The sequence below is a fragment of the Caloenas nicobarica genome, chromosome Z (assembly GCF_036013445.1).
Source record: "Caloenas nicobarica isolate bCalNic1 chromosome Z, bCalNic1.hap1, whole genome shotgun sequence".
Taxonomy (NCBI): domain Eukaryota; kingdom Metazoa; phylum Chordata; class Aves; order Columbiformes; family Columbidae; genus Caloenas; species Caloenas nicobarica.
This window is the reverse complement of record NC_088284.1, coordinates 43,760,035-43,880,879: the sequence shown is the minus strand read 5'-3', so window position 1 is coordinate 43,880,879 and position 120,845 is coordinate 43,760,035. Positions and strand designations below refer to the sequence as shown.

General features: G+C 42.6%; 5 protein-coding genes across 8 annotated transcripts; 2 read left to right on the top strand and 3 right to left on the bottom strand.

Moving 5' to 3' along the window:
• The first annotated feature begins 11,299 nt into the window (after positions 1-11,299).
• Positions 11,300-57,957, top strand: IDUA (alpha-L-iduronidase). 3 transcript variants are annotated; one of them, XM_065656091.1, is made up of 14 exons: positions 11,300-11,438; positions 14,586-14,726; positions 44,801-44,883; positions 45,491-45,598; positions 46,261-46,356; positions 46,919-47,121; positions 47,542-47,721; positions 48,923-49,139; positions 49,736-49,951; positions 50,568-50,689; positions 51,966-52,091; positions 52,680-52,756; positions 53,518-53,618; positions 55,746-57,957. In XM_065656091.1, the coding sequence occupies exons 1-14, from the start codon at positions 11,317-11,319 to the stop codon at positions 55,844-55,846; spliced, it is 1,893 nt and encodes a 630-aa protein (XP_065512163.1). In that variant the 5' UTR covers positions 11,300-11,316; the 3' UTR covers positions 55,847-57,957. The 3 variants fall into 3 exon arrangements, with proteins under 3 accessions (XP_065512163.1, XP_065512165.1, XP_065512164.1); XM_065656092.1 differs by lacking the exons at positions 11,300-11,438; positions 14,586-14,726 and adding an exon at positions 19,382-19,460; XM_065656093.1 differs by lacking the exons at positions 11,300-11,438; positions 44,801-44,883 and having other exon boundaries at positions 14,592-14,726.
• SLC26A1 (solute carrier family 26 member 1) lies at positions 20,905-24,369 on the bottom strand. The gene is made up of 2 exons (XM_065656096.1): positions 23,725-24,369; positions 20,905-22,425 (listed from the first exon to the last, which is right to left on the bottom strand). Exons 1-2 carry the CDS (start codon positions 24,343-24,345, stop codon positions 20,905-20,907), a joined length of 2,142 nt encoding a protein of 713 aa, XP_065512168.1. The 5' UTR covers positions 24,346-24,369.
• Positions 57,958-61,992: 4,035 nt separating the features above from the next.
• LOC136002313 (purpurin) lies at positions 61,993-110,254 on the bottom strand. The gene is made up of 7 exons (XM_065657233.1): positions 110,146-110,254; positions 108,070-108,194; positions 105,933-106,034; positions 66,610-66,727; positions 64,988-65,124; positions 63,313-63,425; positions 61,993-62,219 (listed from the first exon to the last, which is right to left on the bottom strand). The coding sequence occupies exons 3-7, from the start codon at positions 106,022-106,024 to the stop codon at positions 61,993-61,995; spliced, it is 687 nt and encodes a 228-aa protein (XP_065513305.1). The 5' UTR covers positions 106,025-106,034; positions 108,070-108,194; positions 110,146-110,254.
• On the top strand, positions 80,500-103,859 carry PDE6B (phosphodiesterase 6B). Of its 2 annotated transcripts, XM_065656195.1 has the most exons (22): positions 80,500-80,966; positions 83,306-83,458; positions 83,790-83,879; positions 86,276-86,416; positions 87,469-87,543; positions 87,635-87,699; positions 88,653-88,719; positions 88,858-88,905; positions 89,086-89,235; positions 90,351-90,494; positions 91,073-91,138; positions 91,748-91,894; positions 93,500-93,607; positions 94,593-94,702; positions 95,671-95,758; positions 96,348-96,448; positions 97,864-97,971; positions 98,738-98,801; positions 100,217-100,291; positions 101,156-101,239; positions 101,510-101,666; positions 102,688-103,859. In XM_065656195.1, exons 1-22 carry the CDS (start codon positions 80,556-80,558, stop codon positions 102,744-102,746), a joined length of 2,511 nt encoding a protein of 836 aa, XP_065512267.1. In that variant the 5' UTR covers positions 80,500-80,555; the 3' UTR covers positions 102,747-103,859. The 2 variants fall into 2 exon arrangements, with proteins under 2 accessions (XP_065512267.1, XP_065512266.1); XM_065656194.1 differs by lacking the exon at positions 89,086-89,235.
• Positions 110,255-113,905: 3,651 nt separating the features above from the next.
• On the bottom strand, positions 113,906-116,878 carry ATP5ME (ATP synthase membrane subunit e). The gene is made up of 4 exons (XM_065657789.1): positions 116,765-116,878; positions 116,546-116,600; positions 116,091-116,189; positions 113,906-114,044 (listed from the first exon to the last, which is right to left on the bottom strand). Exons 1-4 carry the CDS (start codon positions 116,798-116,800, stop codon positions 114,019-114,021), a joined length of 216 nt encoding a protein of 71 aa, XP_065513861.1. The 5' UTR covers positions 116,801-116,878; the 3' UTR covers positions 113,906-114,018.
• Positions 116,879-120,845: the final 3,967 nt, after the last annotated feature.

Below are 120,845 nucleotides of genomic sequence, written 5' to 3'. Positions count from 1 at the left end.
CTCAAAGCCAGCGGGCAGTGCAGATACAGTCCTGTAATGCAAGGGCAGCCAAATATTCCAGTGTCAGAAAGATCGACTTTGTGTGAGCTCTGCACAAACACACGGAGAGACAGCCCATCTTCAAAGGATTTAATACCCAAACTGGCATAGGAGACAAGGCATGAATGAAAAAAACTCAGTGGTCACGTGAACAGCTGGAATGGCCAAAACACTGAGCAATCACAGGAGTCAATAAAAATGCAATAGGAAAATGTGGACTTCAGGACACTAACCACAAAGGGATACTTCCTGGACAATCTGGCATATTCACAATCATAATTTCATTGGAAACTAAGCCCCTATTTCTGTTTTTAATCAGATTTCAATGGAAATTGGTCAGCAGGAATGCTTCTAAAAACACAAAATATTGAGAAATTTTGGAGTAAAATGAATGACAGAAATAGGCAGGAATTTAGTTGGTCAGATCTCAATAGTCCTGTTAAAACTCAATGTGGAACTGAGAAAGTGTGTACATGTTTTTATTTTGACTACATGAAAACCTATCAAAGTATGCAAATTTAAGGCAGCACTGATGTCAGACCCTTGACATGCAATAAACACATTAAGTGTGCATGGATTTCCCACCAGCTGAGAACGTTGGTCAGAATTCTTCTCAGGGAGCATTTTTCTTCTCTAGAAGTAACTGGTGCAAGTTTCTGGTGAATTTCCTCCTCTTTGAAAGAGAAAATTGTTATCTCAGTGCTAAAACTGTGTCTACACTGTGCCACAGAACTTGCACTCGGACTGTGCCACATGTCCTAGCACTGTTGTTTCAAATAGCTCAGAGCTATTTTTCTGAGCCATTTCTACAGTTTGTCAGAAAATCATGCACATTTTCACAAGACATTTTAATTTCCTTTTAGGTAAGAAAAGAAAAATTATGAAAAGAAGTATACGACCAAACCTAAACTTCCTGGCAGATCTCCTGGCAAGGAGAAGAGTAGCATGCTATCACTGTAGTGACACACACCAGCCTCAGAACAGCAAGCCAAGCAGCCAAGTGACATCTCCTACAAATTCTCATCACGACATGCCTCCTATGTGAAATATTCCAATTTTCTGTTAATTTATACGAAGGACAGGAGGAGGACTCTTTTACTCTTAGAAAATGGTGTCAACCTTGTGCAAACAGAACCACTTAGCCAAAAATCCTGACTTCACCTGAAAATATTTTTAATCCACTTTATTCATTACTTAATTGGTGGCTCTCAAATAAAGCATACTGAGAAAGGCAGCTGTGGGACTGACAGAATTTGAATCAATCACAATCTGCAGAGGCACAAAGAACAAAGGCACTGCAGTATAAGTGACCAAAGCTCCAGCGGTCCTGAACCACATTACTTTGGGATGTCTGAGTTATGAGTTTTTAACCTTTCAGGGCTGGCATAAGTTTGCATCTGGAAGGAGAGCACTTCAAGGATGCCAAAGGAGACCAGCCACCCATTCCCACTTAAATGGATGACAAATTAAGATCCAAATCTTCTAGTAATTCAGGAAGAAAAACAAAACAAAACAAAAACCAAACAAACAAAACACAAAGCAAAAAACCCCAAACAACAAAAAAACCAAACCAAACCAAACCAATATCATCAACAACAAAACCAAAACACAAACTTATTCTCTGCTATGTGAGGAGTAATCCCACTAAGAAAACAGTAACTCTGTAGCTGAAAGCACAAATATGTGCATTCAGGTTAACAAAAGACAAGTGACATGATCTTGCTTTTGGTAGGTTGATGGACTTGTCTGTCTCTCCTATGGACATCTTCATATTAGTGAGGGAGGCATGGAGGCTGTCAGCAAAGTTGACTTTCTTCTTTACGTAGCAATGCTTTATTTGTGTTAAATGACTGTCTGACAGCTACAGAGATCTGTACACTTCGTTTAATGCATGGTTTTGTGAACCTTATGAGCACAGACGTTTCTAGGACAGGCTGAGCCATCTATACTTCTTGTGCCTCTGGCCAAAAGTGTAAGGAGAAAGCCTGATGTCATTATGGTCAGAAACCGTCTTCTATGTTGTGCTCTGAAAGAGCATTTGGGAGGAAGAAAGGAGAATAACAGCAACCTCATAAAGAGCATTGTGACTGAGAGAGGGAGCAAGTAGAAAAATTAATTAAAAACATATTTTCCTTTAGTTACACAAGTATTGCCACTGACTGTTAACTGTGAGCAAGGCAATGTCCGAAGGAGACAGGCTTCAAGTTTTGTCCATAGGCTTGGGATAAGACAGGAGTGTTTGGTGATCAGCTGCCTTGCCACAGTCTCTATGATGTGGTCTTAGGTTTAGGCAGAGATGAGATATTCCTATCTTTGCTTCAGGCAGAAGTAGATAAACCGCTTAATGGGGGATTAATTCCATCTAACTCTATCTATCCAGAAATAAGGTGTCCATTTCAAGGCTTTTTCTGCTATCAGTGGAAGAAGATTTGCTGCTGCAGAGCTCGCCTTAGAATAGGGATATCTCAGAGCCTGTTCTGCAGGGACTAGCTAACTCTGCCTCCTGTGTGGTTAGGCCTGACGGATCTCACTGGTTTTCCTCCCCTTGTTTCATCTGGCACAAGAAAACAATGCTTTGCCTCTCAGATCTCTAGACTCTGAGACTGGCACAGCCTCCCCACTTGCTGTATGCTTGTACCACCTAACACTCCCTAAAATTTGCAAAGTAGGCTGTTACAATGAAGATGTTCAGATGGATAATAATTGGGGCAGACTTACATGAATGATAAGAAGAATTTTCTTCTCTTCAAGGAAAAAAATGGGTGACAGAAGTGAGGATAACCATGAAAATTCCTTTGCAGGCCTCCAGAGGCTGTGCAGCAACTCCTATGTTAGCTTTCTGTGCTACGTGCCTTAAGGCATTGTAACTATAATATTGTAGATATATTGTATTTGAGCTCGCGACTCATCTACATGAATATCTAATGAAGCAAAAAATGGTGCAAAGCATATGATAAGTAGTCAGCAATACAGCTGAAAAGCAGAGTACTGTAACTATTGTGATTTGCTTTTTGGAGGAGCATCCAGTAGGACATTAAGAGCATTTTAAATCAGCCTGCATTACCTGTAAAAGGAGGAATAAAAATATGCAGTCACAATCAAGGCTGAAGCATGTGTTGAGCTGGAATGTGCAGAGCAAGCCAGACAGACTCAAACTACTACAGACTCGTAATACAAAAGATGCAGTGGTTTTGAATGAAAAGTTGTGAAGAAGGTAGATATAAATTGGCAGGACACCCCTTGGGTTCAGGGGTGCAAATTCAGCTGTAAAGTTTCAGGGCCACAGATGCAAACATTAAGAGAAAACATGATGAAGAGCAAGAAGTGACACAAAGTGGCAACTGTAATCCACTGGGCATCACAGCAATTTGGTGCCATGTCAAACATCAGCACCAAGACAGGCAAGAGTGTGTCAGTGCTTGTCTAACGTATTTGCATTGCCAACGAGCTGCAGCTTGACAAGGAAGAGCAAAGGGTGAGATCCCCTGAATAAGGCCTATGGGGAGTGAGAAGGAATGACAGCTAACATCTGCTGGAACTAAAATGATGCTGGCTCAGACAACAGGACCCCCTAGTTTGGAGATGGCTAGAAGCATTGCAATTCAGACAAGATCAAAGCTTGAAAGAAGGCAAAAATGGAAAGAGACACATCTTTTGCAAAGAAACCTCATTTTCCTCGGTCACGTCTATGGGGCTTACCAGCCATTTTTCCAGAAATTTTTCAAGTATCCTAATTCATGTTTTTCAAAGTGATTTCTCTTGAAAAGAAAATGGTTAGTTTTGGGAGGGAGAAAAAAAATAAAGCCAGTCTGATAGACATCTCTAGATTATACTGCCGTGGTAGCCCCTACCCACAGAATACTTTGTTACTTATCACATAAAAAGCCATCAAAGAAATTACTGAGTTCAATTTTGTTTCTGTTGTTTCTATAGTTTGTTTTATCCTTCTCCATTAACTCAAAAATTCCAATGACTCTGTGAAGAAATGCTTATCAGTATGGTTGAAGTTTGCAAAATACAAACCGAAGAAGAGGATATGGTTTGGAAAGTAGAGATTCCAGTGCTGCTTCTTTGCATCCCCTCTTCCCCTCAAAAATCATCCTTTCTCACCTATTTGGTCAGATAGAAACTGTGAGGAGTCATATGGAAATCCGAGAGCAGCAAAATATGCCCCATGGAAGAAAAATGAACCCACTGTGTATAAAAATGGTGATACAGGATGTCATCACTCCAAGGGGATCTGTCTGCAGGCAGCGACTTCTGATTGACAAGAAAATGAGTTGACTCCCCTGATAAGAGGAATATGTATTTGCATGTTTGTGTGTGTGCATGCATATAAATTTTTAGTAATCGTGTTGACAGACTGGGAAGGCCCTAAGAGTGCAAGGCATACTTGAAACTGATGCACTGTGCTAATCTAAACCCTCTGATAAACCTGTCCTCTCCAGCTGCATCACCACATGTAATGGTAAGGAAGCATGTGCCCATAAATTCCCAAATGAGTGTGCAATACTCATGTCTGTTGAACTGCTAAAGCTGCTTTGCACTTCAGGGGAACGTAGTTGTGCTCCTGTTCAAGGAATTTACCAGTTCATTTTCAGAAAGTGGTAAAACTGAGAAGTCTAACTGTACAAAAGAAGGACGCATCTGCAAACCCCTGAAGCTGGATGACCTTGTATTCTGTTTTAATATATTGTTTGAACTTCAAAAATTGCCAGTTTTAACATTTATTGTTTTAGGAGTTATGTTCCTTGAAAATGAGCACTCAGTTAACTTGAGCACATCCCGCTCCACCACTGTACAAATCTTGCCAGACAAGCTTTCCGACGAATTATCTACACACTAGTATAACCTACACCTACTTGGTCTGAAACCTGTGGGTGACCATAGCAACAATATTTCAAGCATCTCAACAACTCCATCTTGCTTTAGCCTGGGTACCATTATGCACACATACTTGTCAGGACCTGTTTCTCTCATTCTGTATCAGGTTAGGCATGAATACAAGCCTGAGGTGCAAACTCCAAGCTCTCCTTCTCACATGAGTGCATTCTGTGTTTTAGCAGGCTCCTCCTGGCATTACAAAAAGCCTCTACAGAGCATTGTATGATATGGTGCAGCAGCTGGCAAGAGGTTGTTGCCCTGGGACTGGTCATTGCCCTTTCAGAAGGGTGGGCTTCCTGGTGAAGCTGTATGAAATGCTGGCATGAATATCCCCACTATCGCTTGGAATGGCAATGAAATGGGAAGGTTATCACAAACTGTCACAATTTATTTATGATTTATGTACAACCGTGATCACAGGCAAATCTGTCAAGATATAAGGGCTGTTATGAGTCTAAGCCAGGTATTGCAAGGGAGGGGATATGCCTAAGAATTGTATGCACGTATCTAAAGAGACCTTTGGGGAGCACAGTGGAGGTGCACAGCCATTTCATAGACAGCTACAGATTGCCCTGTCTAAAGGCCATGGAAGGGTAAGGGCACAGACTTGTTCCTGTTTTGCAAGGCGATGTGCCTGCAGAGCTGCCCAAAGACTGAAGTTGTTGTCGTCTCTTCCCTTCTCTCCCACTGTTGCCTTACCAGATAACACCCAGCCACTTGGAGAGTGCAAAACGCTTTTACCAGCCTTCCACAGTGCACTACAAAGCCCATGCTAAGGCAGCACAGGTGTCTGCCATCCCCTACCCAGCTTCAGAGAAGTGACACTTTGTGCTACTACTTGATTGGGAGAACTGTGTAAACTCATGGCACAAAAATATTGCAAGTCCTGCACTGCTGAGGAGATGTCTCTAAAGCACAGCTCCTTTCCTAATTCACTGCCATTAAGTCTTTGCAAAACAAAGTAAGACAAATTAATAAATTATTAGGCAAAGTATTTCCAATGGCTTTTCTGAACTTTATTCCTTCAGTTGCTAAGTATCACTTAGTGGCCTGTTACTCCGCTGTGTTCTGCAGTTCATGACAAAAATAGAAAGGCTGCAAAGCTGCAGGGAAGATACTGATGGACAGCTTTGCAAATTGTTCCAACTGAACCATAAAACTGTCAAACAGATGATACATACTAGTTCTGATGGCCCTATGCCTCCCAGAAATAAAGTGAATCCCTAATGGAAGACTTTGGTAAGGAATTAAACATTAATCAGAGCTTATACAAGATGGATATAAAAGGGATTAGAGACAAACCAAAGGATTGCTGTAGCAATGGCAGAACGAAAGCCAGCACATTTATTTCTGAACTTTAGTTTCTTGACTGATTATGAGCAACACAGACCTACAGCTGAAAAGAACACATGGCAGGGGACAACACCTTTATTCCTTGTTTTGAAAGGGGTAGTGTACCAATGCCCTTAGTTTTCTTTACCCACATCACAAGCACAGTGCGGGAGAGTACTTATGTTCTCAATTATTAATGTGGTTCTTAACTGGAAGAGCTTCTAATGGGTTGCCTCATGAGCATGTATGATGGCCACAGCAGGTCTAATATGGAAATTAAGGCTATATTTGGTGTCAAACTGTGAAATAGCTTTGTAATGGAGACATAGTTTTAATTAAGTACAGTTGAGTCAACTTCTTTAGACACAATGAGCCAATTAAAGCTTTTCAAAGGACTCAAAGAGCAGCTATACTGATTTTTCTAGAGGATTTTGTGATTTGTAACTATTTTTCCCCCTTCTTCTCCCCAGCTCATACGAAACATGAGTTATAATCCATGTCCTCTGGAACGAACAAGTGAGAATATATAAATCCCGTGCCTTTCCATTTTTGAGGCAGGCTTCTAAACTTTTATTAATTAATATGTTGACTGGCATCTAACCTGAACTTAGAGTTAAAACCGTGAGCCATCACTGATATTAATGCAACCACCACCATGGATTTCCAAAACTTGCTGTCAGACCAAATACAGACAATTTTAATTCTAATTCACACACGAAAAAGTGTCTGTTGGATTCTGTTTACTGAGCTTTATAACAAATGAGAAGTTAACTGGCCCATTAAGAACAGATACATAAATAATAAATATTCCCTCCTGGATCAGCTGCAAAACAGAAGCTGACACAAATCTTGTAGCAACTGAAAGTACTTGAAAACTGGAACCATAGCTCAAGAATTTGCCCTTGCGCAGCTACAAGTGACTGGACTTAACCTCCACTTGTTTAGTACCAATGCTGTGAAAGGTCCACTGGTTAACGTTCTTTGAATGGCAGCACACAGTACCATGACTGTTGTACCATAGAAATTGAAAGTTTCCCTTCTGGTCTTTAGCTGCTCTCTCTCATGCAGAAGAAAGGTCCTGACAAGATGATAAAACAAAATCAACACCCCTTCCTATTCAGACCCAGTGCACATAACAAATGAGAGAGTTGCAGACAGTGTGGTTTCTGCCTACAATTAGACCCAAAACTTCTGATGGGCACTACTGCATGGTAATTCTGAGGCCATGCAGCTTCTCCCACTGCTGCACTGCAACCAAAATTATCCTGTTCCCTAACATAAGGTCTCCAATGAAAACCAACTCTACAGGGTTCTGCCTGGTCCTTACACAAGCATGAATTCTTTCGCTTCCATCTGGTAGGCATGTTTCCTCCCTATATTCAGAGCCGAGTTCCTGATAGTTGCGCTCTTCTGAAGCCACAGGGCCCTCTGTCTGCTTTTGGACATTTCAATTTTTGCCCATCAAAACGCATGGGCGATGGCAAGAAAGAGTTGTGGTTTCCCCCTTCTAACTTCAAAGTTACTCTGCATGAACATTGCAAAGGCTTTGTTCACAAGCACAGAGTAAGCTTTGCTGAACAGAGCAGAAAAGTAGAAAGAATAGATCAGAGCCCTGTTTTCAGTTGCATCTTTGTGACACCCAGGAGTGACAGTTTTGAAAAACATCATGTTCCCCAGAAGGCTTCCCAGGAAGCTGTCATGTCTGACACACAAGGGAACCACCTACTCATGTTCACAAGCTGCCTGAGATGTGCTAGACCATCACGAATTTGAGGCAAAGCCTTGTAGCTGCTCCCAGTCAAGGAGAACATGATTAAGAAACAGGAGCAGACATTGAATGTGACCTTTTAAGGAACCCTGTAAATAGAGCTTGCAGCAAAAGGTAAATCTTTTACCTCTGCATGAGACTTAGAGAAGTTCACTAAACACTCTTCCAGTGTTTCAGCTCTTTTTGTATGCTCTTGGGAGAGACTACTGTGGAAATCAACTCACCACTCCCTGTCTACCCTGTGTGCTGATGCCAGGAGAACCAAAGATTATCTGAGGTTTGAGGGCTAAATCTGCTCTTTCCTTCACACTCAGCCTCCCTTCCTCAAAAGAAGAGGTGGAACATGCTCTGACCTTAAGCAAATACATGCAAATCCTCATTCCACCAGAGGACCTAAAGGAGTTGAAAGAGAAATGACTGATGTTGAGTGCCACACAAATAAATGGCAGTTTTTGTCCTGAAGAGCTGATGCAGCCAAAGAGGAAACTGAAGAGATTAGGGGGCTTGTCAGAAGGATGCAAGGCAGCATATCATCCTCAGCTTGCCAACACAGTGCTGTCTCTCCTATATATGACCATAGTCATAATAGATACATGGAAGGTTACTGCTATGTAACATCAATGTCATTCTTCCTGATAGCAGTGCAACACTGCATACTTCTGGCCATGGACCTTGTTGATCTGAATGTTGACCTGTAGACTGACTTCCTAGCTTGACCTTAGAGCTATCCTGTCACCATGAATCTGCCTGCTCCAGATTTGATAATTTGGATTTGGGGCTGACCACATCTGCCACTTCAGTGCCTGCCCCGCTTCTCAATTCAGAGGCAGTGGATGGGCCTGCTGAGGCCCCTGCCAGCCTTGTTAGCCCCCTTAGCTCCCTCTGTCTGAGAAGGCAGCTGGCTCTTGCTGTCCCCTGACACATTTTATGCTCAATGGTATTCACCGAGGTAAGCTGAAAAAATGTAGGCAACAGTCACCTGGCAACCAAACAATCATTACCACAGCTAAAACAAGCTCTGGTCAAGACAAGCCCTGAGACAACACACTATTGGGTTAATGTAAAGCTCTTGGCCTAATACTTTTAATGACAGAACTATATGAAACGGGTCATATCTGAAGACAAAATAGATATACAGTGCTGAATTGCAGCAAAGCAACATCCTTGAGTCATGTTGAATTAAGATGGCTTAGGAGGTGACATCTGGGTGATAAGGTCCATGTCCCTGGCAAAATGGGAAAGCATTTATTGAGCAACCCTACACTACATACACTTGGGTGAAAGCCAGGGTAGAATGACAGGTATCACCAATATAGTGAGATGTCAAATCTTGTCCTTGAATATATCCAGCTTTGGAATACTGGAGGTATGCACATGGATAACCCCATAATACTTGTTAAATTTGTTGTATTCTGCAGAGGTGGTAACAAGACCGCCTAATCACATCTTAGGTAAACTAAGTAATGAGAAGGAAAGCACTTGTGAAGGGCTGAGAAGTAGTTACATCGCTCTGAGTCTGGCTGTTTGCATCTAACCAGACTATGTTGTATAACAGCAACTGATTTCCTCAGAGTGCATAGGACCTGCACCTTAGCTATGAAGTCCAGAAAGTCTATTGCAGAATTGTATCTCTAGACAAAAAGTGAGAGTTGGAAAAATGATGGTGTGGAAACAGGAAAGAAGCAAAGACTGAAAAATCTGAATCCCTTGGGAGCAAATGGCACAACCCTCCCTACACAGGGGCATAAAGCACCCTGTTGTCTTCTACCCAACTGATCAACCCTTTCTAATCCCGAAGTGGTGACCATGCAACTCTAGGGTGATATGTCCCACGCACCTTCAAGCTTTTAAGTGCCTGAGAGCTGAGCGACAGCATGAGCAGCCCTGGGAAATTTAGGGAAAGTCCCCTTGCCAGTGTCAAGTCACAGTGCCAGATTGCCATTCCTACCTGAGCCTCTGGGATGTGATGTTGTTGCCTAAATTTTGGCTGTGAGCCTTATAAACTCACAAGAAGTCCCATGGGAACTGAAGACCTCAAGAGGCAGATGAAGCTGCAAACAGAGGAATAACATATCAGCAATCAGAACTGAGCCACTTTGCAATTTCTTAGAGATGCATCCCAGTTTGCCACTCCTTTGCCAGGGAACCTCTTGGCTCAAGCAGGATTACACACGGCATAAACTTACTTGCGCAGAGTCTTTTCCTAGTTGCAATGTTCTTGAGCTGAGGAGTAAATGTCTGACTTGCCCCCTGTTAGCTCTGGCACAACTGCTTCAGGGAGAGCTTTGGTAGAAGGGGCTGAAATACCAGAGCTTTTGCAGTGGCAAATTTTGTTTGCTCCACTAGGACTGATAGCCTTGATTTCCATGAATACACTTGTCCCTTTGTTCTCTTGTTGATTATCTGCAGCCGGCTCTTTGCCTGGCACCTCCCTGCAGACTCCCTGGTGTGGGCACTGTTATAGGGGCCCACAATTTCCACTGCTAAATCCTCTATTGGAAATGATACTGGAGTACCTCATCAACTCAATTAATCAGAACTAATGAACACAAAACGAGATGCTACCATGGTATTTGCAGATGTGGAAGGGAGGCCCAATTCCCCACATTCTTCTTCTAGTTGGCAAGGCTTAACAAGATTCCCGAAGGCTGTACAATACACAAAAGAGAGAGATCCTAGGGAAGAGAGTCCCACTCCCGTGGAAAACCCAGTCCTCAGATACACATAAGAAATAAGCAGTTAGAAAGTCAATTTACAGCCTATTATAAAGTGCATTTAAAGCTCTTTGCCATTCTGAAATAAATAAATATGTTTAGACTGGAAAAACGGGCATAGTTTCAGTTCTGCCAACTACGTTATTTCGGGGAAGGCTGTTTTGATCACCTGCACTACTACATAATACTCCTGTTTCCTACAGGTCTGTCAACACAGAGCACGAGGACCTAAACTAGCATGAGGTTATACTTCCCTCATGCGGTACCCAGGAGAAATGCAACAGCTCCATCTGCGCGCCGTGCAGCGACTCCAGAGCAAGAATCCCGGTCACTGCCTGCGCCAGAACAACAACACGAATACGACACGCCCTCTTGTCAGACGGAAACGTTGCTACCCTAATTACCTGAGCTGCGCTTCCCGAAGAGAGCTCACCACGCCCACCCCAGGCCCGGCGGGAGCTCCCGGAGGCGGGAGCCGCCCGCCCCTTTGCCCTGTGGGCGGGCTCCCTGCGTCGCGTCCGCGGTGCGTCGATTGCGGGCGCCAGAGACGCTGGGCGGGCCCCCGTTCCTCGCCGTGCCATGGGGCTGCTCCTCTGGCTGCTCTTGCAGGCGGGCGCCGGCTCCGCGGCGTACGTGGTGTCCGTGGATGTCCGGCGGGTCGAGCGGCCCCTGCAGCACTTCTGGAGGAGCACTGGCTTCTGGTAAGCGCGCTCGGCCCCGCGGCCCCGCCCGGCAGTAGGCCGCGCTGTGCTGGCGGGAAGCAGCTGGGTGAGAGCCGGCTGCCCTCATCCCTCCTCAGGCAAAAGATCCCCGGCATGTGAGGACGCGGCTTCTCTGGAGGAACGTAGGCTTTTCCGGGCCTGCTGCTCTGGGATCAGGGAGCCCGGCACCGTGCTGCCTGCGTGGAGCTGGTCCTGGGACGTGGCCAGTTGGTGTAAACAAAGTGGGTCACAAGTCAGGGCCCGCTGACATCTGCTCTCTTGAGTTCCTCCCTTGCCTCCAGAGCCCTTGAACACGTGAAGTTCTTCCTCTTCCCCAGCACAGCACATATGTTGATACTTGGAACTCATTCCCTTTTCCTTCTGAGGGTTGCCATTGTCACTGTCCCTAAATAAGCCCAGGCAAAGCTTCCCTGCTGTTAGTTCTAGGAGTTTGTTCTTCTTGCACAACACTTCCAACATGCACCATCTTCATGATGTGGCCAGTGAGTCAGGGGGATGTGTGACAGCATGCATAAACAATGCTCCACCATAAATAATAATGCTCGGCTGACTCATATCCAGGTAGAGTTTTGATCTCTGAGAAAGCCCAGTCTTGCTGAGCTAACTGGAGTTGGACAGCCTTCAAGTTTTGTGAGGTACATGAAGGCTTCTAGCAGGCTCAAAAGCAGAAGATGGTATATTCCTTAGCCATGTTCGTATCTTACTTATGACCTTCGTTGAGGCATATAGTAGATTAAATAACAGTTGTAGGAAACTACAATAGAGATGGAATCAGCAGTGTGTGCTTTGGATGAAAAGGAATTTGTAATTTTGTATAATGTGTAAAGGTTATCTAAAACAAAGCTTGCACATTTTTCCATTAGTTTTCTCTATTGGTAGGGAAACAGAAGAGGACCTAAAATGGCATTTTGGTTAAGAAAAAAGTTTGAGCTTTCTGAATTTTTGTTTTCTTTTTCTCTTTCATTTTTTGTTTTATTTTTTGCTTGCAATGTTAGGAAACATTAATGAAAAACTGCCTTTAAAATAGTATGTTTTGCCCATTTAACTTGCAGCCCAAGAAACACTCTTGATTTTGTGTGAAAGAAACTTTGGAAAGCTGCAACCATAAAAAGCATGTGAGGGCAAGGCAGAAGAGCAGCAGCAGAAGCAGAGACTCCCCATAGGTCAGCAGGTATTCACTTATAAGACCTGGCCAACACTGGTGTTTCTCAAGTGGTATGATCCCAGCTCACTTGAAAGCTCACACTGACAGGACTGGGTCCCAGTTGGAACAGCTGCTTTTCTACATCACAGTTTCAGACAGTTGGGCAAATGCAGTTTGACAGCTGGGATCAGCAGTTGATAAAGCCTGGGAGACTGCAAGGCTCAATGTTCTCTTGGATGGTCACTTTCCACGCAGAACAGGAAAGGACAGATACTGATACTACCACTAACAAAACCCACTGTTCTGCCAGCTTCCTTTTGTGTCTCGTCATGGGTTCTGCTAAATTTCTCTCTAACAGAGTGTGAATTTCAGAGTGTTTATTCAGTGTGGACTAAACAAAAATATGTGCCTTGACTTCCATCTTTGCCACTGCTTGAATTGAAGCAGGTTTGAATCTCATATTAGTAAAGCACTGCTTAAAATAACGACAATTAACCTTGTCCCTATCCACTGCAACAATTAAAAAGACCCAAATGGCTGATACATTTTTAGTAAGACTGGAATTTGTAACTTCTCAGTCTCATTTACGTGACTTGAAGCAGTCTTAGGGAGATGATATTTAAGTGCCTTGTATGCTGGTGAAGTTGCATAGAGGGGCTCACATGTGCTGTCTGGTTTGTATGAAACCCTACAAGGATGTTACCTGTGTCAAGACTTGCACTTTCAGATAAGGATGCAGGAGATGAATTAATAGACAGGTAGTGTCTTAGCTGGGACAAAACTTGCATCAAGTTCTTGTCTAGGTGAGGTCAGCATTTTCCTCCTTTGTCCACAGATGGTTATACGGTAGCAAGTTCATACAGTGGTGTCCTTAGAGGTAGTTTGAACATGTGGAGGGGGACAGAGTAGGAGAGGGTGACCGTATGACTCTTTCCAGCATAGTTACAGTCATCAGAGAGCTGATCCAGGCATTAGAGGAGACATTACAGTAGGCAAAGCATAATCCAGATTAATTTTTCACTTATGCTGTTAGTATGCTGTCTGTAGTTCAAGCACAAGTCACCTGTCTTTGCAATGTGCAGACGCATGGAGGTGTTTACTAGACCTTGGGGACAATATTGTTTTATCTTTCTTGTAATACTTTAACATCCGGAATTTTCAGGTTACCAGCAGGCTTCAATAAGGATGGCCAAACCCAGTGAACTGGGCAGCATTCTGAATTTCTGACTTGTGGAGTTTGGGAGTGAGATCTCCCTCCATCTTGTAGCTATTTATCTGTGGAGACAGAGGCAGCAGAAATTTGCCCCAGTGTTAATTTTTATGGAATAAGTAGACAACAAAGTCATGTTAACATGATCATTGCTGTATAGCAGTTGTATCAAGCATCAAAACCTCAAGCCACATACTCCTGTGCTTCGTTGTTCTTAGGGTTGAGTTGAACATGGTCGAAGAATGGGGAGTCTCTGAGGGTCTAATTCTGCTTCTAACAAGTGTAGCTTCCACAGTAGAGCAGGAGTTGGTGTTGTTGCATGGACTTCAGCAGGAAGATCAAGCCCATATTTGTCTTACGAAAGACAAGCAAGTCCTCAGCAAGTCTGACTTCCACTCCAAAGCCTAGAAGACACAACTTCCTTATCATTAGATACTTAGAGACAAGATGACTGTCATATGGCTGCTTCTAGCCACTGCTGCCTGAGTTTGCTATTTGTGCAGCAATGACTGCTTGTAATACTTTCCTTTGAGCTTGGCAATGAGATGGCACCTGAGTTGCATTCTGCTTTGCCAAGCTATATGTGTAGCCAGTTAGTCCCAAAAAACCTGCAACTCCATTTTGCTTTCATCTCATATTAGACCGTGCTCCTCATACTAAGGAGGGTCTTGCAGGTGGTATAGTTCTTAGCATAGGTATCTTTGGATACCCAGTGGAGCCGCTAGTTAATATTGCAATGTGTTGTTTCTTTTCTGTCCCTCCTTTCCTGCAGCCCTCCTTTACCTCACAGTCGTGCTGACCTGTTTGACCTGAGCAAAGACCAAGAGATGAACCTTGCCTACATTTCTTCTGTTCCGCATGGCGGCATTGAACAAGTTAGAATTCACTGGTTACTGGAACTGGTTGCTTTCAGGTAAGCAACACCTCAAGTCAAGATGCAGAAAAATGTGACACATTAAAGTGTCCAACAGGTGCTCATTTGATATTTGTCTTAGTATAATAGCAAGCAAGGCACATCTTTGCTTCCTTGGAAGTCAGGTAAGTGCCAGTGAAAGGGAATCAATTTAGGGGTGTATGAGATTGAGAGAGAACTTGTATTGAGAACGATGGGGCCAACCTTCATGCATTACGTCCTCAAAACAGATTAAGGAACAGTTTATTGTAATATAAAGAGTCTTGTGGGTGCCTTTTGTCAAGTTTTACCAAGAACATCTCAGGTCATATGCTATAGGAATACCAGGTATCCCCTGCTGCTATGTCCCGGTTGTACCATGACCTCCAAAGACCCCTCAGCCTAGGACAAATGGGTTTCATGGACCATTGCATGTACAAGGTTCTAGCGCAGCTTTTTTTATCTTGGGTGCATCCTTTCTAAAATACTGCTTGGAATAACCTTGAAAAGAGAGCTCTAGAAGAGTCTCCAGTGGTTCCTTAAGCGAGGAAGTGTTCTTATTTGCAGTCAAGACATCTGCACCCAGTGTTACGGAGAGAACTCTCAGTTGGATTCCAGGCAACGGTCATTTTGACTGTTTTCAAGACTTGCACTGGGTGTTGTCACTGCCATTCCTTCAAGTCCAGCAGAGTTTGGTCTTACTGCAATAACACCAGCAACTACTCTGTACTGAGAAGAACTGCTAGAAGAAGCCAGACTTTGAGAATTCAGTCCTGTCCACATCCTGGCTGGCCTCATGTGTGCCTAAAGCTCCCCCTTGGCTGTAGGTCTGCTTTTAATGTTCAGGTCACGGTGTTGCACTCCCTTTCCAGGTTAGATGAGTCTTTCACAAAAGCTAGGAATAGGATGGAATAGGGTGATAGACATGGATTCAGTCTGTTCCTTAACAAGACATTACAGGTGGCAATACTGTCCCAAATAAGACTTCTCACCCATCCTGTTATGTGCTTTGCTAACCATTAGCCGTTCTAAGAACAGTGCTGACAGTCTAGAAAGATGGCTTGCTTTTCTGTTGTTTAATTTAGGAGACATGATACAGCAAAAAAAACCAGGAGTGACTGCTCTGTGAGGAGCAACGAACTGTAAAAACTCCGTCAAAAGTTCTAATAGCTTTTAGAGTTCTGCCTGGCTCAGGCTGTTGCTGAGCTGAGCATATTTACAATCCACATCATTACTGCATCTGCTATTCCAGACACAGGAGGATGGGAATTTACCAGTTGTAGGTTTGGGGAAGCAACAACAGGAAGGAGGGCTCGGACTCTGGAAGTGGGATGTGAGCAGAGGAGTAGTGAGTTTCAGAGTGTACATTAGGAACAGGAGAAGTTTTCTTCCTAGGTATTAGGGTGTGCTTCTGTATGTAGGTTTGTTTGAGAGGGTGTTTGGAGGTCCTGCACACAGGTGAGTATTGTATCTGTACCCCAGAGCTGCCTCTGTATGTTGGTCTATCTGTGAATATAGCATGTAACACAGCTTCTCCCTCCTATCTTTCCCTGTGGAAGTTTCCCAGTAAACACAATTTCCTGTGCTGTGTCTCCCTTTCTTACTGGGTTACATGTTTTGTACTCACTCTTGCAGTGACCCAGCTTCGGCAGAGGCAAGGACAACTGTCACTGCTCACTACTGCTGGAGTCCTTGTCTTAGATTTCCGTGGTTTCTCCTGAGAGATGGCTTGGGTCTTTTAGGCTTCTGTAACCGACTGACTTATGGAAAAATCAGTGAGTTCCTTTGAAAAGGGCATAATCACATCTACACTCAGAAGCCAAAATCCCTCCTGACTGCCTGTCTCAGCTGTGCCACTTTTTGCATTGGGTTTTCCAAATGATTGAAGGACAGGAATGTATCTGTCATGGATTCTGCTCAGCCTTTGTAGGGAGTGAGGCAGTCCTTCAAAGTGGGACACAATCCTTGACACAATCAAAATTCTAGGAGCATGGAAACTTAGCAGTCAAGCAAGAAGCCCCAGAAAAGCTGTAGTGCCTCCAGGGTTGGATTCTAACCCACAAGCCTCAATATTTAGCCCAGCTTTGACATGTAGAAATTAGAAACTTTGCTACTGTTTAGAACCAAGCTAAAACTGCTCATTTTGCAAAAATGTGCATTTGTCAAATACAGTAAGACATTTAAGTTGTGGAAGGACAACCAGTGGACTGAGTGACAGCAATGGTTTGGAAAGGGAGAGAGCATAGAGCCTGCTGACAAACACTGGGATTGAAAGAAGCAACAGGGGCAAGAGTACAAGTCCAAACAGGAGGAGTTCAGTGCTGATGCTGAATTCTGTGCATGTGCAATTCTCGTCTTGAATCAGTGACTTCCAGAAGAATGTAAAGAGGTTTTGAGTGAGAACCCTGTTACAGAAAAACTATATTATGTCATGGGGCTGGTGAGTAGAGGAGACTTCTTAGAAAGTGATGGTAGGTACTTGACTAAACAAGAACACTTACGGAAAACAGAGAACTAGGAGATACCACCACTGTGGAAGGCTAACAGATACAGGCATTGCTTTTCCTCACAGTTGTGCTGTCTGTAAACATGTGCCATCATTCCTTCCAAGACGCAGATGTGGTCAAATGAAAGAGTGCCATCTTCCCTTTCTCGTTTGTATAATGGTCTTTCTCATTATGTCTTCTAATCTCCCAATACTGAATGCATCCCTGAATTTTAACCCTTTGCTAGGACAGCAAACTCAGTGTTATATTTTTCTTTATTCTAAGTTATCCTGTTATTTCACCAGCCATGAAAGGATACCACGAGGTAAGCTGTTTTCAAATAACTGCTAGTTTTATTTTCCAACCAAAAGCACACATTTGTCTCTAGGTCATGTGACACAGGAATATTATGGTTACAAGAGACCCCAAGGTGTCTTTCATGGACTGGACAGTTCCCCAGTTGTTAGTTACCAGTGCCAGTAAATACAACCATTTTGACACCTCTGCCACACATTCTGGCCAAGCTGCACTAGCCAGCAGGAGAGTTTGAGGTGAAGATTCCCAAATCTTTGCCCAGCTCCATGGGACCTGCACAGTCCATAAGCTAAGAACCCTTTCCTATTCTTATGTAGCAATACTAAATTTTATTAGGTACATGATTTATACAAGGCACCACAGTGAACAAAAATATAGTCAATCTACATGATGGTTATAACATTTCATAAAATGCATATAGTTATTTTATTTCAACATTAGTATTAACCTAGTTGGAAATACAAGTCCATCCCCAGCTCCTCTCCAAGTCACAGTACCTAATTCCTGGTAGAACAGGAAAGAATCAGCAGCTTTTAACATTTTCAATCTTCATACCCTTTTGGTATAACACAGTATAGCAAACATAAACCTGTCAGAAAAAGACTTGCTTTTTTAGTTACCTTTTAGTACTGCTTAGAAATAATTTACAGTCTCCCAGCATCCCTACATCATAGCACTGAAAGCTGTTTCCCTGCTGCATTTGACGCTGTACAACAGAATAACTTGGTTTGTGAGCCAGCTCTGCCAATGAAACTGAAACAGAAAATTGTTCTTATTATTTCTTCTGGTCAATAAGTTTCTTCCTAGTAAAAGTCTTAAAGATTACCCTTCCTCTTATTGTATAGCCAAGTCTCTTTGCTTAGGTATCCTTTGGTGCCATTCTTAAATATGAAAAAGAGACTCTGACTCTTATTTTCTCAGCCTGCTTGATAACAGAAGGGCAACCTCTTCTTCATTTTTCTCCAGAGACTGTTGCAGGGATACACATTCTGTTGGAATATTTTTTTTCTTTTTTTTTTCTTTTTTTCATTATTTTTTTCCCTTTTAAAATGAGATTCATCTAGAGTTAAGGTTATTTTTGCACTTTTTCTGTTCTAGGCTGGTAGCTTGACCCATAAAGATAAAAGAAGTCGAGATTGCTAGGATTTGTGCTCTTTTTGTACTGAAACAATTTTATTTGACTTCCAACGACAGCTTGCTTTGGCACAACAGCCTAAGAGTGTCTAGATTGATATTGTCTGGCAGTAATTCCTATAAACCTACTTTCTCGTGCTAGGCCCTGGCAGGACCTTGGAAGAAATATTCCCTGGTCAAAGAATGGTTACAAACAAAAGCAGACACAAAGAAATACTTTGTCCTTGGGCTCTGCCCATTTGCTTTTATGACAGAAAGGAGCTAGTCATAATAAGTCAGTAATTAAATTGTGTTATGGCAGGAAAATGCTGCCAATGGTCAATCCTTGAATCTTTTGACAGACATTTCTGTCAGGTTTTACTGCTCTGTCAGTATTAACAGTGTGCAGCTGATATGCTTTTTTATAATGAGTGCATGAAAATGTTAGCATTGAATCACTTACCTAATATTGTGCTATTTTCAGTCCCAGCGAAGACATTTTTTATTTTGTCTTTTGGGAATGCAGTGCTTTTCCTTTAATAAAATATTTGTTCTTGAGAGCCAAAAAGGCTTTGGGGCATTTGGAGAACCTCAGTATTCTTTCATTCAGTGACCTGAAAAGTTTAAACAAGCATGTCCCATGATGTGTTGACATGACTTTATTTTTTTTTTTAATGGCACAGCAGAGAAATGGCTTCTGCATATGTGGAACCTATTTCTAGAGTCTGCTAATTGTAAGACACACAGCTGTGATGGAATTTCCTTCCATGCTTGGTGCTGTGTTTGAACCAACCATGAATAAGGAGAGGAAGATAGGGCAGCTGTCCTACCTTTCATACAGGTAATTATAAGCTTGAGTATGAGAGATGATATTCTGCCAATTCCATGGGCCAGAACACTGTGTGGTGTGTTACAAACAAAATCTAAATCTATGCTTATTTGTAAAGAGAGAATGTATATATAGCAACACAACTGACTCTGGGAGTATCATTTGACTCAAAGCAGAATGAACAGCAGTTAATGCAAATTATCACAGAAAGTAACCCAGCCGTGGAAAACGTGGTTTAGTGGATCTCAAATCAAAGACTAATAAGATAGGAGGAAAAAAACCCCTTGAAACATCTGTAGTATGTGCAAAGAGTGGTGGGTTTTCTTCCAGCATATGGGGATACACAACTTACAAAGTACTGCTACCTTTACTTGGCCCAGGTATGCTACTGTAAAGCTTCATTAGCATTTCATCAGAGAAGACCAGCCAGGAGGTACTGACTGACCCATCATTCCCCTTCTAGGCAGATCACAGATTTACCTTCTCACCATACCCTCTTCTCCTGTTACTCTTTGCACCCAGGTGGGCAGTTGTAGGAAGAACATGTTGTGGTGCATCACAGTTCTGAAATTTATGTTTGATGGTCCTTATGTGTCCCTGAATTGGAATTGCATCTGCCTACCAGAGGGAACTTATTTTTATAGGATGGTACAACTACCTGGGTAACTCTGTGACTGCCAGTTAAAGCCGTTTGTGTTTCTTAATGTTTATCCTCTTACTAGTTACAAAATCGTGTATCAGAGTCATATTTCTTTCAGCATCATTGAGAGTATCACAACTTTCAGTAACTAATTACCACAGATTGAAGCCAGTAACACTAGTGACTCCAGCGGTAATTTTTCAAAATGATTGTAATGGATCATGGTTTCTTCTCAGGTTGTGTCATTAAGCCTATGTAATCAAGCTGGAGAGACATGCTAGGTTACACAATATTTTATAGATTTTATTTGTATGCGAATGGTGGGAGTTGTTTAGGAGCACACCTAGAATGATGGAAGGAGTGGGGCCTTGCAAGCCGGAATTGAAACCATTATGGGTCCAAGATGCTAGATTCATTGGATTTTCATGGAAATGGCATAGCTGGTCAACACAAACCAACCATTAAACCACTAGGAGAGTCAGCTGACACTGGGCAGACCTTCCAGCACAACAGTCGTATGATGTTGGGTCACACATGATTATGGCACAAGGTAGAAGTCAATCCCGAACTGCTCTATTGCACTTCACCCACATCATAAAGTGAAGGTGCAGGTAATAATCCAAACTGTTCCATCCTGGCCCTGGACTGCATTCCCAGTGGCTGTTCTGTGTGGCACTGGACAAACAGCAGAGCTCTTTAGAGGAGAGTGGCTTTGTAGGGCTATTGCTGTACACAGTGTGTCTGATAATTTAATTATTGCAAACTGCCCCTCTCCATCTGTCACTCGTGTCATATATCATCGAGCAAGACACAGGATTAAACTGAGCAATCTGCTGGAAGCTTTTGGTCTTTCGCAAACTGCACAGCATTATGTATACTGTAGAACAGCATTTCCTGCATGCTTCCTAAATCTTTCCCAAAGTAACCACCTTTTTTTAGAGAGTCTATCACTGAGGGATTGCAGCAAGCCAGGAGGACAGAAATGTTTAAGTCTTTGTAGTCTTTCAGGATTTCCTTAAGAGTATTAACTCCAGTGGTGTCCAAAAATGAGATGGAAGAACAATCAACAACAAGGGCTTGGAAATCAGCTTGCTTAGGAAACAGTTGCAGAGTGGTTTCTACAATGCCCAGTCCATTAGCAGTTGTGTGATCTCCCTTTTTCAGATGCTGCTTTTCCTTCTTCTCATATTTCTTCCTTCTAGTAGCTTGTAGGTTAGGATCTAAGTTAGTCAATCTGTACAGAGACTTTAAGAAGTAGTTTCTATTTGCATAGTAGAGTGGGGCCTCAAAGCGGAATATTTTGACCTTTGGAACTGGAGAGAGGTTTTCATATTCTGAGTCATCCTCATAAAGGCTGGTGTCTTGGATCTGAGCAAGCAGGGCTGTCCGTGGCCGCTGTGTCCTAACTATGATGCATAACATGGAGAAAACAGTGCCAGCCAACAGCCCTATTTCTGTGCTGATCAAGGCAGAAGCAGACATGGTAACGACCCAAATCAGTGTGTCCACCTTATTCACATGGAACCGTGCTGGCACATCTTGGAACTTCCTCAGGGCTCCTCGGAGGCTGACAATGATAATACAAGCCAGGACACACTTCTGCAAGGAGTAGAAGAGAGGTGCCAAGAAGAGTAGCACCAGCAAAACCACCATTGCGCTAATTACTCCAGAGACTTGAGTCTGGCAGCCTGTAGATGTTTTGACGAGTGTTTTTGCCAGAGCTGCACTGGTTGCAAAAGAATGGAAGAAAGAAGGAATGATGTTGCAGAACCCCACAGCAAACATTTCCTGATTGGCTCGGATGGTGTAAGCATATTTCTTTGCACACATTTCAGAAAGGGATATAGTGAATACGAAGCTGACTATGGCAAGAGGCAAAGCATCTACAGCGACTCGGAGCATTAAGTTGAAATGTGGTACCTTGGGGGAAATAAATCCTGTTGGAATAGCTCCAGAAACACTGGATGCATACACTTCATTTAACTTCCCATAGTGTGACACCACTGTTGCCACAACAATAACTACCAGCTCTGTGGGGAGAGGAAATTTCAGCTTATGCTTATACCGATCTCCCAGTTCCTTAGCAGTGACCAGCACCACAACACAAATGGCACTTGTGATGACATCACAAAGATTAGCCTGAGAAATGTTCCGGAAAATGTTAATCCAGGTAATAACCAGCATCCCATGCCCTTGGCTACGTGGGATTTTTATTCCAATCAGATACTTCACTTGAGCTGTTAAAATGGTTAAGGAAGCACCAGTTGCAAAGCCATCTAGTACAGATTCAGATAGGTACATAGATATGAAACCTAGACGAAAGATTCCCATTAGAACCTGAGGAGACACAATAAAAAAAAAAAAAGATGAGCCTTAGATTAAGTACAGGTGGGACAGAGCTAGCTGGAGGCAGATAGCATTTGGCTGTTTAAATCTCAAAACAAGAATTATCCTTCCGTGTTTCCAGTCTGCTTTTAAAACTTGATTCCTTTTATTTTTGTGGGATACTACAAACCCGATAGGTGAATAAGGAGTTTGAGACAGAGTCAATCAAACATTGGTCTGAAGTGACTCCACTGAAGTGGCTCACCTCAATGTTATTTCCTATGCAAAAGAACAGTGGATTCAAAGCTAAATATATTTTTTCCTTTTTTAAAGTGAATAGAGTTAAAACTTATGGCAATTGCTTTGTAAACAGAATTTGAATGACAACAGCTGAGATCCCTACTTTAGTGGCACTGTTAAATTAAACAGCTTTTAATTTTAGCCCTGTGAACAGAAGGCAAAGTGGAGCACAGACAGCCTTTGTGGCATGCCTTCACAAACTTTCCCACATCCCAGGATACTGTCCTTAACTAGTTGCTTCTCCTTCCTTTGATGGCTTTGGAAAACACAGTTTCACACGGGCATGTTATTGTTCATAAATGTGACCTGAAATTTCTTAGTAAACAGGAAGATAGCTAACTCTTCCTTAATTTTTGTGTGTATATATATATATGTATATATATAATTAATAGGTAAGTATGTTCATCATACTTCCTTCTGTGTTCTCTTGGTATCCTTGTGGCAGGCAGCTCATTGGTAACTCTCAAGGAGTCCAGCACGGCCATTGTCTGAAAAGTAGGTTACTCAATGTATTGCCTCTTTCGTCCTTTCTGCTTCTGAATTATCTTTGTACAGCAGTTTGGTACAACATAGTAGCCACTAGCAAAACACTGAGCAGCACATTTCTGAACCTTCATAGAAGTTGGTGAGTGATTCTGCACCTTTATTAAAGTATCTAGGGAAACAGAATTATTTCTTCAGTGTCGAAGTACACAGCTATCTGGGAATTTCCCTTGTAGTAATTTCTGTATTGTATTCATGGTCCCATGAAAGCAGCAAGGCCAAGGGGCAGTAGAGTATCAAAATGATGTTAATGGTCTTGCAAAAGACTTGTTTTACCTGTGCTTGCTAGTAGCTAAGAAAACTGCCTACCTCATGCTTTCTCTACAGTTAGGCTTCCTGGATAAAACAGTCCAAGGTCATTCTAGTGAACTGATGCTGTATCTCTCATTGAAAGAGTCAAACCAAAGCTTAGGTCATGCAAAGAAGCTTTAGGAACTTCATACCTTGTCTCTGGATGTCAACACTTACCTGATACACTCCAGCCACAAATGTCAAGGCTGTAGCAATGCCAATAGCGTAGCATTCTTTCCCACATTCAGCATTCACCCCTGCAGTTGTAAGGTTGAAGGCAGTTGTGTTGGACTGACTGTCATTCTGCAGAGAGCCATTACCCAAGGCTGGTGGGGCATCATCATTCAAGTCAAACCCAGCCAAGAGAAGTTCTCGGTCCACAACTTGTCCTACCATTAAGCTTATCAAGCTGAAAATGCCAACTGAGACATGACGGGATGTGCCCATTAAGAAATAGATTATGTTGGCAAAGAATGATGTGTAAAGACTATAAATGGGCTTCAGACCTGCCAGCAGTGAGTATGCGATTGCTTGGGGCACCAAAATGATCCCAATCACTAACCCAGACATAATGTCCCCCCAGATGTACTCTTTCCACTGGTACTTGGGAAGCCATTGTAAAACAGGAAAGAAGTCCATGACAAAGTTCTTCAGCTTCTTTGGGGTGCAGGAGCAGCTCTTCTGCAGCTTAGCTAGTATGACTTCTTTCCTATTAATCTTGACACGAGTCTTTCTTTCCATGAGAAAACAGGGAGAGGTGCTGTTTTCCATCCTGGCAGCCTCAAGTACTCTTTCCATTGTCCCAGTGTTTACTTCATGTGGATGTTCCTGCAGTGTGAAGAAAATGACTGTTAGGTTGCAGTTCATAAAGCTTTTTTTTAGCACAGATGCTTAATACTAGAAGTTTGTTACCTGATTATGCTTTTAAGGAAGCATCATGCCAACAAAAACACCACGACAGGGCTCCAGTGACCACACTAAAAAATAAATCTGTAGATCGAGCCCTTTCTTGCAGACGTTTAAGAGTTCATTTGATTAAATCCAGTTTGTTTTACTAAGGAAAAAATTGAGTTAAATTAATAATTTCTTTGTACAACAAATATTTCCATCAGCTCCTCCAAATGCTCCATCATAGAGGCTTCTGTGATCAGAGGCAGCACTTGATGGTATGAAATAAACATATACTAGTGAGGTAGGCTATGGCCTTTCTAATTGTGCACCTTGTAGTCATGGTTGAGGAATTCATATGTGGTATAGTGGACTGTCACTGCAGCTGTCCTCAGTGCACAGGAGAAAAGTTTTTCTAGTAGAACCTGTAAAGCAGAGTTTTCTGGAGAGCAACAATTTAGTCTTACACAAAAATTTGTACACAACCAATGATGGATTCTTACAAGCTGCTATGTAACACAAACCTGTTGAATTGTAGATTGTTTTGATGTGCAGCTTCCATTACAGAATCATGGAATCGCAGAATGTTAGGGATTGAAAGAGACCTCAAAAGATCATCTAGTCCAATCCCCCTGCCGGAGCAGGAGCACCTAGATGAGGTTACACAGGAAGGTGTCCAGGTGGGTTTTGAATGTCTCCAGAGAAGGAGACTCCACAACCCCCTGGGCAGCCTGTTCCAGTGCTCTGGCACCCTCACTGTGAAAAAGTTTCTTCTCATATTTAAGTGGAACCTCCCATGTTCCAGTTTGTACCCATTGCCCCTTATCTTATCATTGGTTGTTGCGGAGAAGAGCCTGGCTCCATCCTCGTGACACCCACCCTTTACATATTTATAAACATTAATGAGGTCACCCCTCAGTCTCCTCTTCTTCAAGCTGAAGAGACCCAGCTCCCTCAGCCTTTCCTCATATGGGAGATGCTCCACTCCCTTCATCATCTTCGTGGCTCTGCGCTGGACTCTCTCCAGCAGTTCCCTATCCTTCTTGAACTGAGGGGTCCAGAACTGAACACAATATTCCAGATGTGGTCTCACCAGGGCAGAGTAGAGAGGGAAGAGAACCTCTCTCGACCTACGAACCACATCCCTTCTAATACACCCCAGGATGCCATTGGCCTTCTTGGCCACAAGGGCACAGTGCTGGCTCATGGTCATCCTGCTGACCACCAGGGCCCCCAGGTGCCTTTCCCCTACACTGCTCTCCAATAGGTCGTTCCCCAACTTATTCTGGAACCTGGGGTTGTTCCTGCCCAGATGCAAGACTCTACGCTTGCCCTCGTTAATTAATTAATTAGACAAATAATTAAATAATTGATTAGTAATTAATATTTCCTCACAAATACCACTATGGCAATATATGGACCATGCACCGTAATGGAATCTGTTACCATCTCAGAAGAGTGCTACATATTAGTATTTTCAGGCTTAAACCCATAGTTACCTTAGCTTTGCTCTCCAGGGAAGAAAATATAACAAATATTTCCGTGGGCAGCAGAACAAACACCATGGTGTTTCCTATGGTTCTCCTGCATGTCAGTTTTCTGATACATAAAGACTGGGAAAATTTGTGTTCTCCAGATGGAGGTGCTTTTGATGTCTCTTGCCTCTATGAACACAACTGTTTTCATCAAACTCAATTTCTGCATTTTTACTCAGTTGTCAAATTGAGTTGAAAGTAGCTTAGCACATTCATAAATCATTTGGGGGCAGGTGGGGACATGAATTGAGAGGCAAAACAGTATAACATGCAAGTGCCTTAGCTTAAACAGTTAAAAGATGAAAATAGGAGGAGGAAGGTGGCAAACATCAAACCAGACATTTGCCAAGTGGCAAATCTTGTCTTCTGTTTTGCAGTACTGGGAGATAAGGAATGACTCATACTGACCTAGAAGAAGACAGTATGTGCTGGTACAACAGTATGCAGAATCTCTAGGAAGGAGAAACTTGTCAAGCTCAGCCTCTGCCAGTGTCATAAACAGCCAGGATCTCTGAACAAAGTTTTTTGGTGCCAGGTGTGACATTGCAATATAATGTCAAAGCTTGTCTTCACTTACAAGTTTCTTTCTTCTTGCAGTATCTCGAGACAGAAGCCATACCTATCAGTTTCCTAAAACTTGAAGGGCACCCACTGGCACAGTATTCTCTTGGTGTATTTTAATGATTTTAACAGTTAGCATTAAATTTAGACTCTAGTGACAGAAGTCGTCATTCTCTGTGAAAATGTCTTTTTTTTTATTGTTAAGAAGAGTGTTTTGATTTGTGAATATTTGGTAACAACCAGTTAAAGTGTAGAATTCCAAGCTGAGAAAAAACAAAGGACTTATGAGTCCAACTGGAAGCCTAATTGGTAAGCAAAAGAATAGATTAACAGCAACCTTTAAGCTTTCGATCTGTAGCACTGCAAATAAAGAGTGGCTTATTATAAAGTCTTCTGTCTGTCCTGCTTAGAATGTTTTTTCAAGATTGTGGCAAATACTTTTTCCAGCAAATTGAAAACAATAAGATATGTACCTGTAACTAGTGCAAAAGTCTTAAACAAGTTCCCAGGTGTTATTTTAAATGGCACAGTGTGATTTCTAAGGCCATGAAAAGTTTAACCACAACTTGCAACAGGATGTTTAAGTGTCACAGGCACATAATTCATAATTTGGTAAAAGGCAAGAAAGAAATTCTTGTTAGAGAAGTGTGGACTGATTGTCCAAGTTGAAAATGACCTATTAGTAGTCTATTATAGAAAGTCAGTAGATTTCTATCCATCCCAGTTACATTAAATAGTTTTTACCTCCCACTGTATAAGCTTCTTTATTTTTGTAAATAGGGTTTATTTCCATCATAAGGGAAAAAAATTACAATTTAATGTAATTATTCAGAAAGATTGGTGGCTATTTTTTAACAGCAATGTCAAATTTACTTTAGACTCTAATGTACTGCGTTGTTATGCTAGGCACGATCTGCTTGGACAGGAAATAGGTTGAATCTAGTCTTTGTTGCAATGCAAAGGTGAGACAAAAGATAAAAGAAGTTACGACACCAAGAAAACTACTTAAGAGCATATGATGAAAGTTTACCCAATACAAAGTGCTAGCAACTCTAATAAAGACACTCATTTTTAAGAAGCAAAAAACAAGCACTTTCTGTCTTACCTAAATTAGTCTGGAGAATGAGGGGCTTGTGTGTGAGAATGGCAAGTCCTATTCAAATACTCCCCACTTCTTACAGCCAAGGGAATTTAAACAGCCAAGAAATACAGTGCTCTTGTTCTCCATACTTAAAAAACTAGTGGTCAGTTCAAAATCCAATGAGTGCTTTTGATAGGCTACATAAGAAAGATTGCATTGGCTTCTGTACACTTGGCTCATGTATTAATTGTACAGTTCCTGTCTCCCTCTCTGTAAACTCACACAATTTACTTGCAAGTAAGTCTGTATTTGCAAAAAAACCCAACCAGACAAACAAAAACCAAAACCAAACAAAACAAAAACCAAAAACCAAACAAAACCAAACAAAACACACACACACACACAAAAAAACCCCAAACCACACCAAAAAACCACCACACATTAGATTTCACACATATGCATTGTTTGTGCCATTTCCCAAGGGATGATAATAGGTTTTGATGTATATGATTATTGGAATATAGTTTTGCTGGAAATCTCTTAAGAGATCTTGTATATAAATGAAAATTTAGTAATAGATCTTCTCTGTGCTGCCTTACTGCATAATCAGAATAGTAGCTTTCTGTAAAAGCCAGCAAAAAAAAAGCTAGCATGATAAAGCATGTATTTTAACAGCAGTTTTGATGCATTTTAGACAAAGGTTAATAAAACTTTCCCAGTGGAATAAATTCGTTCAAGCTAAAACACAGCCAAATGCTGATGGATCATATTCTTTAGTTCATTTTTCTCCTGAAAATTAGGGTTTCCTTCCTGTAAATAATAATTTATTTTGCTAGATATGTTTTCAGAACCCATGTCAAATGAACATGCTAGCTGAAGGCTTCCCATCACTTGCTGGAAATGCTATTCTTGGCAGGGATGCGCAGAGGAAGCAGCACATAGCATAGACCATGTCTATCCATTGCATTTGGCTTTGGTATCAGAACATTCTCAGCTGTTTAATACAAGTAGAAGTTAGTTGTGTGCACATCCACATACCTGTGTATCATCCATATCATTACAATAAAAAGTAGTCTTGGTTATTTTAAATTGTATTTTGAATCTTCACAGTTAAGTTTTTTCAAGTTCCTCTTGATTACATGAGCAAAATCAAAACACATTTTTTTTCCCTGGTTGAGCAGAACCACTGTATGAACCACTCATTCTTTCAGGTTAAATCATAGAATCATAGAATGTTCTGAGTTGGAAGGGACCCACATGGATCATCGAGTCCAATTCCTGTCCCTGCATAGGACAACCCCACAGTTCACACCATGTGTCTGAGGGTGTTGTCCAGTCTCTTCTTGAACACTGTCAGGCTTGGGGCCGTGACACCTCCCTGGGGAGCCTGTTCCAGTGCTTCACCACCCTCTGGGTGAAGAACCTTTTCCTAATGTCCAACCTAAACCTCCCCTGGCACATCTTCCTGCCATTCACTCAGGTTCTGTCATTGGTCGCAAATGTAGTGACTCAGTTTACCTTGTGAAAAAAAGAAACAAACCAAAGAACTATCCAAGCTAAACAAACTGTTCACTTTCCAACTGGCCTTAGTCCCACCTTTCTTCCTGTCTTTTCACCATGCCACTGACCTGACAAAATCCCTCTGCGGGGGAGGAAACATTCATAACAACATATTCAGTGGGTTTCCTCGTTGCACATTCTTTGGCAAGTAGTTTCTGCTTTTACACGTATAACCATTCTGACTGTATTCTTTGTGAAACAGCACAAACCCAAAAACTTTATTCTGATGCATCCTTTTGTCTCCCCATCCTGATTGTCCACCAGGAGATATGAAGCTGTATCTCTAGAAAGCCCAAGGGGGAGTAGGCAGGGTGAGCCTGACTCTGTGCTAAGAAGATCTCTTAAATGCTGTATTCGGGACAGAAATCAGTGTATCCCCACTCTATACTAGAATCGCTCACTCTTCCTGACACAGAGATTGCAAGTGTAAGTTAGGATAGAGCCCTTTATATGATTTGAGCCAAGTGATGGTTGCAGTTTTCTCTATGTTCGAACTACAAAAAATCGGCTTAAAACTTATGTGGGTAGAACAGGTTTTGTGTTTATCGTCTTAAGTTTCATTGTATTTTTGTTGCATAAATCACAGAAAAACATGAGAGACATCGGTTTAGCCAAGCATTTGATTTAAAACACTTGCAGGTGTTGAGTTAAACTGTTCATGGCACTCAACTTTCATCTCAGCAACCTTTCCTGCCTGTAAGAAACCTCCTTACTCTCTAATGGCTATGACTACATTACTGCTCTGGTTTTGAGCATTAACAGAGTTTTGAAAAAAATCCCTGGTTAGCCTTATTTACATTGCATAGATCCAATGTACAGAGGCGTACTATGCTTGCAAACCAGACTTTTTTCAGAGGAGAGTACCCAGAAGCTCTGCCTCGGTGGACTCTGACCCTTTATGGTGGCATAAAAGCCCGAGCCAGCAATTGGTTCTTTGGACAGATTTGAATGGATGGAGGGAGGATGTTTAGTCTGTGGGACCTGACTAGTCTGAAATAAAATCTCCTGAAATGCATATAATACAATACTGCTTCATCACCTAGTGCTTTGATTTATTAATCTGCTTTTGTTGTGCAGAATTACTTTGAAATGTTGACATAACCTAGGAGTTTTAGAAAGGATCAAGTGACAAAACAGAACAAGTGAAATGGCTGTTTCTCTCTGTCTTGCATAAACTTTTGTATTTTTATCTTTAGAGCACCAGGACCTAGATGTCCTTGGAAGCAGACTTAAGCAAGGTGCCAGCAAACAAAATGATTTATTTAAACACTACCCTAGCAAACTTTCAGGCTATAGGCAAAGTGTATCACAGTGCTTTTTAGGAAAATCATGTTAAACTTGATGAGCTTGGTCAGTTTTTTACTATATCTGGGCAAAATATTGTCATTTCAAAGCATTTTCCTGTTGAGTTTTAACTTTATACTGATCTAAAAGTGAAAGAGAAAAAAATTTTACAGTTTATTGATCTCTACAGGTCAGGAAAGCCAGAAGATTACACTAAGTACTCTACAATTTAACACTGTCCTACTAAGGAGTTGTTCTGAGTGTCAAACAATATTTTAGATTTGTGTATTTCTCATTAAAATCTCCAGTTCACAACTTCTATTTCCAACTATGAATTGATCTAGGATTTCTGAAGCAAGTTAGGCTCCCTTTCAAATTCACCAGAAGCTGTGATTCAATTTGTATTTTCCCAAGGATTCTTGGTCCAGTGTCCCAGTGAGTAGGATGACAGCCACTGACACGTAACAATCGCAGAGGTGATGAGTACACTACAACAGAACTCACATAGTCAGGCAGCAGCTGTTGTTAAGGTTGGCCCATCAGATCATCCTTGAGAATGATCAGACGTTGGAAATAAATTATCAAGTAGTTTCACTAGTTCTCCAAGGACTCTTTTTGTTTAGAGGTTCCAGAACATTCTGGTCAAAATATTGGCATACACTCAAAGCCAAGACAGCATTCTTCTTCTGGAGAGTCCTGGGCATGACCACTAAAAAGACATTTTCTATGATGTCAAAGAACATTTCTAAAAATCAGGCTTCTTGCTTTTGGAAAGGTAGCTGGTCCGAAGTAAAAGTCTGTTTTTTAAAAAAAAAATCTTTCAAGACACCTTTCCAAGACCCTAGTAATCAGTCAAACAGCTAAACACTTAGCTCCATTTATCTGCTCTGTGTTTTTGCTGGACTTTGTTTAGTCATGTTAAGCTGTTGTAGAGAAAAACTAATTGGTGTCCCATTCTTGTGTTTTTTTCCTGTTATTCCCTGGTATTTTGGATTTACTATACACAATAAGGACAGTATTTTGGAAACCCTCTTTGATATGTAATCACTAAGAAAATGCTTAATTTTAATAATAATTTAATGCTTTGAGAACCAGATAAGCTTCATATAGGCCGCTTTTCTTAAGTACAAATATAAACTAGCCAAATGGATGGTCTTGAACTCTTAGACCAGAGTTTGCAGAAGAGATTGCTTCCATACCAGTTGCAGCTGACTGCATGTTTTACAAACCTTTGCACAGTATCTACCTTATAAGCAATATTTACAAAGAACAGAATAATGACAAAACTGAAAAAGCAACACCAGTGTGCAAAGTAACTGAAAAGAGGCAGTTTTGCACCTTTGGAAACAGGCAAAGAACAAATAAAGCCTGAGTTCAGAGGTGTGGGACGGGAGGCAAATCTCTTACCTCGATAGCTTTTTGACAGGAGTGTTCAGCTCTGCTTTTGCACGTTGGAATGAATGAAAGTCTTCAGTCAGGCATTTCTCTGTTTGCATAAAGGATAATTATTAGCTAAATATTCCTCAAGGCAAAGAATAGTAGTTATGGAATCTTGAGCTTCCTGCTTGGTAGTGTGTTGTCACTTGTACTGCTCTGAAAACTTGGATATATATGCAGCACTTGCTGAGGATTTGAGTTTAAATAATGCATAAGATTATTAATTAACTAACACTGATCCAAAAATTATGCGGAGTTCAGGATAGCACATCTCTGACCTTTGAAGCTGCTTCTCGTCTGATATTTGATCTGGTTTATGCATCCTCATATAGCATTAGCTTTTGATTTTACATATTCAAGAGGGAAGAATAGAACTGCAGTCTTGCCTGAGATTTGTGCCTTTTGCAGGCTGGAATAAGTACTGTTCTGCTCAGCGCATAGGATGGCGCTGCTGGAGGTCAGAGTTCCATTCCTACATGTCAGCGCATTCAGATCACAATCTCTGTTGCTTCTGTGTAAACCAAGGACTGTAGAATGTAGGCAGATCAGCAGGACAAAGACTGACTTTCTGTTCATTCTTTGTGCGGTGTATAACTGACCAAGTGCCTTCTCTGTTACCTTAGCTCTTTGGATAGATGCAGACCTATCCAAACGAAAAATAATCATCCATCTCCTTTTGAAAAAGGTGATAGGTAATGTTTAATGGTTACTAAGCAATGTGGATTAACAAATTGGGCACAAGGTCAGGACTCACAGGAATTGCATTCAGTTGGCCTACAAGCTAAAGAATGAGGAGCTGTATATGTTTCTCAGCCAAGGAAGAACGTGAACATGCACACAATAAGAATCTGAAATGGAAGGTGTGAGACCTGGAAAAGGCAAAGCTGCTGGAAAAACAAAGATGGTTCCTCCTTCTCTGCCAGCAGGAGTGCTCGCAGTGGGGTGCAGTGCAACAAGCACGTCTACAGAGGACCATGTTCCAACATCATCTTTTATCCCAGCACAAAATGTTGTTTGCTGCTCTTTAAAAATGTGCTCTTTAAAAAACGTGAAAATTATGGAAACGAAAAGTCAAAACACCAGCATGAGGGTGGAACAGAAGGGGAAGCACATCTCACCTTTTTGGTGCTAAACTAGTCGTGGATTCTTAAAACTACTGGCTGTTACCAAGAACTCAAACTTGGTGACAGTAGTTGTAACATTCTAATCCTCAAAGCTAAAGAAGATAATGAAATCTTAGTAAAATCATCTTTCTTGCCCCTTCTACACATTCCTGTCCCTTTGCCATTCTCAAGGTAGCTCTTAGAATAAAAGCGAAGCAGTAGTGCACTTAATCTACATAATGGATTTTGCACACTGGTGGTAGTAAGATTGTGTGTCTCTTTGATCTTGTGCACCACAGAATAGAAAATGGCTTTATTGCTTCTGTTAATTTCTTTTCAGGCCTGTAGTATTTCTTTCTTGAAGATAAAGTGACTTAAAGTTAGTCTCTCAGATTTGTCCTTTCATCCATTTTATTACCTAATTCTTAGAACCAAGAGCCATCTTCTCTAACCTCTTAAAATGTGCATGCCATTTGCTTCAGGACCAAAGTAAGCTTGCCTACTCTGTTCTTCTTTACAACATGTTTCCAATATTTAGAAACTCTGCAACTTCTAGTATTTTCAGTCTTGAAATTTGCAGAATAATTGGGTTTGCCTCACTTAACTTTTTTTTTTTTAAGAGACTTTTCTTTGTTTCTATCCAACAAAATTTCTCCCAATATCAGGCTCCTAAGGGTACTACAGGATTTTCAGGTTATCACTTGACCCCTACTATATAGTCAGTTGTAACTTTGTTTTACCTCAAGTTCCCCTAAAAATAACAGTTTCTGAAATTTTAAAAGAAAGAAATTTCAAATTTTAAATTTGAAATATGTGGACACTATTTAGGCACAGCATCATTATAATGAGGCTAAATATCTTTGGACAGGGCAATCCCACATGGGGAAAAGTAAGTGACGATACAGTCACTTATTCTGTCTCTTGGAGTTGTGAAAATAATCTAGTTTTGAAGAAACTACATTTTATGATGAACAAGCTTTACTTAACATACAGAAGTACAGATAGCAGAAGGTTCATCAGTACTTTAGTTATGGAGATGCTAGTTCCCACTCCACAGTATGAAGCCATTCTTCAAGGCCTCAGTCCAACAATAATTTTGGAGCAGGCAGCTCCTGACATCCTGCCTGAGTTCCACTGTCACTGACAAAGCAGGACTATGTTCTAAAAGGACTGCCTTTCCATGTCAAATGCTCAACTCAAGCTAAATCTACCTGAGGGTATTTATGAAATAAATGCTGTAAAAAGATAAAATACATTTGGCTTTGTTGACACATTTAGTTGAGGATTGCAGAAGATTGCAGAACAATTCACAGCATTACTACATAAAATTCGTATCTGGTAACCTAATTATATACTTTAAAATACAAATTAGTAATACAGGGAAGGTTAAAAGTGTTTACTGGGCTACAATCAATAACATCAAATCTTCAGAAGTATAGAGTGCAAATGTAACAGCCTTCTTCCTTCTTTGCAAGTGTTTGAAGTTCATAAATTCAGTGAATTATAAAAAACACTTAAGCCTAATGTCTGCATTATTTAAAATGCCCTGAAGCTTCACTTAGTCTACAGTTTACCTTTATACCATATTTACCAGGTGACTAAAAAGCACACATTTGGTTGCTATTTAGTAGGAAAGATGGAAGCACTAAAAATAAGCATCCACTCTGGATGGATAGCCTTTATGCATTCCTTCTCTAACTGTGCATTCCTTCTCTATGCATTCCTTCTCTAGCTGTGGCAAATGTCCAGTGCAGCTGAAAATGATGTGTTTATGGGAGCAGAGAGATATTTCATTGGTTAGCTTTTTTTCTTTTAAAAAAAATCTTCTGTAGTCCCTGCTGCAGGAGAAACTCTGAGATCTGCAAAGTTCAGTGCGAATATATATATATTCAAACCTGGGTAAGACCATCCTTTATTATGCATCCCTCCTTCTGTTTCCCACTACAGACATAGAACAAATTGATCAGCACTTACCAAGTGCACAAAGTAGCTGCTGTAGTTCCGCAACAGATTTGTTATCAGCACGAAGTAGCACAGTTCCTCAGGAGCACAGCTTTCTACAAGAGCAGATTAGAAATTCTGTCCTGATATAGTTTAGGCCTGCCCAATGATATTGCTCCAATGGTGTTCACAGTGAGATAACATAAACAGTAGCATTGGAAAAAATCTTTGTCCTGTAGAGTGTAATCACAAGTAGAAGATAAACTTTAAATCGTTATGTTACAGGAGCTGGTAATCTCTGCCTTCTTATTCATTGCTGCTATTCTGTTTTAAGAAAGCAAGTTGCATTAATGTGGAGATCAAATACAAGCATAGTCCTGACTTAGCTTTAACAGTTTCAGGGGTTTTGGATACTTACTTCAATTAGAGAAAAAAACGATGTGTTAAATGGGATTAGGATAGGCAGTGTGTGGAATTTACAGTGTTGAGCTGTCCATAGATGTTAATGGAGTTGTGTCCTTTGAAAAAGGATTTTTATTAAAATACATCATGGATGGGGGCTTGGCTTATAAATCTTATGTCTAGGAAGATTTTACATACCTTCAGCTGCCATTGAGTGTAAAGTGCCTGAGCTCATCTGTCTCATAAACAAAATGGCTTGTTTTTTCATCCCTAAACAGCCAAAACTGTGGAACCAGAGCCTGCTTATCAATTGGTTTAAGATGAACATTACAACTGATATTGGTAAATCTTAGAGGTAAATTTACTTTGGCAAGATAGTCTCTCAGGAATACTGAAGCTTCTTCACCCATTCCTTGCATTCCAGTGTACTCTCAACGGGATATTCAAACCCCATTTTGGTGTGCAAAGAAAACAGAATTTCTTACTGCACTGTGAGGTGAATTTTCATATTTCATAAGCACAGAATACAATGTGCTTTTATACTGAAAAGGGAGGTATTTTTTATATTAGGGCAAGCTGTTTGTGATGGGGGAAGAAAGAAAAAAAAAGCGTTATACATGAACATGAAGACCATGGAGTGGAAGACCTATCACTGCCATATTTAATAATACATCACTAGCCTAAGTCGTAATGCCAAAACCAGGTTCAGAATAGAATTATCAGCTCTCAGTTTGGAGAGATGTGTCCGTTTGCATCTCATTGAAGACTGTCTATAAATGCGATTGGTTAGTTTTACCTCCTTGATTGTAAGAGGTTTTGCTATATTTTATGTTCAAGAGCCAAGAGCAGACACTGGGATGCCATTTAAAGAGCTGCTGTTTCCAGATTGGGTTATAATGCTCATTTGTCAGTTCTGAAGTATTCAGAAACTGCTCATCACAAAAATTCTGCGAGATTAAGAGCAAGACAGTGGATGACATATTCGTTGTGCTTTTTCATCACCGTATGTTACTAAACATCAGGAAATTAGGAGATGAACTGTATCATTTAGTGAAGACCTCTTCTATATTTTGTGTTGCAAATAAGTGATACATTCAAGTTAGACATACAGTTACCTGTAGGCAGGCAAGGATTGATATAGAAAGACACACCTGAAGGTACATTTGCTGTGCAAATAGATCCAGGAACTGGACTTTGTCAGACACTATGTGCTACCTGTAGTTTAGATATTAGAGAAATATATCAGCTGAGAAGTCTAGCTGCATATCTTCATGCCTTCAGTATTTAGCTCCATGTTCTTCTTTCCTCAGACTGTCAGTTGTCCCATTACATCCTGCTTAATAAAGATCTCACCAAGTGGAAACAAGTTTTGAGAACCATAAGATGGAAGAAGTTAAAAACCTGATAAAAGTAGCACACAATGCAAAATTTCAGGTCCAGTTACAGCATGTGTAGAAACTATGAGCAATCTGAGTGCTTGCAAGAGGTACACAGCAAACTAGGTAGACCATTGTTGAATTTGCTTCTTGTTGCATATTTGGCAATAATTCCAACTCCTTGTTGTGATATTACACAACAGTAAATAAGCTATGTTGTGTGCTATAGTTGGATTCACATACTTTTGGACTACATTTCCACAGACAGCTAACATGCAAAAGAATAGAAGGAGCATAAACAGAAAATAAAGATGTGAAAGTGAAGGAGTGACAATAACAGTATTGTGAAATGAAACCAATAACTCAAACATGTACTATGGAGACTTGTTACTGAAGGTGCAGTATTAGGCTGGGCATTTGAATTAGGATGCTGGATGCATATAGAGAACAGTTCTGCTGCTGCTTGAAAATAAAAGTTCAGCGACAGCTTTCCCAGGCAGTGCCAAAAGGAGTTACGTGCTTGAAGCAAGCTAGTTTTAGTGCTTGGTCATCATTCCTCTTGTACATCTGAAAAGCCAGCCCTTAATCTTCATTATGGATTTAGTCTTCCTATCCCCTCTTTCCAAGACTTTTGCTTGTAGCTGACATTATTTGGAGTTCCATCATCAGAGACAGCATAAAATCACAATGAACGTTTTGCTTGTAGCCATGTGTTATGCAGGAGGATATCCCTTCCATGCATCAAACTCAATCAGAAAGAGAAGTGTCCTCTAGCAGCCCAGCTCACATACAGTGTCTGAGCCTACCTCTCAGTCACTGATGAGCCTTTAAATTTTTAATGAAGAATCATTCAAAAAGCATTTCTTGCCACTGACTTCACCTTGTCATTATTTGATTATTTCCCTTTGTAAATGCATGTAGGTACAACAGATCTCAACAAAGGATTGCAGCACAATCTCACAACAGTCTAAATCATCCATGCCTTGATCTGATTGGATATGTTCACATGTCTGGAGAGGCCAGATACTAAAATACCTTATGCCTTTCCTTAAATTGCTATGCATTTGTATTCTGTTTCCCCTTTTACATCTTGAATTTATTTTACAAGGGGGGAAGTGGGAGGAGGGAAGAGACACAACAGTCTAACGATATTTTCCTGGCAAGCTAACTCACCTCAGCACAGGAAGCTGTTGATGCTTTGTCTGCCTCTCTCTCTCTTCCCCCCACGCACAGCACGCTCATTGCTGAAAGAAGGACTGAGGCTGTGCTCACAAAAGCAGGCTGAGTAAGAAATGGAAAATCATAGGCCGTGATTAGCATCAGCTTGAAAGCATTCATTGTTGGCTTGCGCTTCTGTGCAAGTGAGTTTTAGCCAGATCACAACAAGGATTTTGTGAGTTCCTTTGCAAAGCAAAGAAGCTAAATTAAGATGCTGTATAAATCAAAATCAGTTCTATTTTTATGTATTAAAAAAATAAAAAGATTCAGCTCAATCCACAGCCTCCTGGCTGGCTTGTAGAAAAGGCAGCAATTTCCAATAAATGACAGATGTTGTGTTTTGCATTTTTGAAGCCAGTTTGTTCCTATACCACAAAGATTCATACCCGTCCTTCTTTTTGCGCATATATCATGCTGGTTGGTTGTGTGGATGGATTAACTGTGACAAGCTGTGACATCAGCAAGGGCTGGATGCTGCCTGGCTGTGTGGATTTGTAACGTATCCTCCCCTTATTACTGGGATCACTCATTCGCTCTATAGAGTGAGTGAATTATGTGTAGTATGGGATCCAGCATGGACTGAAGTCTTCACCATTGTGCCTCTATGCAAATGCTGTGCTGTAGTTGTAAAACAAGCAGATTTTCAGTCCCTGCTTACACAAATGATATGGCTGAAAAGCAAATGCAGAGAAGTATTAATGCTAATAAATAAACCTGGAAGTCATAAAATGTGCCAGTTCTTTAGTGTGGGTGAAGTAGTCCTTGGCCTTGCAACTCTGAAAAAGTCTCCGAATGAGGTTTTTGGTCTGCAAAGCATGTGTGAAAAGCACAGGCTGTGTTTTGCCTGTGGACTGCCAGGGAGGAAGGATCAGTGTTCATGAACCTACAAAAGGTCAAGTGATCATGGTTCTTTTGGGATATAGGAATTTCATGGAAGGGAGACAATTTAGCATACCTGTAATGATCATAGGAAGTGAGAGCAAGTGGAGCAAGAACATGGTAGAACCAGCTCTTCTGTGAATATGTACTGTATTGTCAGCTTCCACTGAATTCAGAAGGAGGAAGTGTTATTTATTAATAACCCAGGAGCCTGATGATTTCATAGTTATTCATTAATGATCTTGTGCTTAAGCCTGAAGTACAAATCTGGTAGAGTTTTTTTGGTTGACATTGAGCAAACCTGGCTCAATAACTGCTGAGAGAGCAGCTTCTGGAAAGGTGAATGCTAATGAGGGCTATTTTGCCCTTCATATACTCTGAGGTATCATTTCCATAGTGCTCACAATCCCTTAGGACCTGCTTTTAAGGTCCAGAGGTTTTTAAAATACTCAGCAGAACAAGAAGCTTATGTAGACAGTTGGTGGGTTTGGAACAAACAAGGTCTTGGTAACAGCGTGAACTTTAAACTGGCTTCATTCCTCATAGCTGCAAAAGTAAGTAAAAAACAAGGGGGCAGGATCTTTTTGTGTTGTAAGAGGGTCATGGAGGGCACCAAGTTGCCATCTTGGAAAATATAAACTTGCTGACATTTCCCATCCAGAGCTTTTGACCTTCATCTTGAAGATGCTGTGCTCACAGCTTATGTGCTTCACCGTCACTTTAGCAGCCTGCTCTCCTGGCTAAAGAAATAAGACAGTTACTTTTGAAGACCATTTGTTCTGGAGGACCTGGTAGCAGCAAGAGTTTGAGTAGGCATAGTTTATTGGTGTTTGTTCCTACATCTTTCCAGTGAATTCTTGGCTTCTGACACTGAGCTCAGCTCCAGGTTAGATGGGCGTTATGTCTGTTCTGGAGTTTTATGATCCCAAAAAGACATCACAGACTCTAGAAAGGTGGTAAGCAGTTACTTGGGACACTGTATCTAAGGATGCTCTTGATAGTGGTCACCTACTGCAACAACTGTTTACTCTTGATTTACTCTTGAAAGGGGCCAGAATGTAATTTACATGCAATCAGAACAACAGTGACTGTGCTGCCGTTGGTCCACATCCTCGCACCAGGGAATGTACGTTTGCAGGAACCAGCTTAAAAGGCTAGACAGAGATGGTCTGGCATACAGCTAAGCATCTCTATCAAATGCATAATGGTATGTAATATTGTTATCTAGCAAACACCATAGCACGGTAGAATCTTGACTGTGCTATAATTTCTCTCTAAGACTGTAACACAGAAAATCTCCCATGGAGCAGGGTTTTTTTGATTTGGCTCCCTCACAGTGTCCACCTGTCAAGTCTGAAGTCAGACGGTACCCTGCTGAAAAAATTTGTTTACTGTTAAGGTATCATTTGCACCTCTCCTCTGCCAACACCTTGTGCCAGCTTTCTGACCCTATTTCTTGGCTGCATTTGCCACTAAGTGAGCAATCATTCCCAGCAGAAATTCCCAGTGAGACTAGGCCTTGGGAGTTGCCTTGGGAGTGGTGTTAGTCAGCCACTATGGCCAATCTAGCAGAAGAGTGGCTATTCTCAGACACAGGTGAAAGCAAGCCAGATTTTTTTAGCCTTTGATGTGTGTTGTAACTGTGTGCACCAGAAATGCAAAGACAGGCCACACCAGCTGAGTGAAAATGTCAAGATGAGAAAGACTCTACTCCAGTGTGTAGATATTTCTCGATCATATCAATCCTAGGCCAGACAAAGCTCTCTCTTCAGTAGACTAGCTCTGTTGATGGTTACCCTGCATGTTACCTTTGAGTTCCTAAATGGGCTGTGACCTACTGACAGGCCACAAGACTTCCTATCCCGGGAACTCTTTTTCATTACATTACAATAAAGTTTGATAAAGTTAGCTTGACGTGTTATCAGAGATGCAATACTTGACTGAAGATTACCTGGAATGGAAACACTCCCTTCCTGTGTTTTTCTTGCTCTCTTCTCTGTAGATAAGATATTTGGTCCAATGTCTGTGTACACACTTGCTTTCCAGGGCATGCAACTTTATCCTTGGGCAGGATCAACCTATGGCAGAAGAGAAGCAGCAGGTGCTGGGCACAGGAGGGGGAAGCTGTAGCTGTAGGCTAAGGAACAGTATCCACAGCTGTGCTGATGGGAGCACATCTGGCTGTGATGCACATTGTTCACAGCCAAAGCTAGCTTACCCCTGCCCTCCCAAGAGATTAAGTTTGTGAATGGGACTAGGCTAAAAGTGGCATGGATAAGAAGCACAACATGATTATTTTGTAAACTTTGGCAAGTGATCCAGTGTGCACCTGAAAAGAATTTCCCTCCATACTAGAAAAACCTTACTCCAGTAAAGAGAGGCGGTGAAAAGCTGTTAACATGGGCCTGTAACGTTTGACTTTGCAAATGATGGCTCACAAAGCAAGCCTTTCCAAGGAGGAGAGCAACAAGATTTTGTGACAGCCAGTGGATTCCCCTCCATACTCACCACTGCTCTGCATGTTCACAGCAGGCTTGTTTCTCTCAAGAGGCAGCACATATAAATGGGTTTGGAACTGAGAACATGACAAAGACTGGAAAGGCACCTCACCAGCAAGCAGCAGTCTCTGGAGTCTGGGGCTTAGAAGGGCACTGGTGCCAGGATGCCAGTAAACGTGCTTTAGTGTAGTTGCTTGTTATGACTGATGATGAGGAAGGCCTTATCTGGAAAGTCTCCAAGAAAAAGCCCAGCTGGGGAACATTTGAAAGCCAGGCACAGACAGGACCGTGATTGCCACTCCACATCAGAAACACTCAACAGCAAACAATGAACAATCCCAGTCTGGCAAGCACTCGAATGAAATGATAAGGACATAGCCTTCTGCATGTTCCTAAATGAAGACAGTGATGTCTAGAAAGCTTGACTTCAGAGCAGAGACATCAGAAGAGAAGCAGGCAAAAGAAAAGGTAGAAGACTGTAGAAGTCTGTGAGCTCGATACCAGGGACCCAGTTGTAAGTGCATGCTGCTGCACTAGCACATCCCAGGTCAGATGTACAAAGCTGTTTTGAACAAATTTGACAATGTCAAGTGAATTTTTCCTGGGTCAGGGGTTTACCATGTCATTAGCCTGTAACAGTTCTGATCTGGTCTTCAGTGTCCTGCAATTACATTTATAGCACTGCAGGTAAACAGCCTGATGGTTGAGCCAGTCTTCCCTATGCAGAATGCATGTAAATAATACCAGCTTGTGACATTCCTGCTGTGCCTCACAGCAGTCAGCATGGCTTCCAGACACTGCATGGCTTGCAACTGTGCAACTCAAACTCTAGTGATCCTGTATAGGTTATAAAAAAAAGCATCAATTTCACATCAGAGAAGTAGTATCAGCAAGGATAAGATCAAGATCTGAGAAAGCGGCAATCCTATCAGTCAAGTAATAATTTTAATAGGAGCATACTGGCTAATCCATTTGCAAGCAAGAAAAGATTCTCATAAAGTGACAAATAAACCAAAGGATGTTAGAAGTGCCTCTACACCTATACACATAACACAGGATCTCATGTACTGTCATTTCAGTCATGGCTAGCAATGGCATTCTGTTTTAAATGTTCTACTTAATTGATACAAGAGGAAAAATGTAGATGTGCTAGTATCTTAAGTGTACATGCATCAGATAGAAGGCCTTATTTACCCACATATTTTCACATAGTACTGTATAGACCTTAGACTGGAGTCAGGAAGACAGTAGTTCCTTTGCTATTATCTAAATGGCATTATTAAGTTTTTACAAGACAGGAGAGTTAATCATTCTTATGCTCACTGACTGTAAGTGTGCATGTAAGCAAATATTTCAATAGAACACATGGTATAACTGGAAATAGTTAATAGATCTGAGGCAGCAGAGCTACCTTTTGCGACAAAATATGTGTCTTTGAACTTTGGAATAGGACTGTCAGACTTTTTTTAACCTCTGTCTAAGCAAAAAAAACCCCAACTAGTTCCGAGTGACCATTCATTAGTTCAACAGTAACTTCTGAAATTCTCTTATGGATACTAAAGTAAATAAATACCTTTCTGCTATTTATTTCTTTCACAGCTGTCCCATTTGAGTCTGGCAGGAACTGTAAGCCCATCAGTGGCTGCAGACATGACAATTTTTGTCATGGTGGTAGGACATACTTTAAAAGAGGAAAGCCAGCTTCAGCTCTTTGGTAAAAGAGTGTGACCATGCTGGGGCTAAGATTGTGTGCTTGGTTACATCACAGGTGGAGCTGGTACAGGAGGTATAGCTTACATGACATTTGCTTTGCCTTTCCTGTTTTCCTCTTCTAGATCATAGTCAGAGACACTGATGGCACTTTGTCCTCTTCAGGTTGCACAGTTGCCTTCTTTATTCACTAGGTGATTGTGTCAGCCCTTCTTAATTCTCCGAGAACTTTGAGATTGCTATTACAGTTTCTTCCCTGAAACCTTTCCTTAGCAAGAAAGCATACAGGGAGGAGCCTCAATCTAAGAGGCTCGGAAATGCATCTGAAGGCACAGAAAGAAACAAGTTGTGAATCTCAGCACAAAGCCCAGCACTGATTTAAAAAATCTGCTGTTTTCACTTTTTATCCAGTGGGCCCAGTATGCCTTGCTAGCACAGATCAGTTACAAGAACAGTAAGTGATTGTCAGTCATACGTAGGACATCACATCTGCATTTCACTTGTACAGCTTTCCATCCAAGCAGAGGCAAGGTGCCTAGGAGAGACTAGATAAGACAGCAGAGGCAGAGCTCAGGCTGCACCGTACCAGAGGAATTAGGTGTACTGCTCTGGCAAGGCTGGAGAAACCAGCTTTGAGAGGCACTGGCAAGACCCTGAAAAGCCCTCTTGTATAACCAAGTCTGGACTTATCTCAAGGGTGCTTACAAAGCCTTTTGCTCAGGGCATCCTGCGGTCAGAATTTGGGCACCAGACCAAAGCTGTAGCTTGGGCCAGATGGCAGGAAGTCACACTACCAGAATATTGTCAATGGAAGTTCATTATTAATTCCTCTTTGGCACTTCATACTGGCAAAACTTCTCCTGCCCTGTCAGATTTCAGTTAAATCAAACCACAAGTTCAGAAGTTATGGGAAATCATACACTGCCCCACATATTACATTATGTTTGTTTTCACTGGATACCACACAAGAAAAGCCTTTCAGGAATTTAAAGCATATCTTAAATGTGTCATAGATAAATGACAAAAGACAGTTTTCAGTCCCTAGGTAAAAGAACTCCAGTGTTCCCATGCAGGTGTGTGCCCTAATTTTGCTACCTTTGCTCCTGCAAGATTTGCTAACATAAAGGGATGCATCATGAGGCTACTTCTGAGTCTTTGAACAAAGCTAGATAAAAGGATTGCAGCCTGAGATCCTGGGAGTACAAGAGAAATAGTAAGCAAATACTAACAATGAAGTAAAAATTACAAACATTGTGTGCATTAATTCAGTATTCTTTGAAAGATACTAAGTTGTTTCTCAGCTGGACCTAAACCAATAAGAAGCACTACTAAGAAAGCTATATTCTATATTGCAAATTAAGAGAACAGTAAGAAGGACTACATATGAGACAAGGTGGAAACAGCTGGCCTAGCAGTAGGTAATCAAATGGAAACTGAAAAAACAGCTTAGCCAGAAAGAGTCCAGGTAAATTTCACTTCAGCAAAGAGTTAGAAATCTTAATATCCTGTTAAAAACTCAAAATCCAGCAAGTTCATTATATTGCTTCTGTTGCTGCTTCTGGAATAGGAAAAGGGCATGGATTGGACAAGAAACATGACTTGCTTATGGTGAACACTTGTTACTTTAGAGGAAGGAAATTTGTGCACAATTCCAAGAACCCTAGTGACACTTGAATTTTGAGAGCCAAAAGAAGGCAGCCATTTGACCCATTATCTGCAACCAAGTGCCACCTTTGCTATAATTTTTATTTTTGCACTTTTTATTACCTGCATTCTCCAGAGTGATGAATGGGGAACTTCACTACAATTTTACTGCCTTGGATAACCTTATGGATCACCTGTGGGAAAATAAGCTAATTCCAGGTAAGCACAGCTCACTGCCTCCACAACTTGCTACATGTGTTTGTTCATATTGTAATATCATCAAAGATTCTAAGAGAGCTTTGCCAGAGCTGCTTTTGATAAAAAATCATTCTTTTCCTACTTGCCTTTACTTCACGTCCATGTAAATGTAAACAGTGTGAGAAAAATGCTATTAGGACAATTAACACAAAAGGTTTTACGTTGGTCTCAATGACAGTTTGAGATGTATGAATTGGGAAATGAGATCACTTGAAGAGGAGAAAGTTTCGTACCCACTAATGTGTACCGAAAATGGCCAGAGAAGTGGATACTCAAGGTATAGCTTCCCTTGAATTTCTGCAAACATCCACTGCTTAAAGTTCCCTCTGAACCCTGAATTTATGATGTTAAGTATTAGTGTTGATTACTATAGTCATTGACAAGTAACAATGTGTGTGCAATCTCAAATCTGAAATATTCTTGGCAGGGACATGTGAAAGAGGAAAGAAAGCCCAGTTAATGATGCTTCTTCATTAACAAGTTTGTTTCAGATAATACAATAACCTCTTTATTAATCAAAAGGAGAAAACACCAAAAAAAGGAGACTGGTCTTTTCTGTCTTTTTTAGGATTTGAATTGATGGGGAATCCATCAGGATATTTTTTAGATTTTGAAGATAAAGAACAGGTAATAAGATGGAGAAACTTAATTACACTTCTGGCCAGCAGATACATAGGTAAGTTCCAAAAAAATAAAAGAAGAAAACAGCCCTGTTATTTATTCTATTGTAATCACTTCTAACTACCTGAAGAAATTTTGTGTATTGTGATCGATTTCAAGACCCTGGATTTCAGCACAGAACAGGAAAAAAACCCATGCCGGAACAGACAATGGGACGACAGCTCCTTTTTTTGCTGATCCATGACCAATGTCCTGAATGAGTAGTATGTTTTGGGTAGCACATTTGATCTGCCTCTGAGGACTGACTTTTAATTCTGTTATGTTGTTGTGGTTTTAAACCACTAGCTTGCACTAGGACATAGTAACCTGCATACTTCCCACATGCCAGCTTCAAATATGTCTAATGAGACAGAAGCTTCAACCTGAATAAAGGCTAGGTGAGTGCTCTAACCACAAGGCTGTAATTCACATCACCTCCCTCTCACCTTTCATCTTTTTAAAATATTGCTGCATTTCATTGAAAATGAGAGATCATTTTGAAACTACCAAAATCAAACTTCTCTCATTATTACAAAACAGGTAATATTTATACCCTGTTGTAGTTCTGGATGCTGAGCCTCACCTTCAGCCCTAATTGATAGGACTGTCTGGATCAGTGACTAATTAATAGGATTGACTGAATATGCAGCTCACTTATAAATAAGCCCTCTCCTACAGATAGGTATGGGTTGGAGCATGTTGCTAAATGGAATTTTGAAACATGGAATGAACCAGACCACCATGACTTCGACAATGTGTCTATGACAGTGAAAGGTAAGCATGTTTTGGAGCCCTTACTAGCGTAGTGAATTAAGATGTGTGGGATGGGTAGAGGAGTGACAGTGAGAAAGGAGAGATGCTGGCAAAGTAAGGTAGTTAGGAAAGATAAGGAATGTGAAAGGTATACCTAGTCTGTTTTGCTAAATTCATGTTACTGATTACACTTTGTTCCCTGCTTGGACATCAGTATCCATACAGAGATAGTAGAACAGGGAAAACAGAACAGGAATTACACTAAGAAGATGCAGTTCATTATTTGGATATAAAGTAAGGTTGCTGGAGGTAGAGGGGTGAAGGGTGGAGTAAGAGGAAGACTGTTCATTGACAGATGCTTGCTTTGGGAACTTGCCCTCTCAAGACTTTTAGAAGAAACTTGTGAATGCAGCTGTGATTTTTATGTCTTCTCATGTTGTCAGTGCATAAGGAAAGAGTAGCCCCAGTTTGTGAGGACCTGCCAATAAGTGCAATAATAGAGTTATAACATCTCCCTGTAGTTTCAGATGAAGGTTCTATTTTGAGTTATCATCTTTGATATATCCATCTGCTTGGACTTCAGGGTTTCTCAACTATTATGATGCTTGCTCTGAAGGATTAAGAGCAGCCAGTCCTCTACTAAAATTTGGAGGGCCTGGGGATTCCTTCCACCCCTTACCCAAGTCACCTATATGCTGGAGTCTTCTGCATCATTGCTACAATGGAACCAACTTCTTCACAGGGGAGACTGGTGTAAGGCTGGACTACATCTCTCTCCATAAGAAGGTCAGTCCAAGATTTCCGTTTAAGGCTATTTTTTGATCAGTTTAATCCAAGTTATATTTTATTTTATAAAGTTGATTTCCAGACGAGTGTCCACCCTATGCCACGGTTAAATATTCTAATGACACTTTGAAGATGTCTGTTGCAAGGCTTCAACTCAGAGCAAATTTGCCTTTGCCCAGTTCCCAGGGGGAAACAACTCCTCTATCTCTTTTCCATCTTATTTTCTAGGAGGACCTCATGCAAACAGCACGTGCTGTAATGGATTAGGTAAAAATAATAATACTATTATTTTTAATAGCCCACAGTTCCTCAGGGACTCCAGGAACATGTTTTCAGAATATGTTTATGCCTCTGAGTTGTGTTTGTGTGTTTACTACTGTTTGCTCATGTTCACTAAGCAGATAGGAAATATCGTTGCAGGGAGGTGGAAGTTCTCTCTACATCTTGCAACAAGAAGTAGAAGCAGTTGAACAAATTCAGAAGCTGTTTCCAAATTTTTCTTCTGTTGCCATATACAATGATGAAGCAGATCCAATGGTTGGATGGTCCATTCCACAACTGTGGCGAGCTGATGTGACCTATGCAGCTATGGTTGTAAAGGTAACTCAGTTCACTGTCTTGTCACAGTAGGGTCTCCTGATGCATTAAGGTGGTTGCAAATGTAGATTTACAGTGAATTTTTAAGCAGCTACTCAGAAGAATAGATCCAACAAAAGGATAACTCCCTATTGATACAGCTGGAGTTTCCTCGAATAGTCTGTTTTCAGTAGCTTTGTTTCATTTGTATTAGTATTCTTCATCTTCTCTTTAAAAAAATAACTGAGAACTAGCCTTCCGTTTGTTGGAGAATGTATCAGATACTATATACAGTCCCCTAGTTAGATCCGCCTGATAAGACTATGTCCACACATCCTCTCTCCGTGTAATACTACTGGTATCTTCTCACTACTGCTAGCTGTCACCTCCGTTAAGTGAGACATTATTTTCCAGTTCCTTCATAAGGTTTATCTCATCAGGAGACATCAGGTTATAATTAAGAAGTCCATTGAACTCTCAGCATAAGCCCATTCTTTATTTTGGATTGCACACGTGGTTGTATTAATTACTGATAGTAATTACAGCTGTTGATCAGAAAAGCAGAAGGAGAAGAGAATGCTCAGCGTTCCTGCCCCTGCAGGAATTGTAGCCTGGCCCCAGAGCAAGCTCAGCTCTTCCCCCTGCATAAAAGTACAGGGTGTTTCAAAAAAGTGGACCCAATTTCAAAGCACAGTGATTTCAAATTGAGTCCATCTTTTTGAAACACCCTGTAGTTCCCACTGCAAGCCTGTTGTTTTGTGAGCCACTACCTTATACAGCAGCCAGAGTCCAAAAACCCAGACACTCATCTAATGGGTATAAAGTAACTCCAGAATTGGAGAACCATTTAGATTTAATTCAGATGGTAAATCCAGACTACTAATTTAATATTCCAGACAGAGGAGCATCATTTGTAGTGCAGTAACCAAGGAAATATATTCATAATTTATGCAGAGTTCTAGTAGTAGTTGTTTCAGAGACTTTTTACTGGCAAAACTATGTGGATACTTCAAATTTTTCAGTGATTAATGTATCACCTAAAGAATAGTTTATCCAAGAATTGTGAGGAACAGTTTAGTTCTTCAAACTTCTCTGAATGGCAGAGTGACGGTTCTTTTCAATACACTGTAAAGATTAAAAAACAAACAAACAAACAAACAAACAGTGTCATGTGTTTGTTGGATTTTCTGCAGGGCAAAGTTCCATCTTCTCTATGACTTTGCAGGTAATCACCCAGCATCAAAACCTGCTCATTTCTGAAGCAAACAACACCATCAACTACACGCTGCTGAGTAATGACAATGCATTCTTGAGCTACTATCCCCATTACTTCACACAGCGGACTCTGACAGCACGTTTTCAGATGAACAATACAAAGCCACCTCATGTCCAGATGGTGCGGAAACCAGTGCTGACTGTCATGGGCTTGCTGGCACTGCTAGGTATATCAACCACTGATTAAAGAGCACATCAATAACCTCTTCTACCTAAGAAGCTTCCTGCCTAAGGGAGATTATTCCAGCCACCTCGCTATTAATAAAAGCAGGATTTCTCCTACCCTCTGTTCATCAGCTGTGTTAAGAAAGTGAAACTTCATTTCCTCTGAGAAATTACTGGCTCAGGAGATGTTCCTGACAGGCTGTTATCTATTTTATTCAATTTACTGCTTTGTTTATACCCTCTGTATGCCAGCCACTCCTTTTTTGTTGACTGGTACTTCCTTTTGTGCTATCACATCAGGCTCCAAATGACTTTATGAAATCCCCACATCTGGAAGAGCCATGCAGCAAACTAAAGGAAGATCCTAATTCACTGTTACATGCTTAGATGTTGCTAGCTGAACTGCTAAGCATAAGAATTGCTGTAGTATGTGCATGCTTTGCTGTTGCAGAATAAGTCTGACTGAATGCTATAACTGATAAAATAAGCTAGAACATAGCTCAGCCTATCGATCCCTATGTTTTGACCCCTCCTATATCAGAAGCTGATACAGGACTGACTAGCAGTAATGCTTACAGAGTTGTCACATTTTTTGAAGGAGAAAAGCAGATTTTTGCAAAAGTGAACAGCGATGAAGGTGAAAGCACTGAAAACAGCACAATTGGTGTCCTGGCATCTGTGCACACCCCAAGTGAGATGCAACCCTCAGACAGCTGGCAAGCTACTGTACTGTTGTATTCAAGTGAGGATAACAGGACTTCATCGAACATCAGCACGATCATAGTGAACACTACCCACTTTCCCAAACTTAGAGGTAAACAAACATCCTGCAGACAGCTCACATAATTGATCTTTAAGGTAGAACAGCTGCTGCAACACTTCTGCTGAGTTGCCTTTTGTTGCAAGAGTGAGTTTCATTTGCTAACTGTCTCTCATCTTTTGGGGACTCCCAGATTTTCTGAGGGATGATGGTGCTCTTCTAGGAAAGGTTCTTTCCTAATGTCTGCAGTTCGACTCTGCTTTAATGGCAGCTGCAGGTACAACTTTTTTTGAAAGCAATTAATCTCAGTGTCTTTGGCTGGATATGGCCAGGTAACAATTCCCTTACTGGGGTGACTCCAAGACAGCGAACATAACTGCATGATTACACAGGTGATGCAGTTGACTAACAAATGTGTGTAGCACCTGTGCAAAAAATAAAAGGGATTCAGTTCTGGTTATGGAAGTAATAGCTTGAAATATAAACTTGGCAAATATGAATTGTAGAGCCTTGTAAGAGTGCTAGTCTCATGATTTCCAGTGGAAGCCAGGCTTTGAAGTGCTGAAATCACTTTTGAGAAGGTAGACTTAAACACCTTTTGCTAAATTTATTTTTGTTAATCTTTAAATCCAAGTAAAGAGTTTACTCTCTTTCGTTTGTGTTCCTAAAGAGCTACTGTATGTGACATATTACCTGGATAACAACCAAACCAGTCCCTACCTAAAGTGGAAGAAGCTAGGAAGCCCTGACTTTCCTTCCCCAGAAGAGTTCCAGCAAATAAGGGATGCCGAGGTATGAGCATGTGTTTGCTTGAAGTGTTGTAAGGGTAAAGTGTTTGTGAATTGGTTAACTACAGCTAAAGAGACAAGAAATCAGCTCAGATAGTCAAAATTCCCTTAGCCCACAGTCATGCGCATCTCATATACGTATGAAAATGCACTTGCAGTCACACAGAGAAATGTAGCTGATACACATCTGATACCTTTGCCTTTATGTTATACAAGTGACTAAATGTAGATGACCAACTTCTTTGCTACTGGCGTACCCTTAACCAAGGAGGTGGAGTTGCTTCAGAGCAAGTTCCACCTTCTAGCGGAACTTCAATGAGCCTTGAGACCCTTTCTGTTCTGTCTCCCCAAGTGAGTCACATGGCCCTTTGTATGTTACAGAAGGGCCAAATTGCTGCACTGGAGAGTTGAAATGAACCCCCCTCAATAACAGAAAACAAATAGCTCCCTGTGTAACAAAACAGCTATCCAGTGCAAGTTCAGAAGACACTTGGCATCTCTCAGGGGCTCACCAGGAGGCCTGCAGTTTCCCCTCATCCTCAGCAGTTCTGAATGCACTCCACAGGGGACTGAGAAGTAAGTCCCTACTGAGAAAAGCCATGCCCAGATTACTTACTGGATGTGAGAATATGTGAGCAGCCTGTCACTTCAGCTCCCTCTCCCATACTTTATCTATGCACTCAGATCCATGGCTTAAAATAAAGGAGGACACCTTCATACCCTTTGGGGCCCACAGACAGTAATTGCATTTTTATTTTAGTGTGCAGTACTATGTCTTCTCTTCCCAGTCGCCATAACCCACTATTGCTAAGGCCTGTGGTATACTATAGGAGCCATCAGATCTTCCTTCAAAGAGGCAGCAGCAAAGTCTTAGGTACCCTTGGCCATCATGTGAAACCTCACCCTCAGAGACCAGCTGAGTGGCTGTTGTAGCTAGCAATAGCTTTCACTAGGAATCTGTAGCTAAGAGGCAGGAGTGTGGTTTGTAAAGACTAGGAGCCTGAAAGGAATGCATGGGAGGTTACTAAAAGTGATAGATTGCACCTAAAGGGCATTTGTGATCAACCCAGTCTGTGAAGTGGACAAATGCTCTGATTCCTGAAGAGATGGAAAACAGCCAAGATAGAAAAGTCTATTGGTAATTTACAGTCCCAAAGTAAATACACAGTCACTTTACACTGATGTAACAGTTGGCCTTCAGGCGCTGTAATAAAAGATTATTCACAGCGCTTCTGTTTGGCTGCACAGATTATTCACAGCGCTTCTCTTTGGCTGCACAGGACCCCGTGACAACAGGCCCATTCCCATTTCCTGAAACTGGCATCCTGACCCTGAAGCAAGACTTCCCTGTTCCATCAGTCTTTCTTATCCACGTCTGTGCAAGACCCAGATCTGTTCCTGATCAAGTATGTGTTGTATTCTACCATCAGACTCAGCAAATTAGAAACTGCTTCCTGCTTTAAGTCTCACTAAGAAGAACTGGACTGTCATGTGGGCCTATTATTTGTTAGTAAATAAGCAATTCTTTTCTCCTTTGATGAGAAGGCTTTCCAAGGCATAATTCAAGATAAAGCGTTCCACAGCAAGTGGTAGGAGCCATCACTGAGATAGATGCAAGTTTATCCATTGTACTGGGAAGTGCAGTATCTTTTTAAAAATCACATCATGCGCTACCAGACTTGACAACAGCTCTCCAATTAATAATTGATAGCTAAAAATAAAATGGAATCATGGATGTTGTAGATCAGACATCTATATCTGCTCATTCAGTCTCACCCACGTTTATAGCGGTGCCTAGAGCCTCTGAAGGTCCTCTACAAGGTTGACAGCTTAGAGACATAGGCTACAAAGCCACAGACCCAGGAATTTTGGTTTTGCCCTGGTCTCAATGGAAAAAGTGAAAGCAAATAGTTAGTAAGGAGGATGAACACGGAAGTCTGACCTGGCTGATTGGTTTGTACAGTTTTCTTATATGGACATGTGTCTTTGGACAGGTGACCAGTGTTCGTTTGATCCCTCTCACAAAGGGACAGGTCATTGTGTTGTGGGACGATGGCTGTGTAAATTCAAAGTAAGTAGCTTTTAAAATAGAATTAATATAACCAAATAACCAGCGCATTACTCCCTACATTGCCAGCAGTCCCCAAGTTGCCAGCAAGTGATTTCACAAATTAATGACTACTTGCTCCTTGAGAGATGCTACAGTGCATTTGTCTGACAAAATGAACTATAGGACCTACATGCAGCAACTATGGAGGGCAACCTTGACCGATGGTCTGAGCAAGGGAATGTGCCTGTTGCTTACTAGCATCCAATGGCATTTTTCAAGGACTTGCCTTCAGCATAGCAGACAGGAAGATCCATGATAAAAGTTACATTAGCAGCAGGTGCCTGGGTGGGATCTTGCATATCCCTGTAAGGGATGTGAGCTGGAAGAGAAAACGTACAGTTCCTTGCTCCAGCAAGCTGTCCGGTGAACCGTCAGAGGCGATCCAGTGTGCCTCCAGACTCCCTCAGGAAGGACTGACTTAGCTCCTTTTCAAGCCAGTCTCCCTAGACTCTTCAGCCTTGATAACCCTGGTTTGGGAGTAAAAGATGCTTAACAGTTTGTGATGCTGCAAGTATAGCAAATCCATCTGTGTGTTCTGTGTGTTGTTGAAGCCATGGTTCTTCCTAATACTGACAATTCATGCCATCCCACATTTAGTAGGAATGGGTCAACTGAATATTTCCTATTTTGGCCTCCTTTGTTGAAATAGCCCTGAGATTAGGATTTGATTGCTCATTGCTTTATCAGTTATATTTACTGAGCTGTCTGGTCTTCTTTTCTAGATGTTTGAAGACATTTGAAGTGGAGTTCTCACCAGATGGAAAAGCATACCAGCGGATTAATTCCAAAGACACAGTATTCACTCTCTGGGTCTACAGTCCAGGTAAGGCAAGAATATGCATATTATTTAATGTCATGTTAATAGTGCCACTCATGAGTGTGTGAAACATCATTTAGTAACTACTGAAGGTAAATAGCTTCCTCATCACATGCACTCCCATCACAAGTAAGAGCGCATCTCTTCCTTTAGGATGATGTTCTCAGTGAAAGCCTTATTTTCAAGTCATGAGGTCATTATTAGGAATATTGCCATGACTAAATTCCTTGTCATAGAAACCAAAGTCACCCAGCTGTGGGGCTGCCAAGCTCCCTGGGAGGCAAAGCAGCACTTTTGTCTCTATTTGTAGTGAATCTAGAAGCATGCAAAAATGAGACCAAAAATTGCTCCACATGGGTGGAGGTTGGTGTTATGCTCTTGGTAGTAGACTCAAGGCAAGGCAAGTCTGAGGTTTGGGCTCGGTCCCACAGGTGTTGGCCATGCTTTTGCCTGCATTTGTACAATGTTCTTGTGGCAGGACAGTAGGACCAAACTGCCTTGGTAACACTTGTTTTGTACCACGGAGTCTTGAGGTGTTAGACTGCCTATGGATATGGCCACCTTTCATGGAGGGACTGGTTGTTTTGCATTTATTGTGTTTGAAGCTGTTCTAGGGGAAGGTCACAGTTCTGCTCTCATCATGGTCATATGTCCCTGTTCCTATACCCTTTTGTGGCTTGGCAATGTTAAGCTACTGAGGTGCTCCCTTGTAAGAACAGAAGAGGTCCTCCGTAGAACAGTTCGTCCTCACTATCTGGAACACCTAGCCAGGGAAAGACCCCTCTCTTTGCTCTTTCCTAGAGATTTCTCTTTGGCCCTGACTAGCTGCCTTAAGTTTTAGATGTTTCACATTAGAAGGCAGCGAGTTTAATCTTTTTTGATGGGCTAAGCTTCTCCCAGAGCCTGTTGTCATTTCTCATCAAGTACAGCCTAGATGCAATAGGAACATACCCAGATGAAAAATGCTGAAAGAAGGTAGTGATATTTCCTTTGGGTATTTTTTTGTTGTTTTAGGGGCTAAAAAAGCCAAATGTGGTCTAATCTACAATGTGACTGTCCAACAAGTATGACTAATGAGCACTGGTCAGAGCTGTGTGAAACACAGACAGACCTTGCCTCAAAGTGATAGTAATAAAGATCAGTTGAGAGAGGCTTTTGCCAAAAACACAAGCTTATCTTAGCCTGAGAAAGGCTTAGCATCAGCAGTGAGTGCCTAATGAAGTTTAGAGCTATTACTGCAATGTAAATGCTACCTAGGTAAGCAAAGACTGTAAGTCATGACTAAGGCAAATCTCTGAAATTGGAATTCGTTATCATCTAATGGTGCAGATCTGGGGAATGTACCAGATTTAATTGTTTGTTTCAAAAACAAAAAAAATAATAGACTGCTTGAAAAGTCTCATATCTCAGCAGCCTTTATTGTCAGGTGCTTCCTTCTCACTCATTTCTAGCATTCTTTTTCCTTTAGAAAAAAAGAAATTAAATACTAAAGCACACATAAAAATCAAGTAAATAGATGAGAAAAAACACTTACATTGCTTGTGAGGTTGAAGACTCTGCTAGTGAAGGCTGTGTTCTTCGAACTGGATCAAGGATGAAAACCAGCAGAGTCACAGAACATCAAGTCACAGAACATCAACTCACATACCGTTGGAGCATGTGGTGCTGCTTCTGGAGTTGAGCAGAGGGTTTTCAGTCAGCCTGCATGCTTCTATGTTCTGCTTCTTTGTTTATCCTGTCCCCACATAACCTGTTCCAGAGGCAAAATTCCATCAGAAAAGTAAGTCAGAAAAAAGGAAATTGCTAGTAGGGGGTTGCAGAAGATGTCGTAGCCTTCTTCCAAAGGGACTGCTGAGAAAGCAGTCCTATAGCTGTACTTGCCAATCCTAATGAAGAGAGAGGAGGTCCTAGGGCAACAAAACAAAAGAGCCAGTACTTGGTCATGAGGAATTTATAATAATTTTTAGTGAGGCAGACACAGACACACTTACATAGAGTGCAGAACTGATTTCACCATTTCCCCAGCCCATTCCACAAACCCACATTTTATAGGAGTAGTGCCTGCTCCACATTCTCCAAGCACCACAGGTGTCAGCCTTTCACAGTTACCATTTCTAACCTTTTCATTTGCAGGAGGCTCGGTCTCTGGCTTTTACAGAGTGCGTGCTGTTAACTACTGGGGCAAGGCAGGCCTGTCCTCTCTTCCTGTGGAGTATGTTGAAGCTTTCAAGTGACTCTGAAGAGTGATGCCTGGCTTGGTGTATGCTCTCTACAAAAGATAACTCCACAGAAAAACAAACTCCTCCCAAGCTGAGGAGGGAGCATCAGAAGGACCTGATGAAACAAGTTAGGAATGCGAGTTAGAAGCAACTGCTCCTGTTAACTCTTCAGAGCTGAAAAGAGCATTATTAAACAGCCAAAACTGACAGCCCAACTCGTACAGTTCTAAAAGGCAGCTATAGGACTGGGATTCAGCTTGGTAACTAGGAATTATGGGAATAAATAATTATTCCTCCTTTTACACTGAGCTAATGGTCAGGACAACCAAAGATTTATACAGGTCACAAACAGCAGCAGAAACAGGACCATCACTTCACTGTGTAAGTGAAGATGGCAGCAAAGGCACAAGGAAGACCTGAGAGTGAACTGCCAGGCTGTCCTGACATAATGGTTTGATGGAAAAGTGCACAGCAACCAGACACATCCAGAGTATGAAGTGAAGGATCCCTGCTTCTCTGCCAGTTAGTCACACATGCCCCTGTGGGTTGTTTCAGAGCATTTGCCTTGTCTTCAGATGTATGAGGTTCTTCACTCTCTCACACAAGGGTTTCCAGCCAGCTGTCACTGCAGTTGTGGCTGTTATTTGGATGTCAGAGCTATTTCGTTCATGCAGGCAGAGGAAGGGTTAGCAGCTCATTCTTGGAGGGGAAGAAGGCACAGGAACCTCTAGCCTCCAGGCTTCCCTGCATTTTCTGATTTCTGCTTGTGCCCAAATCACCTGGTAGGACTGTAGCCACCAGTTGCTGCCTCTTTGTGGTAGAGGCCCTAAACCTGAAAGCCCTCTTTCTCTCATTGCGGTCACCTAGGCTAGCCTTCTACAACCCTTGCAGCTAATGTCTCCCCCCAGCATGCCTCCACTCTCAGTCTATAAGTGACCTGAGCCTTGGCTTTGGGTGGCCAGGAGAAAGCTGAAGTGCTAGTTAGAGCCTTTTGTGTCTTCATATTAGAGGAGAGCACACTCTTGAATGCAACAGGAATGCTCCTGACAATCACTTAGGAAATTAACCCAGAAGAGTTTGAGCTGCTGGGTTTTGCAAAGCGTGTGCACAAGTGTGTGATAGCCTTGTAGCTGCCAAGCACTTTATGTAACAGCAAAGTTCCCTGAAATTCAAGGTGTGGCTTTTTACTTGCTCCTTTTCACAACTGGCACAGTTTGAAATGGGAATGATAATGCCATTGAAAACAGCCAGAGTGTTTTCCATGAGAGGAGCAACTTTGTTGCACTAACAAATCCCCTACTGCTCTCCTTGTTGACCTCAGCCACCTCACCAACATAACAACAAAGACTGCATATTTGATGAAACATCCAGGCCTCGGACAAAAAACCTCCAAGTTTGCACAGTGGGAGCGAGCTGAACTACCTCAAATGACCTTGCTTTTACAGAAAAGAAAAGTATAGAAGAAGTCAGTATATATGACATGAGGCTTGTATCTTCTTACCTCCTGGTTACTTTTTCATGTGCTTATGCTGAAAGTTAGCCTTAAAAGATTAGTCTTTTTGCAGAACTCAGATGAAATTTTCTTGCCTCAATGAAGTTTGAATAAGGACCGCTTGTCACATCTCAGTCTGCTAATTCCTTGCCCATAAAGACTTGTGCAGAACTTTTTTATAATTTAATGTCTACATAAAAGTGCTAGTTAATACTTGAAACTTCAGTTTTCTATATCCCTCTGTCACTGACTCTGATACGGTTTCAAAAACTCTACCATCTCCTCCGTTACCAGGCAGTGATGAGGCCTCCCTCACAGTTTCAGTTTTCTTAAGTGCCAGATGTGCAGAGCACTTAGTGGGACGTAACAAGTGCTTGGTAGTTCTGCAGCATCAGAACCAAAGCAAGGCTGCAAAGCACTCAGGTGTGTCTCTTGCTGGCCATAAATCCAAATAGGAAAATCCAATGGCAATGGCAAGATGAGATTGATTGCCTACTCTTCAAGCAAAAGCTTCTGAGGCTATGTAACAATTTTGCGACTGCTTGTTGAAATGAAAGCTAGGGAAAAACCTTTCAAATGAGTGTTTTATATTGTCTAATTGTATATATACTTCATTTGTTACCATCCTTTGTGCCACCCAATAAAACCAGTTTTTAATCTTTAACATGAACTATGTAAAAACAAGATCTGATCATTGTGTTCTGGAAATTGCTCAAAACTCTTGTGTCAACAATTTAATCTTGGAAAGGAAAGCCTGTGCTCAAGGTATAAAAGGTAGCTTGATTGGTGCAAGTTCCAACATTACATAAAAATAAAGCATGAAGGGATTGTGACCATAAGAAATTTAAAGGCTGAAGTAGGAACTTAAATGTATAGATTGCCTCAGTTACCACAGCCCAGGGAAAACTGGTCTAACTCAACATGGTATCATAGCATCAGATCTGAGGACTTGTAGTGTCCTTACTGCGAGTAGGTTCACTGATGTGTAAAGGACAATATCATTGCAGGGTTCCTCCTGCTGTTGCACAGCGGCCTTTCTGCCAGCACTAAAGGACCTTCTGAGGACAAAACAACAGTCCTTTTCATTTGTAAGCAGCTTTTTCTTTTCTTTTGTTAGTGGAAAGTTTGTGCAGGACAGTAATTATGTCCTAGGACCTACACACACACTTAAGACCTGTAACATAAGGTTTGTTCTCATCAGCCAGCCCAAGCAGCAGACAGAAGTGTGTCTGCCTCTGCATGTACCCAAAATGTTTTATGTTGAACTCAATGGAATAACAACAGAAGTGTAAATGAGAATATGCTCGTAGCTGCCTGCCCTACCATACCTTGTCTTTCACATTTCCTGCAGTCGCTGGAGAGAAATGGATATGAGCTACCTACCATCTGTTTATTAACTCACCAGATCATATGACGAGGGCCTCCATGTTGTCCTGATGGGAACGTATTCCCCCAGTTCCTCCAAAAACAAGGCAGATTCCTGGGGCATCTATAACTCCACGGTGTATTCTCCCAGAATCACCACTATCCTCCTACAAACCTGGAGGTAGAACATTGTGTGGCTGAGAAGGGATTTCACTGTCTAACTCATCTGGACACAACATACCAAGCACAATAAGGATGTACTTGGTCCTGCATATAGATAATTCTTGCTAGAACTCCCATCTGCTCTGGTCGTGTAGTTATTATAACTGTAGACATTAAAAATCCCACGTCTGTAGGACTGGTAGTATTGGTCTGAATATCCTGGCCAAAGGTCAGGCTCCTTCAGCTAAGGGTTAGTGTTATGTAATCACTTGTGATACAAGTCCTAAGTTCACAGATCTCCACCTCAATACTTCCTTTTGGGAGAGGGAGGCAGGTGGTGAACATTCAGTCAATGCACTGACCTTGCACTTGGTCCAGCACAAGAGGTTGATATTTTTTTCAACACTCAATAGTCTCTATCTATGTAGTTTTTTGTTTGCATTGCCTGCTGCTGCTCTTCTGTTTCTGTTCTTAGCTTTAGGTGGTAGTTCACCATCTTGTTCCCTGTCAGGGTAGCTTTTCTTAGACCAGAACACCAAGGAACACCTTTATTTGTTGCTGGCTGAGAGCCTTAGGAGTCCTGCCTGGAAATCTGGGGAAATACAAGCCTGAGAGACTTCCCTGCATCCCTGGGGTAATGCGTCTGGCCTTGGAGAAGTCTTTAGTCACTGGTTTTTATTCTCCTTCCAACAGATGCAGTAGATTATCGTTGGATACTGTAGATAAGATTGGGCAAGAATCTTTCAGAAGCTGTTTTGTAGGGTAGTGCTCTGAAGGTCTTTGCTCAGTATCAACCTTGTGCCACATACCTTTTGAAAGCCTCAGGAGCGGGGTCTGTTTAGCATGGCCTTGCCTCTATGCTTGGTAATCATGACTTGTGCTGACAAACCACAGGGTTCAGCATGGTGCTGAAGGTGTTCTGGACTGGTAGTTTTTTTCACAGGAAATGTTCAGAGTGTGATTTTACCAAGAGCAGTGGGAAACTTATGTCAAAAATATTGACTCAGATTACCCTTTTTCTACATGGGGTTGTCTAGATAATATTCTTTTGGTTCCCTCTATCTGTAAAATTCTTGGCCATAAAACCTGTCGGTTCTAGATCTTTCAGTTCTATACCTTTCAGATACTGGAGGCTGGATTATGAAGGCAGTGGTGAGTAAATTACTGCTTATTTAATTAGAAACGCAAATAACTGCTCATTTAAAGCAATGTCCCAGTGTTGTTGAAAGGAACACCTGCTTTATTGCATTTGTGATTCAGAAATACTCTGTGCAGACTTTTGAGTATTTAGATGTACCAGAAATAACCATAAGATATTACCAGGCAGCAAGGATCACACTATCAGCTTGATCTCAGAGTTGTTGTTCAAGAGGATTTCTTAGCTTCAGAATTTAAATAGCAACATTGATGGGAGAGGTATGTTGTGAATGCCAGGACCCTGCAGGCACCCACAAGCCTTTGTTGCTTTGTGCAGCCTCACCTGGGACCTGCACTCCCATTCTAGCCCTTGCTAGGTCCACAAACCTTCCTCAGCTCAGTCCAGGCCCCTACCCCCTTGAGAGTCTTCCTGCAGGTAGTTCTGCCTCTGACCCACCTCCCAGTCCTGTTTCCGGTCGAGCTTCCTCGAAGCCATGCCTGTGCCCTGCCTTGCACCTTGCTGCCCTCACTTGCTGGCTGGACTTCCCAGGTGAACTAGACCCGCCCTGTCATCGTCCATTTATCTGATGATCAGCACTGTCAGGGGACCTGTCCCTGTCAACCCCCCTGCTCCACTCCCCCTGCTTGATGCCAGGGAGGGACACTGCCATGCTTGTGCTGGGGCCACCCTTGGCTGCTGTCTCACCTCTTTTTGGTGAGCAGATGCACTCTTCCTGCTCCCTAACAGGACAGCAGGTAATAAAAAGCAGTTCCAGAGGTGTTTTTTTTTAAAAACATTTATTGACAAATGCCACTTTATGTATTGCCTTGAAAAGTCAAATATCAATACTGTATTGCACACAGTTTACGAAATCCCCGATATTTTCTTGTGTTTTTCAGGAAAATAGCACTAGTCCACACTATTATTTTTTTATGAGCTGAGTAGCAACTTCAAGACCAAGAGGTCTGGCTTCTGTGTTTAAGGATAGGATCAGATGTGTACTTTTAGCAGGCCCCTGGAAAGAAAGAAAAGTAGACTTTAGTCCTTGTGAGTAAATTTGCAAAGTGCTTTTAACAGCCTTTTAGTCTTCAGTAAAGCTGTAGCTACAACATTCCTAGGATACTTCTGAATCACAGTAAAACATTAGAATGGGGGGTTGCAAAAGTTGCTGTTTGGATTGCTCTGTGTTTGTTGGCATAGCACTTGTGCAGCCTTTGCTAGTTCTGGCTAACCATGAGTTTCCAGCTTACCTGAGCACCTGGACATGAGCCCACAAACCATCTCCCCTCCCTCTGCTACAGTAAGCAATATGGAGGGGCAAGTTGCAGGGGTGCCCATACCAATCTCATAACCTTGGATGATGCCAGCACCTGCTCTGTAGTGGAGGACTGACTCACACAATGAGATCAGCTCCCATGCCTCCAGAAAAAAAGCTCTCACAAAATGAGCTTTAGACATGTGTGTATGTAACACAACTGCTGACTTTCACTGACAGCAGACACAGTCAGAGCCACTGCTCAGAACCCCTCACCTCTGCTAGTCAGACTGCCCAGAATATAAACCATGGTGGAGCTAAGAAGAGTGAGGTTACTCCTTTCTGGAGGCAGCTTCTCCTCCTTTCCTGGAGGACAATGCACAGAGCTAAGGTAAGATGCTGTTATCCAGGTGGCCCAGACAAGCATTTCCAAGTGCAGAAACACCAGGTTGTTACACCTGTCTCTACCTATTAGAGTAACAAAGCTGATCTTCCTTTGGTAGTGTGCTAGTTTCAGCATACGGGATTCCTGTAAGGGCAAACATAAGGCTGCAGAACCACCCTGTAACAGGCTTTCTGCTTTACATGGACTTCCTTTTGCAGCCATTGTCTTATCAGATATAACATGAAACAAAAAAAAAGTTGCTAAAGGAGTGGAGTTTGATTTGCTACAGTTCTGTTGCATTTACAGCAAATGCAACCACCTACTCTACAAGCTGCCAGTGCAGCCATTTCAGTGGGTTTGCTAATCAGCCCAAAGTACCTGACTGAAGCACGGGCTGGAACTGGCCAGACATGCAGATTTCTTCCTGCTTCTGACGCACAATGCGCTGAATGGCTGGGGGGAGGCCACGGGGGTTACGTGAGAAGATCAGGGAGTAGCCATCATCACAAGACCCATCCTCCTTTAGAGTGCGGCAGGCATAGGTAATGGCATAGTTGTCATAGTCGGTGTCAATCACCCAGTAGTTGTCCCCTGAAACATCAGAACGCTTGTGTTCATCGTGGTGGGCAAAACAGAGCAGAGGTGGACCTAGTCATCCCACAGGGAGACACCTCATTTCAGCAAATGGCAGGGATAGCTTCCCAAAGGATCTGACGTCACCTCCCACACCCAGCTTATCTCCACACCCTGAATTGGAGAACTGGGACAAGCACGGGGCATCTTGACAACATGTTGGTCTCCATGATGCTCAGTGCTTTTCACCTTTGATTTCTTAGGCTAGAAGTATTAAGAGGACTAGGACTTTCCATGTTTTCTATGACAAAAAAGTGGCTTTATGTTTCTCACTTAAGCAGGGGGGACAGGGCACACGGATTAAATTTTGGGCATCCAGATTACATTTCCTATCTGAGAAGCCTCAGCAAAGCATGCCTTCTGTCTTCCAGCCGTGCTCAACTAAATGCATTTTGTGTGGTTTATCTGCCAGTACTCAGTCAATGTATTCCTTACTTATGCATTAGCAGGCCAAGTCCTGCCCAACTTCCATAGCTGGAGTCCCGCAGCTATGGGAGACTCAGGCACAAAGTATGGGGTGTGCAGGGTGCATAACTGAGGTTCAGCATGAGCAGTTTCTGCAAGGGGAACTTGAGTTAACAGCTCCATTTTGTTGAGTCCAGCTGTGTCTGCCTAAGAACTGTGCGTAGCTGCTGGAGTGCAGATGTGAGTCCACATGTCTCCTCCCTCTAGCTATGAGGAGTACAAGGATGACTGATCCTCTGCACATTTATAATGCCCACTGTGGGGCTGGGGAGTATTGCTTCCCTAGGCTCAGCACCCCACTTGGCTGTGCAAAACCCATCTATGTGTCCCATGTCTCTAAGCTGCATCCTCCTTGTTAATGTATATGGATATATATGGTGGAGTCTGTGAAGAGTCTCTTGATACTGATCCTTCTGTGGAGATAAACAGTACTGCTTTGATAAAGTATCCCCCCAAAAAAGGATGCTTTGTCTCCACTTGGAGCAGTCTGAGCTCAACTGTTTTTTCTGCTCATATACTGAAACACACAAATCTGGGCAGTTGTAAGCTAGTGTCCAGCACCAGAGGGCTGAAGAAGTTCACTCACCACCGCTGGAGAGGTAGCTGGCCAGGCCCTGGTAGGTCATGTACATTTTTGCTGGAGTGGTTGGGTCAGGTACTGTATATTGAGCAGCCATGTCGGCACAGATCACCCAGAACCTGCAACAAGATCCACAAGACTGAAGGTAAAACCCTGTGACATGTGGGCTTCAAATGAGTGTCTCTCATTCAGGACTGGGCAAGAACCAGGCTATAGTTCAGCACAACTGCCTCAGGCATGGCCGTGGCCTTTCTTCATACAAAGACACTGTTTGTCATTAAGTAATGCAAAACTGTGACAGTGGCCCCATCACTGACAGTGCATTGTTGCTGTCTGGTCCCCTCCTCTGCTGTGCAACCATGCTGTGGCTGGGGCAGTACCCTGATGCTCCTTCAGGTCAGCAGGCTTTTTACCAGCCATTTCTGTGCAAGCAGACAGCCACCAAGCAAAATGATGGACATCATTTTTTGATTCCCTGCTAGCAGTTTGCAGAGTGAGCTGACCTGCATTTGGGCTCATTTGCTGTGTCCCCAGGCAGAGTCGGGAAGTTGTCTCTTCTCTCTCTAAGCCTTCCTAGCTCTATTGGCACAGAGACATTTGTTACAACACAGAAATAACTACAGCCACTCTGCTGTCCAAGCTAGTTCAAGGCCTTCACACAGACTGTGGGAACCCTGTAGGTGCCCAAACAGTCTGCCTTCATTGTCCATTTCTTCTAATGCCCTTCTCTGGTTGCTATCTGTTTGCTTTCAATACCAACTGCATCTTAGCACAGTTTGTCAAGCATTACCTGGGTTTGTGGAACTGTGGAAGGTTCTTCATTCCCTTCCTTGTACAGGCTGCACTTCTGCTTTACCTTGCCATTGCAGAAATAAATTCCTGGCAGCCTTGGCGCCCTGCTTGGTTTCTGAAGAGACCTTTCAGGAATCTTCCCACCCACACTACACGGCATGCCTGCAAAGCTTCATCTGCTCCATGCCAAAATATCCTGGAGTGCTGTGCTGTTACGACTTACAAGGTTCATAGCCACCTCCTCTACTCTATTATTCATGCAGTTAGACAGTTTTGGTAGCTAATGCACAACAAAACTAGTGCTAGCCTACTGGAAGCCCCAGATTTTCTTTTCTACACCCAGAAGGCTATTTAATCCCTTTAGATGCTGTAATTCCTTATAGTAACCATGACCAACAGGCAAAACTCTTAAGCTTCCTCCATCTATCTGTTCAGACATTGCAATGGCATCCAAGAGTTAACCACGTTTTCCTCAGAAGTCTGTCCAACACTGTGTTGAAAGATATGTGAAAGTAATGCTCATTACACTCCTCTCTTTCTGAATCTCTCAGTGAAATGAGAGCTGTCCTGCCCTCACAGTCCCACAGGCTTTGCTAGTTCCTCTCACATGGTTGCAAGTCATGTACCTAACTGCTCCATCATTCAAGTTTCACTTTATAATTGACATTATGCCATAGTTTTGTGGTGCACCCAGACAAGAGCCAGGCTGAGAAGTAACCCAGGACTTGGAAGTCTCTAACCTCTGCGTCCAGTATATTCCCTTGATTGAGCTTCCCTTTTTGATGAAGAAAACCCAGTCATGTTGTGTACTCAGGACAGATCACCTTCCGTATTCCCCTTCTCTAACACCTCATGGCAGCAGCTAGAGCTGAAAGTCAAAAAAGCTCACCCAAAAAGCTTCACTCGCCCTTTGGAAGATGCTGTCATAGTGCCATCTTCCTCCACGGTGTATTCAGCAGAGATGTTGTCCTGAAGGAAAAGGCCTTCTGGATCCTTCTTGGCCAGGGCGTACCATTTCCCTGCATACTAACGTGAAAGACTATTAATATCTGGATTAATCACCATGGCAAAATTAGCACAAAAGCGATTTTGTAAACATAGAGCCCTTCTAACTACACATTGCCTGGCCTATGAAGAAAGTCTGAGTTTGGGTGCTACATAGAATGTAGCACACAGGTCCTGCTACACCATCTGGTGAACCCTTGCCTCTGTGCCAGAAGAAGCGGGTCTAGCAGCTCTGCAGTTCTGTGTGCACGTAGTTTCATCACATGAGACATTCCTATCACAGTGACCTCACACTGAAAGCTTCTCCCATCCTGAGATGCTGGCTGGAAGTCAGGCCAGTTCTTCCCTGTTCCCATTCAGGCCACCGCTTTTCTGTGGAAGATGCCATCAACAATACTAAACTGTAGCCACAAAGACCTTTAGCGAGCTGTCTGGAGGCAGTCTCGTGGCTGTGGGGGGCCACAATGGATCTCTGACAGTGGAAAGGATCTGCCCAGCAGAGCAGAAAGTGATGGCTTTGTACACTATGAAGAAGAAAGGATGTGTTGGGGAGACTAGCAGCAAGCAGAATGAAGTGAGATTAAGGGGAAGAAAATTTCTAGGAAAAAATGGATTGCCGAAAATCCCTGAAAAGCTGTATCTAGTAAAATGAAAAAAATATTTAAACAGGTGAATGACAGACAGGAAGGCCCTCAAAAGTTAACATTACTAGTAAAAATAATGAGGAAAGCAAAACTTAGCTGCGTTAAATTTGATTGTTCAGGGAAGCAATGAGATCTGTTTGTCAAGTTCCATGCTTAAGCCTGAAACAGAGTCTGTAATTCCCAACACAGAAGACTGAGAAAAACATTTGACTTTTTAAAACTGGGATGTTTCTAAAGCTCTCCCCAGACATGGGTTTGTTTCCAATAGAGCCAATCTTGTATAGAGGAAGTCCTGGCCCGACTCCAGCTGCAGCTGGAAGTGATGTTTTCTGAGAGACAATTAAAATAGGTTCTGACACACCTGTCTGGATCTTTCCAACACCAAGATAGCCCTGATTTCCTCCTCAGAGGCAGGCAGATTAAATGCTCTGTTTAAACAAGAGCCAGTCTGTGTTCAAGATAGCTAACTAGATAAATTTTCAGTTTGCTATGACTCCCAAGAATGGCTGGTGGTGGATGCAAATCCCCCAGGGCATGTGTTTGGGCTTTCTCTCGGATTGGGATCTAAAATGTTTCGCTCACGGTTCCACTCAAAGTTGAGATCTGTACCAAGCTGCAAGCTAACAGCAGATGACATCTAACAGACTAGCATCCCTGACTTTCAAGGCCAGCCTTACCATAATGCTCAGAAGGTTAAACAGTAGGGAAAAAAACAAACTACAAGAACAGTGTCTGAGAGACAGCATACAAAAGAAGTTAACTTCTTGGTGATTAACCTCTTTAGATTACACAACTCATAACTTGGAAAAACAGTTTATATATGAAGCTTCTTCACATGTACTGTTGCTGTAACCATAATTACCCTTTTTGGATCAAAATTGTCTTTCACAGCAAAAGACTCCACTGCACAGGTCTGAGCTAGGCTGTATTCAACAGTGGAGAAGACCGAGGCCAGGAAAACATACTGTGTATATTTCATTCTGCAAGACAAAAGCAAATGTGGAGTTTTATTTCATGCAGTAGGCGTGGGTAGCTAGTGCTGTGCCTACAGATACATTCTCCTCATTTTAAAACTAGTTTATTTCCAGGCTGAGTAAACTATTAAATCCTCCACTGAGAAGCCACCACATTGTGGTGCCTAAATCCAGCCAAAACTGAGCATCAGTGGCAATTACTTTGCCAAACTATTTTGCTTCCTGGTAGTAGTATTGCTGTTCATTGCATTTTTACATTGTAAATCAAGCCAGACTCTGGGTAAGGTTGGTAAGGATTGATAAAAATTTGAAATTTTTTTTAGTTTTTTGTTTTCACAAGAAGAATAGTGTTCTGATGAGCTCTGGCAAAGCACTGTAGGTTGTAAGGATGTTATTTCATGGTGGGTGTCCACTTTGCTTTCAAAGGCAGCAATGCTGTGTTCCTTATGGCCAGTTCTCATCGCCAAAACAGGCTCTTCCTCACCGCCTACTCTAACGGCAAAATACACCTTGGTATTGTCTGCCGTCAGACCATTCTCTCTACAATCATGGCAAATAATATTCAGTGTCTAGAGGCTTGATCTACCATTGCAGCACAGCCACAAGGTGGCCATGGCTTTGTCTCCTTGAGTATCCCAGCTCATCTGTTTCCCAACACATTTGTTTCTCACACTTTGGGAAGAGAGCACCTGCATATACATTCTTGCAAAGTGTTTGACTCTGAATACCTCTTCTGATGCCAAGATAAAACACAGTTACCTGAAACCTGCCTGCAGCATCCAAGCTAAGCTACCAACCCAGGACTTCCAAACAACCAAGCAGCTACCCTGTTCCCAGCTGCTGCCCTGCAAGCTGCACTTCCCTGCTGCAAGATGTGCTGATCTGGCCCTCCTCTGAAGAGAGACCTACCTGTTGGGGTAGAGGTGTTGGAGATCCCTGAGAAAACTCTGCTTCAGTCTTTGGGCTGCAGTCAGCAGGAGAGTTTTGTGTCAATTGCCCTCCAGCTGCCTTTAAATAATGAATCTGCGAAGGCACTAATTGGTTATTTTTGCTCGTGTGCCTGAGTAAAACACTTAATCTTGGATAATCCGTTATGTAAAAACAGACTGTAATCCTCACACTGGTGGGTCTGACTGCTATACTAATACGAACACAGCTTTTACATAATGGAAGAAGCTGCCTAGAAAGCTAATAAGTCTGCTGATGTGATAGTACCACACCTTTGTCTCGTTGAAGTCTTTCTGCTTCTGACACGTGTTAGGAGAATAAGCATAGAACATTAACCAGAGAAACTCATGGACTGTATGTACTCATCTGCATAGGCACGTGTTCATATTTGATAACTTGCATGGGGTAGATATGTAATTAGCTCTTCCAATATATGCACCATCGAATTAAGGTGATCCTTGCAAGAGTAGAAGGGTGTTATGCATTATCTTCTGGGGAAAAAAAAATATTTTTCCTTTACACTGACATGAAAATCTTCGAGTTCTCACTTCTCCTCTGCACAGAAAGACATTCTTTATACACATTCTTCCCAGCTTACTTTATCAACATTTCCAGTTACATAAATACTATAGCTCTCTCCTTCACAAGGTGTTCTTCCTAGAGGCCTTCCATGCGGATGCAATAAAGCACAAAAAGAGAAGGCTAGAAAAAAATTTTTGGTGGCAAACTTTGCCTGCTATTCTTACAATTTCCCCAAGTGCCCAGAGAATTTCCCCAACTGTAAAGGCTGACAATGTACTCTTTCTACCCAGGCTCGCCTGGCAGATTTAAGACTTCAGAGGCTCATCTAGGAGTTGCTGACACTTGCAGCTACTTCTCTCACTAGGCTGCTGGGTGGTGGGAAGCCTTGGACATACCACTAGGGATGACTCCGTAGTTCCTATAAAGCCCAGGGAATCCCGAATCTCCTGGTACTGATCTAACAATCCGGACATTCAGAGAAAGGCTAAAGCCTTCTGTATGTGTTGGACTTGCTGCAGAGATCACTTACAGCCTCTGACCCAGAAATTCCTGAAGAAAAGCATGCAACCTCACTGGTGTGAACTGTACTGCTTTCCAGACACCTTGTTTAGTGTTGCCCATTATCTATCGCCTACTTTCATCTCTGCTGGCACAGTCTCCTTTTACTCGCATCTTCTTCACCAGCAGCATTTACTTCATTTAGAAGTGAAAGGAAAATCAACAGAAAGCCCATTTAATTTCTTTAAAATGCATGGCTACTTGAAGAATGACATAAAAAGTAACTTCTTAAAGTGCTTTTTGAGGGCTAGATGCTCATGAGATCTTCAAAGGACTTTCCCCAATGCTGAATCTAAGTGCAGAAGTGCGCTTTTCCACCCTGACACAGAGATTTGAGAGTGAACTGTAGTGTTTTCTGTAAACTAGAAGGCTTTTGAAAAACTTATCACTTCATCTGTTTCCAACAAAAAAGATTAGTTTATATCTGCATGAGGCATAGGTGACACTTGAAGCCATGCTTAGGTGACCACCTAATCCCTCAGGGATTAGAGATATGCTAATAATAGCTAATCACAGCACAAGATTTTGCTTGGTGACTGTAACATCTGTCACTGAATTATTTGCTGTTCAGTGCAAGAAGAAAACAAAATCAAACTAACCTTCATTTTTGCAGTATTATGTTAGTTTGTGCTGGGTGTAGAAAAAAAAAGGGAGGCATCAGAACATAGAAACATACTCCTTGGCCCTTTAAATTTGATGTAATATGAAACATTTTATAGAAACAAAGGTGCACTGCAGGATCTGGTTGTCAAATAAGATATCCAAGGGCCTATTCCATACCTGCTCATCAAAACTTCCTGGTTTTTAACAGAAGAGGTGACCTGACCACATAAAACATATATTCAGTGTCAGCACAAGAGTAACCGGTAGCTTTAATGTCCTGCAGTAAAACAGGTATGCACACGAGATTATTAGTCTTATCTCTGCCCTGTCCTATGAAATACAGAAGAAGCAGTTTTGGCTTTCCTACCCCCTAGCATCCCCCTTCCTTCTGCCTTATTATTGGAATAAGCATAGGGTAAACTACTCTGGGAATTACTGCAATTGCACTGCTGGCTCAGATTTAGCAACGTGTGCTAGCTCAGCAGCTGATAGCACAGTATGAGATCTCTAAATAGCCTCCTGCATCAGGCATTAAGTTCCATGCTGTCCAGCAGGCAAATTGTGGACTTGTTTACCAGGGTGCTGGAGAACATGTAGATGCATCTTGAGTTGCCCTTGACAGCTATTGTGGTGGTTATCGCACCTTAAGTCGGGAGGATTTCCTCTCTAGCTTTAGATCTAATTTGTGCTGCTGAGGATGCAGGGCTTCCTTCTGGGTTGTCACACACATGTGTCTGCATTGCCGGAGTACCTGCATCCCAGCCCCAGGTCTGCCAAAGACTGAGAGCAAAGTGACAGTCTGCTCTACCCCCTCACCAGAGTGGGAGACAGGAGAAATAAGGCTTTCCCATAGTGGCACACCACATGAAGGCCGTTGGCTAAGAGATTCTCGGTTTCTGTGACTTCTGCTCAGAAATGCTGATCTTTCCCAATGAAGAGAGTGACGCAATAAAGATTAAGAGGAAATAATTTGAAGTTCATTCCTCTGTGTTTCAAGGGTAAGGTTCTCGGGTGTGTTGCATCATTAGATAAAAAACCATCATAAATCACCGCCTTATGACTTTTAAGGCACCATTCAAATACCTCACAGCTTTAAATGGCATAAACTGAAAGGCACCTTTCCCTTCTGAAGTATGATAGTGTCGTTCTTGCTAAACATACTGACTGACAGTGGGTAGAGCAGAGGCTCACATGCTCCCATGCACACATCTCAGACACAGACAGACACACATCTCCCTAGTTTGCAAATGAAAACAGGAGGCTGCTCAAAGCATGGAGGAGTCAGGAGCCTCAGCTCTGCCATGATGAGTAGCTAGCCCTGGGGGAATGGTTTTGTCAGGGCCATTGTCAAGGGTTTGGCACAAAAACAAGTTACAGCCTCTCTCCCAAACCCTTCAGCATCCTGCTGCCTTGGCTGCACAGGGTGAATACAGAGCTGGCTAAAATCTCTTCTGAAGTGGGATTTTAACACACAAGGATCCAATGTCCAAAGATACTGATTGGTTTTGTGCCATGTTTCTGCACAACTGTATGGATGATGGTTGCAGCTTGATCAGTGAGCTGCTGGATTTCACTCTCCAAGCCATGACAGTTTCTCTAATGGCCTGTTGCTACTCTGTACCAAAAAACCATCCAGGCCTGAGGCAACCTCATGAAAAAGAAAGCCTTTTTGACCATCACATAAAGAGGTGGGCATTTTGGTTGTTGTTTTCTAGTATTTGTTACTAGGCAAACCGGTGACATGTCTATATACATATCTAGTATTTACTACTACTGAACTGGTCCATTTGCAGACATTGGCAGGTTTATTCATTTTACTTGCAACATTTATTTAAAGATACAGTATTTGTCTTTTCATGTCAACCTGCCAGCTCCTGGAGGGCAGCAATCAACCTTTTGGCACAGGAAGCCTGGAGAATGTGCAAGCAGGGTGGCACTTGCAAACATGAGAGGAGTTCAGCTGTCTGTAGCAAAGGTCCTTACACTGGAAGACAACTGTGGGGTATTTCCATGGCCTGACGTTATTCTTCTCCTGGGTGGAGGCAGGATGAAGGGGACTGTTCCCTTGAGGAAGCCAGCACGCCCTACCACATTTTGCAGTGAGGTAACAGACTGGAGTTTCTTAATTCCCTGGTATTATTCCCACGATGCCTTCCAAAAAGAAGAGGCACCAAGGGTATGTGGGTATCCCTGAAGGTGTAAATCATGCATGTAGTATTCTAAGTCTGCTTCTTTTCTGTTCATGCAACAGAAGCAGCATAACACCAAAAATGCAGGAATAAATCTATAGGCTTTAACTTGTTGCAAAACATGATGTAACAGCAGAACTTATGTCCTCAATAACATATTGCAGATAGTAAGCGCTGCCTCCAGATTATTGCTCCAGATTGAACCAACGGCATATTTACAGCTCCTTACATAGCACGCACCTCAAGGTTCTTTACAAAAGTGATACTGCTGGCACAGAGCTTGAGTAGTCATGGATAAGCCAGGATGTCCATGCCAGCCCTGATGATGGATTTAAAAGCTAAAACCAGAAGCACAAATTACCAAAGCCAGGGGAATCTGTACGTGCATGCAGCCAAAGGCCATTAGCCAGGCATCTGGCTTTAGTAAGCATTAGAGGACAGAGTTTCCATCTGCAACAGAAGGCAGAAAGAGACTAAGGAGGGAAGGTTTAGGTCAGAGCACATCTCTGCACTCCAAGGAGAGGGCAGTTGTGACTATGAGGCTGATTAGTGAGTCACAAAGCCAGAGAAGAAGCCAAAGGCTTTCACATACAACTGCATTTCACCTTTCTATCTCTGCTTCTTCTGTGAGAGAAAAGGATGGACTTCATGATATTGCTTTGGAAAAAGGGAGAAGAACTGTGAGGGGTTTTTTAAGCTATCAAAGATGATTTTTTTTTTAATAGAGGATTTTGGTTGGTTGGTTTGTGCTTTAAATAGCTGGTTTTCTCTGAAGCTGCAAGACCTGAGATAGGGGAAATGTTCCATACATAGGAAACCTTACAGTTTTCAACATGGCATGCTTCTTGTCAGTTGAGCGGTCTTAAAGGTCAAAGTGATTTGTTTTACAGAGGGCCCAAGAGGTTCCAGTCAACTCTCAGAGTCCCAAAGTGTTACTGCCTCTGTAAACTTGCAACTGGAATACACTTGACACAAAGACCAAGCTTACATCCACTTCAGACTGAGCAACAAGCTGGAAACACTGAAAATTGCAGTGCTGCCTCAAAGTTACTAATGCCCATTAAAAATGCTATAACTGCAGCAGGCTTTGCTGCAGTAAATGAGCATTAAGTGTCCCTCTGCCCACAAGGAGAAAACGACAAAGAGACAAGACGCAGTGTGCCCAAACACTATCAAAACTTCTGCAGGACTTACTGCAGTTCTGTGCCTGCAGCCTCACCACAGGGAGCTACAGCCAATCCTGTCATGACCAGTAAAACATCTGTGTGACCAGCCCTGCTACTGGTCTCTGGAATATGAGTACTTCCTCTTTGCTGCAGCCTTGTATTTGCCAATGTTCCACCACTACTTACACTGTTCTGCTGTGTGCACTGAGACTACACAGTCTCTCTCACCTTCTTCTCATGATTTCTCAGCTTGACCTCTTCTTACCCATGGTGGCTATGCTCAGTCCCACCGTTCTGGTTCCCCAGTTGTTCATAGTGGTCTGTCCTTTGAGTTAAGGTCACTTTATGTGATTGCATCCCTGTGCCCAGCACTGTCACTTAATTCTGGAAAGGCCTATCACTAAGCTACTTCCATCTTCGTTATCATGCCATGAGCCTCTTTCTAAATTCACCCAGACACATATTTCTCTGAGCATCTTCCCAGCCTGGTTTAGTTGTCCTGGAGCAGTTGTGTTGAGAATAACTCAGCATCACCTCTTCCTATGTGAGTAGCCAAAAACAAACTCTGAAATACACCCCCCGGGACCCTTTCAGCTTTGATTTGCCCCTACCCAACAGCCCTCCTGGCTTGCAGAAATACCTCTGTATCCTGGGTCTTCCCTCATGAGAGGCCCAAGGATTTTCCTCATTAACCGATTCCAGAAGCATGTATGGGCATTTTCTGTTGACTCTTGCCCCATGGCCCTCCTGGCTCATCACCACTCTTTTTAGTCACTGTACTTTCCATACTCCCCATATTCCATCCTAAATTTCAGTCCTTGACTCTTTCCACAGCTTCTCATGGACTCAATAGCCCTTTTCTTCTTCCTCATTACTTTATCATCTCTTCTGCTTTTTTTTTTTACTCTTGAAGTTAGAGTCAGTTTCTCTGTTCCACTCTTCTGCTAAACAATCATATTGTCTGCCTTCCCCCCATCCCTTGTGGCCATGTTTTCCAGAAATCACTTCACTTATCTGGGATGCTGCCCTCTTGTTCTGCTGACATCTATAAACCTTTTCTTAGAGCCTCTTCATCATTTCCCTCTGACATTGTGTGAGCAAACCTACTCCTGGGTAGATCTGAGCACCAACATTGTATTATTCATGTTCCTTCTTAAAGCTTATTGTGTCCTATCATTGTATTTTCCCTAATTCCATGCCCAGAATATTTGACAAAGATGGTTGCAAAAGGAGTACACATGCTAGAGTTTGGGAAGAATTTAATGATCTCAGTTCATCAGCTTCACAGGGCATTTGACCAAGTAATCTTCATATTCAAGGTTCAGTGATTTGTCCTAGGAGCTTTGGATACAAACTGAAACATAATAAACTCATGTAGTCTTATTGCAGAAAATGCCATTGCAACTGTGTTGTAATATTTTTTCTTAACTGAGCCATCTCTCCGTAAAATTAAGAGGAGGAGAATCTGTGCATGTTTAAAATTTATAGGAGGATAAAGGCAAGAAGGCACATCATCATGCCAGGTATGGTGGACTTACTCAAGGCTCAGGTACATTTCCAGTTTTCTGGCCTGGCAAAGGTACATTTTCTCATAGATGTCACTCAAAAAACAACAGCCAGACTTGCCAAATCCTAAGCTTTCTTATGTGCTAGGCTGCAAAGGAAGGGCTGCCTCTTCTGGAAACCCAGGACTTGTCCTGGAGCACTGGGCAGTGCAGGGTCTAGCTCACAGGTGTCAAACATCCAGCCCATGGGCCGGATCTGGCCCACCACCTTGTTTTATCCAGCCTGGCACTTTGTTTCCATGTGGAGCCAGTGTCAGGCTCCTTGTCCCCAGGCTCCTGCCTGCTCTGGTCACCGTGCAGCATGTGTGACACGCGTTGTGCTGCAAGAGCAGAATGGCGGGAGCTGCAGCTGTAGCTACAGGACAGTGGTGAGCCTGTCTAAGAAGAGTAATAGGTGAGACTGATGGGTGACACTAGTAACTGCTTTGGGGCATTGAAGGACAAGACAGACAAGAATTACACAGGGAGAGGGGGAGGGGAGCAGTAGCGATAGCAGGCCCGGAGCGCTTGAAGGGGTACTCTCAACTGGGCAGACATTTCATTTAATTTTGTTATAAATTAGCCAGATACATGAACTTTAACAATTACATGTTATTTTTAAAAAGTACTCGTAAAAAGATATTTTGTAACCAGCAGCCAGAGTCCCACTCATGGATTCTACATTGTTTTCCATGGATGTGGCCAGCTCTGCCAGGTGGGGAAGGGGGTTTGAAGGAAAGGTGCACCTGTGTGAGAGGGTCTGACTATTATTTAACCTGGTCCTGAAGGGCATATTGGTCTTTTACTTAGGTGGCACACCATACCATCTTTGGTGGAACAATTTCAATCCCAAAATGTCCAGTAAGAGAAAGACCGATGCAGAAGGAAGGCAATTTAATGATAGATGGGAAAGCAAATACATATTTGTGTTTCAAGGAGGAAAACAAATATGTCTTTTGTGTTATGAGACAGTGTCGGTGATAAAGGACTACAATGCACGTAATCAAGTGGCAAACACAAGGCCTGTGGGCTGAATCCTAAAATTACATTCGTCCCTTTGAAGGCAACTGCGAGACTGATGTGGCCCTCAGTGAAAATAAGTTTGACACTCCTGGTCTAGCTTCTTACACACTACCATTACCTTGAGTGAAGTATGATCCAGTATAGCAGGTACTCTTACACCTCCTCTTAGCACTAGACGATTATTAAAAATATAATAATACTAAAATACTGACATTTGTTTTAAAAGTTTGTAAGATTCTACATTTAGGGAGAGAGGATTTTCCAGAAATAAAATAAAACAAAACAATTAACTGAGAACTAGCCTCATGTTAAACTGAAGAGATACTTTATGTGTCTTATCAATTTATGGAACTCGAAAGCATTTTGGCAAGCCAACCCAGCATGCCTATTGATTGTTGCTTACTCAGAACACACTACTATCTAAAATAAAAGTTTGCATTTATGTGTGTCCACAGCATCACCTCCTTTCTGTGCGAAGCATTCAGATTCAAATATCTTGTTTTCTGCAATTCACCAATGCAATACTTAAATTAGCATGCTAATTTTAAAGTAATTCTCCAGAAGAATTAATAAGGGGAGGGCCGATGTCCTTTGGTCATGACAAGATGGAGCCAACATTCTGGCCAAAATGAAAGCAAAATTTTCTGAGAGTTGTCCATGTATTAATTTTAATTCTAAAACACATTGCTCACCCTTTGCAGTTGAACTGCCACCAGCACACTTTCCCCTGTCCACAGTAGTGCATGGGACTTATACTTCATTATAAACATTTAATGATTCTGGTACAATTCAGATATCACCTATCCAGCCAGCAAGAAAACAGAGCTCTAGCGTAACCAGCTACTGCTCAAACTGCATTTTCTGCGGACCTAGGATTGTCACTAAGCAGTGCTCCTGTGCTCCAATGCTGTATTTCTGTGTAACAGCCACATTTTATTAAAATAAATATCAAGCTCGAGTTGTTCTTGCAACCATGCCCCAGCTGACACATGTCCCATTGCTGCCATGCTGCACCTCTGTTGGGCTCCTGCCAGCCACAGGCAGGACTCAATGCTTGCCCAGACTGGGCTGTGGGAGGTTCCTGGTACCTGTTCCTCCAGCCCCTCTGGTCTCTCTGAAGGGCAGCCTTTCTCTCTGCTCCCCCAATTTGGTACCATCCCCAGACTTGGCTGAGTGCCCTCTGTCTCTCATTTAGCTCCAACCACCTTGCCCAGGGTGCTTGGAGGGAGGCTATGTCCATTTCCCACCTCAGATGGCTCCATTACCTGAGGTGCAGGCAGGAATGGGGCCTCAGCTGTCCCTGTGTTGGGGGTTAAGAGCCCAGGTAGCAGGTAGCTGTGGTGACATCTAAAGGTCCCTGGGCAGAGGGGAAAGAAAAGCCAGAGGAGGGTGCTAAGCAAGAGCCCTCACATTTTGCACGCTAGCCTTCCATGCAACAAGAGACAATCTGTGTGTGGCTGCAAGAGCAGGCTAGACTTAGAGGACAGAGGAAGATCCCAGCCCAGGAGGTGATGAGAGACACAACTCTGATCCTCACTGGGATGCTGTGGCTCCAGGCAGGAAAGCTTATTCTTGGATACAAGCAGGTGGCATGAGAATATTACTTGGTAAATCAGATAAGCTGCAATCTCTTTATGCTAGTGGTTGAGTGGGCCAGAAAGATTTGAGTGTAGCTGTCAATACAGCATCCTTTAAGGATAATGTCTAATCAAATTAGTCACTTGCAGCTCCCCTCTGCACTGCCTTTGGTTAGGAAGAAAACATTGTTCCCACGAAGGAGGGGCAAATCATCTTCAGACGTAACATCCCCAACCTCTTCAGCGTTGCAGGTAGCATCTGCACCATCTGCTTTGGACCCAGTTCCATAAATGGCTCTAACAGTACTACTTCTCTTTGGCAATACGTTTTGCACCACATCAGCTGTATGACTTCACGATTGGGGTTTTTAATAGTGTCCATGCAAGGACTGGGGAGAGAATGTGATATGAGTTGTAGGGAAGTGTGGAATTTTGTTCCTAGAAACTCCAGCTCATTTTCGCAGCCACTAACAGAGCCTTCAGGGCAGCTTATGCATGTAAGGTTTCCATTCGAAATATTGTTAAAAGGGCAGCCACCAACACCCAACAAGGCAGGGGTCTTATGCTAACTCTGCAATTAGGTTTAAAGCTCTTAGAACCAAATGTGTGCAACCACACGTGCTCAGATATTATTATGCTGTGTGACAACCTAGTGCAAGTTTCCTAAAACAGCAGCCTCATTCCCCTCCAAAATCCTCCATTGTCTGCCTAAGTCCAATCAAACAACATTATCTTGTTGCAAGCTGAGACTGTATCAACCTCAGTTATCACTGCTATGCAAACAATGGCTTTCATGGTGTAGGTTTCAACTAGGTTTCCCTGAAGGCCTAGGAAATACATCACACTTTAAATTCTGGGTACATCAGCCTACCACCCTTCTCCAAGGGGTCTGCTCTGGCACTGCTAGCTCCCTTTGCACAGGTGATTTAGATTTCCACCCACCATTCCTATGTGGTTTAATTTGCACTGCAGTTATACAGCTCTGGCTCAGCTTAACCAACATTGCCTCAATTTCTCTACTTCTGCAGCTATGAACTTCGGTACCTTAGAACCTTTATTCTTTCCCCTTGTTAAGGGAAAGTCTTGTTAAGTTTCAGATCCTACATGCAGAGGAAGGAACTGAGCTTGGCTCTTTCATATTTTGACCCTGGAGTGTCTTGGACACTGCTTGTTTTTCTTACAATATTTCAAACATTTATCTTGAACTCAACAGAACATTTCATATCAAAGTGTGAATATCCGGGAGGTCTGGATCCAAAACAGTGCCAGCTTTGGTACAATACGAATAGTTCACCCATTTGCAATTTTTCGGCTCCCAAATCACAACCCAAAACTGCCTACAATGATTTGCATACCCTTTAATACAGACAGCAAACCTCTTTATGTCAGCTTACACATAAAGAGCAAAGCCATACCGTCTGGAAAACACCATATGTTACCGAGCCCAAAGGACCTTCTCTTCAGACATAGGGCATCCTGAGTACATCCTCTGACTGTATAGCTCTGTGCTGTGATATCCATTTCATACACAGCCTGATTCCTGCTTTCATCATTAATTAATCATCAATTAAATTAGTCCCATCTAGCAGGTTTACACTGCTGCAAATGAAGTTCTTCCTGGTGTCTAAGCAATACTTCCCACACATACAACTGTCCTGAGAGCCTGTGGGCTGTGGGAGGATTAAAATTAGCAAGAACACACAATTTACAAAATGGCCTGTTTTGCCCAGTTTCAAACTCACGTTTCGTGGTCTCACTCAAACTATCTCCCACCTTCAAGTTCTCAGCTAGTCTCCAGTCAAAACCAAAGAAAATTTCCTCTTACTCTTTCTGCCATCATTTGTACCCAGAAAACTGCTGCAACATGCAAGACCTTGCTGAACAGCCTGCAACCTCAAGTGTTGCTATTCATACAGATATCAGGAAGTTAAAACTGCCCACTGCCAAATCCTGTGCAGGATTTGGGATGGTCCTTGGGATGGTCCTACTTGTTGCTCACAAAAAGGCTTCATCCATCCCCATTCTGGAGACCTGGAGCAGACCCCCACCATGCTAGTGCTGTGCAGGTCCTTGTCCCTCTGTTTGGAGGCAGATGTTGGAGGCACCCCTGGCACACATCGCCTCCTCCAAGTCTTCTTGAGCGATATTTTAATATCCTGGCTAGGAGAATTACCAGAGCAAGTCTCTGTCTGGCATCTAAGACATTCAGCCAGTTGACCCAACAACTTTCCTACTGCACCTCCAGTGATCGGGGAACTGAAAGAGGGAATGGGAAAAAATTGAATTATAAACAATAAATTTATAGATCTTTGTCTCAGTTTCCACTGTTTTACCTGCAATCTTCTTTCTCTCTTAACTTGCTTCCCCTATACTCCCATGCCTTTGTGTGAAGGTGTTCACTCCTGTTTCAGGGGTGGACACAGATGGATCAGCAGCTGTCTGTTCTGCCCTCCCTGATGACAGGAGCCATTCCTACCTGTCCTCCTCCTCAGCTCCAGACCCACCTGCATAAACATTTCTAACACTGCCACCACAGGTCCTTCTCTTGTCACTCTCCTCCCAGGCACCCACATTCACATTTGCACTAGTTTGTGCCACTGCTGGCAGTACCAATGCACACAGAGACGGGCAGCCTTGGACCTTTAGTCCTTTGAGCAGGTGAGCCTTGGTTATCTTCCAGCAGTGCAGTGAATGGAACTTACCCCTGTTCCCTACTGCTGAAAATGTTTGTGCATTGTTTAATTCCTCTGAAGTGTAGTGGCCTCTGTGGCATTTTGCCTCCCAGCATGATGCTAACCCTTACCTGCTGTTTGCACAGCATGGTGGCTTCATTGGTATGAAACAAGTTCTGTCATACCTTCCTAGATGGTTGGGTTTTTTTTCTTTTGTCTGCAGGGCTTCCCAGGACTCCACAAAGTGTTTCAATCCAGCTACCCCAACCCAAAGCTCCTCAGACTCCTTCCTAAAGTATGCCAAGAGGCATGTTTTCTGGTCCTGGTTCTTACCAGTGAGAAGAAAAGGCCACGGACCTTGCAAATTCCATTCAAATCTTGGACTAAATCATTCAGGATTGGTGCTCCCATTTGAGAACAGCCCCTACAGCAGCAGATAAAGCATGATGCAATAGTAGAGGGAGACCTGAAAAAGCAGTATTACCTCTACTATTTTTGTGCTCTTTTGTGAAGGATGCACTTCCTACTACTTTAGGGAGCTGGGAGAGCAGAAATAATAAGATGCTCACCTTGTTAGCCAAGGATTAGGCCCAAGCAGTATATATTTAATTAGACTTTAAAGAGCTTATTTCAATGTTCAGAGACACAATTCTTCCCTGTGGCTGCTGCCTCAATATAATTGTTCCAGTAAGTGCTCTGCTTACCAAGAGAAAGAAGGGAGTTTTCAGATATTGTGAGTACTCAGTTTTTGTTTGCATTTAGATTAAGAAGAAGAAAGTGGACCCAAAGCTCTTGTATAGGTCATCTAATCTGGTTGAGAAGATCTGTCCTCCCACAGACTCACCTTGGGCACTATAAAGGAATACCTCTTCCTGATGACAAGCTCTCTCTGCAGTGTTACCTCAACCTTGGTCATTCTAGAAGCAACACCTTCTACCACAATAATTTAGGAACTACATTAGAAACTAGATTGCTGTTTGCATAGACCACATCTTTGGACTATTACCTACCACAAGATCCAGGGCATTCACAATGAGCATTAGTGAAGACGATGTGGAGAAGTTTCTTGATGGCAACCCTGCTTTTGCCAAGCAGTACTTTGAGAAGAAACTAAGAACAGAGTCTTGGGATAGCAATGAAAGTGAAATCCTTTTTGAGTTGATCCAAGACATGCAAGAAAGCATCAACATGGAGAAAGTTGTTTTCAAGACCTTGAGAAGAATCAGGTCCCTTATTCACGCTGACCGCTGTAGTCTTTTCATGTACAGGCAGAGAAATGGCACACCTGAACTGGCAACAAGGCTTTTCAACATCCAAGAGGGAAGCACCCTGGAGGAATGCCTGGTGTCCCCAGACTGTGAGATTGTCTATCCTTTGGACATAGGCATTGTGGGCTATGTTGCACAAACCAAGAAAACCATGAACATCAAGGACGTCAGTGAGGTAGGTTTGCCATTTATTCATTCACTCACTAGAAGAGAGGCTAACAAAAGGGCCAAGAGGTAGTAGGGCATCTCTGTGCTTGGTCAAACCTCTTGCAATGTAATAGCTGAGTATTGGAAACAGAAGTACCAGTAGAAAATCTGTAAGTTGCTTCCAATTTCATTTATGAAGTGAGGTGAAGCTAAGCACATTATTACACTAGGTGTTAATGCCTGCAAAAAAATGTACTGTCACATCTTGCCTGTCTAATTAAAAAAAAAATCACATCTAGTCCATCAGAGAGTGAGGTACAGCCAATTCTGCACTGAAGGCACATGGAATTTTCCACACATATTTATATTCCATGAGTAATTGGCAAAGAGAGAGAAATACTTTACAGTGCATCTAGAAAGGGTTTTCCGCACCAAATGACACTTTAAGATGTTTGCTGTCTGATGAAGCTTCGGCCATGGGCATTTAGAGGCATTTTTATCAACTAGACAGAGTGGACTTCAGAGCAGGTGAATTAACTGCAAACTTTATATGGGTGATCTTCATCAGAAAGAGCAAGAGACAAACTTTGACCAAAAAAACTCTTTCAGCAGATGCTGCACACTGTAATACCAAGAGGGATCCAAGGAATTTTAATGTTTTTATTTTATGCCTTCATGACAATATTTGCCACTTCCATACTCCTGGGTTGAATCATGTAAACCTGAATGGCAGAAATAACAATCCACTTGTTCTAATCACAGGTATAAAACTAAAATCCATGTGACCCAAATATAGCATTTGGGATTACTCCATCTATTGTTTGCTAGTTACAAAGATACCATGTGTTTATCCATCTATTTGTTGCTCCATATGAATATATCCAAATGCCTTGGCAAAAACTTCCTTGTCCTCCACAGAACATACTGAAGCATTAATTTGGTTTTCCAACTTTCTTTTTTTTTTTTTTTTTGAGGCTGGGAGGGCAGTGTGAGTGACAGCACAGAAAAAGCATCAGCATGGGACATTTTAAAGCTCTCTGGCTTCAGATATTTCTCCAAGAACATGGAAGGATTTCAGTGCTGTGAGACAAGTGCTGCAGTCCAGCTCTAGTGCTTTCAGACATTGCCATAAGGCAATTCCTTTGAAGGAGACTCAGAGACTAAGTGCTTTGTCTACCTCAATTGACAGGGAAAGACAGCAGCGGGGGAGGTATGGGGATAAGGGAGTGATTATTCTTTCTGGTGCAGCCCTCTGAATATGATCCGAGCTCTGAGGTTTTGTCTAATCCAGCTAGAAGGATTTGTATCTAACAAGTTATTCAGCTGAGCAGGAAGAAGATCTTGGGTCAGCAAGAGCATCCCTGCACTCCCAATTGGCAGGTGATGATGGTGTCTAATAAGGCCCTGTGCCAGGTGAGGTGATGGGCTGTAGGCCTTCACCACACTACCCTTTTGCTGCTTTGTTTTCTTTTGGGAGGGAAGGACAGTAACATTCACATAAGGAACAACTGGATGAGTTCCCTTTGTGCTGCCCTTAAAGCATGACCAAGCACTCTCCCAGTCATTTGAATGGCAATTCCCTCACGGGTGGCCCCCTGGGCAGTCCACTCCATAGCGGTGCCACCTGTATATTGCAACTGCCGTCAAAATGCTCCTGGGGCAGAAGGGGGTGAGTCACTCTCAGGGGCATGGAGGGAGTGCCCAGAATCACATACTGTGGGTACCAGCTTCATCCTCTGTTGAATTACCTTCCTTACCATCTACCATCCCATCCACAAAGGCCTAGTGAGATAGGAGGGAATGCCTGGGAGAAGACTTCCAGGAGAAATGAGGGGTAGATGGCTTCATGGAGGCTGCAAACCAACAGCAACTTCAGGACCCAGGCAAAAGCAGAAGAAGAATGATGGCGAGTGAACTTCCTAGTGACTGTACCAGATAGCAATTGTTTATCAACTGTGGCTATGCAGTGCTGCATCATAACTGGCTGTACCCACTTCACAGTGCTAAAGAGAAGTCAAAGACAAGGATGGAGGAGGTACTATGAAGGATGTCAGTGATCTGAGAATGACTAGTGGAGAGCCTCCTCTGACAGAGTTTGTCATGTTAAAGCTTATGATTTGCAAGATCTTTGCAAAAAGTGAAAAAATGCATGTGTCACAGTCAGAAGCCACAGCCAGTTCTCTTGATACTAGCTGTATCACCTGTATGTTGTCCAATGTTCTGCTAATTCATTTCTCTTCCTCAATAATTTTTTAAGCAAAACTTTCTTCAGGCAGCTTACTTCAAGAGGTTGTGTTTTAACTTGGTTTTAAGACTATACGCACTGTAAAAAAAAAATGCTTAATTTGTAAATTCTCTATTGAACAGTGTGCCCAGTTCAGTCCATTTGTTGATGAGCTCACCGACTACACTACAAAAAGCATCCTTGCAACACCCATCTTGAATGGCAAAGATTTAGTTGCGGTCATTTTGGCTATTAATAAGCTGAACGGTCCATACTTCACCAGCTCTGATGAAACAGTAAGTGGTCAGTAGCTCAGTTTCTATCAAGCAGTTGTTACTTTTTCATGTAACTGACTCCTCTACACTAGGGATATCTGCTTTAGTGAAGCTCCACTGGTGCCAATTTCCCTACAGGGACTCACCCTATAACAGAAAAGGCTTATTATAAGAAAGCTTATCTCAGAAATCTTTCATGGAAGTTACAGTGGGATAAGCCTCATCTCACACCAGTGCAAAGCAAAGAATTTATCCAGGGGAATTACCATGACGTTGCTAAAGGGGTGTTATGAAATCCAGTATACACAAGGCTGCTACTGCATTCAACTCAACCTCAATTTTGCCTTTTCAGCTTTTTCTGAAGTACCTGAATTTTGCCTCCTTGAACTTGAAGATTTATCACTTGAGTTATCTTCACAATTGTGAGACTCGAAGAGGCCAGGTAAGAGTGAAGATGCAGATCAAATGAGCGCTTTCAGATGTAACTGATCTGTTTCAAAGATTTGTGCCTGAAGAGCAGAAAGAAAAACGTGCCCTCATCTGCTTTCAGATACTGCTCTTTCTCCAGAGTCTTTCGTTAGTCTCTCTTCCTGTTGCTGCTGGCAAAACTACAGGAGATGACAAGTAGCACCAGTTTAAGCAGGACTGAGTTCCAGATGTTTTGTTGAACTGAGGCTATGAAACACTCTTGGGGCATTTAACCACTTCAGCCAAGATACTTCTCAAAATAATTAAGAATGAGGTATTTTTTAATGTGGTGGGTTTTTTTCTTTATCTGCTTATTAAAAAGTGCTATAGAATTTCTTCTTAGTGCCAGTGAAATGATCTGATATGCCTGTTGTATTGTCCTCCTCCACTAGAAATGAACGTAGATGAGTGTTTTAGGGTATTCTGAATGGAAACAATCCAGCCACCATTTTTTTCCATGACTTGGGTTATGAAAGGACTCTCAAGTTTGTTGGGTTGGATGTGAATCCATGCAATCACTTTCTGCAGCAGACAACTGTTTGTCATTGAAAAGGACAAGCACTTGTGTCTATGCTTAATGGCCGCCATGCTCTTGTCTCCAGTGGGGGGCCCCATGGGGGATAAATACCTGTATCAGAAAAATGGATGCAGAATGAAAGTTTACTTTAGAGGCTACGAGACAGCACTTACTAATTCATTATCTCATATGCTTCATCTAATTTTTTCAGTAATCAAAAACATGAATGATGGCAGGTAATCCAGCCATCTAGCCATGAGTAATTCAACTAAAGCGGAACTAGCAAAGGTTTATTCCTGTTGAGGGTTTAGCAGTAGGACTGGAGGAGGTAAGGAAGAGGCTAGAAAACAAAGTGGAGACGCAAGAGGCGGAAAGCCTAATGTCTCCTGCAGGGTGCTCTGGTCTGGGGCTGAAGCCAGGAGTCCTGTGTTCATATACCACTGCTGCGTCAGCAGGTTCTACCAAAAGGGAGGAAAGCAAGAACGAGATGCAAAACACACTGCTAGTTCTACCAATATTTCAACTGGCCATCCAGATCTAAAGATCTGTGCAAGAGTTAAGATGGTTTGTTGTGGCAGACTTAAATGACACAAACGACATTCTCAAAGGTGGTCTAGCATTTTAATATTGCAAATCTCAACAGCAAAGGCTGGAGGATACTGTAAGTAAAATGGCTTATGCAAAAACAGTTCAGTCTGCTTGTGCTCAGATACTGTGTCTTAGTAGAAGACCATATAACACATTTTGTTCAACTTCTTTACATCATTCCATGAATTTGCCATTCTTCAGGTGTTTCCTTCAGTCCTCCTCACTGGGTTGTGGCTTTCAGCATTACTTATTGCATGTTGTAAAATGTCAAAAAGAAACCATTGGTCATTTTCTTCTAATGGTTTGTATGACAACACCACTATCCTGGCTGAGGGATGCTCAGAGGCTGGTGACATTGAACACCTCAGACTTTATAGCAGTGGCAGAATGGTCCCAATTTACAGATTAGAAACAGAGACTGATGCAGCTCAGAATTGTCAAAAATATCTACTAGGGCCCAGTGAAGAGGTGAGACACATTTTCCTGGTTGTGGCCATGTGACAGTACTTCTTGTTCAAAGCACAGCTCCAGTCAGCTTCAGGTTGCAGCTGTCAGAGCTTCTGAAGCACTGTTCTTTGTCTCTCCTGGACTCAGAAAGCAAAGCACAGACATGCACACATGCACTAGCTAAGCTAGGTAATTGCATAGATGGCTTCCTTACCATGTCAGAGAAAATTAAGTTCTTTATTAGGCTTACAAAGATCCTCCTTTTGCCCTCAGAAATGCTTGCCTAATTTGCTACATAATCTCCATTTTTACAAATGAAAGCACCTCATAGCAACAGCTTTCCTAAGGGTACGTCTGTGGGGCATAAGATGGGGAAAAGGATCATAGGCTGGTGTGCACACAAAGCAGCTGTGCAAAGGCCTTGAGGAAAATGTTAATTTGTATATTTCCAATTCCAGCCCTGGAATTTGTGACACTTTTGGTATTAACACCTTTTGGATTCAAGATTTTACTTCTGGATCTAAGATGTAAGCGGGGCCATCTCTTTACCTGGCACTACTACTTTTTTGTGGTGTATTTGTAAGATTGAACTTTTACATAGCACTCCATGATGACCTGACTCTTCCTCAGAGTGCATATTTCCATAGTAATTCCCAGTGTGAATAAGCAATACTTTCACATTTTGCAGTACAGGTTGCTATTGCACTTTTCAGGAACTGTAGTATAAAACCCCAACTGTTTCCTTGTTACTTCAAACACATTTGGGAAGCCCAGCACTGAAGGAGAGCCTATGCATACATTTGGATTTTATCCTGCAGGTGCTGTTGTGGTCAGCTAATAAGGTTTTTGAGGAACTGACAGACATTGAGAGACAGTTCCACAAGGCTTTTTACACCGTGAGAGCATATCTGAACTGTGACCGGTATTCAGTAGGTCTCCTGGACATGACGAAGCAGAAGGTGAGTATTACATGTATTTTGTACATCTTTCTGCATTGCTGCTGTCCACCGAGAGGTGACGTGTGGAGATATGTTTTACCACGGCAGCCAAAGTACAAGCTAGCTTTGCTTTGGTTGGCACTTTTTTAATTCCCTTGTGCAGATGAAGAGCCTACGATAACGAAAAGAGAGGGAAAGTGAATAGCTTATCACTGGAATGGGACTGCCAAAGGAGCCAGAGGCTGGGAGGACAAAGGGCAAACAAGTCTGACCATGGCAATCCTAGTCAAAATCTGCCACATAACAACAGCCTCACAAAGTCTGTAGATATCAGAAGTATAGTGAGATACCTGTGGAAACCCCCAGCAACAAAGTAGCATCCTTCCCTAAGGACTCATCCATGTGCATGTTATCCAGGCTTTTAGGTGAAAATTGGCTTCATGAAAATAAGCTGACAGAGCTAAGTCTGATTTGTTCTGATTGTCTGCACCTTTGGCAAGCTTTTTGTGGGGGTTACACAGCATCCTTGTAATAGGAGCCCTGCTTTATTCCATAGTCAGGCTGACTTAGGCTACAATGAACTTTGTTCTCCACCACATTGCCAGAGCCTTCACAGCATACTGTTTTGTGAAGAGGTGTATTAAAAGATCATTAGTGTCACACAGATACTTTGATCAGCATTATAGTGTAGCCTGAGAAAAACAAACAAACAAAATCCTTCACTTTAGCAAGCTAGCAAGTAGTAGATCAGCCCTATGGTCACACTCTGGAAAATGAAGAACACATGAAGTATCGTCATAGCCATTTGTACTGTGAGTACAGCCTGTGCTGTTCACTGAATGAAGCAGCATCCTATGTATAGGCAATGTATGACTATATATAGCCATATAATGCATCTGACACTTCCTGATTTATATATACCATTCTGCTGCCTAGAATTGAACTGGTCTTACTATTTCGTGCTTTGTTTAACACGGTACCCAAACCAGCATGGTAGAGCAGTGGACGCTTTGAGACTGAAGGTAGTGTGAATTTTTCTACTGTAAAAATACTTTTTTTCATTTTAAAACCAGGAATTTTTTGACCTGTGGCCAGTTCTTCTGGGAGAAGTTCCCCCCTACTCGGGACCTCACACCCCAGATGGTAGGGTATGTGAGAACCAGATTTCTTAAGCTCTTTCCTGTCTGGCTGTATTGCCTCACCACCAATTTTAACATTGCTCTTCTATTTTTTTTGTAGGAAATAGTATTTTACAAGGTCATTGATTACATATTACATGGAAAAGAAGACATTAAAGTCATCCCGTAAGTGCCCAGTTTCTGTATGGTAGGTACAGCCACAGAGCGTAGCCAAAATCAAGGTTTCTCATGACTTAAAGACATTAACGAGGAGATATGCAAAGGCCTGATAGAAGACTGAGTAAAAGAAGTAGAATGTAAGTTGGTGCTTTGACTCACATTTCTGTGGGACTAAGATTTCCTTCAGGGCATTGGGATCCTGGCTTGCAAGTCAAGCTCCAGAAGTCACTGCAACCAGTGATTCTTTTTAGATATAGAAGTGAACTGCCTCGACTGCCTGCAGCTTTGCCATTCCCTCTGCCAGGCTGGAGCATCACTCATCCTTGATGCCTTCCCTGTGGCAGCGGATGACACCATCCCGGCTGCCCTTGTATTGAGGCATCTTCTGTCCCAGCCCTGCCTTTCAGCCCTCCGCTACCCTCCTGGCCTCTCATGGTCACTCCTGCTCCCCTGCCTGTCTTCCAAGGTTCCTTGCTTCTATCTTATCCTCTGGTCATTGACCCCATCTCAAGGTACCTCTGGCCATTCCTCCTCTCTTGACACTACCCTGAGACTCCCTCCTTCTGAAAACTACCGTTTCTTCATGAGTCTTGGGCACCTTGGACAAATCTGACATAAGAGGAGTTTCGCCCAGTTCTGGTCACACTGCTTTGTATTGGTGTAAGTGCTGCAAGAAAGGCCTCCATTTCTTAGGTACTCCCAGGAATGCCTTTTTCCTTAAGTGTCTGCAGACAACAATATTTTATGAGTTATTCTATATTGAAACCTTAAAGGAAAAGTATTATGAGAATTTTTTTTTGCTTGGGTCCTTTGAAGTAACAGGACTGTTTAGTAACTGAAGATGAAACCTGTAGATGTGAATTGTGCAATCAGCTGGATACATTTTAGCTCTGTGACCATTCTTCAGTAAATGTAAATGTATATGCTTAATTTCTCTTATGTGTTTTTCTTTCATACAGAAATCCTACCCCAGATCACTGGGCACTAGTTACTGGACTGCCAACCTATGTGGCTGAAAGTGGATTTGTAAGTACGTAGGCTTCATCAAGGCTTTCTGAGATGAAGTCATACTGACCCTCCTTTCTCATCAATTCAATTTTTTGGTTTGGTATTTAAACTTCTCATTGCCCATATTGTAAAACATTTTTTTGTGTGATCCTCTAGATTTGCAACATTATGAATGCTGCTGCAGATGAGATGTTTAACTTTCAGGTACTGTAAAAACTTCCAGCTTCATTGAGGATGCTACTTTTTTGCAGAAATGTAATTTAGAATCAATATGAGGCATATTAGTATTTCTTTAGCCTGTAGTCTTGATGTCAAATGGGAGTGCTCATGTATTTAGAAATAACATTAAGTACATGGTGTCTGTCTGCTTGCTATTGCTTCAAGGAAGGTCCTCTAGATGAATCAGGATGGACTGTCAAAAATGTTCTTTCCATGCCAATAGTCAACAAAAAGGAAGAAATTGTTGGCGTTGTCACGTTTTATAATAGAAAAGATGGTAAACCATTTGACGAACAGGACGAGACCCTCATGGAGGTACAGTTCCCTGCTACTGCTGGAAGTAGTTAATATGGTTGAGAGAGGTCACTATTGCTCATTTTACAGCTGCATATCATCCCCCAGTGTTTTGCAGCTAAGTTTCTTTGCTGCTTACAGAGGTGTTATGCATCAACTTGAAAGTTTTGAAAGCAACTGCATTGAATACTGGTGTTTTTCAGTCCTGGCAACCCAGCTGTGTTTTTGTCACTTCAGCATTGTTGAATTGGACACCTAGCCGTGAGCAGCTATGATGTACTAACATGACCATTCTGACCTGTGTTCACATACATGACAGCTGGCTTACACTGACTGGGCAGCTCCCTTGAGAAATTATATAGAAATTGTCTGTGTAGCTAAGATACAAAGAGTGCCCAGCTATTGAATCTGCCAACAGCAGCTGTAATTAAAGACCTTGCTGCCTAGAAATGCCCCTCTGATAGTTACAATTCAATACAGGCGTTCAGCTCTTGGCATCTGTTATCAATCAGAATGTTTCCTGAAATAGACTTTTCTTATAAATCAAAAATACTGAAAAACAAAACAAAACAAAACACAGCAACAAAAACAAACAAACAAAACCCAACACACCCCCCAATTAAAAACAAACAAACAAACCAACCAACCAAAACAAAAAACCCACACAAAACCACAAAAACCCCAAAGGAATCAATTTGAGTTGGCCACTGGACAGCAAACATGTTGAGAACAAACTCAGGTGTAAAGATATGTGAAAGGTCATGAAACAGCCTTGCCATGCCTTGCTATGAGGGTTCCTGACCTGCTTTCTCCATTGTGACAAAAGCCTTTCCACAGACATAGAGACACTTGCAACACCACAGAATAGGCTTTCTGTATGCTGAACTAGACAGAGAGTCCTGAACCTCCACAGCATGGGTAATCTGGAGGCCTAAGCAGATTCACCAGCTGATGAGCTGCTCTGCTGAGGAGCAAGTAGAGCTTGGGAGCAAACACATGTTTGCTCATTGCTAGACTTGTGGCCAAACTGGAACCTGTGATTCTCTAAAAATGTATCATGTAATGTTATATTTCTGTGTCTTTGAGAAACGGAAGTTTTGTTTATTTTACCATTTCCTTCTTTTCCTCTTACCAAGTCCTTGACACAGTTCCTGGGTTGGTCTGTACTCAACACAGACACGTATGATAAGATGAACAAGCTGGAGAACAGGAAGGACATTGCTCAGGATATGGTGCTGTACCATGTGAAATGTGACAAGGATGAAATCCAGGAAATTCTGGTAATGCCTAGCAACATGCAGCACACCCTCAAGTGCACTGGCCTGGCCTGTGACTTACAGCACAGATGCAGGTCTCCCATTCCACATAAATGCTTCCAACCACCATGGTGTAGAGGCAGCAGCCAGGGCCCCAGGTACTGCACAGTGGAAGGACAAGTCTTTGTTTTGACTCTGTGGTCTGCCTTCTGCTTCAGCACGCCACCATGCTGTGTGCTTTCTAATTTCCTCAGGAAAACCAGCCCTGGAGATAGGTTCACACAGGTGCTACTCAGGACAGGGCTGTAGGGGTGGTCTTCTGATTTATTCCCCAAAACCTCCTCAGTGCAGAGGATGTGGATTTTGAGCTGGGACACTGGCTCAAGGAGGATGTTTGCAAGTGGGATAAACATGAACCAAAATCAAGGAGGAGGGAAACATTTTTTGCCAGGAAGAATGGTTTGAAAGACCGGAAACAGAAGTAATGCCCAGGAAGAAAACATGATTTGCATATGACAGCTGCCCTAGATTTCCCCAAAGCTACACAGTGCAAAGTCCAGTGTGGTTTGGTCATCAGTTTAACACATTCATTATCTTTGCAGCCAACACGAGAAAAGCTGGGGAAGGAGCCGAGTGAGTGTGAGGAAGAGGAGCTGGCAAGCATCCTGGTAAGAGCAATGTACTGCTGGAATTGACAGCTCTGGCAAGTAAATATTGCCTGGGTGGTTGCAAGGAAGAGTTCCCTGTGTTGGCACACTGGTACACATCAACAGGGCACCTGGTGAAGGGTGAATGCAAAGCATATTCTGTGCCCTTCTACTGTGGAGTTTGAGGCTATTATCAGGTGGCAGCAAATGCCTTCCCCAGCTCCTGGGGAGTACCTGCCCTCTGCCACTTTGTCTCAAGGGGTTGAAAGTCCACCTGGAAACACATCAGCCATGTTGACTTGTCACACACTTTATTCTCTGGAATAAATATGGAGGCCTGTAAGTCTTCCCTTGTAAGACCTGTCAAGTTGGAGTATCCAAACTATAGGAAAAGTGCTTAAAAGAAATCAAGCAATGTTACTTCCACTTGACCAGAAATGTCCTCTGTCTTCCCCCACTAATGGGGTTTTCTTGAAAAGCTGCATTTCAATCTATTTCTGTGTTATATTCTAAAAGGAAAAGAGCCCAGTAGTATCAGACTGATACATTTTTATTAAGCAAAACCCACTTGAGGTGTTTCTAGGGATGGCATAAGTAGCACAGCAACAAACCAACCCACCTCTCTTACAGAAAGAAGAACTGCCGGGGCCCACCAAGTTTGAAATCTATGAATTCAGGTTCTCTGATTTTGACTGCACTGAGCTAGAGCTGGTGAAGTGTGGCATTCAGATGTACTACGAGCTCGGCGTGGTGAAAAAGTTCCAGATCCCACAGGAGGTAGGAGCTGGCAACACCGGGGACTACTGTCTTGGATGGCCAGTGGATTCACCATGTAGCAGAGATCCCTGTGTGTGCCCTGCACAGCTCACAGGGTGGCCAGAGGCCTGGGTTCACAGGGACTTTCAGTGAGAGAGGTGTGCATCCTGAGCCCCTCATCCCACTGAGGGCAGAGAACCCCTTCTCAAAGTCCCTAGTTGCTACATGTGGGTTTGGAGCATGAAGCTGGCCTCTTCTGCTCTGCACTGTCTGCTACAGGTGTGGGTTTGCTTTTGAGTCTACTTAGATGGGCTCTACACCATGCAAAAAAATTGCTTGCTCTCCCTGTGTCTAACGCCACTCACAAGTGCAGCATGAAAACACAGCTTCCAGGTGCAACACCACGTGGTGCATACTCATATGCATGTTTAGTTTGCTATAGTATGTACCCTATAGCTTTCAGCCAACATATGCTGAAACCCACATGGACAGGTCTCTCTGCTTTTCTTCCCTCCACAAACATTGTCGCAGCTTCATTTGGTGCAGTTGGTACCAATTTCCTCACTGCTTGGTGTGTCCCTGTGGGAGCAAGGACTCCACAGCCCCTGATGTGCAAGTTCACGGCTTTTGCCACAGTTCAAGCCCCTGTAGGGCTTGTGAAACTGACTTTTCAGGAGCTCTGCTGCTCCCCAAGGGATTTTTCACAACATCATGTAAACTTTATTTCCATCTAGTGCGATCTGGAGGTAACTGCAGGAAAAGTTTTCACCCTGGAAAGGTGGGCTGGGAAGTAGGAGGGAAGTGGGGGACACTGAATGGGAATTACTTCTGTGCATCATAGTTATAGCATGCCAGTAAGTATTCAAAATATCTGCTCTGGAACAACTAACCCCTGATGCAGGTGTGAAAAACAGTCATTCTTTGCTGCCACTCCGAGCAGCTGAGTTTTAAAAAAAATGGATACTCATCCATGATTAATTTGCTCTCTGAGAAAACCTACATAGCTACAAGAGATAGTACGTGTAGAGAAGTAGAATGCAGACGGGAAAAAAAAATCGTTTGTCATTTAATGTCCTATATTGTAATTGTTTAGGTGATATAAACATCACTTAATCTCTTCATGTATAGAGCCACATTTCCTTAAGAGAGGTGTGAGTATTAGTAAATCACAAGACACAGGAGAGAAAAATCTTCTGAGTGACCATGTAGAGAAACACAGAAATTCAATAAATTCACAAACAGTAGGATGAAACCTCTTTTCCTCTAGACATTGCTGTTTCTTGTTTCCCCTACAGGCATCTCTGTGAGTTTTTTTGTTTGTTTGGTTTTGGTTTTGAGGTTTTTTGTGTTTTGGGTGTGTGTGTTCTTTTATTTTTTAAAGAAGAGAGAAAGGGATTAGAAAGCAGAGAACTATATTTTGATGTCCCTTTTAGCTCTCCACTAGGCTTTACTTCAACAATTCTGCCAGGGAAGCCTGATTGTAATACAGCTTCTGATTCCTTTCTGGGGCCAACTCTGTAGAACTGGTCTGAACTTCATCTATGACTTCTGTATGTGGTCTTCACTGCAAGAGCAAAATGCAAGTGCCTCATCACACAAACTAACATCCTCTTCACCAATTTGCAGGTTCTGGTAAGGTTTGTGTACTCTGTCAGCAAAGGCTACCGCAAGATAACTTACCACAACTGGCGTCATGGCTTCAACGTTGCACAGACCATGTTCACGCTCCTGATGGTAAGGTAACACCAACCCAGTTAATTCTATGGCACAGCTTTATTTACAAGAGGTCTTCTGCCGTGCTCTGGAGGTATACAGGGCTCCCTTTGAATCCTGGTGTAGGATAAAAGTTTGTCACTCCCAGCACAGGTCCCTGCTAAGTGAGGTCTCCATTTGACTTAAGTGACAGTCCTTGCATTACACTTAAAGCCACGGCCAGTACTGCCCAATGAATAGAGTGCTTCAACTCTTATTGGTACAGATGTGTATGGTGTTGAATAGCTTCCAAATTAAATCCTTCTGCAGGGTGTGGGAGAGTAACTACAGGACTTCCCTTCCTTTAGTAGTTTCTGACAGAAAGAGCCAGACTCAAGCTGGGATGGAGACAACCTCATGCTTTCAATTTCCAGGCAGAACAGGTACAGGTGTAAGTCTATCACCAGTGTGAATGTGGCAAGGGCTGTTTCTCCCAGGCTCTTGGGCAACAGGTGCCCTAACAAGAGAAAACAGGTGTCAGACTGCTGTTCCGCACCAGGGATGGACCAGCACCAGGACCCAGTGCAGACGGTATGGCCCACACAGCTGGCAGAAGAATTACACCTACCCCTGGACAATCCTTCGGGCAATTCAGCTTGGAGACCCTATTGCCCAGAAAAATGCAGAGCCCCTTCAACAAGTACTTTGTGGCAGTGACTGGAGGGGTGCCTATGAAGACCCTGGTGTCCCTAGAGCACGAAGCTGCTATACCAGCAGGTAGCCAACATCGCAGGTGGGCATTGAGCCCATATGTATGACAAGCATGCCCATCTGAGTCTGAAACATTTCATTTCTAGCTGCTTCCCCATTTAACATAAGTGTATTGTATATTACATTCAGCTTCACAAGTATTTTCAGTTCTCCTGGACTATTTCAACGAGGGGATTCCCAGCACAGAGCAGTCACAGCTCAGTACCTTTTCCTGTAAGAGACACTAACAGATGACATGCAAATTCTCATCCTCCAGACTGGCAAACTGAAGCGATACTACACAGATCTCGAAGCCCTTGCGATGGTAACTGCTGCTTTGTGCCATGATATTGACCACAGGGGAACCAACAACCTTTACCAAATGAAGTAAGCATTCTCTACCACTTCAATTACTGTTGCTTTCATGTGGAGTGGGATCAGGCTGTGATCATACCAAACTCCAGTGCAGCTCTGTTTTATACAGAAGGGTAACAACCTTCTTTTGCAAATAACTTTGCTTTTCAGCTTGCTACAGCACTAGGGCTTAGGCTTTGGCCAGTGGGGAAACTGAAATTTTGCAGTGCTCTCTGGGGCTTTCTTTAGCTCCCAGCAAACCCCCTTTGGTTAAAGCAACATTCTACATTACCTTTACTGGGTTGAACAAGTGCAGCATTGGTATTTAGTAGCCTGAGCTCCCTGGGCATAAGAAGCCTACTTTTTGCTGGAAGTATCTATGGAGAAAGCACCAGGCATGGCACTGCCCTCAGAAACAAAATACCTACGAGTACCTACGAGGGTGCTGCTCTCAGTAGGTAGTTACTAGCTACAGAAAAACAGTTGCATTATTTCATCAACCAGTCAAGCCTCTGTTGCACGCTGAAAGCAGTGTCATATCAGAGCTCTTCTGCAATGCTTGCTGGCTATACTGTCTCACTGTTTACTGGAGCTTTGGAAAAATATAAGTGAAGCTGGCTGGTGTTTTGGATACAAGAAGGTCTTGCTTTTCAGCTAGGAAAGTGTCCAAGGACTGCTGTTTTTTCTGTTTCTATTACTATATATCAACATGTAGTTACTGAGGAATTAAACAAGCTTACTATGCTGAGTAATAACAGTCTGGTCATAAACAACATTTTGGGTGAAGTTTGTAGTTGGAAGACTGTTTTGTAGTGTCTGAGTAGTTATAAGCAGTGTCATAAAAGTCTTACTAGACTGAAGTTGTTAGCTATTAAAATACTACTCTTAAGCCTTTTAAAATTAGTTGAATTTGTGTGTGGCAAAATTAAACATAAAATGTGACATGTCTTTTATCTTTAATAGCTGCACTAACATCTTTAATTTTTCCTTTATGTAACCAGATCTCAAAATCCTTTAGCTAAACTTCATGGATCCTCTATTTTAGAGAGACATCACTTGGAATTTGGAAAATTCTTGCTCTCTGAAGAGGTTGGTAATGAACTGCAGTGTAAGGACATGAATAGTTTATATTCAGGGAAGTTTTTCAGCAACAACAGAGCTGTCAGCTTAGCACAGGACCTTTCGCTGGTTTGGATAGCTGAGGAACTGCAGCTGCCCCACTCCCCAAGGACTCTATTTTCACTTAGGATCAAAACACATAGGCTTCCTAAATGCATTACTTTGTTTCTTCAGAAGCCATATCGTTATCCCTATAGGAATATGTTAAATAGAGGATTGTCCTCCTATAGCCACTACGACAGGGCCAAGGCTGACACATTTCCCCTGACATTTCCCCTGCTAACTTTTCATTTCAGGCAAATTCACACAAGAGACAGGGGTAGGATTTAAACATATCTTGCGTAACAAGCTTCAGGACACTGACCGGGTTCAGTGAACAAAAAGGGAGACTCAACACCAACATGCAGTGAATGGGGCACACAATCCTGGCACCTTACAGGAGGAAGCTGAAACTATTAAAAAAAATTAGAAAGTGAGCACATTTGAGGAAGGGAGATGGCCAGTAATGCACAACACCACAGTGACTGGATTTTGCAGCTCCCTTTCCTTTGCTTTTCAGTCGCTGAATATATGTCAGAACCTCAACCGCAGACAGCATGAGCACATGATTCACCTGATGGAAATTGCCATTATAGCAACAGATCTGGCACTCTACTTCAAGTAAGTCAATCACATACACTGTGTGTGAAGGGCAGAAACCAGCCAATATTTTACAAAGGCAAAATGTGATGCTCTGCTCTGTGGCAAATCCTTCATGCAGCAAGCCTCTTCACAACTGCTGCCTCTGGGAGGCTGTCTTCAATACTGACATTAGAGCTGGTGGGGAGAACTCAACCATTCAAAACAGTTTTGAGCTTTTACTCATTTGATCACGTGCATGATTTTTTAACCCTCTATTTCCAACAAGGCAAGTGCTATATGATTACCTAATGGAAAGAGATGTCTGGTTTTTTTGCCTTTGTTTGGTTGGTTGGTTTTTAATATAGCACTTCAGTACTAAAAATACGCATAAATGATGAATGGTCTGGCCAGGGCTACATTGACTTCTCTGGGAGAGCAGCACGACCCCAAAACTAACTGGTCTATTTTAGGTGAATATCCAGTTCATAGTCTATTTCACACTCAAAAGCCAAAAATGCCAAACATCTTGGAGCAGCATGCACTGATGTCCTGGGACACAAGGCTTGAATTCAACAGCATATGACTTCCTAATCAGCAAGGAGGTCTCAAAACGTGCTTTCAAAAATACAGTGCTGACACCAGAGACTGCTTCTGTGTTTTGCATTCAAGAGTGATTATGCAAAATACAGAGTCAACAGAAAAGGAATATGAGGGAAGGTGCAATACCCAGTCCTTTTATTCTGTAGGCTGGCTATATTGGAGCAGATACCACCACTTCCTTACTGGGAACAAGACAGCCTTTACCCTCCTTGGTATGTGATCTGCAAGCGAAGGTCTGATTGAGATCAGACCCAGGCAGAATGATACAGACAAAACATGTACTCAAGTCACTTTGTGGATCTGGCCTAAATGTCTTCACTGCTAGCATTTAAAGAGCAAATTTTTCCAGATTTCATGCTACTCAAAACATTGGTGTGTTGTGTATAAACCCCTCTGCAGAATTTGCTACTTATATTTAGGTATATAAATAAGGTTAACAAAGTCAGATTAAGCATACAAAGCCAGGTAGCTTTAGAAATACTCCAGTCAGCTCTGGGTTTCTGTAGTTTGCTTAACATTCAGGGGAAAAGCCTTCTTGTGCTGTCAACAAAGGTGTAAGCATTTCTCATCTGACATAATTTGTGGAAGCTCATACTTTCACATTCCTGCTTGTGTCTCACCACTAAACTTATTTTTAAGTAATTTACAATAGTTTTCCCTGCTTAAGAGAAGCAGGTGATGCTGCTTGGTTTTGTTGGGGACTTCCCTGAGGACCTAAATGCAAGGCCACCAACCACTGGAAACCCTTCTGGAAGAGCTACAAATATCAGAATCAGCCGTCTGTTTTTAACACATTTGTTTCTTTGTTTTGGATTTTGGACCTTTTTTACTTTTTTTTTTCCTTCCTCTCAAAGAAAGAGAACAATGTTTCAAAAGATCGTTGATGAGTCCAAGACATATGATAGCATGACGGCCTGGACTGAGTACCTGTCTCTGGAGACAACAAAGAAAGAGGTTGTCATGTGAGTAATCGGCTCTGGAAAGGTCAGTGACGAAGTCACTTGGTGAGAGCTCCAGAACATGCCTTGCTCTGCACTTAGTGCAAAATCAGCACACGGTATGTTACCGTCCACTCAAATCTGATCTTCCAAAGAAACAGGGAAAAATCAGGGAAAAAAGCTTAACGTGGTTCCTTATCCAGATAAGTAACTAGTTTTGGAGTGTCCTAGTCATTTACACTGTATGCGATGCAGGATCCTTTCTGGCGATATACTCCTACCAGACCACCCTGTAGCACCCACAAGCGGTGGGAGGCTGCAATGGCAGATCTACAGAAATTCACTAGGTCTTCTTCACAGTGGCAACCAATCTAAGTTGCACAATGCTGTTGTGTCCAGACAGACACTTTGGAGGATGCTTTGCACTGGCAATGAAGTGCACCCACTACCTCACTGCACTCTGCACTGCTAAATCTCCATGAGAGGGCCAGAGATGTTACTCTGAGGTCAAGAAGTTCACCCCAGCAATGACTAAAGCAACAAACATCCTAGTGCCAGAGGCAAGAGGTTCCCAAGTATAAACCCATTTTAATCAAAACAGCAATCCTTGATGAGTGTCCCAGCCAGAGCCAAGGCTGTTACAGCAACCTATCACTTTACCTATCTTTACCTATCTCTTGAGCAGGGACCAGGGGATACCTGACACACTGTTTGGGGTATAAGCATCCTGAGCCTGCAGGAGGTAGGGTGCAGCCTGTAGAAAAGAAACTAATTTCTTTCCTATTTTTAGGGCCATGATGATGACTGCCTGCGATTTGTCAGCAATCACAAAGCCTTGGGAAGTCCAGAGTAAGGTCAGGTGCTTGATATACTGTTAGTTTTCTCTAGCTTATACTTCAAAGTAATGCAATTTTCTAAGTTGCCTAGAAGCTGAATCAAAGTCTCCTATGAAAACTACCAAAAGGACTTTAGAATAACTGTGGTGTTGATGGATAAACCAATCTTTAAGACTGTCCTTGTGAAATGCTGTAGAAAATTCATGTTTACCAAAAAAGAAAAGTAAAAAACCACAAGTATTTAACTTCTTGGGTTACAGTGAGGTTTTTTGCTCATAACATATGGGTTGGGTTTTTTTTACAATACCTGCTGTTTGCTCAGTTGTTCGATTTCCTTTTAGGAGTTCCTTCCTGAATTGTACTTGAGCAATTGCTGAGTAAGAAACATTAAAATTTAGAACCCTGGAATTGCTTAGGTTGAAAGGACCTTTAAGATCATCAAGTCCAAACATTACCTAGCACCACCAATTCCACCAGTAAAGCATGTCCCTCAGCACCACATCTGTATGTCTTTTAAAGAGGTCCATGGATGGTGGCTTAACCACTTCCCTGGGATGTCTGTTCCAATGCCTGACAGCTCTTTTAGTGAAGAAATTTTTCCTAATATCCAATTTAAATCTCCCCTGGTACAACTTGAGGCTGTTTTCTTTCATTCTATTGCTTAACTTGTGAAAAGATACAGACACCCACCTCACTAAAACCTCATTTCGGGTACTTGTAGAGAGCAATAAGGTCTCCCCGAGCCTCCTTTTCTCCAGGCTAAACATCCTCAGTTCTGTCAGAAGTTCCTCACAGGACTTGTGCTCCAGACCTTTCACCAGCTTTGTTGGTCTTTTTTGGATATGCTCCAGAACCTTAACATTTTTCCTGCAGTGAGGGCTGCAAAACTGAACACAGTATTCAAAGTGTGGCCTCATCAGTGCTGAGTAAAGTCAGATTTCCCCAGTGAAGAGTACTCCTGTCCAAAGCCATGAGCAGCCACTTTCTCCAGGAGAAAGCTAGAGAATTTAAATGAGGATAAAAGAAATAAAACCCACCTTCCTGTTCAGCATGGAGAAAGGACAACTGAGAAAATCATAGTAGGCAGCCATAACAGTGACCAAGAGGCAAATCCTTGAGGGGGACATATTGGAAATGTTTCTTAATAGAAAAGCAGTGGACTAATGAGCTCCAGTGCAATAATGTTGTTGTGCTGTGACTACATGGGTGCAATCCCCTTGCCAGTGCTGCCCTTCCCAGGAGAAGGGCTGAGTCTGGGATTGGACATGGAGCAACAGAGGGGCTAGAAGTGTGATCTGCTTCATGGCGGAAACCTGAAGCACACCAATGTATAAAGCTAACTTTTCCTTTTTTTAAAAAAATAAAAACACCACTTTTTTTTTTTTTCCCTAAGGTCAGTGCTGACTTTTGTTTTTCCCTCCTTGACAATGTAGGTAGCTCTCCTGGTAGCAGCCGAGTTCTGGGAGCAAGGGGACTTAGAAATAAGCATCCTTCAGCAGCAGCCTATTGTAAGTACTGTGTGAGAGCCAGAGAGTTCAGTTCAGACAGCAAGTCTCACAGAGACTTACTACAATCACTGCTACTCTCAGGGTACTGTGAGTCTTCCTGAAATCACCATGCCTGCCAAAATCCATTGGAAAAGTGGGTATTAAGGTAGGGAAGAATGTCTGTGACAGAGCCTCTTGTTCAGCTGGCTATATAGTTAGAGGGTCCCAGTGGAGACTTTATGCTGGTTTCTTACAGGAAAAAAAAAATAATATATATATCATAGAGGAAAGCAGCATTTCCAATAAAGAAAAAAACTACAAACAAACAAATAAAAAACCTACAAACTTCGTAGAGCCCAGAAATTATTTCTGGCAAATGGAAGTGTGTTAAAGCAGTGTTTCTTAACCCATTTTTTCTGATATAATAACAAATACTTGAATTTGGCATTGAAAGAGCCAAGAGTCATTCCTTGATGCTGCCTCCAGCTGCCTGGTTTGGGTTTTCTGTAAGTAGACTTTCATACACCCCCTCTACCCACAGAGGCATCACAAATATTCAGTTATGTTTTAGAAAATTGGAAACCTCTTCAGCACTTTATAACATGCACCTCGCAGGTGTCTGTTGAGACCCTCAAGGGAAAAACTATCTATCCTTTTCCCCATAGACATTGAAAGAGCTGTCTAAAATTCCTGCTAAAACAGCAGAGGAAATGAGCTCACTTCACTCCTCTGCAGTGGAGGAAGAGGGCTGTGATGGACAGCCTTTGTGGTTGGCATGGTAGAACTGCAAGGCTGACAGAATAAGGCAGTTTTGAGGAAAAAGTGAAAGTGTGTTTTTCAATGAAATGTTCTGATAAATTGTTATGAACTTGTGTCCTCCCACAGCCCATGATGGACCGGAGGAAAGCTGCTGAGCTTCCAAAGCTTCAAGTGGGTTTCATTGACTTTGTGTGCACATTTGTGTATAAGGTGAGCAAAGTGCACCCTTGCATGCCCCATCCTTCTCAACAGGGGTTCAAATGCTGAGTGAGTCCTGGTGCAGCAACACCACTCATGGGAAGAGGGACAGGTAGAGGACACGACAGCTGCCCCTCTCCAGGGGACATGGTCCCTCTTTGTCCCGTTAATGCTCTCCCTGCATGAGCCAGCCTGGGAGGTGAGGTGTCAGGGTGCATCCTGGGGCGTGCTGGACAAGACTGCCTCTGTGCTGCATTATGCTGATGGGCATGTTTTGGTTAGGAATTCTCCCGTTTCCATGAGGAAATTCAGCCTATGCTTGATGGGCTGTTGAACAACAGAAATGAGTGGAAGACTCGTGCTGATGAGTATGATGCAAAAATGAAAGCTCTGGAGGAAGAGAAGAAAAAAGAGGAAGAGAAGATGGCTGCAAAGAAAGGTCAGAAATAATACTTAATTTTTCATTCCTAACTTGTAAACATACTTACGTGATATTCTGCCAGATCTGCAGCAAGCTTTGCTGACGTGGTAGTCAGATGCCCAGACCAACTTTCCTCAATCTTGCTCCACCGTCAAGGTTGAAGACACCTTGTCTTCAAATCTGACACCATGACAGGGTGTCAAAAAGGTTACCTGCTCAAATGCCCAGGAGCTACTGTTGGAGGAACTAGTAAGACTATATTCAGTACGAGTGCCCATGCAGCTGGGGACAACAGAAAGTCCTTCGCAGTACATGTATGTCCCTAGAAAAGAGCAGGAAGACATCCTTTGCGCACACTCTGAGGGAGAACACTTGAGCAATTACAGTTCATCCCATTTCTAGCCCAGATTAGGTACCATGTAGAAGCAAGCAGTGGTACCAATAGTACCTAGTAGCAACTGATTTTGGTCAAATGTATTTTTCTTCTTCTGTGGAAGTGCCTGGGTGGCACTGAAATCCGTAAGTTGCAGTGGGTGTTGGTGAAAGCTTTTTTGATAGCCTGAGGTGGAAGCAGAATGTTCTACCAGCCTCCACTCCAGAGACTGCATCCGAAGTCTCCTTTTGTTCCAACCTGGACCAAAATCCTAGCAGCCCATGGAGTGGACATTCCTTAAATGACACAGTTTAGAAATTATTACAGCTGTCTAGAAGTCTTATATCTGTTTAATTCATAGTAGTTAACTTAAAATATCAAAAGTAAATTCTTAGCTATGATTTGGAAAATTTCTGAAGAACTATTTCCTGACTAGATAACCAGTATTTAAGTGAGGAAGGTTTCCACCAACTCAAAAGCACTCTTCCGAAGCAGCCTTATGTGTATGATGACTTTGCACAGCAGACAGCTCTAGATATGGGTACTATAAATATGACCTTCATTGATCACTGGATAACTTTAAAGTGCTAAAAAACTCTTATAATGACTGAGAATGGCATTTATGACTGTATCTCTAATTCTGTGTTGTGGTTTTTTATATGGCAGATGGGATCACCTGTAATGGAGGAACAGCTCCAGCTTCCAAAACCTGTAGCATACTTTAGACCTACTATCAACGTAATATATACCACCCAAAATGAGAATGCCCATGCTTTTAAAAAAAAAAAAAAAAAAGAATAAGAATAATAATCATGGCATACAAATACAGTCCTGATTGTACCGTTCTGCTACTTTGATTAGGCTTATGACCAACCAGGGAAGGGCTAGATCTCGTTTGCCTTAATTGCATCTTTTCCTGATGGTAAGGAGCCAGTTCTGTCCTGTCTCTTGTCCTATTTAATGTACCTGATGTCAGATGGCATATGGCAAGTCAGAACAACATTTGACTTATAAATCAGGTTGCATGATTATGGAAGAACATTCCTCCTGCACTGAAACACTTCTTACCACAAAGCTGATGAGGCCAGTTGAATTCATACCCTGGTCCATACAATCCCATGTGATTGACAGTGTATGAAACCGTAGCCCACAGAGTAAGAAAACTGAAGGAGAGAAAAATTTATTATATCTAAGACTATATCTATTAGGATATCGGAAAGAAATCTGCGAGTAAGAGTAAAGCATGACCACGGTAAACCTTTGAAGTACTCTAAAAAGAAATGATTCCATATAATCCAAGAAACAATGAGATAATAGTTCTGCACTCACTTCAAGAATTTGGGTAGGTTCCTGCTCTAAAGCATGGAGCCATTTCTGAAACAGCCAGTAGCTACCGTCTTCATGAGCCCGAACCACACAGTGTGCTAACCGAGGCTTTGTTCTGTGATTGTGATTATAAGAAGACTGTGTTATCATTACGCATTACAGTTCCAGTTGCAGTTACCCAAGCAATCTGAATTGTGGCATCACCTAAATTTGTTTTGTTTTGCCTCATAATGCCAGTATTATCTAATGCAGTCCTCTTCTGATCAGTACCAACCCTCCTTCCTTTCCTCCTCTTGTTCTAAGATGTCTGATTTTTAGAATCTTTTCCAGACTCTGAAAGACTGATGACTTGTACTCTTTTATTTCAGATAAAAGTTGGTTTTAATGTTTATTCGTACAACCATATTAGACCATTCAATTACACTCTTGTAGCAGTGGAAACACCCCTCTCTACTCCTCTCTATCTCTTTTTTTTAAGTGTTTGGACATCTGTTTTGCTGGGGATTTTCTTCTTCTATTACTCCTGCTACTTTCAGTGCTTTTACCCTTCACTATCTTATTTTGCATTACAAAAATACTGCAAATAAAAGGAAAAGTAGAGCTATGGTAGTGCCTGCTGATCTGTGTCTTAGTATAGTAAACAAGGTCTAATCCTGTATCACTATGCAGCAATTCTGTGAGTAGCAAGCTGTCTTTCACAAAAATAACAGAAACCTGTCCACTTGCATGAAAGCTAAATATGCCACTAGTAATGACTTCATGCTGAATGTCTCAGTTTTGTTAGGCACCATGTAGAAGGCTTTCGTCATACAGCATATGAAGTCAAACAAGTCTCTTTTTTTTCAGTGGGAAAAGTGCCAGAAGGTTATCATATTGCAGAGCAGTAAGCAGTGGGCTTTTAAAGATCACCAAAAGCCACTCTACACTTAAATGCTGAGCAAAGCTCATTATGTCCTCAAACATTTCCTGGGAAATATATCCAGGAGGCTAATCTTCCTGCCCCCTGTGCCCCTCCTATCCGCTGTGCAAGGTGCTGGCAGTGTCTCAGGGTGATCCAGCAGGACTTCTCACAGAAGCAGCATGGGTTCTTGCCCAGCACACCCCACAGGGATGGCAGGAGCCAGGGCTGTGCATGGCTGTGCCCCATCGCACCTGGTCATCCCACAGGTCATCCCACACAGCTCTGGGGCAGCCATCCTGCCAGGTATTTCTGAGGGGGACCATGCATGCATGCATATGGGTGTCCGTGAACACACAGGGTGGGGTGCCAGTGGAGGAGGCTGTTTCTCAAGGGTGGCCCATTTCCATGGGAGCAAGAGGGTCTCTGAGGCTCTCTTCTGCATTGGTGGTGCTGGGGCAGCCCGGGAGCCCCACTGCAGTGGGGACCTCGTGTGTGTGTGCCCCAGGAAGCTGCACCCCACTGGTGAGGCAAGGCAAGCCTCTCCCCTGTCTCCCCCACCAGCTCCTGCCTCCCTCTCCTGTCGCTCTCCTGTTGCTTGTGTCACCTCAGGCACCTCGGACAGAGCACACAGCTCTGCTTCCCATTGCCGCTTTGTTGGACCATTTCTGTAGGTCAGTGGTCATGTGTCCTATCTGCTTTGCAGCTGACTGCCTCTTATGTCACTGTGGGAAGCAATCAGAGGGCAGTAAGAGAAACAGCGAGCCAAGACCTTTCATTTTCCTTTTATTTTCCACTTGCACTTGTCTGTTTCTGATGGGATACAATCTGTGGGTAAAACTTTTTCCCTGCAGCTTAATCTCAGGGGGTGAAGAGTTCTTGCCCATCTTCTGCACAGAAATTGCATTCCTGCTGGACAGCTATCAGTAACTTCTCCTTCGAGGAGAAAGACCTGTGACAGGTGGCAGAAATGATGCTCGCAGGTCCATAGGCAAGCAGTATGCCTGCACTGGTGGAGCTGACAGGAGGTGCAGGGTGGCGTGAAAGGACTGGCAAGACAACACATCTGCAGTCTGAGATTACCCAACAGTAAAGTGCAGGGTATTACTTGTCATTCATCCAGGGCAACCTGCGACTAGTCCCAATGGTTTGCCTCCCACGCCAGCCCATACAAAACATTAATGGCATAGTGCGACTTCCCGGAGAGGGGCAGCTGGTGGGAGGAAACCCTTCCCTCCCCAGACCTGGCAAGACATTATGATGAGATGCCTCATTTTCTGCTCTAATTCTTTTCTCATCTGACACAAAGGTCATGTCCAACCACAGCATGTACAGCCCTGAGTTCCAGGCACCTTGCCCTTCTGTTCTGCCCCTCACTGTGGCTCTCACTGCCCCTGCCTAACACATACTGAGTGTCTGAGGGGAACACTGACTTTCTCATACTGTGCATACCTGGTGATTAATTTGGGGGGGTTGTTTGTTTGTTTTGGGTTTTGTTGTAGTTTTTTCAAAGTGGTACCATCTAACATAGCCACTTCGCTAAAAGGTTGGGACTGCTGTCCTTTCTGGGCAGCTTACTAACGGATGTTTCTACATCTTGTTGCACCATTGCAACCACACCACTTGCAATGTGCTTCCCACATGTGCTTGTCAGTTAGATGCAGGTGAAACATGGCATGATTCCTACCTGCAGTGCTCCACCTTGGCAGCTGGGAGATGGCTTCCTGGATTTATTGGATATGGAGAAGGGAAAGGCCAAGAAAAAGATTTTTCCAGCATTTTCCCGGACCTGAGAGAAAAATGATGACATTGCAACATAACTCCAGGAGAGGTCTCCTGACCAATCAACTCCCTATTGAGTGCTATAGAGTATTCTATCTTTGCTTCTGGCTTATTTGCCAAGCAAGTGTTTTCACCTGTGGCTTGATGCAGCTCTGAAGTCCAACAGGAGACAAGAGGGGTCCCATTGTGTGTCTCACTGAAGGAGGTAATGAATACCAACCTCCATTCTTGGTTTTGAAAGCAGAGGGTGAGGAGGTAGAGAAATTAATATCCCTGTACAGCTGGGAAGAGAGGTTTCTCAGAGAGGAGCTCAGGGGCAGAGAGTTAATTTTCCCTCCATGCAAGAGGGGCTTGCCTGAGAGGGGAGCTGCCAAGAGTTTTTTAGTGCTGTGGCATCATCTGCTATTCCAGATGGAGGGATAGGACAAGCTGACACGAGGCATAACCTCTTTGCTCTGCTACCAAAAAAGAGCATGTGCATACCCTTCAGCTGTTCCCTCTGCTGGAGCCTAGTCTGCTGCTGATTAATTGTGAGCAGAAATGCCTGACCTGGCACTGCCACTGTGGAAGCACCTGTGAGGTCTCTGCTGCTGGCAAAGCTGTGATGGTGGCAGATCCTGCAGAGATGGAGGGAAAAACTGCCAGCAAGAGTGGAGACCACAGTCCCATCTTCAGCTACCTCTTGCATATCTGGGATCTCGTAGAAAAGACCACTGTCTTTTCCCAGATTGCCATAGTCTGACTCCAGCTGAGTCTGGGAAGTGCCACTCTCTTCCCAGGGAGGCAGGACAGGAACAACTCAACCTCCACTTGGCTCTTCAAAGGAAGAGACAGTGATGAACACCACAGGTGGGTTATAGATCCCAGCTCCATCCTCCAGGCAGATGGGTTGCATGTTTTGGCACTCAGCAGAGTGGCTTTATTGGTGTGGCAGCTCCACATCCTGTGTAAGAAAACCTCGGTGAGAGCCCAGGGAGTACTGAATCCAAGTAAGATTTTATTGCTATCTGAGCTGAATGTGGCTTGGATCATCTATTACAAATGCTTGCGAGAGAAAAATACCTTTTTTTCTCTCTATCTCTTCCTCTGTCCTTCCACAAAACCTTCAGATGTGGTACAGGGAAGACTGGGAAAAACATTCACTAGAGAGAAACTCCCTCTCAAGCAGCAGCAGAGCACTGAGGAGTCAGACAAACCTAGTTCTAGCAGAAGAAAAGGTGGCTGCAGTGTTTTCCAGACTACAGAGCAAACATGGGGGATCTTTCTCACATCTTTTGAGAGGAATGTCATTTTCTTATTGCTTCCTTCCTCATAATTCCATTCTCAGACAGCTTGTCTCAGGCTGACTTTCTGCTTCAGTTTTCACCTTTTTCCAATAAAAAGTTGTCTTTCAACAGAGGTATCTGTCTCCTCACCTTACATTTGTACCCTGCCACCTGGGCCAGATGCTCTGTCTTTCCTGCTTTCTCCTCTGCAGCTTTCAACAAGTTGTGGTTGCTGTTACTTGCTGCTGGGGGTTGTGGTAGCCTCAGACTCAAAAAACACAGCTCTTTCTCTAATCATCTCAAAACCCATTGCCAAACACAACTTTCATCAAGTCTGTCAAGAAATACTTGGCTTGGTGTGCAGTCATGTGGCCAAGAATTGTCCTCACTTATTTCTCAGTAACAGCAGATGCTTATCAAAAGCTTGTTTAACACATCCACCCCATTTTTCCCTTATCTCTAGCAGTCCAGAAAATAATTTATGTCCATCCATTCTGCAGCAGTCTTTAGAAGTATCTGTGGTCCGCTTTCACATCCCTCCCTTCCTGTAGAGGCCATTCCATCAGCTTTCACAGGATTGCAGGGGCTAAAGACTGGGACTGAACTCCCTCAACTGCAAGCAGCCTGATCATGCACTACTGAGGAAAACACCATTCAGCAGCACTACGTGACCACATAATCACTCTTAGTCTGTCGCTGGTGTGAAAACAAACTTTCCTTTCACACCTTTGGATATCTGCTTCCAAAACTGTCTGTGCACACATTTGGATGGATTACCTTTTCTTTCCATGGGCTTGCCTCTCTCTTCCATGTGTTTTATCACAGAAAATATGAAACCTTCGATCCAAACACCTGTATGCATCCTCTTCATAGCGTATGTGTATGAAATGGACTAAGCAAGCCTGTCACAGAAACAAAGAAAAAAATTATCTCTGGACTCTTGTTAAAAGTCTGACCACCCACGTTGTCATAATTTTCTCTGTACTTGCTGCAACCCATGTCTGCTGTGTCTAGTTCTTTTGCTGTGCACCTCTGAGTATGAGGCTTTTTCCCAGAATCTCACTCACAATTACTTCAAGCCTTGGCCTTCTCTTAAAAAAAAAAAAAAAGTTACTCATCCATTTCAGTCCTTTGCATATTAACTTTCCTAGGTGATGCTGTAAGATGTATTAGAGCTCACAGGTACCTCAGTCTCACTGCAAATAGTGTTGAACTTACTACAGCTCTTTAGCATTGCCTTTTTTTGGCTCCAACCTGATAATCATCTGTTGCCTGGCCAGAATGGGCTGGCAGAGGAGTAATTTAGTCACTGTGGCATGGCTGTAATGAGGCTTGTGGCACATTCCCACCCACATGGGAATCTGTCCCAATGTAAGAGGTGTTAAAAGGACAGCTTCCCTGCCTGGACCTGCAGCCAGGTTTTGAGGACTCTGTGGAAAGAGTGGCACTTGTACTCCGTCCTGTGTGGGAGATTCTTGGATCCTAATCCCTGCAGATCTCACAGACATACTTGGCTGCAAAGGAAGAGCCCATCCCTTTCACACTTAGAGCCTAGGCCAGCCCAGCATTTATCAGCTAGGTTACAAGGGAGCCATGGGCCCCAAATGCAGGACAACTGCCAGGGGAAGAAGGGTAACAAAGGCACAATGCCAAAGGCAACAAGAGAGTTCAGGTTGAGTCATTTGTGGTCCTAGAGCTAGGCCAGAGAGCAAAACTGCAGGTAGCTAGTGCTGCAGAAACCCCCGTATATTGCAGCTGCATGGTGTTCTCTATGAAGAGAGACCTCTTACCCCACTGCGTGGGATGAGACCCTGCTCTATGAAATGCACTGCATTTGCCCACCAAGGACAGGCTTAGCTCTGCTGGGAGTAGTCACACTGCCTGCAGGGTGGGGGACTAAATCAGTGCTGGAATAAACAAACACCAGGGTGGAAGTAAAAGGAGAGGAGGGATGAAATTCCATCCCTCTCTAGCACATGCCACACTTCAACAACATGAGACAGCAGGAGGAGGTGAAAGTGAGTGCATTTGCCCTGTGGAGACCAGCAGCTCACAGCTGTTCTAAGCAATGGGGTTCAGCTCCAGCAACACAAAGATAAAAGCAGTACCTACCTCTATGGCCAGCCCCTAGCGGAATAGCAGTAAAGATATTTCAGCCTGAAGTAAATAAGCATCCTGCTATAATCACATTTTGCTCAAGTACTGAGTCCCAGCTCAATCCCAAGTGTTGAATTTCAATGGTTTTTCAGTAGCATTTACTTCACGTAAGCACTATTTCACAGCTTACAGCCTAGCATCACAGACATGGGATGAGAACTGGCACTTTAAAAACAAACAAACAAACAAACTAGTTTTCTGGCAATTTGAATCTAATTTACAGCTCCTGAAAATAAGTGGCTTTTGGAAGAATATTGGCTTTTAAGTATGCAAGAAATGGTGTTATCCTGAGAAGCTGGGATATGATGCATTATTTCTATTTTACAGACATAGAATTCTAAACTAATTGGCAGTCTAGATCTTTACTTTCATCAGCATCACCTAATCATTTAAATACCGTGAAGTATATACATTTAAGCAAAGAAACAACTAAAAACCCAATGACAACATGTAGCTGATTTTCCTGTTCCCCTTTCTTCTTGAAAATATTCCATCTTAACCCCTTGTGCTGGTTTGAGTGAAACTAGGTTAATTTTCTTCATGCAGTTAGGAACAACTCTTTTTCACAGCTAGCGTGGTTGTCTGCATGTATTTTGAGAAGAAGATAACAATTCAGGAGAGAATGTTTTTCTCCAAGTAACTTTCCAGTGATTTTGAGTTGGAATAAAGAAAATGTAAGACTTACTGTTATCTTACCTGTTGTATGGGAGCCAAGGTCTTACTGGGCTTTCTATCTGCAGGTGTGAGGCATCGAGGAAGGGGGCATAGATGGGGCAGACCTTGACCGACATCCAGGCTGGTCAGTGAGAATGTTCTATGCCATTAGTGTCATGCTTTATAAAGAGAGTCAGGTTTTCTGGCAGGGGAGACCCATTCCAGCTCTGATCCATTTTGGTTGTGATCCATTCAGGAGTTCCTTTAGTTTGGCCTTTTGCTGCTCTACTCTTTTGCAGTCAGCCTCTGGGCCTTCTCTGACTTTTTGCTCTCTCTCCCCAGCATTTGCTCTTCAGGACCAGGGTGCTCTCTTCCCAGGATTGTCTGCTCTGCACATGTGGAGTTTGTGAGGCATTGAATATTTTTTTCTTTTATATTCCATTTTCATTTTATATGTATTATTAGTAGTGGCATATTAGTATTTGGTTATTTTATTAAACTCTGTTTATCTCAATCCACAAGTTTCTCCCTTGCCTTTCAATTCTTTCCTGTTTGGGGCAGAGTGAGCTAGCAGCTCTCATGGTTTTGACTATTAACTGATGTTAAACCATGACATCCTTTTTTCCCTGCAGTTTTTAGATATGTTACACTTACAATTTAAACCCTGTTTCATTATATCTAATGTCCTTGTACTCCACAGGACTGCTTTATTAGTTGAGAATGTGCACTAGCAGTTAAGGATTTATTTCTTCTAAAACATAATCTAGAAGGGACTGTATATTTACTAAAACTAGTTTAATAAAACACATGAGAATTTTTCCTGGATGACTGTTACCATTTACAAAGATAAGGTTGGTGTCACCCCAAAGTCAGTTTTAGGCAGGCAACAGGTTCCAAAACAGACTTTATTCGAGCTGGAAAATAATAAACCAGCCAATAAACCAACTAGAAACAGGGTTTATACAATTAGTTAGCACTCTGACAACATAAAATACAGGTTCAGATATCTGTTGAGGAGATTATTGGGGTACAGCAACACAATAGTAAGGATCCACAGTGTGCATGCATACACTCACAAGAAACAAAACCAGAGCCCTCTGACTCCAGGGTACCCACAAGCAATAATCACTCACCTGGGTTAGGCAAGGACTGTCACTTGCCTGGGTTAGGCAAGGACTCATTCAAGGATATATCCAGTAAATAACCACTCACCACAGGAGGAGGTGAGATGCTCTCAATCATGGGAAGTCTCCTTAGATGGCGTCCCAGTCTAAAGGGAGGTCTCCAGTTCACAGACCCACTGCTCCGAGAAGACCACTCCCAAAGGGGGCCTTTGGCGGGAACCCCATTTTATAGTCTGGTCAGACTGGTGGACATTACAATATGGTCCAGAAGCTTTGCAGCTACTCTGAGCACCTCCTCTGCTAAGGACACTGTCAATTGACTGAGGTCCCACCCTTCCTACCCCACCAGCTGGTGGTGGTGAAGTCACCCTGCCCCGGGGTAGGGAAGGATGTGACTATCAACACCTTGGTACCACCCTAGGTGTGTACATGGGGACAGGCACAGTGGGGCACAAAAAGTGCTAAAAGAACCATCAACGGCCCCATTGAAGGCTCCAGATCTCAGGGGGATGTGCAACTGCCACAATTGGTAGAAAAGTAATTGCAGTTCCAGACCGTGAGTTTTAAATCATTATAGCTATGCTCAAACACATCTTTATTCATCAAAATAGGAACCATTACAATCAACACATTTTTGCCAATGAAAAGTTTGTTTATTCCTGTAGCATAAAAATCCGTGCTTCAGAATTCGATGAATTCTCGGAAAGCATTTTCTGCATCCTGCTGATTGTGGAAGCATTTTCCCTGCAAAAAGTTGTCAAGATGCTTGAAGAAGTGGTAGTCAGTTGGCAAGAGGTCAGGTGAATACAACAGATAAGGCAAAACTTCATAGCCCAATTTTTTCCACTTTTGAAGTGTTGGCTGTGCGATGTGCAGTCAGGTATTGTTGTGGAGAAGAACTGGGCCCTTTCTGTTGACCAATACCAGCTGCAGGTGTTGCAGTTTTCAGTGCATCTCATCGATTTGCCAAGCATACTTCCCAGATGTAATGATTTAGCTAGGATTCAGAAAGCTGTAGTGGATCAGACCAGCAGCAGACCACCAAACAGTGACCATGAGCTTTTTTTGGTGCTGGTTTGGCTTTGGGAAGTGCTTTGGAGGTTCTTCTCGGTCCAACCACTGAGCTGGTTGTCACATAAAATCCACTTTTCATCACACATCACAATCCAATCAAGAAATCGTTCATTGTTGTTGCGTAGAACACGCTAAGATGACACTTCAAAACTATTTTTTTTATTTTCGGTCAGCTCATGAGGCACCCACTTTAAAACTTTTTCACCTTTCCAATTTGCTTCAAATGCCGAACAACTGTACAATGGTCGACGCTGAGTTCTTTGGCAACTTATCATGTAATCATAAGAGGATCGGTTTCCATGATTGCTCTCAGTTGTTCGTTGTCAACTTCCACTGGCCAGCCACTACACTCCTCACTTCAAGGCTCTTGTCTCCTTTGCAAAACTTCTGGAACCACCACTGCACTGTGTGTTCATTAGCAGTTCCTGGACCAAATGCATTGTTGATGTTGTGAGTTGTGTCCGCTACTTTACAACCCATTTTGAACTCAAATAAGAAAATCGCTCGAATTTGCTTTTTATCTAATATCATTTCCATAGTGTAAAATAAATATAAAATAAACAGCAGGGAATAAATCTGTAGCAAAAAACCCCATAAAGCAAGAAAAGCGCTTTAAACCCTATTAAGAACATATTTCAATATCAAATGGCAAATTTCACCAATGCAAAAAGCACAATTTCTTTTGTGCCAACCTAATAGATCTCAAATCACTGTTTCAGCTGTTTCATCTGCAGTGTCAGAAAAAGGAAGCTATCCATTGTCCAAATAAGAAACCAGAGCCCCTGAACCTTTGAGTGAGTTACTAGTATTACAGTGAGAAAAACAAGAACACAAAACAAGTCACTCAACACCACCATCTACAAGGACAGGCTTTTTAGCTGCTTCTGAGACACTGGAGCTCTGTACAGCTGAGGAGGTGCTTTAGCAGCTTACATGTTAAAAGCAGACTTATTTCACATTAAGGGCCACTAATTTAAGCTTCAGTCACCTGCATAGCCAGTCACTTCTTACAAAATAAGGACTAAAGTTTGACTGTAACTTATTCTCAGTTTTGGGGAACATTCAACCATTTGTTCAATCTAAAAATATATGGGTTTAGAAATATTTCACTAGTGACTCAGCACCAATTCCTCAGACCTCAGCATGGCTTGACAAGTCACAATCATATTTGACTGCATTGTCAAATGCAAGAATCATACAGTAATCCACTGTGATAACAAAGCTGAAAAAAGATGACAGCAACTCCCTGGTCAAGTATTTAATAAATCAGTTCACACAGCCAGTGCCATGCCAGCCTCCCTCACCTGCCCACTCATACATATTTACTGGTCACAAACATTACCTATAAGTAATAGATGTAGCAACTGGCTGTCGGAGGAATACAACTGGGTGTTTCAGCCACAGCAATGACCAGCTTGTGAGAAATGCTTCTTGTCACAGTCTCTAAGTATAATACTACTGCTGTTGTTCTGTGCAATTCACTAAAAAAAAAAAAAAAAAAAAGAACAAAGAAAAAAGAAAAACCAAACCAACAAAAACCCAAACCCAACAACGAACACACACAAAAACACAAAACAAAAAACCAGTACCACACACCAAACAACTGAAGTGTTGTAAACACTTTATTGATAGAAGAGCATGCAGAATCCACCAACCACTGAACTATTCAGAGCTAGCCATTTATTTTCATTTGTGAAAGTGAGATCCAGTCTTCTGTTCATTTTAATATGGACTCTTCGCTTGCTAGAAGGGAAGTAAAAACAAACATAGGATTACTAGTCACTCCCATGCGGTACTAAAACATGCAAAGCATTAGTGAGATCAAAGACTACCTTTAAATATGCCATTTCTTTCCAGACAGTTTTTACGATTCCTGCTTCTGCTTATTCAATGGAAGTTATTTCATTGCTTTGGGGTAAAAGCACTTTTTTCACATACTCACTAGTAAATGACAGTTTCTGAACTGACAATTCAACTAAGCCCAGAAAAAGCTAGCATTACAGACAGATAACTGGATCCATCTGTAAAGAGCAATCTTCAACAACTGCATTGCACTGAATGAAGTTTTTACAATCTCTTTTCTAACTGGAAGACCACACCAAAACTACTGTTGGGAAAGCAGACTGGTCACTTTTAAATAGATTAAACATTCTAAAGAAATAATCCGAGAACTCCATTATTAAGTAGAGTAGCTACAATCTAGTACAGCCTCTATCTCTGTTTCAGCTAAACTAGAAAAACATGTAAAAGACCCATTTTATTTAGTTCGTGACCAATAGAGCCTACATACTTAAGATGGTAAAACAGCCATGCAAAACAGCCTTATATCTAAGAAGCAATACAATTCAGCAACTTGCATATTTGGTTTTATATACATGTTAATTAATTTACTTTTACAGAGTTCTGTTAACTTCAATCTTGTTTAGGACAATGCAAATGTCACCATTTCCCAGGGAAACAGTCACTGAGTGTATAACTGCACCAAGAAGAGCTTGAGTTATTAAACCATTTTCTTCAAGCTCCTCTTAACTGTAAATCTACCTAAAAAAAACCCTTGGCGAATTCAAGCTAGAGAACACACTCCTCTTTAAGTTGGGGAGATGAATCCTATGTTAGAAATGCACAGGGGACCCAAGAAATAATCCCGAGGACAAGGGAAAGCATGTTGCAGCAGGAATACTATACAGTGGAATAAGAACAAAGAAGCAGTACTAATCTCAATTGTACCTTCAGCACATCCTCTTCACATGAAAGATACAACAAAAGAAGTTGACCTCTAACACTACACTAGTGATACCACTTGAAGTTTGAGCTGCAATTACAAGCAGACACCTATGACTTCTGGTTTAGAACATCGGTCACATTTGTGAGACTTTTGTATTGCATGGAGAATAGGGATCATAGGTTTGCTGCATCCAGCTGAATAAAGGACATTTGAGTACAGTTCACATACGGTTCCAGTTATTCCTGACACAATAACCAGCAGCTTTTAACAATTCATTTTCTCAGAGGCAATTCAGATAGCCATTTAACAAGCTCTGTTTGGTTGCAAAAGTGTAAGGAGCCATTGGAGGAGAAATGTTGTTTCCTCAACTAGGGATCTGAGGCCTGACCCCAGCAGGTAGGGACTGAGGGACACACGGCTATCAGATCTTGAATGTAAAACAAAGTCTCTTTGCATTAATTTTGCAATTCAAACTGATTCCTACGGTTACAAATTAAGCTAGGGAGAAGGCTAGCCAGAGAGCCAAAAGACCATACCTTAAATTGAAATAAATGAAAATGGCGGGGCAGGGGTGTTAGTGAGATAGGTAAACTGAGACAGGGCATCTGGGAAGCATCGGGTAGTCTGTAAACCCTGCAGTACCCAACCAATGGGGAACAGGTGAGGGAATTTGTGGCCAGGATTCGGGGGATATATAAGCAGCAGCCTTTTACCCTGTTCTGGGTGCTTACCATTAGGCAGGACACCCGGGTTTGCAAATTCGTTAATAAAATATGCTTTGCTGAGAGATCCTGCCTGAGCCTACTATACTGGCAAGATGATAATTTCCTACAAGTGTTTTTAATTTTTCCTGTACTGATGCTTACGCTTTGAAAAGCTTGTCGAACAGCAGCATTGCTTACCCTTCACAGAACCCTAACCACTGCTCCATGGATCCACATGGGTCTGCAGCCCACTGGCTGTAAGTCTAAATTTCTCTTAAAAACACTCCAGTAAAACAGCAGTTCACCTGCAAAGCTAGTGGTGCTGTAGCGCAGAATGCACAAATTAAATTGAGGGACTACCTTCTGCAAGCTCTTTCGCAATCCGCTCAAGTTCTTCACGTTTCTTTTTCTCTTCAGCCTCTATTCTTCTCTCTTCTGCAGCAACAGGCTTTAGGTAGTCTGTCATTAACACATATGCTTTAAAAAACAATTTCTAGAACCTGGCACAGAGCTCTACACTTACTAACACACCGAAAAAAACCCCAAACCAAACCCAATAAAACCCCCACCAATAAACAAACCCCTACCACACCACCCAAGAAGAAGCTTCGCTGGCCCAAAGGCACAGTTCATACGAATCCGTCTTTACACCGGCACGAGCCCGCAGCTAAGCAAGAGCTTCGCGGGTCCCACGGCGGCGGGTGAGGGGAAATGGCGGTCGGGCCCGCAGCTGCGCGCCCCGCACCGGCCGCCTCAAGGTGCCCTTGCGGGCCGCGCAGGGCAGGGGGAGAGGCCGCCCGGGGCGCCACACTCACCGTATCGCTTCTTGCCGTAGATCATCCCCACCAGCAGGGCCGAGTACCGGGTGAACTGTGGGAGGCAGAGACAAGGACGCGCCCTTCGCTCGGTTCACACACACCGCCAGGCCCGGCCCGCCTCCCGCCCGCCCGAGCCCGACGAGGCCACCGGCCGCACCCAGCCCCAGAGCGCAGAAGGACCCTCGCACAGGCGGGAGAGCCGCCCGCCGCCTTTACCTTGATGAGCGGAGAGACCTGCACCGGCGGGATCATCCTGACGGAGACGGTGGAGCCGCCAGCGGTGACGCTCAGGGAGCGGCGGGGAAGGCGGTGCTGCCGGAAATACGTCACCGTGTCAGAGCCGCCGGTTGTGGGGGTAGGTGTTTCGCGGAACGTTGCGACCATCCAGCGCCAGATGTCAGTGTCTAGTCACAGATCATCCATGAGCCAAGAGCTGGCACGTGGCAAGATGGACCGTGTTCCCGGCCCCGTGGCGGAAAATGGAGGAACCGTCCCCGCAGCCCGTCGCTCGGCCGCCGCGGGAAGGCGCGGACGCGGCTTTTCCTCTTCTGAGAAACGCCCCGCAGGTTGAGGGAGCGACCCTGGGAGCCCGCAGGGTCGGCGTCTGCTCCTGCGCAACACGGAGCTCCCTGCGAGGAGTGGAGAGGCGCCTCAGCCCTCGCAGGGTGCCTGCGCCAACACGGGGAACAGCGGGCCTGGGCGGAGGCGATACCGCTTGCCTGTGCGCGCATGCAGCCCCCAGCGGGCCCGCCGCCTCCCGGGGCTTTGGTCTCGGAGAAACTGCGTTAACAGCGTTCTACGTGTTTGATCCAGACAGCAAAGCCACATTAGCAAGGACTACGGAGTATATGCCTCTGTGTTTGATTCTTGAACCTTAACAAAATCATGTTGCATGCCAGGCAACTAAGAAATCTGGATTATGTTTCATATTCTCTCATAAAAGAATCTGGATCTTAGCTGACTGCTCATTAGCGCCATCATTTTGAAGTCCCTGTCTAAAATTAAACATATGCAGTGAAAGGGTAAATATATGATTATTAAACTTCCGGGAAGCCAATTGCCTATTTTTTGCTCATCAAGCCAAAGATAACTGAAATTGCTTCACTAAAAAAGGTCTGAAAGGCTTTTCTCTTTAGGGACCCTGTTGGGAGATTCTCAGTATTCCATTCATTTGTAGTATCACAAAGTTTTTAAATTATTGATGTAAATATTGTATGTCCTGTATCAGCAAGACCTGAAAGCACTTTCATGGATAGAATGTATGTAACCTATCAGGAATTTTTTGTTTGTTTTGATTTTGTTTGTTTTTACATTTTCTTTTTTATTTGCTTTCAGTAGCAAGAACTTTTGAGAGCACTTGGAGCATTACGAATGAGACATCACTGTAGGGTGGATATAATTGTAATTCCAAATGCCAATATCAGTTGTTAATGCCATAGTAATTCACCACAAAGCTCGATGCAAAGTCAGTAGCAAACCAGTGAAGTTACTACTGGCACAATGATTGCCTGTTCAGCCACTTTTGTCCAACGCATATCCAGATGAGAGTTTTAAAATCCTTAAATACCCAACAGTGGTGTGATTTTAATTAAATATCATAAATCTCCCAAACACAAAGCGGCAGCAGCAGTATAACTAGTAGTCTTCATGGTGATTTGCGAGAAGAGCACATGCTGACTTGGAGACTGGCACCTGCAGAACTAGAAACCCAGTCTGGCATTCCTCTAGATGCTAGTGTACCAGTTTTAAACCCCAGATGTTCCAAGTTAGATCATGTATTAGCCAGAAGTGTTTTTCAACTTACTGCTACAAAGAAAAAAGTTGGAAAATGTGATGGTCCTGAATTACCGCATCACTTATTTTGAAATACAGCTAACTTCAATCAGCCACTTAACTAGCCTTTTCCGTGTACCACCAGCCTGAAATGCCTTCTGATGGCCCAGGCTAACAAATTCGGTGCTGACTTGAGTCGTCACTCACACGAATACAGGTGCTAAATACAAATTACTTTTAAAAAAGGAAGTTCCATATGTTAAAAGTTCCAAACTCCTAAAATAGGGTAAAAAATAAAAGAAGCGTGTTTTATATCTTTCTAAAAAAATTAATTGTACAGAAGGACTCTGTCAGTAACAGCAGATTCTGCTCTTGAGCCAGTGCCTTTACAAATTAGCACTAACTCATTTTGTGAGATTTTGCTTTGCAGAAATGCTTTAGTGAGTTACTGATCAAGCTTGATTTATTCAAAGCAACAAACCGCTCCATTTTTAAATGATTTTGAGCAATTAATTGAATGACATCCCTGTGCTGGATGTTGAAACAGAAAGCACTAAAGCTTTGAGGAAAAATCACTACTGCTCTTTATTTCTTTTGTTGATAGATAGAACACATGTTCTGGTTTTCCCTTACTGATGCAGCAGGCAACTTGGACTTCAAGTCACAATATTGCACCATCACATAGGGAGAAGAAGAGGAGGAGTAAATGGCACAATGTAGTTAGTTACGTGCAATAAAATCTCAAATTATAAGCATTAAAAGGTATTTGTGTGTTTTCTTCTCACCACAAAAACATTTATCTTTGTGCCCCATTCAATAGTAGCAATCAAATGGGTCACAGTTACCTGACACTGTCCTGAGTCACCCTACAGGTTTCCAATCTGAAAGCTGCAAACCAAGTTCCTACAGTGAATTTAAGCTTTGCTCACTACTGTCAAGTACCCTCACACTGAAAAATCAAACTGAGCAAGTCCAAAATTCCTGCTGACTGACTTTATTTTACTGAAAAATCTAATCAGAAGAGCTGCTCTTGTTTTATCAGATGCCAAACAATAGCTTTGACTATGTCTGCTCTAAACTTACATGGAAGTTGGAGTCATTGTAAGAAACAACTTCCTGGTAAGTAGTAAGAGAATTATTTGCACTGATTCAGTTGTTTTCATAAACTATGGGAAAAAAAAGTCATAAACCATTTACAATGTTTATAGTGCTTAAACACAAATCCTGTCTCTGCAAAGCACTCCACCTATGACTGTTACTCTTTTAACGTTAATTAAGAGCTCTATACACTTGTCATTATCCTGAAGGCTCCAAACTGAAATTATATCCTTCAGCATTCTTTAGCAGAATTTTTCAGCTAGCGCTATTTGTTATGGAAGGCAGAGATGACAGTGCTGGAAGTGGCCGTTACCATCTTTCAATGTCTCAAATGGGTTAATCTTGAATTTATCCATTAACAAGGCCAAACAGTCTGAACAAACAAAACAGACATCATTATGGAATCACAGTTGTGAACTGAGGGACAATGGACTTCTCAAATACCCTCCCGTGCATGACCACATTTTGTCCAACCTGACCTATTCTGTCTGGGAGACAGTTGTTCCTGACTGGCAGTACCAGTACCATAGGCAAAGAATTTCAGTGTCATTAGAAGGAAAGTTTTACTGCAATATTTTACTGCAATTTTACTTCTTTGCTTTCAGGAAATTTTATTTAGTTAAAACTACTATTCTGGCAAAGAAGGCCAGGAGACAAAGAAGGCCAGGAGAATGCCACTGCAAGTCAAAGAAGTGAGTGGTGAGAGCATATCCAGCAGGCTGTGTCCAGCTCTCCTCTCCCCTTACAGGAGAGACGTGGACATTCTAGGGCAAGTCCACCAAAGGGCAATGGAGACAATGCAGGTGCTGGAGCACCACTTGTACAAGAATTTTTTTTTTTTTTTTAGTCTAAGGCAATTGGACATTGAAACAGGTTAACCTGTTGAGTGGCTGTGGTGTCTCCATCTGTGTAGATGCTCAAAGTCTGACTGGGCACAGACCTTAGCAACCAGCTCTAGCCAACCCTATTTTAAACAGGAAGGTTGGACTAGACAGTCTACAGAGATCCCTTCCAACCTCATCCATTCTGTGATTCTGAGATCATTATAATCATTTTAAGTGTTTCACTTGAATTTTTCTAGGGACAAAAACCTGTGGTCATTACTAATTCTGTAAAGAACAGCTAGTTACTGTTAGATTTGGGAATCTACTTGAGAAACACAGAGTTCATATTAATGCCTCATTCCGAAATGCAGTTTGTTCCTCCAGAACGTACTATCAGAATTACCCTAAGCCAATTCCGATTTTTCAAAACTTCAGGTCAAGTTTGCCCTCAAGTTTAGGTTCTGATTTATTAGTAAATTTTGATTGAATAACAGTATCTTGACTACAAGCACATGAAGAATTGTTCTTTCTGCAGAACAAATTACTTACTGGCAAGTGGGGAAAAAAAAAAAGAAAAAAGGAAAAATGCGTTAGTTAGCCAA

Bases quoted from the DNA above. Each gene is read 5' to 3' on its own strand.
- IDUA (XM_065656091.1), top strand. From the start codon at position 11,317: ATGGGGCTGCTCCTCTGGCTGCTCTTGCAGGCGGGCGCCGGCTCCGCG. The intron at 14,727-44,800 runs GTAAGCAACACC...TGCATTCTCCAG, and splicing joins CTGGAACTGGTTGCTTTCAG to AGTGATGAATGGGGAACTTC. The intron at 50,690-51,965 runs GTATGAGCATGT...TTGGCTGCACAG, and splicing joins AGCAAATAAGGGATGCCGAG to GACCCCGTGACAACAGGCCC.
- SLC26A1 (XM_065656096.1), bottom strand. From the start codon at position 24,345: ATGGAAAGAGTACTTGAGGCTGCCAGGATGGAAAACAGCACCTCTCCC. The intron at 22,426-23,724 runs GTAAGTGTTGAC...GTGTCTCCTCAG, and splicing joins TTGTGGCTGGAGTGTATCAG to GTTCTAATGGGAATCTTTCG.
- PDE6B (XM_065656195.1), top strand. From the start codon at position 80,556: ATGAGCATTAGTGAAGACGATGTGGAGAAGTTTCTTGATGGCAACCCT. The intron at 88,906-89,085 runs GTACTGTAAAAA...TATTGCTTCAAG, and splicing joins ATGAGATGTTTAACTTTCAG to GAAGGTCCTCTAGATGAATC. The intron at 91,139-91,747 runs GTAAGAGCAATG...CCTCTCTTACAG, and splicing joins AGGAGCTGGCAAGCATCCTG to AAAGAAGAACTGCCGGGGCC.
- LOC136002313 (XM_065657233.1), bottom strand. From the start codon at position 106,024: ATGCTGGAAAAATCTTTTTCTTGGCCTTTCCCTTCTCCATATCCAATA. The intron at 63,426-64,987 runs GTGAGCTTTTTT...ATCTTGTTGCAG, and splicing joins GGGCGAGTGAAGCTTTTTGG to GTTCTGGGTGATCTGTGCCG. The intron at 62,220-63,312 runs GTGAGTGAACTT...CTGATGTTTCAG, and splicing joins CAGCTACCTCTCCAGCGGTG to GGGACAACTACTGGGTGATT.
- ATP5ME (XM_065657789.1), bottom strand. From the start codon at position 116,800: ATGATCCCGCCGGTGCAGGTCTCTCCGCTCATCAAG. The intron at 116,601-116,764 runs GTAAAGGCGGCG...TGCCTCCCACAG, and splicing joins AGGTCTCTCCGCTCATCAAG to TTCACCCGGTACTCGGCCCT. The intron at 114,045-116,090 runs GTAGTCCCTCAA...CTTCCCTTCTAG, and splicing joins TGCGAAAGAGCTTGCAGAAG to CAAGCGAAGAGTCCATATTA.